We start from the raw sequence: 144,179 nt of genomic DNA on the forward strand, positions 1-144,179 counted from the left end.
TCATGAGGCATGCTCCCCAATTCAGGCAACATCCTTGTAGGTCTCCCCTGCACACTTTCTATGGTTTCCTCATCCTTCCTGTAGTGAGGCAACCAGAATTGAGCACAGTACTCCAAGTGGGGACTGACCAGGGTCCTATATAGCTGCAACATTACCTCTCTGCTCTTAAACTCAATCCCATGATTGATGAAGGCCAATGCATCGTATGCCTTCTTAACCACAGAGTCAACCTGTGCAGCAGCTTTGAGTGTCCTATGGACTCAGACCCCAAGATCCCTCTGATCCTCCACACTGCCAAGAATCATGCCATTAATGCTATATTCTGCCATCATATTTGACCTACCAAAATGAACCACCTCACACTTATCTGGGTTGAACTCCATCTGCCACTTCTCAGTCCAGTTTTGCATCCTATCTATGTCCCGCTGTAACCTCTGACAGCCCTCCACACTATCCATAACACTCCCAACCTTTGTGTCATCAGCAAATTTACTAACCCATCCCTCCACTTCCTCATCCAGGTCATTTATAAAAATCACAAAGAGTAGGGGTCCCAGAACAGATCCCTGAGGCACACCACTGGTCACCGGCCTCCATGTAGAATATGACCCGTCTACAACCGCTGTTTGCCTTCTGTGGGCAAGACAGTTCTGGGTCCACAAAGCAATGTTCCCTTGGATCCCATGCCTCCTTACTTTCTCAATAAGCATTCATTTCAAGAGGACTAGAATGTAAAAGAAAGGATGTAATGCTGAGGCTTTATAAGGCATTGGTCATACTGTACTTGGAGTATTGAAAGCAGTTTTGGGCCCCTTATCTATGAAAGAATGTGCTGGCATTGGAGCAAGTCTAGAGGAGGCTCACAAAGATGATCCTGGGAATGAAAAGGTTAATGTATGAGAACCATTTGATTGCTCTAAGCCTTTACTCGCTGGAGTTTAGAAGAATGAGTGGGATCTCGTTAAAAGCTATTTAATATTGAAAGGCCTAGGTAGAGTGGAAGTGAAGAGGATGTTTTCTATAGGGGAGGGAGTCTAGGACCAGAGGGCATAGCCTCTGAATATAAGGATAGAGATGAAGAGGAATTCTTTAGCCAGATGGTGGTGAATCTATGGAATTCATTACTATAGAAAACTCTGCAGGCCAAACCAATGATGAGGTTGTATAGAAACATAGAAAACCTACAGCACAATACAGGCCCTTGGCCCACAAAACTGTGCCGAACATGAGAAATTACCTCGGGTTACCCATAGCCCTGTATTTTTCTGAGGTCCATATACTTGTCCAGGAGTATCTTAAAAGACCCTATCGTATCCGCCTCCACCATCATCACCAGCAGCCCATTCCACGCGCTCATTACTCTCTGCGTAAAAAAAAACTTACCCCTGACATCTCCTCTGTACCTACTTCCAAGCACCTTAAAACTGTGCCCTCATGCTAGCCATTTCAGCCCTGGGAAAAAGCCTCTTGACTACTCAAACGATCAATGCCTCTCATCATCTTATACACCTCTATCAGGTCACCTCTCATCCTTTATCGCTCCAAGGAAAAAAGGCTGAGTTCGCTCAAACTATTCTCATAAGGCATAGAAACATAGAAAATAGGTGCAGGAGTAGGCCATTCGGCCCTTCGAACCTGCACCGCCATTTATTATGATCATGGCTGATCATCCAACTCAGAACCCTGCACCAGCCTTCCCTCCATACCCCCGATCCCCGTAGCCACAAGGGCCATAAATATAGCCAATGAACTGGCCTCAACTGTTTCCTGTGGCAGAGAATTCCACAGATTCACCACTCTCTGTGTGAAGAAGTTTTTCCTAATCTCGGTCCTAAAACTCTTCCCCTTTATCCTCAAACTGTGACCCCTCATTCTGGACTTCCCCAACATCGGGAACAATCTTCCTGCATCTAGCCTGTCCAATCCCTTTAGGATTTTATACGTTTCAATCAGATCCCCCCCTCAATCTTCTAAATTCCAACGAGTACAAGCCTAGTTCATCCAGTCTTTCTTCATATGAAAGTCCTGCCATCCCAGGAATCAATCTGGTGAACCTTCTTTGTACTCCCTCTATGGCAAGGATGTCTTTCCTCAGATGAGGGGACCAAAACTGCACACAATACTCCAGGTGTGGTCTCACCAAGGCCTTGTACAACTGCAGTAGTACCTCCCTGCTCCTGTACTCGAATCCTCTCGCTATAAATGCCAGCATACCATTCACCTTTTTCACCGCCTGCTGTACCTGCATGCCCACTTTCAATGACTCCGCAATCCAGGCAACATCCTTGTAAATCTCTTCTGCACCCTTTCTACGGCTTCCACATCCTTCCTATAGTGAGGTGACCAGAACTGAGCACAGTTCTCCAAGTGGGGTCTGACCAGGGTCCTATAAAGCTGCAACATCACCTCTCGGCTCCTAAACTCAATCCCATGATTGATGAAGGCCTATGCACCGTATGCTTTCTTAACCACAGAGTCAACCTGCACAGCAGCCTTGAGTGTCCTATGGACTCGCACCCCAAGATCCCTCTGATCCTCCACACTGCCAAGAGTCTTACCATTAATACTATATTCTGTCATCATAAACTTAGAGGGTTGACGGTGGATATGCAATTGCAAGCATTTAAAGGTAGCATGGATGAACTACAACAATTGTTCATCCCAGTTTGACAAAAGAATAAATCAAGGAAGGTAGTGCACCCGTGGCTGACAGGGGAAATTAGGGATAGTATCAATTCCAAAGAAGAAGCATACAAATTAGCCAGAAAAAGTGGCTCACCTGAGGACTGGGAGAAATTCAGAGTTCAGCAGAGGAGGACAAACGGCTTAATTAAAAAGGGGAAAAAAGATTATGAGAGAAAACTTTACAGTAAAAGCTGACTGTAAAAGCTTTTATAGATATGTGAAAAGAAAAAGATTGGTTAAGACAAATGTAGGTCCCCTACAGACAGAAACAGGTGAATTGATTATGAGGAGCAAGGACATGGCAGACCAATTGAATAATTACTTTGGTTCTGTCTTCACTAAGGAGGACATAAATAATCTTCCAGAAATAGTAGGGGACAGAGGGGACATTCCAAGAAATCCTCTTCCTCAGCACCTTTACCAATTTGGTTCACCCAATCTACATGTAGATTGAAGTCACCCATTATAACTGCTGTTCCTTTATTGCACACATTTCTAATTTCCTGTTTAATACCATCTCCGACCTCACTACTACTGTTAGGTGGCCTGTACACAACTCCCACCAGCGTCTTCTGCCCCTTAGTGTTACGCAGCTCTACCCATATCGATTCCACATCTTCCCGGCTTATGTCCTTTCTATTGCGTTAGTCTGTTCTTTAACCAGCAACGCCACCCCACCTCCCTTCCCTTCATGTCTATCCCTCCTGAATATTGAATATCCCTGAACGTTGAGCTCCCATCCTTGGTCACCCTGGAGCCATGTCTCTGTGATCCCAACTATATCATAATCATTAATAACAATCTGCACTTTCAATTCATCCACCTTATTACGAATGCTCCTTACATTGACACACAAAGCCTTCAGGCGCTCTTTTACAACTCTCTTAGCCCTTATACAATTATGTTGAAAAGTGGCCCTTTTTAATGCTTGCCCTGGATTTGTCGGCCTGCCACTTTTACTCTTCTCCTTAGTACTTTTTGCTTCTACCCTCACTTTACACCCCCCTGTCTCTCTGCACTGGTTCCCATCCCCCTGTTGTGAACTAACCTCCTCACGCCTAGCCTCTTTAATTTGATTCCCACCCCCCAACCATTCTAGTTTAAAGTCACCTCAGTAGCCCTTGCTAATCTCCCTGCCAGGATATTGGTCCCCCTAGGATTCAAGTGTAACCCGTCCTTTTTGTACAGGTCACGCCTGCGCCAAAAGAGGTCCCAATGATCCAAAAACTTGAATCCCTGCCCCCTGCTCCAATCCCTCAGCCACGCATTTATCCTCCACCTCATCGCATCCTGGTCTCTGGACTGCGTCCACAGAATCGCCTATCTGACCCCCTTACTATCGAGTCCCCTATCACAACTGCCCTCCTCTTCCTTGCCCTACCCTTCTGAGTTACAGGGCCAGACTCTGTGCCGGAGGCACGGCCACTGTCGCTTCCCCCGGGTAAGCTGTCCCCCCCCAACAGTACTCAAACAGGAGTACCTATTGTTAAGGGGTACAGCCATCGGGGTACTCCCTATTACCTGACTCTTCCCCTTCCCCCTCCTAACAAGAGACTATAGCAAGAGGATTTGAGTACAGGAGCAGGGAGGTACTGCTGCAGTTGTACAAGGCCTTGGTGAGACCACACCTGGAGTATTGTGTGCAGTTTTGGTCCCCTCATCTGAGGAAAGACATTCTTGCCATAGAGGGAGTACAAAGAAGGTTCACCAGATTGATTCCTGGGATGGCGGGACTTTCATATGATGAAAGACTGGATGAACTAGGCTTATACTTGTTGGAATTTAGAAGATTGAGGGGGGATCTTATTGAAACATAAAGGGGTTGGACAGGCTAGATGCAGGAAGATTGTTCCCGATGTTGGGGAAGTCCAGAACGAGGGGTCATAGTTTGAGGATAAAGGGGAAGCCTTTTAGGACCGAGATTAGGAAAAACTTCTTCACACAGCGAGTGGTGAATCTGTGGAATCCTCTGCCACAGGAAACAGTTGAGGCCAGTTCATTGGCTATATTTAAGAGGGAGTTAGATATGGCCCTTGTGGCTAAAGGGATCGGGGGTATGGAGGGAAGGCTGGTACAGGGTTCTGAGTTGGATGATCGGCCATGATCATACTGAATGGCGGTGCGGGCTCGAAGGGCCGAATGGCCTACTCCTGCACCTATTTTCTATGTTTCTATCACATTTGACCTAGCAAAATGAACCACCTCACACTTATCTGGGTTGAACTCCATCTGCCACTTCTCAGTCCAGTTTTGCATCCTATCAACGTCCCACTGTAACCTCTGACAGTCCTCCACACTACCCACAACACCTCCAACCTGTTTGTCACCAGCAAATTTACAAACCCATCCCTCCACTTCTTCATCCAGGTCATTTATAAAAATCACAAAGAGTAGGGGTCCCAGAACAGATCTCTGAGGTACACCACTGGTGACCATGCAGAATATGACCCATCTATAACCACTCTTTGCCTTCTGTGGGCAAGCCAGTTCTGGATCCACAAAGCAATTTCCCCTTGGATCCCATGACTCCTTATTTTCTCAATAAGCCTTGTATGGGGTACCTTGTCAAATGCCTTGCTGAAATCCATTTACACTACATCTACTACTCTACCATCATGAATGTGTTTAGTCACATCCTCAAAAAATTCAATCAGGTTCGTAAGGCATGACCTGACTTTCACAAAGCCATGCTGACTATTCCTAATCATATTCTGCCTTTCCAAATGTTCATAAATCCTGCCTCTCAGGATCTTCTCCATCAACTTACCAACCACTGAAGTAAGACTTGCTGGTCTATAATTTCCTGGGCTATCTCTATTCTCCTTCTTGAATAATGGAACAACGTCCACGACCCTCCAATCCTCCGAACCTCTCCTGTCCCCATTGAAGATCATTGCCAGAGGCTCAGCAATCTCGTCCCTCGCCTTCCACAGTAGCCTGGCGTCCATCTCGTCCGGGTGACATATATGTACAGTACTTTGATAATAAATTTACTTAGAATTTTGGATTCTTCCTGTTTATATTTAGGATTTTGATGAGGTTTCATCATACAAGAAGCAAATCCTACAGGAAAAAGTGATCCTTCAAAATCGACAGGATGTGACCAGTTATGGAAGGAGCGCTGTATTTAACAAAATGTGTCATCAAGGAAAACTTGTAAAGCTGAAGTCAATGTACATTAGTAGGGAATATGCTTCAGTGGGTTGCAGCCATCCCTCTCATAAAGCAGCTGTTTGTGGCTTTTGGAAAGCAGTCATTCCCAGTCCCAGGATTTCACTGCAGCAGTCAATGACTTTGGGTCATAAGGTCAGAAGCGATAACATTGGATATGATTGTACAATGTTTAAATCCATTTGCAGCTCCTCAGCAATTGAGTCACTCTGTATACATTAAGACTTAGAAAAGCATGGGCTGTTGCATTTGTTGTGGAGTTTCTCACTGATATTTAACCTTAAATTCTTCCGAGCCAGCTACATAAATACGTCAGCCACAAAATCAGGTCAGAGGTGTGAGCAATTTAATCCTTGATATTCCATGGTCCTTTCCAACATGTACAAGTGCATGTCAGAGGTCTGATAGACATTTTCTATTTGCATGGATGACTGCAGTACTAACAACATTCAATACCATGCAGAACAATGCAACCTACTTATCAACTACTCTTAGCATTCATTTTCTCCACCTTTGGCCACAGTATGTACTTCCTACATTCTAAGTTGCTCTTGGGGTATCTCCACCAGAAGGGCAAGAGCAGTTTAATAGAGCAAATCAGATCACTTTCTCAAGAACAGTTAGTAAGGTACTATAAATGTTGGATTTGCTGTCGATGCCTAGATCCCCATTTAAAAAAAATAAAATTTGCTAAAACTTGCAATTGAATCAGATTAGACACAATTTTATTGGATGAATGAAAAACAAGTTAGGTTTAAGCAGAGTGGCCACTGTTGGAGTGGGCAGTTTTGGCATGGAGAATTGTGGCTTTGGCTCATAGAGGCTCCAGCAGAGGGAGGTGAAGCTCAAGGTAGATTTGGGATAACTTTTTTTTCTTTGTTATTGGTGAATTGTTTGTCTTGAAGGATATGGGAAGGCAGGGAGAGCTACAAGTTCTTACAATTGGAGCTGGAGCTGGAAGAATTCCAGATCATTCAGGAGACCAAGGGGGTTGATTCACAGACGATACTTGGAGGTAGACCTAAGATGCAGGACACAGATAAACAGATGACTATCAGGAGAGAGAAAGGGGATAGGCAGCCAGTGCAGGGTACCCTTGTGCTTATTCCCCCCAATAACACGTATACCACTTTGGATACTATTTGGTGGAATGACCTTGCAGAAGAAAGCCACAGTGGTCACGTCACTGGCACTGAGTCTGACTCTACGACTCAGAAGGGAAAGGATGAAAAGAGGCAAGCAGTAGTGATAGGAGATTCAGTGGTTATAGGAATGGACAGGTGGTTCAGTGGACAAAATTGAGATTACCAGGTGGTATTTTGTCAGGGACAGGGACATCTTGGATCAAGTCCAAAGCATTCTTAAGTGGGAGAGTGAGCAGCCAGTGCTTGTAGTCCATGTCAAGATCAAGTTTATTGTCATTCAATCTTACAGATGTATACAGTTAAATGAAACATTGTTCCTCTGGAACCAAGGAGGAAAAGACAGTACACAGAGTTACAATACAGCACATTAGTAATGGTGCAGCACAAATTTACAATAAAGCACAATACAGTCACATTAGCACAAGTCCCCGAATGGCATGGCCTGAAGGTTGATGCTGCATGGAATATTGTTCTTGAGCCATGTTTCTGTAAGAATAGCACATGGCAGTTCCTCATCTTATGCTGGATCAGTTGCAGACAAAGGTAATCCAGTTTGTTTTCCAGGGACCGAACATTGGAGAGCAGTATTCTTGTCTTCTGAGCCACAGATACAGACTCAGTGCCAGAGGTCTGGTCGCTGTAGCTTCCCCTGGTCGGTTGCCCCACCCAACAGTATGCAAAGCAATATACCTGTAGTATTGAGGGGATTGGCCATAGGGTGCTCTGCAGTGGCTGCCTTTTCCCTTTCCCTCTCCTGACAGTCACTCCAGGGTATCGCCTCCTGCAACTTACGGGTAACTACCTCCCTGTAGCACCTATCCATTACCTCATTCTCCTGTATGAGAAAAAGGTCATCAAGCTGCAGCTCCAGTTCCTTTACATGGTATTGAAGGAGTTGTAACTGGATGCACTTTGTGGAGATGTACTTCTGAAGGAAACTGGAGGTCTCCCAGAGTGTCCACATCTCACACAAAGAACATACCACTGCCTCCAGATCCATGCTCAGCATACTAGCTGTACGTTAACAAAAACACTTACTAGAAACCTTATTACTTACTTAGAACCTCCATCTGTGTTTGCCTTTAAGAGGAAAAACCAGGGTAGGTCTTGCATAGTAAGCGGTAAGGCTAAGGAGTGCAAAACAACAGAGGGATCTGGGAATGCAATTTCATAATTCTTTGAAGGTGTCGCCATAGGTAGATAGTGTTGTAAAGAGAGCTTTTGGCACATTGCCCTTCATAAATCAAAATATTGAATGCAGGAGCTGGGATGTTATGCTGAAGTTGGTTAAGAGGTTGGTGAAGCCTAATTTGGAGTATTGTGTACTGTTCTGATCATCTACCTACAGGAAAGATATCAATAAGATTGAAAGAGTGCAGTAAAAATTTACAAGGATGGGGAAGGTTGAATATCTAAGAAGGAAACTCTCTCTCTCTCTCTTCGGCCGTCCATCGAGTTGACTGAGGCCTGGGCAAGGTTGTATGGAAGACCAGCAGTTGCCTATGCTGCAAGTCTCCCCTCTCCACACCACCAATGTTGTCCAAGGGAAGGGCACTAGGACCCATATAGCTTGGCACCGGTGTCATCGCAGAGCAATGTGCGGTTAAGTGCCTTGCTCAAGGACACAACACACTGCCTCAGCTGAGGCTCGAACTAGCGACCTTCAGATCACTAGCCTGACACCTTAACCACTTGGCCACACATCAACAAGAAGGAAACAAGGATCAGACAGTGCACTTGACTGTCATAAGGTAGCTTGGATGGAGCCTCAGAAGGTCTTAGGAGAGCTAAAAGGTGCCATGAGAAGGCTTGGTGATTAGCATTATCAATTCAGAGGCATTCTACAAATATGTGAAGAGGAAGATGACTAAAGAGAGTAGGACCGATCAGGGATAAAAGGGGAAATGTGTCTGGAGTCAGAGGAGAAAGGGGGATCCATAATAAATACCTTGCTTCAGTATTCACCAGAGTGACCTTGATTAATGTGAGAGTGGAGAACAGGTTAATATGCTGGAACATATTAAGATGTAGGAGCAGAAACAAGCCATTTGGCTCCTCAAGTCTGATCTGATATGCTGGAACTTTTGAAAAACATTGGGTAAGTCCCTAGGGCTGGATGGGATATAGCACATGACTTACTTCAGAGTGAGCAAATTACTTAAGAAGATTCTCCAAGGCAGAATTTATGAGCATTTGGAGAAGCATAGTCTGATTAGGGGATAGTCAGCATAGCATTTTGAGGGGCAGGCTTTGCCTCGTGTCTGATTGAATTCTTTGAGGTAGTGACAAAACAAATAAATGAAGGAAGGTTAGTGGTTGTGGAATATATGGATTTTAATAAGGCACTCAAAGTTTTCCATTCAGAAAGTCAGGAATCATGGGAACCAGGGAAACATGGCTGAGTGGATTTAGAATTGGCTTTCCCACAGAATCCAGAGGGTTGTGGTAGATGGAGTGTGTTCTGCCTGGAGGTCAGTGACCAATGATGTTCTATTGGTTCTGGGATCACTACTCTTTATGATTTTTATAAATAACTTGAATGAGGAAGTGGAAGGGTGGGTTTGTAAGTTTTACAGATGACCCAAAGGTTGGTGGTAGTGTGTGTGTAGAAGGTTGTGATAGGTTTACAGTGGGACATTGATAGGAAGCAGAGCTGGGCTGAGAAGTAGCTGATGGAATGCAGTCCATAAAAGTGTGAAGCAATACACTTTTAAGGTTGAACTAGAAGGCAGAGTATAGGGTTAATAGCAGGATTCTTGGCAGAGGAGGGCGGAGGAGCTGCGAAATCTTGGAGTCCATAGATCCCTCAAAGTTATTACACAAGTTGAAAATATGCAAGACTACAGATTTTCCCTCTTTTGGAGAGTTAATTGTTATGGGATAAAGAGGCTTAAAGATCAACAGAACAGAAGTGGAGCAGCTGTAACTAATGTTCAACAAGGCAACTGGATAAGTAAAGAAATAATTTGCAAGGCCATAGGGATAGGAAAATTCTATATACTGCATAACTGTACAAAGTAACTGCTATAGACATAACCTGCATCATTCCACTTAGGGGACATCAATTACTCAGATTTGCTAAAGGGAGAATTGGAATTGAGATTGTAGAAGTAACTGTCAAAATAATTGAAGGTGGTTTATTCTAGGCTTTAAAAATGATGTTATACTAGAGAATTTAAGGGGAGTACTTCTTGACTCGTGTTAATTTGTAGAGACATTTGAATGTTTACAAGACTGAATTAGAACAGTTAAAGCACAACACACCTGTCATATCCAACTTGCTACAGTACCTTAAATGAAAGCAGAAAATATTCTGCAATAAAGTAAAACTGCAACATTACAAGTAGGAATCTTTGAATATGCCCTATTCAAGAAAGAGAAAAGAACTTAATCAAATAAAAACATTGGGAAGTAGAAATACAATTTTTCCTTCTCACACTCTCCCCCTCCCACCAAAGTCATTGGGAGTAGTGCATAATTAAATAAAATTAGAGCAATAGTGCAACTTTACTTTCTATGAAGAATCATTATTAGGCACTTGAACACAGAACCAGACCCCGTTCAGTACAGTAACCACAAAAATGTTAATCCTAATATTATTTTATTTGTATAAGTATTCCAATATGGCTTAGGAAAATGGGAAATACAATCTGTACAAATATCAATTTCACATTCAGTTATAAAAACACTGCAGTATTAATATGAATTGCAGCTCCTGCCTTGTTAATGAAATGCAGTAAATGTGTGTACAGCATTTGCCCTATTAACCTAATGGCATACTGAAAAATATCACTAACAAGACTGGAAGTGTCTTGGGAGTTGGTCTGTCAAAAGGGTAAGAAAGTGAACTGGAAGTACCAACCAGCTTGAGCAATCAATTCCCAACATTGCCTTAATAATAGGTGGTGTGTTTTATAGGGGGCTGAGGTATTCACAAAGATAGAGGAAAGATCAAAATTGAAATAATACAATTAAGTGTTGAGCATTAATAATACACAATACTAAGGCACATCTTAGGAAGTTGTCATGGCAGTCCAAATAAACTGCAACTATTAATCTATGGATCTCCATTTCATAGTGAAGCAAGCTTTCTGGTGAGTCTGGCCTCTGCCAAAATTCAACTCCCTTAGACGATGATAGTTCAGTGGTGATAGATTTGGTAAAACTACAAACTTGGTTCAAACACACTGCATGGCTTATCAACTCTAAACAATATGCTACTCTCCATAGGATTTCAAAATCCCAAGTCAGATCACCTTTGAGCACATGCCACTGTGTGTCATTTCAGTCTATATCCAATGCAAGGATGTTTGTTCAACTTATCTTCATTGGCTTACTTTGGTGAGCATCAGGACCAACCTTCAGACACAATTTAAGAATGGACTTTAAAATATTCCATTGTTTTCTAATCTCAGATCGATGAGGACACTAGTATTTCTGGATATTTTTAGAATTAACTTACACATTAAATAACACAAGGTGTCTTTCATCTTAGTTCTGTGAACAAATACAGCAACCATTCCCAGAATGTTCAGATTACATTTTCCTTCCCCACATGCAAAGTGCAGATTGCAGAGAAGCAGCATTGCTTCAACAAGACACAATACATTTATTGTCAAATCAGAATGTTACATAATTAATATAAGGTTACATAATAGTGCAGACCATGTCCTTGAACTGATTCAGGATTGTCTTGACAGTGATACTCGGTCTTGTCATAGTAAATCTTAATTCTGCAAGTCTCCTCGCCTTCACATTATGTTTCTCAAAACTGGTCGGAGATCTGCAAATGCACCCACATGCACATATTAGTTTCACATAGTTGTATTTAATTTTTCACAGCAGCTTTCATTGCTGTGTCAGATCAGACTCTATAGCATGTTTATGTTTGGCACTCATTCAAATGGATGAAAAAGAGAAATAATGGGTGATATTTCAGTCTAATCTCTGCTAAGGAACAGTACCCAGAGCTATGGTACATTTGATCAGTACTGTACAGGAACAACCACTTGGATTGTTATGGGAGGGACAAAAAGTTTTTTCCAAGACTCTTGCCTTAAACTCATTGTGTTACTAGTGGAGAGGATTCGTAGAGGCAGGATTTCTCAGGGTGGAAATGGCTAAAATGAGAGGACCTAACCTTAAAGAGATTGAAGGAAAATATAGCAGGCATGTCAGTAATAGTATTTTTTTCTACACAGTGAATGGTGAGTGCATGGAATACAATGTCTGACAAGGTATAGAGGCAGATACATACATTAGGGACATGTAAGAGACTCTTAGGCACATGGATGAAAGAAGAAAAGGAGAGATATGTGTGACGGAAGCATTAGATTGATCTTGGAATAGGTTAAAAAGTTGGCACAACATTGTGGGCCAAAGGGCCTGTACTGTTCTATGTTCTATACTTATTCGCAACATTATCCAGATTGACGTTCCAGTGCAGAAGTGTTTTAAGAGTGTTCTCCAAATCAGGTGATAAACAGAAGGTTCACTTGGTCTCACTGACAAATGTAAAGGCATTGTTCATAGGGTAAAGGCACTGAAGGAACTGTTCAAAGGGCAGCAATTGCTCCAATGTAGCCAATATTTATCACTCCAACTAAAGTATGTGGTCATTCATCTGTTGTTTTTGCAGTATTTCCAACACCAAAGTTCATATACATTGGGTTAAAAACACTTTAAAATATTTAGGCATTTAAATGCGTATTAACCGGCTGCTGTGTTCTCTGGGATATCCTAATGCAATGGAAATCTAAATTTTAAATGACCAAAGATCCCATGTCTCTAGAAATTGCATTTAACTCCAACAGTGAACTTAACATTGGAGTTTAATTTGGACTTCATTCAAGTAATTTGAAATTATGCCAAAGTATCACTGATTGAAATAATTTCAAGTGTGCAAAAATGGAACTGAAACACATTAAAGACCATTTGCCCCAATACAATAGTCAGGCTTCACTTTACCTCATTTTATTCCACACTTTCATTTACTAATCCTCCACGGACTAAAGTCTGGATTGTCACAAGTTGGGTTTGCTCAGTCAGTTCCATAGATGGATGTGCTGTTTCATTCTGATCGAGTGATTGGCGACATTCAGCTTTGGTTGCTTCTGACGACAGTGAAAATTTGCCTGAAGCACTGTCAGATGATTCACTATGCGTTGATGCAAGAGTTTCGGTCTCAGTTGACTCTTGACCACTGCTCACAATTGTCGTTAACACCATCTCAGCTGACTGCATCAACACCTTCCCTTTTCTTTCAATATCCTGACTTAATAAAGTTTCCAATTCCTGATCGACTGCCATATCCTTTTGTAGTCTAAATAAGTTATCCTCTTCCTTCATACTATCTTGTCCCTGTAGCTGATTTAATGCCAGAGTGTCTTGAATGAGACCCTGAGCAGCTTGTGTGCTCTGCTGTTCAAATAGCTGTGTTTGACTCACTTCTATTTCCAACTGAGCTTCCAAACACTTCTTTTTCTGAGTAATAGTTTCTTTGACTTTGCATTCAGCTGGCTGACCTTCAAGTTGCACTCTTCTGCAGCTCTCTGCCTTCTGTACATTAGTTATCAAGCCTGTTCCAGAATTATCAGCAGTACGAGACATGTGGCCTGTACCTACTTCGTTTGCAGTCTCTACTATTGAAACTTGCTTAACATCCTCACATGGTGGCAGGACCTGATCCACTGCACTGTGCTCTGGAACCTCAGCTGCTACAGTTGTTTCAATCTCTGCACTGACTGCCTCCTCCACAGAAGATGCAGTTACAAGGATAGCCTCTTCACATGACTTCGAACTCCTAACTACAGAAAGATCCTCCACTGGGGGCACTGTCTCGTTCTGTCTAGCTTGACATTCATTAACAAAAGCAGAACACAGTTTTACTTCAGAAGCACTTTCCAAAGTTGTACATGTTTTAGTGTCTTCATGTTTTGTTTCGGAGAGCCCAACTAGACTTTGTGGCGCTGACATTGTGAGTGTTTGCTCCTCGACAAGTGGAGCAGCTGAGGGGCTGTTTAACTCCACGTCGCCTTGCGGCTCAGCTGCACCCTCGACATGTTGACACAGTTTAGAATTGGGCACACTTTGATCATCTTGATTTGTTGCGGTCAGCTGGTCACCCTGCACAAGTGTAATCTTTTTCATGGGTTCATCCAGTACTGGTTTGTCCTTTTCCTTTGAAGCCAGCTTGCACTCCACTTCCTCTGCCGACTCAATCGACATAGCTTGCTCAACACTCAGACTTTCACCTTCACTGGCTGCACTTGGTAGCTCACTGGTAACACAAGCTCCCTCTGTTTCAACTTGTTTGGCTGCCAACACCTCACCAGCTTGGGTTTCAGCAGCTTCCATGACTGATTTTTCAGGGTGCTCCCTTGGAGAAGTTTCTCTGTCATCTCTGGGCACTGTGACTGATGCAGCAGGCTGCACCAAGACCGTGCCTTTCAGCTCATCAGAAACAGTTTTACTTTTCACCTCACCTTTAATTGTAGCAGTTTCGTCTGTTTCTTTGCTTCCTCCCTCAGTGGTAATGGACTGTAGAATTTGTGTTGCTGAACTCAAAGAATCAATAACAGCTTTCTGAGTTCTCTGCTGTTCAGGGGTTTCAACAGGCTCATCATGTACCATGTCACCTATTCCGTTATCCAAATTCTCAGTTCCCATATCCTGTTGGACAATCGCAGCAGTAGAGAACTGCTTCCCTACTTCAGAGCCCATCACCTTTTGTACAGCGTCTTTACATCTCTCATTTTCTTCTTGCTGTGGAATTTCACCTTCTTTGTGTTCATACTTGCTCTCTTCCACTCCCACCTCCAACGAAGCAGCGGCCTCCTCACCACCCCCCTCAATCACTCCCATGGCAACAACCTCATTCTGTTCTTTACTGGTTTTAACCATAGTTTTTTCCAATGGAGCCAGTTCTGTGAACTCTTCACCACACACAGCTTCCATTACTCCCACTGTTGGAGTAATTTTAATAGGCTCTTCACTGGACAAGGTCTCAGATACCAGCTCAGGAGTGATTTCAGTGGGCTCTTCCCATGTGTCTCCCGTTTCTGTCTTTCCTATCATAGGTGTAATGTTAATGGTATTCTCAACAGGTACTATTTTAGTTAAATACAGAGAAGTCCCAACAGGTTGCTCGCCAGGTATAATCTTCCTTACTCCTACTGAAGTAATCTCTGCTGTCTCTTCATCGCACACCACAGCTGTTGCTCCTTCTGGAGTGATTTCATTGATTCCTCTGCACATCACCTTGGTCACTTCCACTACTTGAGAAATTTCAATGGGTTCTTTGCCCAATACAGCCTCTGCAACTTCCGTAGCAGTGAGTTCAGTGGTCACATCACTGCAAACTGCCTCAGTTACTCCTACAGCGGGTGAGATTTTAATGGGTTCCTCACATAATGGAGCCTCCTTTATTCCCTCTGAAGTGATGCCAGTCATCTCACCATACACAACCTCAGTCGCTCCCATTTCTGATGTGATTTTAGTGGGTTCTATATGACTCTCAGTCTCCATCATTTCCTCAGCAATGATTTCAACTGTTTCTTCAGCAGGTAGAACTTCGATCATGCTCATTGCTGGTGTTACCTCAACATTCTGCTCACTAGTTTCTACCTGGCTCACTCCTACTGGCAGAAAACTCACTCCTGTCTCTTCAAAGCACTCAGTCTCAGCCACATTCTTTTCCACCTGCACTGGAGTTTCTGCACTCCGTTCCACTCGGTTTTCTTGGAGACTTGCAACCTCCATGGATTCAGCCAACGCCTTTTCCACTCGAATCTCTTGAGCATTTTCAGAGTTATCCACAGCAGGAGCTTCAGCCTTTCCCACTGTCACCTGCTGAGCAACATCCGATGTTGTGTCCCCTACTTGCCCTATTGCTGCTTCATCTTTCTTGGCTGCAGGAGCTGGAATGATCTCAGTCTTTCTGCATTCAATAATTTGCTCTGCTCCTGCCTTGTCAGGGGCTGGTGTGATTGTCTGTGGTTCTCCCTTCCCTCGCTCTTCAGCACCTTTCAAAGACTGTTCCTTATCAGCAACTGTCTCTGCATCATCTTCGCTCTGACTGACTGCCAGCATCTGTTCTCTCACAACTTCCTTATTTCCAGTCTTCCCTTCCTCTATCGATAAGGCTCCATCCTTGCTTATAGTTGTAGCAGTCACGTTGTCATCGATCACTTGACACTCTACTGGGAGAAGAGGCTGACATTCACCTGTTTGGGCTGCATCTGGTTTCAGGTCCTGCTCGATGGCAGCTGGAGCAATCTCCTGCACAACAGCAACACTGCACTCTGTTTTCTCTTCACTACAAAGAGCTTCAGTAATTCTCACCGGAAGGATTTCAATGGGCTCTTTGTCCAAAAGAACCTCTGTTACTCCATCAAGTTCAGTCATCACTTCACCCAGGACTGCCTCAGTTACTCCCACTGGGGTGATTTTGATGGGCTCTTCACTGGTTGAAGTCTTGGATACAAGCTCTGGAGTGATTTCTGTAGTCTCTTCACTATATACCACCTCTGTCACTCTCATTGATGGATTGATATCAATGGGCTCCTTACCAGGATCAGTCTCAGTTAAAGGCAGAGGAGAGATCTCAACAGGTTGTACACCGGTTATGATCTCCCTTATTCCTGCCAGAGTGATCTCTGTAGACTCTTCATCATGCATCACAGTAATTGCTCCATCTGGACGGATTTCATTGATTCCTCTGCACATCACCTCGGTCACTTCCACTGCTTGAGAAATTTCAATGGGTTCTTCGCCCAATACAGCCTCTGCAACTTCCGCAGCAGTGAGCTCAGTGGTCACATCACTGCAAACTGCCTCAGTTACTCCTACAGCTGGTGAGATTTTAATGGGTTCCTCACATAATGGAGCCTCCTTTATTCCCTCTGGAGTGATGCCAGTCATCTCACCATACACAACCTCAGTCGCTCCCATTTCTGATGTGATCTTAGTGGGTTCTATATGACTCTCAGTCTCCATCATTTCCTCAGCAATGATTTCAACTGTTTCTTCAGCAGATAGAACTTCGATCATGCTCACTGCTGGTGTTACCTCAACATACTGCTCACTAGTCTCTACCTGGCTCACTTCTACTGGCAGAAAACTCACTCCTGTCTCTTCAAAGCACTCAGTCCCAGCCACATTCTTTTCCACCTGCACTGGAGTTCCTGCACTCCGTTCCACTCGGTTTTCTTGGAGACTTGCAACCTCCATGGATTCAGCCAACACCTTTTCCACTCGAATTCCTTGAGCATTTTCAGAGTTATCCACAGCAGGAGCTTCAGCCTTTCCCACTGTCACCTGCTGAGCAACATCCGATGTTGTGTCACCTACTTGCCCTATTGCTGCTTCATCCTTCTTGGCTGCAGGAGCTGGAATGATCTCAGTCTTTCTGCATTCAATAATTTGCTCTGCTCCTGCCTTGTCAGGGGCTGGTGTGATTGTCTGTGGTTCTCCCTTCCCTTGCTCTTCAGCATCTTTCAAAGACTGTTCCTTATCAGCAACTGTCTCTGCATCATCTTCGCTCTGACTGGCTGCCAGCATCTGTTCTCTCACAACTTCCTTATTTCCAGACTTCCCTTCCTCTACCGATAAGGCTCCATCCTTGCTTATAGTTGTGGCAGTCATGTTGTCATCAATCACTTGACACTCTACTGGGAGAAGAGGCTGACATTCACCTGTTTGGGCTGCATCTGGTTTCAGGTCCTGCTCGATGGCAGCTGGAGCAATCTCCTGCACAACAGCGACACTGCACTCAGTTTTCTCTTCACTACAAAGAGCTTCAGTAATTCTCACCGGAAGGATTTCAATGGGCTCTTTGTCCAAAAGAACCTCTGTTACTCCATCAAGTTCAGTCATCACTTCACCCAGGACTGCCTCAGTTACTCCCACTGGGGTGATTTTGATGGGCTCTTCACTGGTTGAAGTCTTGGATACAAGCTCTGGAGTGATTTTTGTAGTCTCTTCACTACATACCACCTCTGTCACTCCCATTGATGGATTGATATCAATGGGCTCCTTACCAGGACCAATCTCAGTTAAAGGCAGAGGAGAGATCTCAACAGGTTGTACACTGGTTATGATCTCCCTTATTCCTGCCAGAGTGATCTCTGTAGACTCTTCATCATGCATCACAGTAATTGCTCCACCTGGACTGATTTCATCCATTCCTCTGCACATCACCTGAGTCACTTCCACTGCTTGAGAAGTTTCAATGGGTTCTTCGCCCAATACAGCCTCTGCAACTTCCACAGCAGTGAGCTCAGTGGTCATATCACTGCAAACTGCCTCAGTTACTCTGACAGAAGGTGAGATTTCAATGGGTTCCTCACCTGATAGGGCTTCCTTTATCCCCTCGGGAGTGACATCAGTCATCTCACAACACACCGCCTCAGTTACTTCTACTGTTGATGTGATTTCAGTGGGTTCTATATGACTCTCAGTCTCCATCATTTCCTCAGCAATGATTTCAACTGTATCTTCAGCAGGTAGAACTTCGATCATGCTCACTGCTGGTGTTACCTCAACATTCTGTTCACTAGTCTCTACCTGGCTCACTTCTACTGGCAGAAAACTCACTTCTGTCTCTTCAAAGCACTCAGTCCCAGCCACATTCTTTTCCACCTGCACTAGAGTTTCTGCACTCCGTTCCACTCGGTTTTCTTGGAGACTTGCAACCTCCATGGATTCAGCCAATGCCTTTTCCACTCGAATCTCTTGAGCATTTTCAGAACTATCCACAGCAGGAGCTTCAGCCTTTCCCACTGTCACCCGCTGAGCAACATCCGACGTTGTGTCATCTACTTGCTCTATAGTTGCTTCATCCTTCCTGGCTGCAGGAACTGAAATGGCAGTGATGCTCTCATTGACCTCTTGATGCTCTGCAGGCAGCAAATGTTGGCATTCACCTGCTTGCACTGCATCTTGTTTCAGGACCTGGTCGATGGCAGTTGGGGGAATCTCCTGTTTCGGTGCAACCTCCTGTAGCTCTGCATGCATTTCCTGTACTGTTGCTTCACCAGGTGTAGCCAGCGTATTGTTTTCTGCTAGTGGACCTGTGATTGCTAAGATCTTCTCAGCTGCTTTCTGTGTAGGCTCTGCCACTCCAGTCGTGAAGGTTCCTGGCTCCTCTTTGCTTAGTCCTTCCCCTGTTGAAACATCTGGTTTATGTTTGGGGATGTCAACTTGGCTGCTGGGCAGAGCCTGTGTCTGGCAGCTGGACATGGCCGGATAATCCAACAGGTTCACATTTTTTGTGGCCTCTTTCTGCCCCTCTTGGAGGACCCTCCCCACCATGGCATCATCTCTTCCTAGAGGTGTTTCCTCTGCTGTTGTCACTGGCATTTGCATCATGTCTATATCATCATATTCGGAAATTGGAACCACGGACGGTGTTTCAGGTTCCTCTTCGCTCTGGTTCCCTGCAAACTCTGTGTCGGCTGCATCTTTTCCAGCAGGCTTGGACTGAGGTTGCTGCAGCTTGGTGTTCGGCCTCATCTTCTTTCTGCCATGTATTAGCTTCTTCAGAGGCGCCCACGATTCTTCCTTAGCAGCCTCTGTTGCTGCTGGCTTAGGTTCAGATTCCTCCCTGCACTCTCTCAGCTTGGAACTTGACCTGCGCCTGGGGGACATAAATCGCTTGAAGGATTCCCAAGTGGAAATGACCCCATTGGTAGCCTCACCTTCCACAGGGCTCTTGGCACAACTCAAAGATCTTTCCTTTTGCTCCTGATCAGGGCCTTGAGAGGTGCTGCCCTCTCTATCCTCAGCATGGTCTTGCACCTGATCATTTGCCTCTGAAGTTTGGGCCTCTTTGTTTGGCTTTTGACGGTCGGAATCAGATTGTTTTCTCACTCTTTTTTTCGAAGATGCCACACAGATTAGTGCTTCCCAGGCTGCAGTGGTGTCTGCCTTCTTTTTTAGGTCCTCGGTAGTTTGATCCAGTTTTGACTCCTCACCGCTGGAGCTGGGCTCCTCTTGCTTCTCAGAGGCTGTGTTCTCAGTGGAGACGGTCATGCTTTTTGCCTTGTCAGTTGCTTGGTCACCTCTCTCATTGTCCAACAGCTCTTTTGGATGCTTCTTTGGTGTCATTAGCTTCTTAAAGGAAGCCCAGGCAGTGATGGCTTCCCTCCTCTCCCCATCACCATCGCCATTTGCCTCCTCCTGCTCCACAGGCAACAAGTCTGATTCAGTCACTTCTGCTAGAATTCCTTCATCCATTTTCTCCAGAAAGACTGGTGGGCTATCTGGCTTACTGCTGTCAGGGCTGCCTTTCCACTTGGTTGAAGACTGCAGTTTTGCTTCATCATTGAGATCTCCTGTGCTGGCTTCCCCTTTCTCACCTTTGTCTTCCTTGGTCAGTTTTTTGATGCTACAGCTTGTGAGAAGATTCTTGATTGGGCTATCTTGATGGTTGGACTTTTGAGAAGATACAAGCTCACCCTCAGCACTGATGGGGTCCAAAGTACTGACTGAAGATTTTTTCTGGGCTTTCTTGTGTTCAACTTGAAACTCTGCTGGGGCTTCAGGAGCAAGAGAATCCACTCCGGCTTCTCCCACTGGTTTTCCGGCACTGGGGATCTGCTGGTCTATCCCCAAATCACCGGCAGCCATGGAATGTTCTGCAGTGGCGCCATTCTCTTTTACTTCAGATGCCACAATCTCACCCACGGCAGGTGCCTCGCTTGCCGCCCTGACACTAGCTAACTCTGCTGTAAGATCTTCAAAGTCCTCCTCTCCCCCTTGATTTTTTTCTGGAGACCAAGCAACCGAGACTTTAGCAGCATCCTGAGAAGTGGATGGCTGTGCATCAGGTCCACGTTCTGTCGCCTCCCTCCTAGTGACCTCCCTGCCTTCTTTGTCAGTGATCTGTGGTGCCTCTTTGTCCTTCATGGAACTCTGCTTCATTCGCAGTCCTGAGAAATAGTCCTGTCTGAAAAATCTCCTCAGCAGGCGTTCCACCACTGGGCTGCCTGACGTGCTTACAGCAGGCTCCGCAGCTGTTGGGATAACCTCTGTGTCCATTACTTTGGTTTCTTCCTGGTCAGTGCACTCTTCAGCTTTCTCTGGAGTAAGGATTTCAGGCGAGCTCCCCTCAGCCTCGCTGTTGGCTTCAGTACTTCCTTCCATTTCTTGCCTGGGCTCGCTGACTGCTCTCTCTGCCTCACCACCTTCTTCCTGTGACGCGTTAAGTAGCTGCACGGGCTCTGCCCTCACTGGTTTCTCATTCTTCATGGCAAACTTCAGACCCATACACTTGAAGACGTTGAAGCAAACCTCAGTAGCTTGCACCTCCTCAGCTGGCACTCCCACCTCTGTGAGCAGTTCATCACCCTTCTCGATATCTTTCTGCTCCCCGTGTTCATTCTCAATAGGGACCTCCTTGTTCAGTTGCATTTCCTCCGTCTCTTCCCCTCCGGATACAAGGACTGGATCACCTTGTCCGACTGAAACACAAATACCCAAGTCATGACACAGAACTAAACTTTTGACAGAAAATACAATGAATGAGGTTTTCAAGCACAATGTTCAAATTACAGATTCCAAAATCCACCTCCAGTTGATCCCATCCCCTTCACTGCTCCTTTTACCAGCATCCCTCCTTTACTCACCACCTTCCTCTGCCAATTTTCACCTGGAGTCCCCCTTCTTCCCCCTCAACTCCACGTGGCCATCAACCCCAACTCACCCCGTCCTGCCAGCTCCTATCTCACCTCTTTATATACTGTCATGATCCCTTTGCCTCCACAGATGCTGCCTGACCTGCCAAGTTCCTCAAGCAATTTGTTTTATTGGCTCTGGATCCCAGTATCTGCAATCACTTGTGCCTCCCACTCTTTGCAATATTTGCTTATGTCTTGGAAAATTTGTTAAAATATTTTGCCTTCTCTCTGGCAAGGCACATTTTGCAGATTCAAAATAACTGATGCAGAGCTCAGGCGTTTACACATCCTTGGAGACACACACTCCATATTTTAAGAACAGCTTCTTCTCCTCTGCCATTTTTGAACAGTCAATGAACCTATGGACACTACGTCACTATTTTTGCTCTCTTTTTGCATTACTTATTTCATTTTTTAACATAAACTTCTTATTGGTCACACTGCCCTTGGAGTATTGTGAGCAATTTTGGGTCCCTTATCTAAGAAAGGTGTGCTGGCATTAGAGAGGGTCCAGTGGAGGTTCATGAGAGTGAGTCCAGGAATGAAAGGGTTAACTATGAGGGGTGTTTGGTGGCTCTAGTTCCGTACTAGCTGGAGTACTGAAGAATGAGAAGGGACCTCATTGAAGCCTATCAAATATTAAAAGGCCGAGATAAAGTGGACATGGAGAGGATGTTTCCTATAGTGGGGAGTCTAGGACCAGAGGGAACAGCCTCAGAAAAGAAAGGACATCCCTTAAGAACATAATGAGGAGGAATTTCTTTAACCAGAGGGTAGTGAATCTGTGGAATTCATTGCTTCAGACAGCTGTGGAGGTCAAGTCAAGGGGTATGTTTAAAGCAGAGTTTCATAGGCTCTTGACTAGCAAGGGCATCAAAGGTTATAGGGAGAAGGCAGCAGAATGAGGTTGATAATACATCAGCCATGACCGAATGGTGGTGAAGATTCAATGGGATGAATGGCCTAATCTTGCTCCTATGTCTCATAGTCTAATGCTATTATTGTAATTTATAGTATATGTTATATATTGCACTTTACTGCTGCCATCAAGTAACATTTCACAACATATGTCAGTAATAATAAATCTGATTCTGTTTCTGAAATCACAATTTTGTAAAATCCCCACTTAGAAACTTGCAAAATTAACCTTCTATAGCCAACTTTATAAGAATGCTTTTCTACTGACACAAACTCTGCTTGCCCCGTTTCATTCCCTGACAGCAAGAATTGCCAATGTCCTCACACACCCCACATCCCGGGTTGTTGAGTTAAAAGGTTCTGGCTAAAAACACAGCCTAAAAAGTTCCTCTGAACTATATTTAGGAATTCTGAGAGCATCTCCCAACCACTCGAACTTTTTAACTGAATATTTCCCATTAATCTTAGGGTAATAGAAAACCTTCAATAATTCAGCACATCAGTTCTATTTCTATCTCCAGACAATTTGAAGGTGTGGTGTACCCTCCCAAAAGTAATTACTCCTTCTGTCTTTAGTTAAGGATATAGTGAAAGAGCTGGAATGTGGTATTGAGATGCAGAACCATAATCATATTAAGTCGTAGCAGAGGCTGAATGATCTACTCCTGCCTCCATTGTGTTTCAACGTTTCTACTCAAATCACATTAGCTCATTTCCCACTTTTGCCCTGTATCCCCATAACCCCCTGGGCAATCCACCTCTCAAATACACTCAACACACATCAAAGTTGCTGGTGAACGCAGCAGGCCAAGCAACATCTCTAGGAAGAGGTACAGTCGACATTTCAGGCCGAGACCCTTCGTCAGGACTAACTGAAGGAAGAGTTAGTAAGAGACTTGAAAGTGGGAGGGGGAGATCCAAAATGATAGGAGAAGACAGGAGGGGGAGGGATGGAGCCAAGAGCTGGACAGGTGATTGGCAAAAGGGATATGAGAGGATCATGGGACAGGAGGTCTGGGGAGAAAGACGGGGGGGGGGAACCCAGAGGATGGGCAAGGGGTATAGTCAGAGGGACGGTGGGAGAAAAAGGAGAGTGAGAGAAAGAATGTATGTATAAAAATAAATAACAGATGGGGTACGAGGGGGAGGGGGGGCATTAGCGGAAGTTAGAGAAGTCGATGTTCATGCCATCAGGTTGGAGGCTACCCAGACGGAATATAAGGTGTTGTTCCTCCAACCTGAGTGTGGCTTCATCTTTACAGTAGAGGAGGCCGTGGATAGACATGTCAGAATGGGAATGGGATGTGGAATTAAAATGTATGGCCACTGGGAGATCCTGCTTTCTCTGGCGGACAGAGCGTAGGTGTTCAGCAAAGCAGTCTCCCAGTCTGCGTCGGGTCTCGCCAATATATAGAAAGCCACATCGGGAGCACCGGACGCAGTATATCACCCCAGCCGACTCACAGGTGAAGTGTCGCCTCACCTAGAAGGACTGTTTGGGGCGCTGAATGGTGGTAAGGGAGGAAGTGTAAGGGCATGTGTAGCACTGGTTCCGCTTACAAGGATAAGTGCCAGGAGGGAGATCAGTGGGGAGGGATGGGGGGGACGAATGGACAAATGAGTTGCGTAGGGAGCAATCCCTGCGGAAAGCAGGGGGGGGAGGGGAAGATGTGCTTAGTGGTGGGATCCCGTTGGAGGTGGCGGAAGTTACGGAGAATAATATGTTGGACCCGGAGGCTGGTGGGGTGGTAGGTGAGGACCAGGGGAACCCTATTCCTACTGGGGTGGCAGGAGGATGGAGTGAGAGCAGATGTACGTGAAATGGGGGAGATGCGTTTGAGAGCAGAGTTGATAGTGGAGGAAGGGAAGCCCCTTTCTTTAAAAAAGGAGGACATCTCCCTCGTCCTGGAATGAAAAGCCTCATCCTGAGAGCAGATGCGGTGGAGACGCGAGGAATTGCGAGAAGGGGATGGCATTTTTGCAAGAGACAGGGTGAGAAGAGGAATAGTCCAGATAGCTGTGACAGTCAGTAGGCTTATAGTAGACATCAGTGGATAAGCTGTCTCCAGAGACAGAGACCGAAAGATCTAGAAAGGGGAGGGAGGTGTCGGAAATGGACCAGGTAAACTTGAGGGCAGGGTGAAAGTTGGAGGCAAAGTTAATAAAGTCAACGAGCTCAGCATGCGTGCAGGAAGCAGCGCTAATGCAGTCGTCGATGTAGCGAAGGAAAAGTGGGGGACAGATACCAGAATAGGTACGGAACATAGATTGTTCCACAAAGCCAACAAAAAGGCAGGCATAGCTAGGACCCATACGGGTGCCCATAGCTACACCTTTAGTTTGGAGGAAGTGGGAGGAGCCAAAGGAGAGATTATTAAGAGTAAGGACTAATTCCGCTAGACGGAGCAGAGTGGTGGTAGAGGGGAACTGATTAGGTCTGGAATCCAAAAGGAAGCGGAGAGCTTTGAGACCTTCCTGATGGGGGATGGAAGTATATAGGGACTGGACATCCATGGTGAAAATAAAGCGGTGGGGGCCAGGGAACTTAAAATCATCGAAAAGTTTAAGAGCGTGAGAAGTGTCACGAACATAGGTAGGAAGGGATTGAACAAGGGGGGGATAAAACCGTGTCGAGGTATGCAGAAATGAGTTCAGTGGGGCAGGAACAAGCTGAGACAATAGGTCTGCCAGGACAGGCAGGTTTGTGGATCTTGGGTAGGAGGTAGAAACGGGAAGTGCAAGGTGTGGGAACTATAAGGTTGGTAGCAGTGGATGGGAGATCCCCTGAGCGGATAAAGTCGGTGATGGTGTGGGAGACAATGGCCTGGTGCTCCTTAGTGGGGTCACGATCGAGGGGTAAATAAGAGGAGGTATCCGCGAGTTGTCGCTGTGCCTCTGCAAGGTAGAGGTCAGTACGCCAGACTACAACAGCACCCCCCTCTCACTCTCCTTTTTCCCCCTCTGTCCCTCTGACTATACACCTTGCCCATCCTCTGGGTTCCCCCCCCCCATCTTTTTCCCCTCACCTCCTGTCCCATGATCCTCTCATATCCGCTTTGCCAATCACCTGTCCAGCTCTTGGCTCCATCCCTCCCTCTCCTGTCTTCTCCTATCATTTTGGATCTCCCCCTCCCCCTCCCACTTTCAAATCTCTTACTAACTCTTCCTTCAGTTAGTCCTGATGAAGGGTCTCGGCCTGAAACGTCGACTGTATCTCTTCCTAGAGATGCTGCCTGGCCTGCTGCGTTCACCAGCAACTTTGATGTGTGTTGCTTGAATTTCCAGCATCTGCAGAATTCCTGTTGTTCTCAAATACGCTCAATGATTTGGCCTTCACTGCCGTCTGTGGCAACAAATTCCACAGAATAACCACAGTGGCCGAAGAAATTCCTGGAAAAGCGTGACCTTTCATGCTGAGGCTGTGTCCTGCAACCCTGGAGTCTCTTGCTCATGCAAACATCCTCCCTTTTTCTCATACTCCTCCACCAATTAGTATGTTGTTCCAGATTTTCAGCAACAGGAATCCATGTTCTCAGATTTACATTATAGCCACAAGTATTAACTTAACTAACAGTAACACCCATTCACTAGCTCCTGCTAACCAGTGATATAGTGGGGGGGAAGGCTACTTGCATAAATTTTACACCTGTGCAGAATTCCTAATGAAACTACTTAGTTAAAAAAAAAGTGAGGCAGAACTAAGGCAAATAAAGAGAAATCAGATCTGTATGACGAAAAAGACTACACAAAGTTACACTTGCACCACTGACATTAACCATGACATTGGTAAACCCCAGTGAGAAAAAGCATGTGTCAAAGAAAGCCTCTCAGAAAATGAGGGTCGCATTGCCCTGTAAATAGGAGTCCTACACTGCTCTCACAACCTCATTAATATGATTAGAATGTACATCAAGGTCTAAGTATACAGACGTGAGAAGTGAAATAGAGGGCCAATGAGAATTGCTGTGATTTCGCGACTGTACTGACAGTGCATGTCAGTCATTATAACACACACACACAGCTACAGAAATTAACCTACACTCTTAAATACAAGGATTAGCTTTATTTGTCACACGTACATTGAAACATACAGTGAAATGTGTGTTTTGTGTCAATCACCACAGTCTGAGGATTGTACTGGGGCCAGTCCACAAGTGTCATCACGCTCCTATCACCAACGTAGCATACTCACAGCTCACTAATCCTGACCCATATGTCTTTGGAATATGGGAGGAAACTGGAGCACACACAAACTCCCTACAACAGTGGGAATCAAATTCCAATCAGTGATCACTGACACTGTAAATCAATTCCCCTAATCGCTGCACTGCAGAGTCTCCCCACTTTTCTTGTCAATTTTCTCCTGAGGTACCTTCATTGTAAACAGCACTGTGGAGCACAGCAGACCAAGATTGGAGGAAGGCAGTACAGGAGTATGAGGTACAAGACATGAGCTCTAGAGATTTAATACCTCCACCTCGGGCCACATCTGAGACAGTTCGGTCAGAGTAATGACACTGACATTCCGACATACACTGATCCTACAGTTCACAGTGCATCCAGGAAAGACACTTACTCAGTTCGATTGGTAGACAAGTTCAGAAACAGACAGGCCACCACTTCCTACCTACCTGTCAATCTCTCAGCACCACCACCCCACAAAAAACTGAAATATTACACATTCCACCAAAAAATGTTAAAGCATGCAGTTCAGAATACCAAAACCTGACGACCGGCAACAGAACTCTGTTCATTCCCTAGCTACGGCAGGCAGCTTGTCTGACATACACAATAACTGAGCAACGTGCTGCAGCAATTCAAGTCATCATAATTCTTCAGGGGCACATAAACTGTACACACCAGCTCTCCACTCTCAGCTCAACTAGCAGGTTCTGCATTGCACTCTTTCTCCGCATCTATCCACCAGGCTATGCTGAAAACAACACTCTGATGGCATACTATTAAGGTCATGGGATTCTATGATCATTTCCAAAAGATGATCTGTAATTAACCGCTTTGGGTCAGTATCTAGGCACAGGTACTTAATCCTTATGCAGAGTAGGGAATTTTAAGCAGCTCTGCAGGCTAAACTGAATGCCTTCAGCAGTATGTCTGACTAATTTTCTTGTCAATTTTCACCCAATACATCTCAAAGTTCAAAGTAAACTGATTATCAAAGTACATATATAACACCATATACAAATCTGCAATTTGCTTTATTATGGGCATACTGAGTAAATCCAAAAACTATAATAGAATCAATTAAAAGCCACACCCAACAGGGCAGACAAACAACTAATGTGCAAAAGAAAACAAACTACACATACAAAAGAGAAAACATAATATTAAATAAATAAACAATAAATATCAAGAACATGAGATGAAGAGTCTTTGAAAGTGAGTCCCTGGGTTGTGGAAGTAGTTCAGTGATGGGGCAAGTGAAGTTGAATGAACTTATTCCTACTGGTTCAAGAGCCTGATAGTTGAGGGAGAATAACTATTCCTGAACCTGGTGGTGAGAGTCCTGAGGCTCCTGTACCTTCTTCCTGATGGCAACTGCAAGAAGAGAGCATGAACTGGATAGTTGGGGTGGTCCCTGATGATGGATGCTGCTTTCCTCTGACAACACTCCATCCAGATGTGCCCAGTGGAGGGGTGGACTTTACACATGATGGACTGGTTGTATCTACTACTTTTTGTAGGATTTTCCATTCAAGGACATTGCTGTTTCCATACCAGACTGTGATGCAACCAGTCAATAAAGAAGACAGTTTTATAGAGCAGGTGATATCATGAAATGTAATGCAGGAACATTTAGAATCAAAACCATTGTTGATTGTGGAATGCTTTAGGTTTCATAAGCAGAATCAAAAGGGAAGGACATCTATTTCAGTGCATGTGGCTAAACTGAAGAAATTGTCTGAACATTGCCAATTCAGTAAAGGGCTTAATGACACACTGAGAGATTGCTTAGACTGTGGAATCTTACAAGAAACCATTCAAAAACAGCTCCTAATTGAAGCACTGTATCAATGGAAGCTGCAGCCAGAGATGCAATTGAGTTGCAGTCAGGAATAAAGGTGAGGGTGAACAAAAATTGCAGCATCCAAATAGAAACTGGCCTACCAAATGAATTGTGTTACTGTTGTGGCAGGGGCTCACATTCACCAGACCAATACAGGTTTCAAGCGAAACTTGCAGAAAATACAAAGAAATAGGACACATACAACGAGCATGTCAGGAAGACAAAAACAAAATGATTGCACAGCGAAGAGAAAGAGATAAAAAGTCAAGTTGCAGTTCCAAAAAGAGCAATAATCTGCATGGGGTTGATAAAAAACCTGATGATGATGAGAGTGACACGGGACTCAGCAGCTTTAGGTATTACAATGTAAAAGCTAACATGAGAAGTGAATAGCAAATTACTTAAAAAGGAATTGGACATTGACATGCTGAGTTCCTCCAGCATTTTGTGTGTGTAGCTTGGAGTTCCAACATCTGCAGATTTTCCCTTGTCTGTGATTGGACACTAGCTCAGCTGTTTCAATCATTCCACAGTATGAGTTTGAATAGCTTTTCAAAGATACTGAACTAAAGCCTGCAGATATCCAACTAAGAACTTATACTGGAGAAAAGATAACACCTATGGGAATAACATTGGTCAAACTGAAATACAACAACCAACAAGGCACATTGAGCTTGTATGTGGTAAAACCAGGACGGCAGCATTGTGGTTCCTGCTGCACCAGGACGGAAGCTTTGTGATTCCTGCTAAACCTGGCTACTCCACCCCGGAACTGGCAAAGGAAACAATGATGTCAGACACTGTGCTCACACATTATGATCCACATTGTCCAGTGAAGCTTGTCTGTGATCCCTTGCCTTATGGTATACATGTGTAGTCATGTCACATGTTATGAGTGATGGAAGTGAACACCCCATAGCCTTTGTGTCACCTCCCCTTACTGCTGCAGAGAAAAATTATGCACAGATTCACAGGGAGGCAATGAGCCTTGTTTGGAGTGTAAAACATTTCAAGCAGTACTTGTATGGGCGAATGTTTACCCTCATTACTGATCATCAACCACTGGTATCCATTTTCAATTCACAGAAGGGTGTTCCACTAATATCAACAGAATGAATTACAAGATCACATTCTTAGAGGACAACTAATCACGGGAATGCTGAAGGATTGTCCAGTTTACTCTTGGAAAAGGAAGTACCCGAAAAATTTACAAAAGAGGACACATTTCTTGATGTATTGATCCTAATGGAGGAGGAGAAGATGGCGGCGCGACAGCAGTGTGTGTGGCCACTTCAGTGGTGATGTCTGTTATCTGTCAAGTAGGGGACCATGCACAATCCTGATTTGATGGAGACAGACGTGAAGAGTACAGAGGAACATGTAGAAAACTTCTGCAATGCCCGCTTCGTTGCCGCTGCTACTGTGTGGTAACCGGAATCTCCGGAGCAGAAGGCCCCGAAATCCTCGGCTTTGCGTGTTTCAGCGGCCGGGGCGAGGTCAAAGGTGCTCGGCAGAGGATGGCGCTCGGGAGGCTGTATCGGAGAGGCTGGTCGGAAGCTCGAAGTTTTCGGACGGATGGACTCAGTGTCGGCTGCTTCCAAGGCATCGGCAAGTTGACGGTGCCTGGAGGTTTATGGCAGGGAGTTTCTCCCTTTTGCCGCCTGCTATTAAGGACTCGGGAGTCGATCGACTCGGGGACTTTTGAGACTTTATTTACCGTGTTCTTCATCAAATTATGGTATTGCTTTGCAGTGCAGTAACTATATGTTATAATTATGTGGTTCTGTCAGTGTTAGTCTTTGGTTTGTCCTGTTATCTGTGATATCACTCCAGAGAAACATTGTATCATTTCTTAATGCATGTATGCATCTCTAAATGACAAAAAAAGAGGACTGAGTTTTCTCATAATCTAATGTAAATTGAAAGTCTCCCTAATACAGCAGGGAAACCAAAAAAGTCAGGTCTATATAGCCTCAAGATGGCTGGAATGTGCTGGGCTGAACTTGCCCTTGCTGGGTTTTGCCTTTTGTGGGGATTGAGAATTGTTGTACCATCCGAGCTGAGAGCAAAAGTGTTAGAAGATGTCACGATATCTGCAGGCCTCTGCAGTGACCCATATAGTATTGGGTTTCTAGGATTCTTAAGCACCCGTTTTTATTAATTGTTGTCTTAATTAGAGTTGCAAGATCTTGTGTTTTCTGTTTGATCTTGTCAAGTTTATTATTACTGACACTTAGTTTCCACATTCTGTTATTATTTATAGCAGACTCCTGAATATCATGGAAGCCTTGTGTTCAGAATAATTTGTCTCACGGTGTTGCTCGGTCACGTCAATTCTGTTGGTATTCCTACATATAAACTCTTGTTTCTGTCTCCCTGGGATTGGACGTTGATAGCTTTCACTGTGACAGAGGAGATTCATGCTGGTCATCTAGGTGTGGTCAAAATGAAAGCATTGGTTTGAAGCCTTTTCTGGTGGCCTGGGATAGATCAGCAGGTTGAGCAGTTTGCCATGCACTGTTCAGGATGTCAACACGTCCAGAAGAAAAGTTGTCAGAACCATTTCCTGCAGATCCAGAGTCAACTCCTACAACCCACCATGGAGGAGGCCCCAGAACCTGAGATTGTTTCAAAGCCACAAGTCTCACTTACTAAGCAGAGTGACCTCCCTAGTTAGGAAAGACATTGTCCCATGAGTAAGAAGTCCTCCAGAGATCAAAAGTGAGGTTCATAGAAATTCCTTCTGAGAGTAGTGAATCTCTGCAATTCTCTGCTCTTGAGGGTGGTGAAAGGCAAATCATTAGAAATATTTAAGGTGGAGATGGGTAAATTTAAAAATTAAGGAACTGGCACAAAAGAGTTGACTTGCATGATCGTACTGAATGGCAGGCTGACTTGAGGGACCTTGCGGCATACTCTCAGTCATTTGTGACAACCACCCACCCATTTACCTATATTATGCTGCCTTTTAAAAGAAAATAGTTAACATACTCTGTATTGGCAATATTTCCTCCTTGCATTTCACTCTCTCAGGGATTCCAACATTTTTTATGCCATGGACCAACACCACTAAGCAAGGAGTCCATGAAGCCCAAGCTGGGAGTCCCTGCAAGCTCGAAGTTCTGTTCCCACCTCCAAAAAGGCAGCAATTGTCCAATTTCAAGGATTCTTCATCTCATGTTCTTGATATTTTTCGTTTATTTATTCTTTCTTTGTTTTTGTACTTGCATAGTTTGTTGTCTTCTGCGCACTGGTTGAACGCCCAAGTTGGGCTGTCTTTCATTGATTCTGTTAGGGTTATTATTTATTGAGTATGCCCACAAGAAAATGAATCTCAGGGTTGTATATAGTGACATATAGTATATGTACTTTGATAATAAATTTACTTTGAATTTTGAACTTTGAATTAACCAGTTATACTTATCAGATCCTCAGCCAACAAGACACATAGAATGCACAACAGTAGATGGCGACATTGAACTGAGAAGTCAAGCCATCTACTTAGTAAAAGTGACCTTCACCTAACCAAGTACATGTCTGATATTACCAACAGAGGAAAACCATCCAAGGTCAGTAAAACTGAGTTTGACCCCTTTTGAACAAATCTCATCTCTTTGGTATTAAATCCTGAAAATATTATGAAATGACTGAGTCAGCATCTTAAAACTGATCTCAGGTTTTCTTCACAATGGTGAAGATCAATGTAAAATATAAAGGAAGCTATTTGAGTCCCATACCCCTGTCAACTGCCTTTCCCCATAGGCCTATCCACTTTTTCCACCACACCCCCACCCAATGTACACAGCACATGCCTTTGAGGGCTAATAAATCTGCCTTCTCTGGCAGTACAAGCCACATCACAAAACATAAAAGGAAAGAATATTCCTTAAATCTCCCAATACCTTCTGTGCCAATCATAAAATCAGCCTTCTCATTATGAATCATCCTGCTAGTGTTAACGGCTCCTCCTCACAGTCTCCAAAGCCCTTTAATTCTGAACATGCTTCCCTCGACCTTCTCTGCTCTCAAACACAATCACAGATTGTACTTTCACCATGTAACTGACACCTCATATTTCGCTACAAGAGACAACTGAGCCCACCAAACTCATTGAACAATTCCATCAAATTCATTGCGTTTTTATTCACTTTTGGCAGTGGTGGACACTTCCAAATCTAATTCCAAATGACTCCCAGGGTTGTATCTGGTTACTTATATGTACTGTACTTTGATAAAAAAAATAATTTGGAATTTTGAACTTTGAAATAACCAGATTATATTGACAAGGTCCTTTGACAACAAGATGCACAGAAAGCACAACAGTAGATGGCGACGTTGAACAGAGAAGTCAGGCCATTTGGTTGGACACTTTCAAAACGTGAAACGCAAACAACAGCAATTCTGCAGATGCTGGAAATTCAAGCAACACACATCAAAGTTGCTGGTGAACGCAGCAGCTCTAGGAAGAGGTACAGTCGACGTTTCAGGCCGAGACTCTTCGTCAGGACTAACTGAAGGAAGAGTTAGTAAGAGATTTGAAAGTGGAAGGGGGAGGGGAGATCCAAATTGATAGGAGACGACAGGAGGGGGAGGGATGGAGCCAAGAGCTGGACAGGTGATTGGCAAAGGGGATATTAGAGGATCATGGGACAGGAGGTCTGGGGAGAAAGACAAGGGGGGGGGGACACAGAGGATGGGCAAGGGGTATAGTCAGAGTTATTTATTTTTATACACACATTCTTTCTCTCACTCTCCTTTTTCTCCCTCTGTCCCTCTGACTATACCCCTTGCCCATCCTCTGAGTTCCCCCCCCCATCTTTCTCCCCAGACCTCCTGTCCCATGATCCTCTCATATCCCCTTTGCCAATCACCTGTCCAGCTCTTGGCTCCATCCCTCCTCCTCCTGTCTTCTCCTATCATTTTGGATCTCCCCCTCCCCCTCGACGAAGGGTCTCGGCCTGAAACGTCGACTGTACCTCTTCTTAGAGATGCTGCCTGGCCTGCTGCATTCACCAGCAACTTTGATGTGTGTTGCTTCAAAATGTGAAATTCTTTTTGGCTACCCGGAGAAGAATTTCAGAGTTGTATACTTTGACAATAAATGAACCTTTGAACCTTTTTGAAAGGACATGCAGAGTAAATTTCCCAATTGACTTTGGATAATGTCTCCAAAAATACTTGGAGGCAGATATTGGCATGGGATAGGAACTCTGAACCAAGGCATCTCTCCTGCACAGATGGTTAAAGCAGTCAAGACTACAGCTATGGCTGACCACCACCCAGCACGAGATGCCAACAGTAAGGAGGTGGCAAAAACAGTGGAGCTCACAAAATGGTATTCAAATCTTTTGAGCACATCCACATTTCAACCAGCAGACAATGAGAATACCTAGGTAGTTCACTGTAGGTATTTCATTGATTCAGCCCAGTCCAGTCAACGGCACTTGCAACACTTCCCTTGCAATGATTAGCAGACTATTTTATTATATCAAAAAGGTTTACAAAATTCACAGAGAAAAATGAGAGAGGCCATAAATGCCACACTTGCCTCGACACCCAAGCAAAGAATTAAATGTTCCCCTTGAGGCTTGCATTAAATAAAACAAGCCTAGTTGAATACTAAGACTACAGTGAACATACCTAGCTGTCAGAAGAACCTCCCATTGCATTTCTGGGCTTCGTGCCTGACAAATTTATTGTAAAGCTTATAAAATACCATAAATGTTCACGGCCATTACAGGGTTAAAATCTGCAGCTCATTGGCCAAGAAATAACAACCAGTAAAACATCCTACAGGAAAACTGAGCAAATTTTAGAGAATGACTAAATTGACACAATGGTATTCAGTAGGGCAAAAAACAGTGGAAATGCTTAAATGCTTAGCAGAGACACAGGTCATTGCAGCAAAACTTTTTCCAATTAGACCAGTGTAATAGTTCTTTATGTTTGCACTTGAAAGTGCACCTTTACCAGGGTCACAGCTTAACAGTATTAACAGAGGAATCATGAACAATGCAATATGCAAGCTTTTGAAACAAATTTGTGGAATTATGGACAGAATTGGATACTTCATTGCCAAAACATCCATGTAATTGAAATGGAATTTAACTGAATAATTATAAATCGGTGGCCTTGGTCCACTACACCAGGGGTCCCCAACCATTTTGCACTGCGCCCGGTTTAATATTGACAATATTCTTGAGGACGGGGGGGGGGCATGTTCAGGTAGGGTTAAACTCACCTCAACATATCCTTTACAGTTAGTGTTGCCAACTTTATCACTCCCAGATAAGGGACAAAAACAAAAGTAGCAGTCAAATCCTGGGACACTTCTGATTACCCCAGGAAAGACTACTATAGCCATGAAGGCTAGCGCGGGCACCTGTGTGCGCATGCGCGTACGTGCCAATTTTCTTTCCACAAATCGGTTTTGACTTAATCTTCCCCACTACACTGTACATACATTATTTCTACTTTATATAGGCTGTGTATTTATCCTTATCATTCCTGCTTTTACTATATGCTAGTGTTAGTGTTAGTGTTATTTGGTAGGTTATTTTTTGGGTTTGGGAACGCTCAAAAAATTTTTCCCATATAAATTAATTGTAATTGCTTCTGAGCTTTACGCCATTTCTGCACAAAGGGTTTCATAGGAACGCTCTACCTTAGCGGGGGGAAATATGGGACAAGGACAGTCCGGTATGGGAGAAACCAATTTAGCCCAATATACGGGATGTCCCGGCTAACGCACACTAAAGTTGCAGTCTACAGGGCCTGCGTCCTCAGCACACTGCTTTATGGCAGCGAGACCTGGAGCCTCTACTACAGACAAGAGCGGCGTCTCAACGCCTTCCACCTTTGCAGCCTGAAACGCATCCTGGACATCACGTAGACTGACCGAGTCACCAACAATGAGGTCCTGGCCCACGCCCAGGTACCCAGCCTCTTCACCCTGCTCCAACAACGCCGTCTTCGCTGGCTGGGCCATGTACACTGCATGTCAGACGGGAGGATTCCGAAAGACCTGCTGTACGGGGAACTGGCCTCTGGCAAGAGAACACAAGGGCGGCCCCATCTTCGTTTCAAAGATGTTTGCAAGAGAGACATGAAGTCACTGAAAATGAACGTGGAGAGGTGGGAGGACATCACAAGCAATCACTCTCACTGGAGGCTGGAACTACGCAGAGGTCTAAAAAGAGGAGAAGAGAAGCTGAGGCTTGCTGCTGAAGAAAAGCGCACTCGTCAGAAAAACAGCACCAAGATAACACTGGAGGACAGCGCCTTCAAGTGTAGTCACTGCAGCCGAGACTGTCACTCCCGTGTGGGACTCTACAGCCATAACAGACGCTGTTCTAACGTAGACTGAAGCAAGACTTTCCAGGCGCAGATCCATGGTCTTGCGAGACTAACGGATGCCACCACCCGGCTAATACGGGACAGTTGGCAACCCTATGTTCAAGTTCAACAGTGCGTGACAGGGAATAAAGAAAGGTGCAGCTGACTCATATCGTTTCCTCGCAGCCTGGTAGCACATGCTTGGCAGCCCGGTGGTTGGGGGACCACTGCACTACACTAGTTCGGCGTACAATAAAAGCGTGCATTTACACCATGGTTTTCACAATGGCATGCACCAAGTACTTTTAAACACTGTCAGCAAAGTTACATTATTGGAGGATACAATTTGCATACAGCAGGGCTTCACAAACAATGGAAGGATGAATAGACAAGGTTTACAGATGCTGGGGAGAACCTTTGATAACACTGTCACCACCAGTCACAGTACATTTGAATCCACACTAGGTTTTTATCAACTCTCCACTCCAAACAAGCGCAGAAATCAACCTGACGCTGCAAAGCAGTACTGAGGGTGCGCCACATTGTCAGTCCTATATTTATGTTATTCGATCTTTTTCTTAATTTTAAAAACAAAATGTATGGATAATCCTGGAAATTATAGACTTATGAGTCTTACTTCAGTGATGGGAAAATAATTGGAGATTTCTTGAGACCCAATTTATGTACATTTGAAGAAGCATAGTTTGATTAGGGAAAGTCAGTATGGCTTTATGAGAGGTAGGTTATGCCTCACGGGCCTGATGAATTCTTTGTGGATGTGACAAAACACATTGATGAAGGTAGATCAGCGGGTGTAGTGTACCTGGAGTTTAGCAAGGTTTTTGATAAGGTTCCACATGGTAGGCTCATTCAGAAAGTCAGGAGGCAGGGGAAACAGGAAAACCTAGTTGTGTGGATTCAGAATTGGCTTGCCCACAGTAGGTGCTTGCAGATGGAGCATATCTGCCTGCAGGTCAGTCACCAGGGGTATTCCGCAGGGAACTGTTCTGAGACCCCTGATCTTTGTAATTTTTTTTATAAATGACTTGGATGAGTTAGTGGAATAATAGGTTAGTAAGTTTTCAAATAATACGAAAGAAGGTGGAGTTGTGGGTAGTGTAGAAGGCTGTTGTAGTTTACAATGGTACATTGATAGGATGTAGAGGTTGGCTAAGAAGTGGCAGATGAAGATCAACCCAGAGAAATGTGATGTGATTCACCTTGGAAGGTTGAATTGGAAAGCAGACTACCAGGTTAATAGCATGATTGTTAGCAGTGTGAAGGAACAGAGTTCTTGGGGTCCATGTCCATAAATCACTCAAAGTTGCTGAACAAGTTGATAGGGTGATAAGTTGTTGGGCACGTGGCCAAGTGGTTAAGGCGTTCGTCTAGTTACCTCAAGGTCACTAGTTCGGGCCTCAGCTGTGGCAGCGTGTTTGTGCCCTTGAGCAAGGCACTTAACCACACATTGCTCTAGTCTGTGAAAAGGCCCGACACAGGCCTCTCATGGTCTGAGTCTACGTTCCCTTCCTTCCCTGATAGGGTGGTTAAGAAGGCATATGGTGTGTTGGACTTCATTATTCAGGGGATTGAGTTCCAAACCTCGAAATAGTGTTGCAGCTCTGTGGCAGCATGTTTGATCAGTGACTTCTACAGGGTCAACCAAAGGTGATATTATTCCTTTTTAAACATATTTTTGTATGATCACAAAACCCAGCTGGACATTAAGAACTTACAGTACCACAGCTACCCCATCAGTGAATTGCTCCTTGGTAATAAGCTGAAGGAGCTGGACTTGGTGTGGATCGTGCTGCTGCCTGCATCAGAGAGGAATCAGTGCGCAATCTAACAGCGAGTGATTATCTTAGTTGCTTTACTTGCGATCACAATACCCTATTGGGTGTTGTTAAGGTGGAACACTGCAAGTCCGATTCACTGATCTATTGGCAGACAGTAGGGGAGCTGTACGGCCTTGGTAGTAGCAAGAACTAGGCCTCAAGCGGAAGCAATGTGGGGCGGCATCCAAGCTAGAGTTGGTGCTGCATACCACTGTTTGTCTGCACACTGCTGCAACATTCATTGACTCAGGAACTTGGATTATATATATCTTTTTGTGTGTTACTGTATTTTACTGATATCTTAAATATACTTGCTATGTTATATGTGTTATACATGCCTTGTGCTGTTGGTACTGTATTTTGCACCTCGTCCCTGGAGTAACCTGTTTTGTTTGGCTGTACTCATGGGTATTCATAGAAAAGTACAGCACAGAAACAGGTGCTTCAGCCCATCTAATCTGTGCCAAACCACTTAAACTGCCTACTTCCATCAACCTGCACCAGGACCATTGCCCTCCATTCACGTACCTACCTAAACTTGTCTTAAACTTTGAAATCGAGGTTGAAAGCACCACTTATGCTGGCAGCTCATTCCATGCTCTCAAGACCCTTTGAGTGAAGAAGTTTCCCTTCATCTTCCCCTTAAACTTTTCGCCTTTCACCCTTAACCCATGACCTCTAGTTGGAGTCCATCTAACCTCAGTGGAAAAGGCCTACTTACAATTACCCTATCTATACTATTTGTCATTTTGTATACCTCCACCAAATCTCCCCTCTACACTCTAGGAAATATTATTCAATCTTTCCTTATAACCCAGGTCTTCCAGACCTGGCAATTTCCTTGTAAATTTTCTCTGTACTCTTTCAATCTTATTTACATCTTCCAGTAGGTAGGTGACTGAAACTGCACACAATACTCCAAATCAGGCCTCACCAATGTCTTGCACAGCTTCAACATACCTTCCCAACTCCTGTACTCGTTACTTTGATTTATAAAGACCAATGTGCCAAAAGCTTTCTTTATGGCTCTATCTACCTGTGACGCCACTTTCAATGCATCATGGACCTGTATTCCCAGATACCTTGGTTCTACCACACTCCCAGTGGCCTACCGGTCACTGTGCAAGACCAACCCTGGTTGGTCCTACTGAAGTGCAACACCTCACACTTGTCTGTATTAAATTCCAGTTGCCACTTTTCAGCCCATTTTTCCATCTGGTCCCAATCCTGCTGCAAGGCCTTCCTCACTGTCCACTACACCCTCAATCTTGGTGTCAACTGCAAATCTGCTGATCCAGTTCACCACATTACCATCCAGATCATTGATGTAGATTACAAACAACAATGGACCCAGCACCGATATCTGTGGTACACCACTAGTTACAGGCCTCCAGTCAGAAAGGCAACCATCTACTACCAGCCTCTGGCTTCTCCCACAAAGCCAATGTCTAATCCAATTTACTACCTCATCTTGAATACCGAGCAACTGAATCTTCTTGACTAACCTCCCTTGCGGCACTTTGTCAAATGCCTTCCTAGAGTCCATGTAGACAACATCCACTGCCTTACCTTCATCAGCTTTCCTGATAACTTCCTCAAAAAACTCTAAGATTGGTTAGACACAACCTACCATGCACAAAGCCATGTTGACTATCCTTAATCAGTCCATGTCTATCCAAATATTTATATATCCGCTCCCTCAGAATACTTCCCAATAACTTTCCCACTACTCATGATAGGCTCACTGGCCTATAATTTCCTGGTTTATTTTTAAGAGCCTTTCTTCAACAGCGGAACATCGGCTGTCCTCCAATTCTCTGGTACCTCACCTGTCGCTACTAATGATTTAAAATATCTCTGCCAGGGCCCCAGCCATTTCTGCACTTGCCTCCTGCAGGGTCCGAGTGGACACCTTTGATTCGTGTATGGTTGAATGACAATTAAACTTAAACTTGAAGTAGACCACATTTGGAATACTGTATAAAGTTCTGGTCACCTCATTATAGGAAGGATGTGGAAGCTTTAGAAAGGGTGCAGAGGAGATTTACCAGGGTACTGCCTTGATTAGAGAGAATATCTTCTGAGAATAGGTTGAGCGAGCTAGGGCTTTTCTCTTTGGACTGGAGATGACTTGATCGGTGTATAAAATAAGAAAAGGCATAGATCAAGCGGATAAACTGAGACTTTTTTCACAGGGTGCAAAGGCTTCAAAACCTGGGCCTCTGTATAATTTATTGTCATTTATAGTTTTTTTTATTTTGTAATGCAATGAACAGCTACTGCAAAAGAACAAATTTCACAACACATGCTAGTGATGTTAAACCCAATTTTGATTCCGATTGGCGAGTTCGGAGCAGCACAATTTTAAGGTGATTGGAGTTTTACATGGACAGCAGTGAGTATGTAAAATGCTCTGCCAGACACTCTTAGATAGGCACATGGAGAATAGAAAACTGGAGGATTATGTGGGAGGGAAGCATTAGATTGATCTTAGAGATGGTTGAAAGGACATCATAACATTGTGGGTCAGAGGGCTCTAGTGTTCAAAGTTCTAAAAATAGACTTCATCATAAAAAACATACTTAGGAAGAAATAATTTTATTATGAATAAAAACATACATTCATGGTCGATATATTTAGTAGTATAAACTTACTTCTAAATGGAAAAAAAAACAGCAATCACAGCACCATACTACCTACGTAGACCCTGGGATAATATGCACTTTTTATTGCCTGAGGAGCTTCCCTACCCAATGGTGCCCCTCGAAGTGCGGAAGCGGATGGAGCCTACTAGATTTGGTCCTTCCCTACAGAGACGTGGCATTCACTGCATCTCTTAGTATGCACTCCCGCAGCCTGGACTGCGACAATCTGCAGCACCTCTCTTACATACACCCTGCTGTGCTGCAAAACAAGCAAGTTTCAGAAAGACCAAAGAGCATGCTTCACCGAGTTGATGGTCTCCCAGCAAAAACTGATGTCTGTTTTGTTGTGTCCCCTCAGGAACAGCCTGTAGATCAGAGTCCTCTGTTACGCGGCTGGTGGGATGAACTGGGACATAGCCCTTTGGAAATCCACAGGCTGCAAAGAAGTGGGTAACTATTACTTCCCAACCGCAGCTGTCCCAAGGGCAGTGTGCGTTGGGGATGATATTTTATCTGTACAGGAAGAATCTGACTGCCTAGGCACATTTCACCACCAAACAAGTGAGGACATGGTGCTTGTTTGTGAGATCTAGTCATGTGTTCTGCAAGATGGTTTGGATAGTCTGTTCAGGGAAACACCCCACTGTATCCATAGAGTTCCTGACCCGCAGTATCTGCAAAGCATTCCGTGCTGACACAGCCTGATGGACTTACGGTCAAAGATGTTTACTTTTAAGAACTCTTCCACAAAGGACCATTGGTGCGGCAATGTCCAGCTGAATGGGGCATTGCATAGTAATAGGGCCTGAATTATCCTCTGCAACACCAGAGACAGGTAGGACTTCAGTACTTAGAGATACTTGGCACCCATGTACCTAGGCTCCGTGTACCACCTGATACAACCACGTATCACCTGGTACAGCCACACACGTAGATGGTGATCAGGGTGAAAGTAACATTGGATACACTTTTTCTGTCAGTACTTGGGAAGAACTTGCTGAGCAGGTATGACGTGCTCTCAGGGTTGCTGTACTTGGTGCAGATACGGTGATCACTTGTCACTAGATAAATGTTTTGTCTGCCTCCTCAGGTGGGCACAGTAACCCTGCAGAGCTAGTTCGGCACAACAGGGTGACTCGCTTTGTGTTCTGTCAAAGCTGAGACAATCACTAATGGCCAGTAATAAAATATTTTACCATAACAAAACAAAGGGATTGAAAAAGATCTTAGATTTGAAATAAATCACTAGAAAGAACTATTGGTTTCATTAGCTTAATAACATCTTGGTGCATACAAATTTGCCTGCAAAGCACTCCAATCACCTATGAGAGTACACCGACATCTAAATGAACACAGATCAAACTTCAACAACATGCACACACAACTGCGGTCTGCTCAGTGGGATGAAGTCTGCTGGTTCAGGTGCTGAACCAGACAACGATGGTGATGTCACAACACATGGAGGCAGGCTTGCAGTCAGATCACTTTGGTGTTTTTCCCTTACGTGAGCAGTTACCTCAGATATCGCCTGCTACCTACCACATTCTTTTATTCTCCTTTTGCTCAACTACCTTCATAACCTGTTAAATACTAACAAATTCTGCTTCCAGGGCCCACCACTATTCTGGCCTGCCTGTATAATATACCAGCCTGGCAAAACTCTAGTTCCTAGATACCAGCTTGCAACTATCTATCAGATATATTGAATTATTACAGAACTCAAAGCCACAATCTTTAACTGTACTAGAAATGTTAGATTTCAAATACGACCAAAAACCCACTGAAATGTTGCTGTGGGGTTTATTTTTAAACACTGATCCATTGTGTGGGAGACATCTTACACTAAGGTATTGATTCATATCTTAAGTCAATCCAAGACAGCTGCAGTTAATCACTGAAAATGCAGGGAGGAAATCTCTGAACAAACAGACTCCGTCCCAATGTGACAGCTGCAGGCTCTACACCTCTACCCCAAATCAGCAAACTGAAAGTGACAAGACATTTGCAGGATAAGGACATTCACTCCCTCCATCCAGAGCACATTGTGCTTCCCTCCTGCAGGGCTCGGAGCTCTCAGACTGACAACAGATCAGTTCCTCAAGTCTAAATTCATCTGAAGGGTTAAAGGACTAGAAAGGTCCAACACAATCTTATTTTTCAACCTGAACCCAGCCACGTTATGTATCTCCTCACTGCTGGTGTTTAGCTCAATGTCAAGAACCATTTTATGAATAAACCAAGATTTGTGATATTTTGCACGTGGTATTTTAACAATCCAAATGACAACTATCCTGAGAATAGAAGATCTTAAGATGGGAATGAGAGAGTGGAAGGAACAGTCAAGGTCACTCAAATTGTATCCTTCCAACCTTCCCTTTGTTAACCTACTGGATGAAGGATACGGAGTTGAACAATGCATGCCCCGCATTAACCTGCAACTCCCCAGCAAAAATCCTCACTATTTCTATAACTTGTTAAAGGAAATCTGGGATGAAAAAGCAACTTGGCAATTTTAAGAAATAATCGTTCAAGTCTTCCTCAGGACATTTCAGCAAGCCCTAGCATTGGATGCATCCTGAGGGGAAATCGAGCTGCTGATTGATCAACTGGAGTAAAACAATACATTCACAATTTAATCTTAAAATAAACCATCACCTCCTTCAGAAATTGATATTTGTAATCCTTAGGTAGATTATATTTTTAAAACAAAAATAGGTTGCATTCTTAATATCCCAACACACGTACTTTAAGAGTTTTAAATTCAAACTTCTACAAGACTAAGGACATCGCCTCATATCAGTTTTTAAAAAATAAATTCAGGCTCTGAAGGGGAAGAATAAATCACATTTCACAACTGAAAGGGCTGCAGAAGTCTCAGAACACAGGCAAATCCTTCCCACCGAATCGCTTCAGCACAATGTAAACGTACAAGTGATCAGAGTCCAAGTTTAAAACAGAAAACAGCATTCACACAGCTGGGTTCACAAGTGACCCTTACCTGCAGCTGCTAAAACACCTGACATTCTCCAGACCACAGGGGGAAATCACGCAAGAACAGCTGACAGCAAAGCACTTGGGTTAAAGTGAATTGGTCCAGGTAATTAAAATAAAACAAATCGCAAAGTTCCTTCACTATTTCTACACTGGATCCAAGAGAAAGGCACACTGAACGCCCATTTCAGCAGTCTCCTGTTGTGATGACTATACCTCACCCCTGCCCTTTCAGCTGACAACTGTCAGGCTACTGCTCTATTGAGCCAAACAGCTCAGTGCGGGTGCGGAGGGGCTGGTTGAGAGTTACTAATCACACTCCTGCATCTCCATTGGGCAGAGGGAAGTGTAGGGTGTGGGGGGGGGTGTGGAATAAAAAGTCACATGGCCTCTGAGGACACTGACCCAAGTCGACTAGCCCAATCACAAGACAGCAACTTCTTGAAGTACAACTAAAGAAGCTGAGTTTTCCCCACCCACTGGACATTTCCCAGGGAAAAGAAAATTCCAAGAATTTTGTACACAGGGCAATGACAGAACAAGCTGGTGGGCAAGTTAGGAAGACACAGAATATTTTGCATATTGTTGGGAATTTTTTTGTGAACATCCCCTCCTGAAAATGGCATTCATTCAACTTGCCCCTGCTCCCCATGTATGGCATACATATAAACGGAGCCCTACCTGTGCCAAACACCATGACATAGTTCTTCCTACCCCCCAGCCCCGTGCACAGAGCCTAGGCGAAGTAATGCACCTCGGAGTCTTACATTCAGTCCCAAATGACAACAGACGCTGCCTGTGCCTCAGCTGAACACAGGGTTAGATTGCCAAACCCTCATGCTGGGTCAGGAGGTTAGCAGCTGCATTCAATTTTGCCTGCTGCACAAGGCAGCTTTGGGAGGGTGTTGCCTTAAGTTTACCAGAAAAATATTGGGCTTAACCATTGACAGAATGTATTGTAAAGCCTCCCAAATGCAACATCTACCACCAAGGCCAATGACCACCACCCCAGTAGGCTCCCAGCCAGATCTCACTTTCTCCAGTCTCAAAATATTACTCACTGCCGTTTTGTCATCACTGGGCCCACCCAACTCTTGGAAGTGCCTATCCCAAAGCAACATGGGAATATCTTAACCTTGCACCCAATCCAGGAAGCTTATCGCCACTCTTGAAGGCAATTAGGGATGGGTAGCAAGTGCTGCCCTTACAAGCAGCACAAAATCCAAAACCATGAACAATTAAAAAGCCTAAAGAGAAATAAAATGGATTGGGTTCACACAGGCTTAAGTCTAAAATATAGAACACCGTACGAACAGTACACCACCATACAGGCACTTTGGACTATGATGTTATGCTGACCTTTAAATCTACTCCAAGATCAATCTAACCCTTCCCTCCCACATAGACCTCCGTTTTGCTATCATCCATGTTTACTGAGGTGACTTTAAACTAGAATGGTTGGGGAGTGGGAATCAAATTAAAGAGGCTAGGCGTGAGGAGGTTAGTTCACAACAGGGGAATGGGAACCAGTGCAGAGAGAAAGCGGGGTGTAAAGTGAGGGTAGAAGCAAAAAGTACTAAGGAGAAGAGTAAAAGTGGCAGGCCGACAAATCCAGGGCAAGCATTAAAAAGGGCCACTTTTCAACATAATTGTATAAAGGCTAAGAGAGTTGTAAAAGAGCGCCTGAAGGCTTTGTGTATCAATGCAAGGAGCATTCGTAATAAGGTAGATGAATTGAAAGTGCAGATTGTTATTAATGATTATGATATAGTTGGGATCACAGAGACATGGCTCCAGGGTGACCAAGGATGGGAGCTCAACGTTCAGGGATATTCAATATTCAGGAGGGATAGACATGAAGGGAGGGGAGGTGGGGTGGCGTTGCTGGTTAAAGAAGAGACTAACGCAATAGAAAGGAAGGACATAAGCCAGGAAGAGGTGGAATCGATATGGGTAGAGCTGCGTAACACTAAGGGGCAGAAGACGCTGGTGGGAGTTGTGTACAGGCCACCTAACAGTAGTAGTGAGGTCGGAGATGGTATTAAACAGGAAATTAGAACTGTGTGCAATAAAGGAACAGCAGTTATAATGGGTGACTTCAATCTACATGTAGATTGGGTAAACCAAATTGGTAAAGGTGCTGAGGAAGAGGATTTCTTGGAATGTATGCGGGATGGTTTTTTGAACCAACATGTCGAGGAACCAACTAGAGAGCAGGCTATTCTGGACTGGGTTTTGAGCAGTGAGGAAGGGTTAGTTAGCAATCTTGTCGTGAGAGGCCCCTTGGGTAAGAGTGACCATAATATGGTGGAATTCTTCATTAAGATGGAGAGTGACATAGTTAATTCAGAAACAAAGGTTCTGAACTTAAAGAGGGGTAACTTTGAAGGTATGAGACGTGAATTAGCTAAGATAGACTGGCAAATGACACTTAAAGGATTGACGGTGGATATGCAATGGCAAGCATTTAAAGGTTGCATGGATGAACTACAACAATTGTTCATCCCAGTTTGGCAAAAGAATAAATCAAGGAAGGTAGTGCACCCGTGGCTGACAAGAGAAATTAGGGATAGTATCAATTCCAAAGAAGCAGCATACAAATTAGCCAGAGAAAGTGGCTCACCTGAGGACTGGGAGAAATTCAGAGTTCAGCAGAGGAGGACAAAGGGCTTAATTAGGAAGGGGAAAAAAGATTATGAGAGAAAACTGGCAGGGAACATAAAAACTGACTGTAAAAGCTTTTATAGGTATGTGAAAAGGAAAAGACTGGTAAAGACAAATGTAGGTCCCCTACAGACAGAAACAGGTGAATTGATTATGGGGAGCAAGGACATGGCAGACCAATTGAATAATTACTTTGGTTCTGTCTTCACTAAGGAGGACATAAATAATCTTCCAGAAATAGTAGGGGACAGAGGGTCCAATGAGATGGAGGAATTGAGTGAAATACTTGTTAGTAGGGAAGTGGTGTTAGGTAAATTGAAGGGATTGAAGGCAGATAAATCCCCAGGGCCAGATGGTCTGCATCCTAGAGTGCTTAAGGAAGTAGCCCAAGAAATAGTGGATGCATTAGTGATAATTTTTCAAAACTCGTTAGATTCTGGACTAGTTCCTGAGGATTGGAGGGTGGCTAATGTAACCCCACTTTTTAAAAAAGGAGGGAGAGAGAAACCGGGGAATTATAGACCGGTTAGCCTAACGTCGGTGGTGGAGAAACTGCTGGAGTCAGTTATCAAAGATGTGATAACAGCACATTTGGACAGCGGTGAAATCATCAGACAAAGTCAGCATGGATTTGTGAAGGGAAAATCATGTCTGACGAATCTCATTGAATTTTTTGAGGATGTAACTAGTAGAGTGGATAGGGGGGAACCAGTGGATGTGGTATATTTGGATTTTCAAAAGGCTTTTGACAAGGTCCCACACAGGAGATTAGTGTGCAAACTTAAAGCACATGGTATTGCGGGTAAGGTATTGATGTGGATGGAGAATTGGTTAGCAGACAGGAAGCAAAGAGTGGGAATAAACGGGACCTTTTCAGAATGGCAGGCGGTGACTAGTGGGGTACCGCAAGGCTCAGTGCTGGGACCCCAGTTGTTTACAATATATATTAATGATTTGGATGAGGGAATTAAATGCAGCATCTCCAAGTTTGCGGATGACACGAAGCTGGGTGGCAGTGTTAGCTGTGAGGAGGATGCTAACAGGATGCAGAGTGACTTGGATAGGTTGGGTGAGTGGGCAAATTCATGGCAGATGCAATTTAATGTGGATAAATGTGAAGTTATCCACTTTGGTAGCAAAAATAAGAAAACAGATTATTATCTGAATCGTGGCCGATTAGGAAAAGGGGAGGTGCAACAAGACCTGGGTGTCATTATACACCAGTCATTGAAAGTGGGCATGCAGGTACAGCAGGCGGTGAAAAAGGCGAATGGTATGCTGGCATTTATAGCGAGAGGATTTGAGTACAGGAGCAGGGAGGTACTACTGCAGTTGTACAAGGCCTTGGTGAGACCACACCTGGAGTATTGTGTGCAGTTTTGGTCCCCTAATCCGAGGAAAGACATCCTTGCCATAGAGGGAGTACAAAGAAGGTTCACCAGATTGATTCCTGGGATGGCAGGACTTTCATATGAAGGAAGACTGGATGAACTGGGCTTGTACTCGTTGGAATTTAGAAGATTGAGGGGGGATCTGATTGAAACGTATAAAATCCTAAAGGGATTGGACATGCTAGATGCAGGAAGATTGTTCCCGATGTTGGGGAAGTCCAGAACAAGGGGTCACAGTTTGAGGATAAAGGGGAAGCCTTTTAGGACCGAGATTAGGAAAAACTTCTTCACTCAGAGAGTGGTGAATCTGTGGAATTCTCTGCCACAGGAAGCAGTTGAGGCCAGTACATTGGCTATATTTAAGAGGGAGTTAGATATGGCCCTTGTGGCTACGGGGATCAGGGGGTATGGAGGGAAGGCTGGGGCGGGGTTCTGAGTTGGATGATCAGCCATGATCATAATAAATGGCGGTGCAGGCTCGAAGGGCCGAATGGCCTACTCCTGCACCTATTTTCTATGTTTCTATGTTCCTTAAATGTATCTGCCTCAAACACCAACCCTGGCAGCACATTCCCTGCACTCACCACTGTGTAAAAAAAAATAACTCTGACATCATCCTTATACTTTCCTCCAATCACCTTAAAACCCTATCATATTAGTTATTTCTGCTGTTGGAAAAAGGTGCTACTTGTCCACTCTATGCCTCTCATCACCTTATACAACTCTTAGTAAGTCACCTCTCATTGTCCTTCACGCCAGAGAAAACCCCTAACTCAGTTAACTTTCCCTCAGAAGATATGCTCTCTAATCCAGGCAGCAACCTAACAAATCTCTGCACCCTCTCTAAAGCCTCCACATCCTTCCTATATGAGATGATCAGAACTGAACACAATCTTCCAAGTGTAGTCTAACCAGAGTTTTATAGAGCTCTAACATTACCTCATGGCTCTTGAACTCAATCCCCTGACAAATGAAGGCCAACAGACCATATGCTTTCTCAACTACCCTATCAACTTGCACGGCAACCATGAGGGATCTATGGATGTGGACCCCAAGATACCTCTGTTTCTCTCTACTGCTAAGAATCCTACCATTAACCCTCCAAAGAATATCACTTAACCCTCCAATGTCACTTCTCAGCCCAGCTCTGCATCCTATCAATGTCCCATTGTAACCACAGCAACCTTCGACTTTATCCTCAACAGCAGCCATCTTTGTGTTATCTACAGCTTACTAACCCACACTTCCACTTCATCAAAGTTATTTTTCAAAATCACAAAGAGCAGGGGTCCCAGAACAGATCTTTGTGTGGATCAAAGTACAACCCAAGCGAAGGTTTACAGTATTTGAAAGGAGTTGCCAGGGTGGGGAATGAAAGTCCAATTTTGATTGTGAGTCCAGAACAGGGGATAGAGTACTCTGGGCATGTCAAAGCACTTCAAGTTGGGACAAGAGGTCACAGACAGATTTGGGTTAAGAAGCGTGGGGAAGAGAACACTCAATTGTGAAAGGCAGGGAATAGGACTGATGTCCCCTTGGCCGTCCCGCTATAAGTGCCACAAATCCATCCCACCATCCCATCAGATAAGCCGACTTAAGAAATTTGTGCCATAGCTACACCAGCACCCTGCAGGGCCTGGTACATAACTGCACCAAGTACAGCAGGTACACAGGCAACTCAGACTTCCAGGGCCTGGCCCTATACAACCCAGGTGCCAAAACAACCAGCGGACATGTGCCCTTGGTCAGACTGCGAATCAGTCCACAGGAGGTTCTTCCTATCCCCTCACCGATTGGTGTATTGTTGATGTAATTCTTCAGGAAAGGTATGAAAGACTTAGAAAGGTCAGGGAAATTTAACAACAGGTGAAAGGCTAGCCAGCAAAATCTTAAGATATACTTCTCCCAGTACCCTTTAATATATCATCTCACACGTATCTACTTCACCTTAAAGGCCTCTACCAGATTACCACCCATCAGTTCTTGCAGAGAAGATCACTGCTCCTTATACTTTTAGTTTTGATATCTTCTCTAAAGTCCCAACATGCACATTTCCTTTATGGAATAAAGGTCAGAAATAGGGCCCAAGGTTGCATATATACATAACTTTCAGTTGTATTCCAGTGTTCTGATGACTTTTCGTAGCCTCACTGCCCTGCCCTGGGCTGCAATAGTTAACAATCAGTCTATTTGTACTCCCAGAACCCTTTCTTTTGTCAAATTCAGGAACTTTCTGCCCACCCCCTTCAATCATTTCCTCATCCTTCTACCAAAGCCTTTCATTGGAATTCATTTGCTGATTGTGCTAAGTTTAGTCTGTTATTTTGTCCCAGTGATCCTTAGACCATAGATATAGGAGCAGAATTAGGCCATTCAGCCCATTGAGTCTACTCCACCATTCCATCATGGCTGATCCCGGATTCCAGTCAACACAATACACCTGCCTTCTCACCATATCCTTTGATGCACTGACTGATCAGGAAATGATCAGTTTCTGCCTTACATATATCCAAGAACTTGGCCTCCACTTCAGCCTGTGGCAGAGCATTCCACAGATTCACTACTCTCTAGGTTTAAAAAAATTCCTCCTTACCTCTGTTCTAAAACGTCACCCCTCAATTTTGAGGCTGTGCCCTCCAGTTCAGGATACCACCACTATAGGAAACATTTTCTCCACATCCACCCTATCTAGTCCTTTCAACATTTGGTAGGCTTCAATGAGATCCCCATGCATTCTTCTAAATTCCAGTTGGTACAGGCCCAAAGTTGCCGAACGATCCTCATATGTTAACTCCTTCACTCCCAGAATCATCCTTGTGAACCTCTTCTGGACTCTCTCCAATAACAACACATCCTTTCTGAGATATGGGGCCCCCAAACTGTTGACAATACTCCAAGTGTGGCCTGACTGGTGTCTTATAAAGGCTCAGCATTATCTCCTTGCTTTTATATTCTATGCTCCTTGGTACTAATTTAAAGTTATTTACTAATTTTGAAGTTCCACTCACTTCAGAGCTACATCTGAGATGCAAGCTGGTGACTGCAGTGCTGCTTCCAATGTTGATAGCATATTGCTTGAGATCCATTATGTTACATGCCCCCCCCCAGCTGTTGAAAAACTAATGTCTCCTATATTGACAGTTTGAAACTCCACATGTACATTTTATCTTTGTTTATCTTTGATACTTAAAAGAACAGAACAGTACTGTTCTAACACGAATGATCTATGCTGCCCACTAATTATAGTTTAATGTTCTAGATGCTCTTTCAGGTCTTTCAGTGAAGACTCCACTATCTCCCTTACCACTGGCTTAAACATCCCTGGAACCCACCTTGTATACCCAGGAAGCACAACGGCCATTTATTAACTCTCTAGTATCAGTTACTACTTGTAAGGAATCATAATAGTTCAGCACGGAATGTGGGATCTCCTTTATTATTTGAACAGCTTAAAGTATTATTTCTCACAGGGAGGGCATTTAGGGTCCAGTTCAGCATCCAAAAGGCAATAGCAGGTGTCCAGTATTGCTTTGCTGTGAAAATTAGATTCACAAGCTTTTGACTCATTTGACAAGGTCTGTGCACAGGGCCAAGGTGGGCATAGAGGCATAGTGAGCACACAATTACATACCACACTTATCAGAAAATTACACCCTTTCCAATGGATTTCCTCACTCCCATTCAAGTTAATGCACCTTTCAAGCACTCCAAAACTATCCTCACTCCTCGAACCACTCTCACCACATTCACCAGCACACAATGACTCAGGTTATTATGGTCTGCCATCGGCTGGTGATCACCACATTTAACCACCCTTCCCAAACTTTGAGCTTCGGTGTTTAATACTTCAATAGGATCACTAGTCTTAGCGCCATAAAGTAAGATTCCAGAGGTTCTTTGCATGAGACGGCATTCCATACCCTGAGTTCCAAGATTCAAAGCATGGATTGAAGTCTCATACAATGAACCTTTAAGCATTGTTTGCTAAGCATGCGTACCTCCATCTATCTAGGGTTGCAAACAATCCAAGTATAGGATGTTCCATATCCTCTGTTGATGTTAGTGTAATATAGGGCAACCAAAGCATTTCTTTCCACAAACCAATTCAAACCCAGACACATTATTGCCAACTGTTGGAGTCGTACATCTCAGAAGGCAGGGCATTCAGCCAGCCCAGTACCAATCCACACTAATCTTACTCGCCAGCATCTGGACAACAAACTATAATGTTTTGGCAATTTCAAGAACTTGTGCAGATGTTTAAGTTTTGCTGTGGGACCCATGGTCACAAGGAACTAGGTCATGTCAGAAGATTTTACAAGCCAACTTAACTAGGAGAAAATCTGTGCTGGTCTAGTCTCCAAATCCCAAAAGGAGAGGTCTCACACCCAGTTACCTCAAAGTAGCATCACTCTGTTCTCTCCAGAATCATCACTCACCTACCCAACCCCAGAAAACACAACTTGCTTACCTTGTTTGGCATCTATATCTTCATGAATCCCATTTAGCTCCTCTGATTTTTTATCTGTTACATCTCCCTGAATTCCTGAAATCTGGTCGTTTTTCAGAACAGACTGTTGGAAGAAGAGGAGGACAAAGTTAATTTAGTTCAGCCTGTTAAATATATACACTGCTTAACCTTTAAACACTATTGAACAAGAACTCTGCTCATTTCTGGAGGAAGCCGTGATCACTTCGTACAAAATGCAAGGGGTGTTATATAAAACTAGAGAACGGGGTGCCCCTTGGGGCACCCTTTGGGAGAAGGGTACTGCAGTCTGATGTGACCAGAATGAACATTAAATATTCCTGAATGCTATTGGTATTGCTTTGCTTTGGAAATTGAAGTAGAAAACCTCAGTTTATTAAAGAAGAACAACGCGTAGCAAAGCAAATATAGCTCCTTCTCATTTACCAAAAGACTTTTTTGATGGCATCATTTCTAGTTTATCTGTCACCCTTGTGCCTCTCATTATCATTCTGGAGACGTGTAGTCCTTTTATCCCCCGTCTCTTCATCTCTTCTGCTGTTTGTTCTTTGTCTCTGATCCTGGCGACGTGCATGCCTCTCCTCCTCTGATCTTTTTTTTGTCCTGACTCTTTGATCCTGAAGTCCTGTGGCCCTGGCCTCATCCAATTCTTGTTCTCTCCCTCTCCTTGCCGCTTCCCAACGACGTTTGGCGTCATCTCTTGACCATAATGTCCCCCTTCTCTTTCCACATGGCATAATTAGGCTGACTTTTTTTTTACCCTAATGCTGGATAGAAGATGTGAAGCACTAACACCAAAGGATGCTGATTATTCTTGATGATGTGGTTGGCACTCTCCTAAATGGACGTGATATAGTCACCGCTGTCCTTTGACCGCAGCAAAGGGTTTTATGGGCGTCTCAAAGTATGTTATTACAATAAGATTTAATTATCTCTTATTGATAGCTGGCAGTTAGATCTGTCCCAATCCTGCACATGCTGATGGTGATTAGCAGAATGTGACCCCTCGAAATAGAGCTGCCCTGCCCTTTTGCTCTGGTAGGTGTCGCTGCTGAGGCTGGCCGTGCACATGCGTCAGGCTGTCGCGTCCTGATTTCCATGATGGCTGATCAGGTCTCAGGTGAAAGTCAGCCTGTTGATTTTTGGCGAATGAGCAATTTTTATACTAATATATAACCCTGAACTTTACCTGCATTCTGTAAGTTAGTGCATTTCAATTCAATTTAGCAAAAAAAAAGTGCTGTTGTAATGCAGCGTTTGTGCTAATTGGAGGTCACAAACAGACAGACAATGAGAGTTTTAGTAGTATATAGATAGATTGCCAGGATTAAAGCGCCCTCCAAATTACTAACCCACTGCATAATGTACTGAGAATTGTCAACTTTTTTCCAAATTGGTTAAGGTTTTGAATTTCCATTTGCTTCTCCCTTGAGACCACACATGGGTATGATCAATATTACAGTGCAACCAGCTGTAAAATATGACCTGTTGTTCAATGACCATCAAACGTTCAGAGATGCAAAAATCTGGAGAGAGCTGTGGACTCAGCCCAATACATCTCTCTCCACCATCAGAAATAGCTACAAGACATTGCCTCAAAAAGGTAACACCTATCATTAACATTACCCACCATCCAAGCCATGCCATTTTCTCACTGCTGCCATTGGGCACCAGGTATAGAGCCTGAATTCCCACACCATCAGAGTCAAGAACAGCTACATCCTTCAACCATTCAGTTCTTGACCCAACGAGCATAAATGCGTGGCTGGGAGATTGGAGCAGAGGATAGGGATTCAAATTTCTGGATCATTGGGACCTCTTTTGGGGCAGGCATGACCTGTACAAAAAGAACGGGTTGCACTTGAGTCCTAGAGGGACCAATATCCTGGCGGGAAGGTTTGCTAAGGCTATTATGGAGAGTTTAAACTAGAATTGCTGGGGGTTGGGAACCAAACTGAAGTGACGGAAGAAAGGGTGGTTGGCTCACATATAGAGAAAGCTTGGAGACAGTGCAAAAGGGAGGATGGGCAGGTGATAGAGAATGGACACACTCAGACCAATGGTTTGAGATGTGACTATTTTAATGCAAGGAGTATTATGAACAAAACGGATGAGCTAAGAGCACGGATCAGTACTTGGAGCTATGATGTTGTGGCCATTACAGAGACTTGGATGGTTCAGGGGCAGGAATGGTTTCTTTGAGTGCCAGGCTTTAGATGTTTCAGAAAGGACAGGGAGGGAGGCAAAAGAGATGGGGGCGTGGCACTGTTGATCAGAGATAGTGTCACGGCTGCAGAAAAGGAGGAAGTCATGGAGGGATTGTCTACTGAGTCTCTGTGGGTGGAAGTTAGGAATAGGAAGGGGTCAATAACCCTACTGGGTGTTTTTTTTATAGACCACCCAAAAGTAACAGGGACATCAAGAAGCAGATAGAGAGACAGATTCTGGAAAGGTGTAATAATAACAGGGTATCTGTGGTGGAGATTTTAATTTCCCAAATATCGATTGGCATCTCCCTAGAGTAAGGAGTTTAGATGGGGTGGAGTTTGTTAGGTGTGTTCCAGAAGGTTTCTTGACACAGTATGTAGATAAGCCTATGAGAGGGGAGGCTGTACTTGATCTGGTATAGGGAAATGAACCTGGTCAGGTATCAGATCTCTCAGCCGGAGAGCATTTTGGAGATAGTGATCACAATTCTATTTCCTTTACCATAGCATTGGAGAGGGATAGGAAGAGAGAAGTTAGGAAAGCGTTTAATTGGAGTAAGGGGAAATATGAGGCTATCAGGCAGGAACGGAAACATAAATTGGAAACAGATGTTCTCAGGGAAACATACGGAAGAAATGTGGCAAATGTTCAGGGGATATTTGTGTGGAGTTCTGCATAGGCATGTTCCAATGAGACAGGGAAAGGATGGTAAGGTACAGGAATTATGGTGTACAAAGGCTGTTGAAAATCTAGTCAAGAAGAGCTTACAAAGGGTTCAAAAAACTAGGTAATGATAGAGATTCAGAAGATTATAAGGCTAGCAGGAAGGAGCATAAGAATGAAATTAGGAGAGCCAGAAGGGGCCATGAGAAGGCCTTGGCGGACAGGATTAAGGAAAACCCCAAGGCATTCTACAAGTACTGTATGTGAAGAGCAAGAGGATAAGACGTGAGAAAATAGGACCAATCAAGTGTGACAGTGGAAAAGTCTGTATGGAACCGGAGCAGATAGCAGAGGTACTTATGGAAACCTTTGCTTCAGTATTCACTACGGAAAAGGATCTTGGCAATTATAGGGATGATTTACAGCAGATTGAACAGCTTGAGCATATAGATATTAAGGAAGAGGATGTGCTGGAGCTTTTGGAAAGCATCAAGTTGGCTAAGTCACCAGGACCAGATGGGATGTAACCCAGGCTACTGCGGGAGGTGAGGGAGGAGATTGCTGATCCTCTGGCAATGATCTTTGCATCATCAATGGGGATGGGAGAGGTTTCAAAGGATTGGAGGGTTGCGGATGTTGTTCCAGTATTCAGGAAAGGGAGTAGAGATAGCCCAGGAAATTATAGACCAGTGAGTCTTACTTCAGTGATTGGTAAGTTGATGGAGAAGATCCTGAGAGGCAGGATTTATGAACATTTAGAGAGGTATAATATGTTTAGGAATAGTCAACATGACTTTGTCAAAGACAGGTCATGCCTTACAAGCCTGATTGAATTTTTTGAGGATATGACTAAACACATAGATGAAGGTAGAGCCATGAACACAGGACAACATAAGGAGAACTCTACACATATTAGAACAAGTTAATAAGAACGAGACAGAGACAATGGTGGTAGGATTAGACGCTGAGAAAGCTTTTGATTCGGTTAGTTGGGCCTTCCTATACAGAGTGTTAGGAAGATTCGGCTTTCAAGAAAAGTTTATTAGAGTAATCCAGACTCTATATGACAGCCCTATAGCTCGAATTAAGATGAATGGGGACCTCTCTGACTCCTTTATTTTAGAGAGAGGCACTAGACAGGGATGCCCAATTTCTCCTCTCCTTTTTGCGCTATATATTGAACCACTTGCCCAACTAATAACAGAGCGAAATCGTAAGAGGTATCAAGGTGGCAGGGATTGAACAGAAAGTGGTGTTATTCGCAGATGATGTTTTAGTCTATCTGAGTGAACCAGAAAAATCATTTATAGTATTGTTTACATTGTTGGATGACTTTGGGAAAATATCAGGTTATAAAATAAATGTAAAGAAAACGCAGGTTATGTCCCTAAATTATACACGATCCAAAAAATTGCAGGATACATATGATCTTAAGTGGGAAGCTAAATCATTAAAATATTTAGGAATAACCCTGCCGAAGGATCTTTCAACGCTGTCACAGGTAAATTATGGGCCATTAATCTCTGAGATAAAAGCAGATATGCATAGATGGAATCTTATCCCCTTTTTAAGTTTAAATTCAAGGATAAATACTATAAAAATGAATATTCTTCCTTGGCTACTATATCTTTTCTGTACTTTACCTGTGGAGGTGGATGATAATCAATTCAGGGAATGGGACAAGTGGATTTCCCGCTTCATTTGGCAAGGAAAGAAACCTAGAATTCGATATAACACCTCACAGTTAGGGAAGGAAGGAGGAGGTATGGTTCTTCCTTGCCTGAGAAATTATTTTTATGCCTCACAGATAACCCCTCTGTCATATTGGTGTAATAGGGAATATAAGGCTAGATGGAAGGAAATAGAATTTGGATTGGTTGACAATTTTCCTCTACAAGCCTCAATAGCTGACAAAGGATTGATGGCCCAACTGGAAAAATTTAAAACCAGTTGGATAAATCTTACATTAAAAATATGGCAGAAGGTGGTTAGTTCATGTGGAATTAATAACATGCTAAAACTCTTCAGATGGTGTGCATATGATACCGAATTCCTTCCCAACAGAGGAGATAAAAGATTTGAATTATGGATAAAGAAAGGTCTTACAACCTACCTCTCATTTATACATAAAAGAGTATTACAAAGTTTCGAAATCCTGCAGGACAAACATGGCCTAGAACACAATGACTTTTTTAGGTACCTTCAAGTACGAAATTATGTTAACCAGAGTTGTAGATATACAGACCTATCAACAGTAGAATTAGAATTTTTCAAGATTCTTAATTCGGCTTGCGGTTCAATACCTAGTAAATCAGTTTCTCGATTATATAATGCACTCTCCCTGCTAAAAATGTAAACACATTGTATATTAAAGAGAAGTGGGAGAAAGAAGCGGGGTTGGTACTTTCAGAGGAGGCTTGGGGGAAAATATGCAGCTTTCAGTGGTCTTCGACTAATTCTTTGACTTGGAGAGAACATTGTTGGAAAAATATTATAAGATACTTTAAGACCCCATATCAGGAAAAATATAAAGATACAAACGTGACGTGTTGGAGAAGGTGCGGCTCCAAGGAGGCAAATCATTTCCATATTTTCTGGGATTGTCCTAAATTAAGTCTATATTGGGAAGGTATTCATAGAACATTAGTTAAGGTACTTAGGACCCAGATACCTCTGAAGTTTGAGACGCTCTATTTGGGGCATGTATTGTTTCTTGAACAGAAGGAAGACATAAAGTTGCTGCAGGCCCTTTTAGCGGCAAGTAAGAAATCAATCACTAGAAAGTGGCTAAATCCAATACCACCTACATTAGAAGATTTGCACAAAATTATCTTGGAAATATTTAAAATGGAAAAGTTGACTTACTCCCTGAGAATTCAAAAAGAAAAATTTTATCAAATCTGGAATAAATGGATTGAATATATAACCCCAATGCGAGCAGACTTTAGATGAATCTCCTAATGATTTATACTGCTCTTCTCATCAACACAGTAATATTGCTAATGTAAGCACCCCTAGTCTAAATGTTTACTGTTTTTGTCTTTTTTTTGTTTGGAAAATAGAGAATTAATACAAGTAAAGGAAAAGATTTGGGTAAGGGATAAAAAATGATGAAATTAAGTAAATAAGTACATAGGGATCGGATAATTATGTTTGGGGGCAGGAGCAAGCATGAACAAGTTAGGATATAAACACCTATAATGGTTGTTACATAGGCTTACACACAACATTTTGGACCAGAAGAAGTGATCCAGAAGAGATGTATGGAAACTATTACTAATCCACTATTATTACTACTTTCCTTAACAATTAACACCATTACTTAGCCTAATAGATTAGAATTTCTGCTGTACATAATTATCTATTTAAGTGTCTAATTTCTTTTTATATCATCTCAATGTGGACTTAAGAATGTATAAATAATTATAGTTTTATACATATAAAAAAAATGGAAAAGGTTATACATGTGAAAAAAGTACATGATACTTGTGAATTCCTTATCCAAATAAAAATAAAATTTAAAAAAAAAGATTGGTTAGGCATGACCTACCATGCACAAAGAAAAAAAAAGGTAGAGCCATAGATGTAGTGTATATGGATTTCAGCAAAGCATTTGATAAGGTACCCCATGCAAGGCTTATTGATAAAGTAAGGAGGCATGGAATCCATGGGAACATTACTTTGTGGATCCAGAACTGGCTTGCCCACAGAAGGCAAAGAGTGGTTGCAGATGGGTCATATTCTGCATGGAGGTTGGTCACCAGTGGTGTGCCTCAAGGATCTGTTCTGGGACCCCTACTCTTCGTGATTTTTATAAATGACCTGGATGAGGATGTGGAGGGATGGGTTAGTAAATTTGCTGATGACACAAAGGTTGGGGGTGTTGTGGATAGAGTGGAAGGCTGTCAGAGGTTACAGTGGGACATTGATAGGATGCAAAACTGGGCTGAGAAGTGGCAGATGGAGTTCAACCCAGGTAAGTGTGAGGTGGTTCATTTTGGTAGGTCAAATATGATGGCAGAATGTAGTATTAATGGTAAGACTCCTGGCAGTGTGAAGAAACAGAGGGATCTTGGGGTCCGAGTCCATAGGACACTCAAAGCTGCTGTGCAGGATGACTCTGTGGTTAAGGTGGCATACGGTACATTGGCCTTCATCAAACTTCGGATTGAGTTTAAGAGACGAGAGGCAATGTTGCCGTTATACAGGACGCTGGTCAGACCCCACTTAGAGTACTGTGCTCAGTTCTGATCACCTCACTACCGGAAGGATGTGAAAACCATAGAAAGGGTGCAGAGGAGATTTACAAGCATGTTGCCTGAATTGGGGACCATGCCTTATAAAGTAGGTTGAGTGAACTCAGCCTTTTCTCTTTGGAACGACGGAGGATGAGAGGTGACCTAATAGAGGTGTACAAGATAATGAGAGGCATTGATCGTGTGGATCGTTAGAGGCTTTTTCCCAGGGCTGAAATGGTTAGCACGAGAGGGCATAGTTTTAAGGTGCTTGGAAGTAGGTACAGGGGAGATGTCAGGGGTAAGTTGTTGTTGTTTGTGTTTTTTTTTTAGAAACGCAGAGAGTGGTGAGTGCGTGGAATGGGCTGCCGGCAACGATGGTCGAGGCGAGTCTTTTAAAAGGCTCCTGGATAGGTACATGGAGCTCAGAAAAATAGAGGGCTAAGGGTAACCCGAGGTAGTTTCTAAGTTAAGGAAATGTTCTGCACAGCTTTGCGGGCCAAAGGGCCTGTATTGTGCTGTAGGTTTTCTATGTTCTATGTTTCTAACCCTAATCACTACACCAGTATAGCAACACTGTGAACACTTCGTTCAACAATGGATTTCTTTGTTCTAGCTGTTGTCTTTCTGGTTAAAATTGTGTACAATTTATTTGATGCTTCGTGCCTGTGATGCTGCTGCAAGTTTTTCATCGTACCTGTGCTTGTATATACTTGTGTATGTGACAATAAACTTAAATATTCACATCAGTTTATTATCATACATACCACGATGCAACAAAAATTCCTTGAATTGGATATTTTAAAATCTGTCCTTCAAGTGCCTTGCTCCCTACCAAATCAAAGTTTCTTACTCACATGAAACTCAAGAGTAAAGGATGTCCATGGTAATGATAAACAATAATACATTGCTGAGCACAAACAAAATAGTGACAAGTACAGTCATGCAAACTGTACACAGTAGTACAAAATGCTAAAGTGACCATAGCAACAAGGGTAGAGAATGTGGAAGAGCTGATTGATGAAGTCTGATAACAGTGAGGGAGAAGCTGTTACATAGAAACGGAAATCTACAGCACATTACAGCACATGTTATGACAATGCAGGGTGACTTGGACAGGTTGGGTGAGTGGGCAGATGCAGTTTAATGTGGATAAATGTGAGGTTATCCACTTTGGTGGCAAGAACAGGAAGACAGATTACTATCTGAATGGTGTCAAGTTAGGAAAAGGGGAAGTACAATGAGATCTGGGTGTTCTTGTTCATCAGTTACTGAAAGTAAGCATACAGGTACAGCAGGCAGTGAAGAAAGCTAATGGCATGCTGGCCTTCATAACAAGGGGAGTTGAGTATAGGAGCAAAGAGGTCCTTCTGCAGTTGTACAAGGCCATGGTGAGACCCCACCTGGAGTATTGTGTGCAGTTTTGGTCTCCAAATTTGAGGAAGGACATTCTTGCTATGGAGGGAGTGCAGCGTAGGTTCACTGGGTTAATTCCAGGGATGGTGGGAATGTCGTATGTTGAAAGATTGGAGTGAGTGGGCTTGTATACACTGGAATTTGGAAGGATGAGAGGGGATCTGATTGAAACATATAAGATTATTAAGGGATTGGACATGCTAGAGGCAGGAAACATGTTCCCGATGTTGGGGGAGTTCAGAACCAGAGGCCACAGTTTAAGAATAAGGAGTAGACCATTTAGAACGAAGTTGAGGAAAAACTTTTTCCACACAGAGGGTTGTGGATCTGTGGAATGCTCTGCCTCAGGAGGCAGTGGAGGCCAATTCTCTGGATTCTTTCAAGAAATAATTAGATAGAGCTCTAAAAAAGATAGCGGAGTCAAGGGATATGGGGAGAAGGCAGGAACAGGGTACTGATTGTGGATGAACAGCCATCATCACAGTGAATAGCGGTGCTGGCATGAAGGGCTGAATGGCCTACCCCTGCACCTATTGTCTATTGTTTATTACAGGCCCTTCGACCCACAATGTTGTGTCGACCATGTAATCTTCTCTAGAAACTGCCTAGAATTTCCCTACCGCATAGCCCTCTAAGCTCAATGTACCTATCTAAGAGTTTTTTAAAAGACCTTATTGTATCTGCCTCTACCACTGTTACTGGCAGTGTATTGAATCCACTCACTTGGGCCTTCAATGACTGTTTCTTCCTGGAACATAGAAGAGAGAAAAGGAACGACTGGAAGGCAGGCATGTTTGTCAGTACTGTTACCCTTCCTGATGCAATGCACACACTCTTCCGCAACTCACTTTCAGGTTGGTTTCCAGGTAGAACAGTATCTATGTAGAGCAAAATCTCTCCTCATTACTTAGTCACCATGGGAGTTTAGGCCAACTAACACGGACAGATTTGCCAAAAACAGTTCTAGTAACCAGAAATTTTCATAGCTGAACAATCAAGCACAATAAAAATTTTAGTCCAGGTGGCATTCTGGGGTGCGTAAAAGACTGATTACCATCTTTATAAAGAGGATATGCCCAAGGACGAAAGCACGGAATAAAATGTATGAGGGGTAATCACAAGAACAGATCGCTTGCACAAAGGCCATTATTCTCAAAATCTGATTCATGGTCTGATTACGTTGCTTAAATTTAAACAGAGCAAAGAAACATTTCCTGTGGGCACATTAGGGGAATCAAGATCTAGAAGACATAGAACTGAAGTGACAAAAAAACTTTACCTCTTTATAGAACGGGAAGGCCCGGGATTTTGGATTAGCACCATGTCTTACCAAGGTAAAAGTAAAACATAATCTTACTGAAATAGCAGTGTGAAGGACGAAATGGCCCTATGTTGCTTCTACTTATGCTCCTGTCAGATGCCAGATTTGTCATCCACCATGGCTATCTTGGGTGCAGAGGTTTCATGAGCCTTAAGATGGTAGTGAAGTGTTGGTGTGGGACTGGACATACAGACTGTACAAAGGATGACAAATCTCCTTCAATCAAACAGATGTTAGTTGAAACCCAGCTGGCTCATTACATTCAAAGACAAAGTCAAAAGAAAATTTATTATCCAAGTACATATGTCAACATATACAACCCTGAGATTCATTTTCTTGAGAGCATATTCAATAAATCCATAATAGAATAAAAAACAACCATAAAAGAATGAATATAAGACCAAATTGGGCATTCAACCAGTGTGCAAAAGACAACAAATTGTACGAAGAGAAATAAATAAGCAATAAATATCAAAAACTTGAAATGAAGAGTCCTTGAAGGTGAGTCCATGGGTTGTGGGAACATTTCAATGATGGGGCTAGCTAGTGAAGTTGAGTGAAGTTATCCCCTTTGATTCAAGAGCCTGATGGTTGAGGGGTAATAACCAGTCCTGAACCTGGTGGTGAGAGTCCTGAGGCTCCTGTACCTTCTCCCTGATAATGAATGGTGCTTCCTGCAACATTTCATGTAGATGTGTTCAATGGTTGGGAGGGCTTTAACTGTGATGGACTGCGCCGCACCCACAACTTTCCGTCAGATTTTCTGTTCAAGAGCATTGGTGTTTCCATACCAGGCTGTGATGCAGCCAGTCAATATACTCTCCAACACACATCTACAGAGGTTTGTCAAAGTTATAGACATGTCGAATCTTCGGAAACTCCTAAGGAAGTAGAGACAGTGTCGTGCTTTCTTCGTAACTGCACTTAACATGCTGGACGGGTCCTCCGAAATAATAACACTAAGGAATTTAAAGTTGCTGACCCTCTCCACCTCTCATCCTCCAACAAGGACTGGCTCATACCAGAGGAGACCTCTGGTTTCCTCCTCCTGAAGTCAATAATCGCTCCTTTGTCTTGCTGACATTGACAATCAAGCCATTACTTGGTCTTCTTACAATATGCAACTATTTACAGATCTTGAAAACAAATTCAAATTCTTATGCTGAAACTGAAGACTCACACTCAGTGATTCAGAAGCAACTTCTTGCCCTCCATCATCAGTTTTTGAACAGTCTACGAACACGACCTCATTATTCCTTCTTTTGCATTATGTATTTTGTGATTTATAATTTTATGGCTTTGCATTGTATCACTGCCACAAAATAATTAATTTAACATGGTAAGACAGTGATAAGAAACCCAATTCTGATTGTCATGTGGGGCTTGAATTCATGAGCTCTGGTCCACTAACAACCACTTTTCTAGCACACCCCTGTCACAGAGCTATGACAAGAGCATCTAGTAGTAAAATTGCAAATTGATCACATTCATTGTGTACTACATGAATGATTCCCAAGGAAAAAAAAATGATGGATCATTGGATTTACCCAACACTAACATAGACGAAGTTGGCACTGATAATTCACAAACATACAGGCTCCTCATTCTAACCTACATCTAAACATACAAGTAGCTCGGAAGGATGGTGATAAGGAAAGAAGAGGAGGGACAAACATTTCATTACCTGCGGTTCATATATATAGTAACATTACCAAAAGAGGAAATGGCCCTTTGGTCTACAATGTAGTTAAACACCTAATTAAATTAACCTCTTCTGCCTTCACAATGTTCATATCCCTGCACATTGTGTCTATCCAAGATCCTCAAATGTTTCTGTTGTATTTGCCTCCACTATTATAACTGGCAATAAATTCCACATACCAACCACTCTGTAGGAAAATTACCCCACAAAATAACCCACATTTGCCCAAACTCTCCCTACACCATATGCCCACTAATCCAAGTACATGTACACATTGTAAAAAGTGTTGTGCAGGAGAAAGAGGAGGGTGCTGGTTGGTGGAATAGAAGAACGGACCAGGGAGTTAAGAAAAAACCACGGCAATCCCCTGGTTGTCTTGGGCATCAGATACATAAACATTGATCCCTCACTCACTGAGGTGGATCCAAGTTTCTCGTCAGTGGTCCAAGTTCAGCCCCACCCCTGGCAGCAGACCCCAACTGATCACCATTGCTTCTGACATGCAGAGCTGTCTGACCCCCAGTCACTGGGCGCATTCCAAATATCATATCTGAATGGTACTGCTGGAAAAAAGTCTGAAATCCATGATGGCAAGAGGCTGGAAGGCTGGAGACTTGAATATTGCTTGCATCCCACCAGGCACAGGTATCGTGATCAGAAGACATCCAGCACCAAAACAGGCCCTTCAATTACTGAGTCCTGCAAACCATCCAGCACCTACACCCCTGATCAACCACTCACTCTGACATACTAGGGGCAATTGCAGTGGCCTGTTGACCTACCTCCTTTGGACCCTCAGCACATTCCCAGATAAGGAATACAAAACTGCTCGCAATACTCCCAAGTGCAGTCTGACCAGTGAAGCTTCATCATTACATTCTTTTATATTCTAGTCCTCTCAGAATGAATGCTAGCATTGCATTTGCCTTTCTTACCACCATATCAACCTGCGAGTTAAGCTTTGAGGAACCCTGCACAAGGACTCCCAAGTCCCCTTGCACCTCTGAGCTCTGAATTTCCTCCCTGTTTAGAAAACCATCTACGTCTTTATTCATTCTAATGAAGTGAATGACCATATTGTTGTTGTTCGTCCTTCGTAGTCGAAGATGAACATGGCTTCAAAGTCAAATGGGAGATTGGTGGCTGTGGGTCCGGAGGTGACTGATGAGGCCAATCCGGGCCCTGAAGGCTCGCCCACATGTGGGACACAAGTGGGTGGGTGCTGTCGTGGCAGTGGATGCTGCTCGGGCCTTGCGCACAGCATGCTTTTGTTGCACCTCGATGATGCACCTGACTTCAGCTGCACGGGCTCCTGTGGTGATCTTGCTGCGCCAAGCTGGACGGTCGAGGGCAAGCGTCTCCCACGTGTTGATGTCGACACCCAGGCCTTTGAGGGACGCTTTGAGGCAGTCTTTATAACATTTCTTCTGCCCCCCGACTGAGCGCTTGCCCTGACACAGTTCTCCGTACAGCAGCTGCTTAGGCAATCGGCTGTCTGGCATTCTGACCACATGTCCAGCCCACCTGGTTTGGGCTTTCATACAGGAGGGTGTAGGCGCTGCAGAGCCCAGCTCATTCCAGGATTTCCGTATCGGGGACTTTGTCCTGCCAACTGATGTGGAGGAGTCTGCGGAGACAGCTCAGGTGAAAGTGGTTGAGCTGTTTGGCGTGTCTGCTGTAGACAGTCCAGGTCTCATTGGCATAAAGGAGGGTGATAAGTACCACTGCACAGTAGACCTTCAGCTTGGTGGTAAGGCTGAGTCCTCTCCGCTCCTAGACGTTCTCATGGAGACTCCCAAAGGCGGCGCTGGCTTTGGCAATCCTGTTATTGACCTCAGTGTCTATGTTCACTGTGCGAGAGAGTATGCTGCCCAGGTAGGTGAAGTTGTCGACTGCCTGGAGGTTCTGGCCCTTCACCGTGATGCGCGGCTCCTGGTATGGCTTTCCTGGGGCAGGCTGGTACATAACTTCGGTCTTTTTGGTGCTGATAGTGAGACCGAAGTTGTCGCAGGCTTGTGAGAAGCAGTCCATTTCACGCTGCATCTCCTGCTCTGTGCTGGCATTGAGTGCGCAGTCATCAGCAAACAAGAAGTCTCTGATGACAGTCTTTTGCACCTTTGTAACTGCCTGCAGGCGCCTAAGGTTGAACAACCTGCCGTCAGTCCTGTACCTGACGTGGATTCCTTCTTTGTAGTTACCATACACACCACACTGTTATCCATCTGCCACTTCTTTGCCCATTCTCCTAATCTATCCAAGTCCTTATGCGGATTTCCTGTTTCCTCAACACCACCTGCCCCTGCACCCATCTTTGAATTGACTGCAAACTTGGCCACAAAGCCATCAATTCCATCCTCCAAATCATCTTTCAGTCCCCACACCGAACCCTGCAGAACACCATGAGTCACTGACAGCTAATGAGGAAAGGGCCCCTTTATTCTCACTCTTTGCCTCCTGCAGGCAGCTAATCTTCTATCCATGCTAGTATCTTCCCTTGTTTAGCAGCCTCTTGTCAAAGGCCATCTGTAAATCCAAATACACAACATCCACTGACTTTCCTTTGTCTATCCTGCCTGTTATTTCCTCAAAAGAATTTTAACAGATTTGTCAGGCAAGACGGTCCCTTAAGGAAAGCATACTGACTATGGCTTATTTATCATGTGCCTCCAAGTATCCAGAAGCCTTATCCTTAGTCATAGATGCCAACGTCTTACCAATCATTAGCCAGGCTAACTTGCCAATAATTTCATGTCTTTTGCCTCCATTCCTTCGTAAAGAGTGGAGTGACATTTGCAGTTTTCTAGTCCTCCAGATCAATTCCAAGATCTACTAATTCTTGAAGGACCACCACTAATGCCTCCATAATCTCTTCAGCTACCTCTTTCAAAACCCTATAGTGTAGTCCATCTGGTCTAGGTGACCTTTTAGATTCCCAACCCCCTTCTCCTTAGAAATACCAACTACACTCACTTCTGCTCCCTGACACTCTTGTATTTCTGGCTAACTGCTGGTGTCTTCCACAGTGAAAACTAAAGCAAAATACTTCAGTCCATCCTTCATTTCTTTGTCCCCCATTACTACCTCTCCAACATCATTTTCAGCAGTGTGATATCTACTCTCACCTCCCTTTTACTCTTTAAACATCTGAAAAAAAATTTCTGGTATTTTCTTTTATATTATTGGCTAGCCTATCTTTTCTCTCCTTATTGCTTTTTTAGTTACCCTCTGTTGGTTTTTAAGGGCCCTCTAATCCTCTAGCATCCCACTAATTTTTGGTATACTATATAGCCCCTCTTTGAATTCCATTGTCACCCATAATTGCCACATCCTTCTTTTAGAATTTTTTTTTCTGCATTAGGATGAATCTATGTTGCGCCTCCCAAGTTGCTCCCAGAAATTCCAGCCACTGCTATTCAGCTATGACCCCTGCTAGTGTCCCCTTCCAATCAACTTTGGTCAGCTCCCCTCTCATGCCCCTGTGATCAATTTCAGAGTAGAAGACCTAGGAACAGAAATAGACCATTTGGCCCACCTAGTCTGTCAATCCATTCTGGCTGCTTTATTATCCCTTTCAACTCCATTCATCTGCCTTCTTCTTATAACATTTGATGCCCTTTCTAATCAAGAACCCAACAGCCTCTCCAATAACTTGGCCTCCAGAGCCATCTGTAGCAACGAATTCCACAGATTCACCACCCTCAGGCTAAAGAAATTCCTCATCTTCATTTTAAAGGAACATCCTTCTATTCTGAGGCTGTGCCATCTGGTCCTAGATTCCCCAACTACAGTAAGCATCCTCTCCACATCCACTCTATCTAAGCATTTCAATATTCAATAGATTTCAATGAGATCTCCCCTCATTTTTCTAAACTCCAGTGAGTATAGGCCCAGAACCATTAAACAGTTTTCATACAATAACCCTTTCATTCCCAGGATCATTCTCATGTACGTCCTCTGGATCCTCTCCAATGTCAGCACATCTTTTCTTAGACAAGGGGTCCAAAACTGCTCAAAATACTCCAAGTACAGTCTGACCAATGCATTATAAAACCTCATAATTACATCCTTGCTTTTACAGAAACATAGAAAACCTACAGCACAATACAAGCCCTTGCAGCTGTGCCAAACATGTCCTTACCTGAGAACTTACCTCGGGTAACCCAGAGCCCTCTATTTTTCTAAGCTCCATGTACCCTATCATATCTGCCTCCACCACCATCGCCGGCAGCCCATTCCACTCAACTCACCACTCTCTGTGTAAAAAAAAAACTTAACCCTGACATCATCTCTGTACCTACTTCCAAGCACCTTAAAACTGTGCCCTCTTGTGCTAGCCATTTCAGCCCTGGGAAAAAGCCTCTGACTATCCACACGATCAATGCATCTCATCATCTTGTACACCTCTATCAGGTCCCCTCTTATATTTATATTCTAGTCCTCTTGAAATTAACGCTAAGATTCAATTTGTCTTCCTTACCACCGACTCAACCTGCAAGTTAAACCTTTAGGGAATCCTGCATGAGGACTGCCAATTCCCTTTGCTCTTCGATTTCTGAATTTGCTCCCTGTTTAGAAAATTGTCTATGTCTTCACTCCTTCTACCAAAGAGCCTAACCATACATTTCCTACACTGTATTCTATTTGCTGCTTCTTTGCCCATTCTCCAAGTCTAAGTTCTTTCCAGACTCCCTACTTCCTCAACACCAACTGCCTCACCACCTATTTTTGTATTATCCACAAACTTGGCCACAAACCCATCAATTCCATCATCCAAATCACAGACATTTAACACGAAAGTAGTAGTCTGAACAAAACACCACTAGGCACTGGCAGCCAAGCAGAAAATGCCACCTTTATTCCAAATCTGCGCCTCCTGCCAGTCAGCTAATCTACTATACATGCTACATGCATCTCTCCTGTAATACCATGGGCTCTCATCTTGTTTAGCAGTCTCATGTGCAGCACCTCATCAAAGGCCTTCTGACTATCAAGGTAAACAAAAGCCACTTACATTCCTTTGACTATCCTGCCTGTTATTTCTTCAAAGAATTCCAACAGATTTGTCAAGCAAAATAAGGAAACCATGCTGACTTCAGCCTACTTTACCAAGTGCCTGCAAGTACCTCATCCTTAATAATAGACCCAACATCTTACCAATTACTGAACTCATGCTAACTGTATTTTGCCTCCCTCCCTTCTAAGTGCTCATACATCTGATTTTAGTTTCTCCCTCTCAAACTGCAGGATGAATTCCATCATATTATAATCACTGCCTCCTGAAGGTTCCTTTTCATCAAACTCCATAAACAAATCTGGTTCATTATATAATACCCAACCCAGAATTGCCTTTTCCCTAGTAGGCTCAACCACAGGCTGCCCTAAAAAAGCCATCTTATAGGCATTCCACAAATTCTTTCTCTTGGGATCCAGCATTAACCTGATTTTCCCAATCTACTTGCATATTGAAATCTCCCATGACTATCATAACATTGATACGAGGAAATCTGCAGATGCTGGAAATTTAAGCAACACACACAAAAAATGCTGGTGGAACGCAGCAGGCCAGGCAGCATCTATACAAAAAGGTACAGTCGACATTTCGGGCTAGGACCCTTTATCAGGACTAACTGAAAGAAGAGGTAGTAAGAGATTTGAAAATAGGAGAGGGAGTGGGAGATCCGAAATGATAGGAGAAGACAGGAGGGGAGGGGTGCATCTAAGAGCTGGAAAGTTGATTGGCAAAAGGGATACCAGACTGGAGAAGGGAGAGGATCATGGGACGGGGAGCCTGGGGAGAGAGAGAAGGGGGAAGGGGAGCCCGGAGGGTGGAGAGTAGGCAAGGAGTTATAGTGAGAGGGACAGAGGGAGAAAAAAAAAAGAGAAGAGAAAAAAAGGGGGGGTGGAATTCGACGACTGCATTGGCGCTGCTTCCTGCACGCATGCTGAGCTTGTTGACTTCATTAACTTTGCCTCCAACTTTAACCATGCCCTCAAGTTTACCTGGTCCATTTCTGACACCTCCCTCCCCTTTCTTGATCTTTCTGTCTCTACTTGTAGACAGCTTATCTACTGATGTCTACTGTAAGCCTACAGACCCTCACAGCTACCTGGACTATTCCTCTTCCCACCCTGTCTCTTGCAAAAATGCCATCCCCTTCCCACAATTCCTCTGTCTCCACCGCATCTTCTCTCAGGATGAGGCTTTTCATTCCAGGACGAAGGAAATCTCTTCCCTTTTTAAAGAAAGAGGCTTCCTTTCCTCCACCATTAACTCTGCTCTCAAACGCATCTCTCCCACTTCACGCACATCTGCTCTCACCCCATCCTCCCGCCACCCCACTAGGAATAGGGTTTCCCTTGTCCTCACCTACCACCCCACCAGCCTCTGGGTCCAACATATTATTCTCCGTAACATCCGCCACCTCCAACGGGATCCCACCACCAAGCACATCTTTCCCTCCCCCCCCCCCACCCCGTCTTTCTGCTTTCCACAGGGATTGCTCCCTACATGACTCCCTTGTCCATCCCTTCCCACCAATCTCCCTCCTGGCACTTATCCTTGTAAGTGGAACAAGTGCTACACATGCCCTTACACTTCCTCCCTCACCACCATTCAGGGCCCCAGACAGTCCTTCCAGGTGAGGTGACATTTCACCTGTGAGTCAGCTGGGGTGATATACTGCATCTGGTGTTCCTGGTGTGGCCTTCTATATATTGGCGAGACCCGACGCAGGCTGGGAGACCGTTTCGCTGAACACCTACGCTCTGTCCGCCAGAGAAAGCAAGATCTCCCAGTGGTCACACATTTTAATTCCACATCCCATTCCCATTCGGATATATCTATCCATGGCCTCCTCTACAGTAAAGATGAAGCCACAGTCAGGTTGGAGGAACACCACCTTATATTCCGTCTGGGTAGCCTCCAACCTGATGGCATGAATATTGACTTCTCTAACTTGCGTTAATGCCCCTCCTCCCCTTCACACCCCATCCCTTATTTATTTATTTATTTATTTATTTTCTCCCCTTTTTTTCTTCTCTTTTTTCTCCCTCTGTCCCTCTCATTATAACTCCACGCTTGCTCTCCACCCTCCGGGCTCCCCTCCCCCCAGGCTCCCTGTCCCATGATCCTCTCCCTTCTCCAGCCTGGTATCCCTTTTGCCAATCAACTTTCCAGCTCTTAGATCCACCCCTCCCCTCCTGTCTTCTCCTATCATTTCAGATCTCCCACTCCCTCTCCTACTTTCAAATCTCTTACTATCTCTCCTTTCAGTTAGTCCTGACAAAGGGTCCCGGCCCGAAACGTCGACTGTACCTCTTCCTATAGATGCTGCCTGGCCTGCTGCGTTCACCAGCATTTTTTGTGTGTGTTACTATCGTAACGTTGCTCTTTTTACGTTTTTTTCTGTCTCCCATTGTATATAACTCCCATCAGAGTCTTTTTACCCTTGCAGTTTCTTAACCCTACCCACTCTATATCTTCTGATCCTATGTCACTTTTTCTAAGGATTTGATTTCATTTTTTACCAACAGAGCCACCCCACACCAATCTGTCTATCCTTTTGATACAATATTTATTTTGCATGTTAAGCTCTCAACTGTGATCTTCTTTCAGCCACAACCCAATGATGCCCACATCATACCTGCCAATTTCTACCTGTTCTACAAGATCATGTACTGTACTGCATATACTGCAAACCTTCAGTCCTGTATTTATCACCTTTCTCATGTTGCCAAAAGTTAAATACTTATCCTTCTCTAAACTTTATTTTGTTTATTTGGGAGACTTTCGTAACCTCTCCTGCATTCTCCTCCCCTTTTACTTTATCCTCACTTTCTAGACTGTTGAACCAACCCCACCCCACTATTTAAAGACAGACTTCAAACCATCCCATTGACTGCAATTGTACCCTATCAATGTCCTATCCTTCCTCACATTCTCATTTCAAGCTGCATCTACTTGTATACTAACTGCCCCATCCTCTGCCCTGTGACTCTGGTTCCTATCCACCTGCCAAATTAGTTTAAACCCTCGCCAACAGCTCTAGCAAAGCTGCCCGTAAGGATATTTGTCCCCCTCAGGTTCAAGTGTAACCTGTCCTTTTTATACAGGTCAAACTTTCCCCAGAAGTGATCTCAGTGCTGTAGAAATCTGAAACTCTGACCCCTGCACCAATTCCTCAGCGACGCATTCATCTGCCAAATCATCCTATTCATACCCTCACAGGTGCAACACACAGGCAGCAATCCAGAGACTACTACCCTTGAGGTCTTGCTTTTCAGCTTTCTGCCTAGCTTCCTGTATTCTCTCGTCACAACATCATCCTGTTTCCTACCCATGTTGCTGGTACCAATATGTACCACAACTTCCGGCTGTTCACCTGCCCCCTTTAGTGTACTGTGCACCCAATCCAAGAGGTACCTGACCCTAGCACCTAGGATGCACAAGGCATCTGCATGTTTCTTTCATGTCCTGTTTGCTCCTCTATTGAATCCCCTATCAACACTGTAGTCATCTTCTCCCCACTTCTCTTCTGAGCCACAGAGCCATTTTCAATGCTAGAGATCTGATCACTAAAGCTTTCCGCAGTTAGATTGTCCCACTCATCAGTATCTTAAGCAGTATGTGTATTATTGGGGGAACAGCCACTGTCTGTCTGTTCCCTTCTCACTCCTGACACCCCTAGCCACCTGCCTCCCGCAACTTGGAGGTGACTACGTACCTATAGTTCCTATATATCACTTCCTAATTCCCTTGTCTGATTCGACCATGGCAGACCCTGTAGTTCATGCTGATGCACTCTAAGCTATGCTTCAGACATTTTTCGATTTTTAAGTGGGATCCATCCTTTTCCAATCAAAGTTTATTTTACAGATCTCGTTCACTTTTGTACTAGTAACAACTTCAAGCCAGACAATCATAGGTCTACACAAACTTTTCTTTTGACTCTGTTCCTTTCATCAGAGGCACAATCATCGGGGCTTCTGGGATCAGGACAATTGCAATACAACATCCTGATTTTTCTAATTTGCATTCTTGGATACCCAAGACAACATCAAATGTTGTTCCTTACTTTTATGATGTTCTGCATTTCAATATGGTTTTATTATATCACTGGCATTTAGACATCTTCTACAGGAAATTGGATGAAAAATGATATATTATAGTTCCTATTCTCACCTTCAGGCCACACATTTCCAATATATTGACTGATTGCTAATTTTGATATCCATTGACATCTTTCAGTTGATTTTTTTGGCCTTTAGTTTGTCTGGATCCTTTCATTCCCTTTTCTCTTTCTAAACATCATTTGTTTGCAATGGTTTTTTTGGTATACAAGAGAAATCTTCACCTTGACAGGTTTAATATTATAACATCCATAGACGATATAACATTCATGGATTTCAAACTGACTTGCTCACATAAGGCAGAGGATGGTTGTAGATGAAGTATACTCTGCCTGGTGGTAGGTTACAATGGGATATTGGTGAGATGCAGAGCTGGGCTGAGAAGTGACAGATGGAGTTCACCTGGAAAAGTGTGAGGTGATTCACTTTGGAAGGTTGAATTGGAAGGCATGATACAAGGTTAAAGGCAGGATTTTTAGCAGTGTGGAGGAACAGAGGAATCTTGGGGCCCCACCCTCAATGATCCCTCAGATTTTCTGAACAAGCTGATAAGGTTGTTAAGAAGGCCTTCATTAGTCAGGGTATTGAGTTTAAGAGGCAGGAAGTAATGTTGCAGCTCTAAAAATCCCTGGTCAGACCACACTTGGAATATTGTGTTCAGTTCTGGTCACCTCAGCATTGGAAGGATATAGTCATAGTCATAGTCATACTTTATTGGTCCCGGGGGAAATTGGAAGCTTTAGAGAGGGTGCAGAGATTTAGCAGGATGCTGCTCGGGTTAGGATGTTAGAAAGTTTTTGACAAGAACAGGCCATTCAGCCCAACAGAGCTTGCCAAATTCCTATTCACACAGTGTGCTGAAATAACTATCAAGTTTAGATTTGAAAGTCTCTCAAGTACTCTCTCAACTACACAACTAGGCAGTTTGTTCCATGTGTTGAGAACTCGCTGTGTGAAGAAATGCTTCCTGATGTTAGTCAGAAATCTCATTTTAACCAGTCTCCACCTAAAGCCCCGTGTCCTTGTTGATGGATTAATTTTGAAGTAGCAGCTGGCATCCACTTTACTTATACCTTATGATACTGAACACTGCTATCATGTCTCCTCTCATTCTGTGTCTACTTAGGCTAAAAAGATTTAATTCTTTCAATATTTCTTCATAGCTCATACCCTGTAGACCTGGAATGAGTCTAGTCACCCTTCTCTGAACTCTCTCCAGTGCCTTCATATTCCTCACAAAATATGGAGACTAAAATTGTACACAGTACTCAAGGTGTGGCCTCACAAGCACATTATACAGCTTAAGATGATCTGTAATCTTGAACTCCACCAAGCACATTACAGTATATAGCCCAGCATTCTATTAGCCTTCCTGATCACTTCTGTGCGTTGTCTAGATGTTGATAGTGATGAGTCTACCAGGACACCCAAATCTTTTTCATCCAGTGCACTTTCTAACTCAAGACCCCCCCCCCCATTGTATATTTATATCTAATATTTCTACTTCCTATATGTAATACTTTACATTTACTTACATTAAATTTCAGCTGCCATTTATCGGCCCACACCTGGATTTGGTTTAGATCTAAGTATTGATTCTGCTGCCTGAATATTATCAGCCCATCCCCTAATTGTGTGTCATCTGCAAACTTTACTAGTTTATTTGTTATATGCTTATCCAAATCATTAATGTAAATTTAAAAACTGCAGCAGCCCCAAAATTGATCCCTATGGAACCCACTTTTAACATCTTCTAGGTGTGAAATGATCCTCTCACCATAACTCATTGCGTTCTGTTTCTGAGCCAATTCTGCACCAATTCACACACCTTATCCTTAATCCCTATCTCCTGTAATTTGATTATTAACCTCTTGTGGGGTACCTTGTCAGAAGCCTTCTGAAACTCCAAATAAATGATATAAAATGCTCTATTGGTATCATAGATTTTAGTGGCCTCTTCATAGAACTCCAGCTTATTAGGAAAACATGATTTCCCTTTTCTGAACTCATGCTGGCTTTCTGCTAACATGACAATTCTTATCAGCTGTTTTTTCCATCTCATTCTTTATTAATGCTTCCATTATCCTACTTACGATTCATGCTAAGCTTACTGGTCTATAGTTTCCAGGGTCAGTATGGTCACTTTCTTGTACACTGGACAAGGTTAGCCTACTTCCAGTCTTCAGTGATTTCACCAGTCTTCACTGACTTTTGAAAAATACATGTTATGGTGTTTGAATATATAATCACAGACCTCTCCAAGTACCCTTGGATATATGTTGTCTGTCTTTCTCTGCATAATTTATCACCCCACTATTATTCCTAATATACTTAACTTCCCCCTTGACTTTTCTTTCACTAAAGTATTGAAAAAATATCTCGGGGTCAATCTTAGCATTATCAGCAATATTCTTCTCAACCTGCCTTTTGGCAATCCGAATTTCCCTCTTGACTATAGTTCTCATATTTTCATTTGCCCCACGGTTAACACCGTTACTAATTTTTCTGTATTCTTTATATAGCTGTCTTTTCTTCAATAATTTTTTATGTATGTCTTTATTCATCCATGTTTTTTATTGCTTCTCCCGACCTTGGGTATGAACATTTCCTGTACTGCGTGTATTACCTCTTTAAATTGACCCCATTGTTCCTCAACTGACTCAACATCAAGCAGTTCCTTCCAGTTTACCTTCTGAAGTGTTCGCCACATCTGCACAAACTTTGCCTTTCTGAAATTCAATTCAATGGCTTTTACTGATAAATTTGCCCAAAAAAACTTTGAGTCTAACAGTGTTATGATCACTTGTTCCTAAAGGCTCAACAACTTCGTACCCAAAATTCTATTCTGATTGTACAGAATATCAAATCTGGACTGATTAGAGAGCATGTCTTATGAGGAAAAATTAAGCGAGCTAGGGCTTTTCTCTCTGGAGTGGGGGGAGGATGAGATAACTTGATAGAGGTGCATAAGATGATCAGGAGGCATAGAGCCAGAGACTTTTGCCCAGGATAGAAATTACTAACATGAGGGGTTACAATTTTAAGATGACAAGGGGGAAGTATAGAGGGGATGCCAGAGTTAATTATTTTTTAATATAAACACACAAAGTGGTGGGTATGTGGAATGCCCTGCCAGGACTAGGGGCAGAGGCAGATATATCAGGGCCATTTAAGAAACTATTAGATAGGCACATGGATGATAGAAGAATGAAAGGCTATCTAGGAGGGAAGGGTTAGGCTGATTTTGGAGTAGGTTAAAAGGTCAGCAGAATATTGTGGGATGAAGGGCCTGTACTATGCTGTAGTGTTCTGTGTTCAAACACCAACAGTAAGTTTAGCCAATCCATATTCAGTTTGCCATGGTCAAGATTTGTGATTCTCTCATTAGAAAACTTTATAGCTAGCTTTAAAATGCTTAATAATTACTTCTAAATTAATCCCCTAATTTGTTCTGGAAATGCATCCCATTACTGGCTGTAAGGTGCCACTCAGGTCAGCCGGCGCTCCTCAGCTCCTTTGCTTGTCTTCTATTTACGCACCCCATGTGCACAAATTTCTACAGACTGCAGCCCTTTCATCCCACTCGCTGTTTGCTCACCAATCTCCTATTGTGACAAATGTTCCTCTGTCAATATAACAATTTTCTCCTCCAAAGCCTTTGGAATATTTAGTTCTTAATCCTCCTCAGACTGCCATCAAACCCTGGTGCCAAAATAACTGCAGCAAAAGCTAAACTGAAGAATTCTGTAGGTCGAGCAGCATCTGTGGAGACAGAGAGGTGGTTAGCACTGACGCCCTGTGTCAGTACTGAGGGGTTAGAGGGAATCTAACTAGACTAAAGAGGTGAAGGGGAGGGGTGATAGAGGTGAGAAGGTGGATGGTGATAGGTTGGACCAGGTGAGGTGGGGGTGATAGGCAGATAGAGCCAAGTGAGGAAAGGGAAGGGGAGTTTCGAGACAGAGGCTGGCATGTGACAGGTGAAATCAGACAGGAAATAATGCCTCGACCTACCCTTCCTAAGCCCCTTCCTCAGTGTGACCATCTGACCTCGCCTTATTTCCACCCATTCCACCAGACTTCGTCCCTACTCTCTCCACCGCCCCCCCAAGCTCCATCTGCCCATCCCCTAACTCATTCAATTCCACCCCCCCCCCCCAGTCTACAGCTACCTCATAATCGTTGTTGGTCATGACCCAAAATGTCAACCAGCCCTTCGCCTCCTCAGACACTGCTTGACTGAAGTTCCTGGAACAGTTTGATTTTTCACTCCAAGTTCCCAGTATCTGTAGTAGTCCACATTAATGACAGCAACATTCTCTTTGTACAGAGGTTCCACTTCTAACTGACATAATAGCTTGGCAATTGCTTCTATTTCTAGAGAAACTTCTAGAATCCTTTCTGTCCTCAAGCAGGCAGACAGGGCTGGAGCTGACAGGAGAGAGAAGAGGCCATAAAAAGATTTGAAAACAAACTGAGAACTTCATACCCTTTAGATCGTGTTCCATTTTGGTACATTAGGTCTTGCAAGGACAACACCAAAGATCAGCTGAGCAGCATTTAATTAGACAAATATTTTGCAGAAATTTTACAGCTAGGTGGCAAGTGATCTGCGCATTCCTCAACCTCCTGTCAACTTTTGTGCTGTTTAAAGTTTGGTGAACATGCAGCAGCCACATGCAGAAAGAAAAGCCTGCCAGGCTTCTTTGAGAGCACATGACTCCAGCGCATACAAAGCTCTGTACTCTTCAGAGCAACACAGGATTCTGGAGGAACTCAGTAGGTCAGCCAGCATCTATGGAAAGAAATAAACAGATGACATTTTGGACCGGACCTGTGCTCTTCAGTCCTTCGGCTGGAAATGCACAAAGCTTAAAACTTGAAAAGGGTAGCTAAATTCAGAATGGATTTGAAGTCAAACCAAAAATTATTGAAAGATGCAGGCCAGATCTCACTAGCTTTGTTGTAGATTTCCAGCATCTGCGGGTTACCTTTTTTTAAAAAATATTTTCTTTTGATGCTTTTAGGATGTGATTACCTCAGTGTGGATTGAGTTGAAGGTGATTACATCAATGTGAAAGTCCTACTCTGAGCAGAAAGAGACACTGAGCATTCAACAATCATTTCTAAGTAGTTACTAAATCATTTCTGAATTACTACTAGAACAGTATTATCCTATGTGTCAAATGCTCAACTTAAAACAGAAGTAAACAAGCAGTCTCAAAGAATCCAAGTACTCCACCACCAGTACCTTCTCACACACCTCCACAAACCTCCTATACATTAAATACTGAGAAGATCCCTCAGGCACAACAGTCATTGCTCAGTGGATAACATTCTTGACAGCAGGTCAAAAGTTAGTGAGTTTAACCACACCACACACAAAACCTATGTGGACATACTCAATGGGATACTGATTGGGGGTGCTGTTTCAGTAGTTGACATTAAATCTGACTGCAACTTGTTATCTACACTGGATACAAAATACACCATGACATAATTGGATGATGAGTTCTTAGTGCCCTAGGCTAACCCACACCAATACCACTGACCACCCAGTCATAGTCATACCATTACTTTAGAGAAATCTGTAAGAAAAAGAAGTCTCCCTAGCTTCCAACATAAAGCCCATGAAGAAGAGGAAAACCCTTAACTCTGAGTGGAGTCATCGGGACACCGTCACGACAGCGTTTTTTTTAGCAGGTTTTCTTATTTTTATGAGACAGAGTTGCTAGCTCGACGCTCAACCCAGCACGGATGGGAAGTGTGCAAAGCAGCCGGCTGGATTCGAACTCGGGAGCCTTCGCTCCGCAAGTCTGGCGTTGATGCCACTACACCACCAGCCGACACATAAAGCCCATAAATTTGCTATAACGTGAATTATGACATCCCAAGTTTCTAAAATTTATGACTGAAGATAAAATCCTCTTTCAGCAGACGTGCACATTTCCTCATACTGCAAATTCAACCACCTTAATGAGAACAAAGACATGGAGCATCAACAAATCTTGCAAATAATAGAGCCAACTCTTCTCTTTTGCCTACAATTGCAGCTAGAACAAAGAACATTTAACCTCTACAAATAATCCTGAGGACAATGGCAGAGGCAGAGTTAAATATACTGGGCTGATTCCTCCTTGATTCAAAACAGAGTCACCAAAGTTTTTTTAAACTGATTTTCTGCCCATCGGTGTGCACAGAATGAATTTTACACTTACATACATAACCTGTTGCTCCAAATGAATTGGTGCCCATTAAATCAAGGACGAAATGGAATAAAACAGCAGTTCAAGCATTGACATCTATAAATATTAACTTTTATTTGTCACATGTACATTGAAACATTGAGTGAAATGCACCATTTGCATCAATGACCAACATAGTCCAAGGATGTTTAAGATGATGAGGGGCATTGATCATGTGGATCGTCAGAGGCTTTTTCCCCAGGGCTGAAATGGCTAACAGAAGGGGGCATAATTTTAAGGTGCTTGGAAATGGGTACCGAGGGGATGTTAGGAATAAGCCGTCGTTTTTTTTTTAAACACAAAGAGTGGGTGTGTGGAATGCACTGCCGATGGCACTGGTTAAAGCAGCTACAATGTCTTTTAAGAGCCTCTTAGATAAGTACATGGAGCTTAGAAAAATAGATGGCTATGCGCTAGGGGAATTTTAGGCAGTCTCCAGAGTAGGTTACATGGTCGGCACAACATTGTGGGCTGAAGGGCCTGTAATATGCTGTAAATTTCTATGCTCTATGATGTGCTTGGCAGCCTGCAAGTCTCACCATGGTCCCCACACCAACATAGCATAGCCACAACTTCCTAACCCTCAGTAACCTGTACATCTTTGAAATGTCGGAGGAAATCAGAGCACCTGGAGGAAACCTGAACGGTGAAGGGGAGAAAATACAGACTCCTTACAGACACCAGTGGAATTGTACCTGGCTCCCTGGCACTGTAAAGTGTTGTGTTAACTTCTGTGTTATTGTGCTCAAAATGAGGTACAGTAGTTATGGGCATTAGAAGTCAGCAATTGGATCAATTGGTCATTGAAAGTGAAGCATTAAATTGCCTTGGACTAATTGTATAAAGTTGACTTTATGCTGTTGTCATACAATTTGGCGCATAGATTCTTAATTCATAGATCAGGAGACAGGTGATATGGAGACCTATTGATGAGTCGGAACATATATCTGTAACTCAAACGTACACCCAGCTTTTCACTAAGATAAAAGTTTGCTGGCAGCAACTACTCAATACTTTTAGAATATAGAAAGCTGCAGCACTCCACAGACCCTTCAGCCCATTATGTTGTGCAGACCTTTTAATCTACTCCCAGATCAATCTAACCCTACCTTCCTACATAGCCCTCCATTTTTCTATCATCCAGGAGTTTTTTTTATATATAAATGCTCCTCCTGTTTCTGTTGTGTGGCAGGGTGGAGATACGCCTCTACCAAAGGAGGTGTAAGGTGCACCTTCTCTCCACTAGCCTGCAAGTCACCATTGAGCAAGGTATAGCACCTGATTACCTCTCTGAACAGGGACACGTGAAGCCACGGGAGCAGGTGGTGGATGGTGGTATGAGCAGCTGGTGTATATCACAAGTCCTGGTTATGTGACCACTGACGCCAGGCAGACAATCTCTGAAGAGTCATACAACACGGCACATAATGATGTCCACATTTCCGAGGATCTCACCTGGTCCCTGAACTCCTCCATCCTCCGTTTGTAATCAAAAAGGTGCAACGGCCCCTTTATTTCACGCGGAGCATCAAGAAAGCTCACCTCTGTCCCAGGATACTGACGGACTTTTACCGCTGTACCAATGAAAGCATACTCACCAACTGCATCTCAGTGTGGTATGGCAATTGTCCTGTATTCAGACCGCAAAGCACTCCAGCGTGTGGTGAAAACTGCCCAGTGGATTATTGGCAACCAATTGCCCACCATTGAGAATATCTACCATAAACACTGCCTGGGCAGGGCGAAAAGCATTATCAAGGAAGCATCTCACCCTAACCATGACTTTTTACTCTCCTTCCAGCCAGTAGGCGCTACAGGAACCTCTGCTCCCACACCAGCAGGCACAGGAAGAGCTTCTTTCCTGAGGCTGTGACACTGCTGAACCTCACATCACAGCGCTAAGCAGTATTGCAACCATATTGTACTGTCTCAGTACTTTTATATTTGTGTGCTGTAGCACTTACTTTTTATTCACAGTTATTTTGTAAATAACACTATTCGTTGCATTTCTGGTCAGATGCTAACTGCATTTCATTGGCTTTGTATCTGTACTTGGCACAATGACGATAAAGTTTAATCTAATCTAATGATGATGAACGTATCTGTCTCTAACAGGGCCCCTGGCAGGGCGCTGCACGCATCCACCCACTACCCTGTGTACAGAACTTCCCTCCGACATCTACCTGCAATCCCCCACACTTTCCTCCAATTACCTTAAAATTCTGCACGCTTGTGTTAACCATTTCTGTCCTGGGGAAAAAGACACTGGCTACCCACTCAGTCTATGCCTCTTATCATCTTGTACACTTCTATCAAGTCACCTCTCATCCTCCTTCACTTCAAAAAGAAAAGCCCTAGCTTGTTCAACCTTTCTTCATAAGACATGCCCTCTCATCCAGGCAGCATCCTGGTACACATCCTCTACACCCTCTGTAAAGATTCCACATCCTTCCTATAATGAAGCAACCAGAACTGTACACAATATTCCAAGTGTGGTCTAACCAAGGTTTTAGAGCTGCAAATAGTACCTCGTGATTCTTGAACTAAGTCTCCTGACTCATGAAGACCAACATACCATATGTCGTCTTAACAACACTACCAACTAGTGCAGCAACTTTGACGGATCTACGGACATGGGCCCAATGATCCCTCTGTTCCACCACACTGCCAATAATCCATGAACTCTGCCTTCAAATTTGATCTTCCAAAATGAATCAATTGTCTTTATAAACACAAGATGTTGTGCAGATGCTGGAAATCCAGAGCAACACACACAAAATGCTGGAGGAACTCAGCAGGTCAGGCAGCGTCTATGGAAAGGAATAAGCAGCTGATGTTTTGGGCCAAGACCCTTCATCAGGACTGGAAAGGAAGGGGGAAGACACAAGAATAAAAAAATATGGGGGGTTGGGAAGGTAGGCAAGAAGGTGATAGGTGAAGCAAGGTTGGTGGGAAAAGGAAAGGGCTGGAAAAGAAGGAATCTGATAATAGCACAGAGTGGGCCATAGGAGAAAGTGAAGGAGGGGCACCAGGGAGAGGTGATAGGCAGACGAGCAGTAGTACGACACCAGAGTGGGGAATAGAAGAGGGAAGGGGGAGGGGAAAAGAAATATAAAGAAAAAAAATACCAGAGGGAGAAATTCTGCTTTCACTTATTTCTGGGTTGAACGCCATCTGTCACTTCTCAGTCCAGTTCACTTCTTGTCAACAGACACAAGATGCTAAATGAACTCAGCCAGGCAGCATCTACGTAGGTGAACAAACAGTCAATGTTTCAAGCCAAGACCCTTCATGATGTTGACCATTTATTCCCCTCCATAAATAATGCACAATTTGTTGAATTCCTTCAGCATTTTGTGTGTGTCGCTCAAAATTTCCAGCATCTGCAGAATCTCCTGTGTCTATGGTTCAAATCAACTCTTTTCTTCCCCAGAGAAGGTAGACAATTACTTGTTTCAAGTGGAATAACATTAAATATGGTAAAATAAACTGATTCATTCTGTGGCAGAATTTCATCTGCTTAAATCTAAACTAAACAGAAACTGCACTGAAGTCCAGATTTCTCCAACAATTATTGCATTAGGTTCACTCACAGTTCAGTCTTCTGAATGAAACAGGCTTGTTAATTAGCCCCATTGCCTAGAAAGTTATGGTTGAAGGTTCTCAAGAGATGTATGAGTAAACGACAAAACAATTTTAATCCAAATGCAATTTATACATGTTCCCAATAAGGAAGAATGAATGCAAGGTCACTTGTCATATTTCAATTAGAAACATTTCTTCCAAATAAACAACAGCCCTGTTGATGCTGAGTTTAGACAAGAGTGGGCAATGCAAGACCATCTCTCACAGACATAATGACTGCAAGTGTCATATGGCAGTAAATGGTCAGCAGAAAATATTTATGCTTAAATAAACTAGCGAGAGATTAACATCAAACTACCCAAATTGTTCAGTTAAATTTCACAGTGACAGTGCAAGTTATCAGACCCACAGCTTACTAAAAAGTATGTAGAATACGAAGTAAAGCTGGGCTCAGGGCATTCCTGGATGTACTGTAGCACTGAACAGCAAAATCTATAAGTTAACACTATAATACCATAAAACATAAGAGCAGAATTAGGCCATTTGGCCCAGTGAATCTGCTTCGCCATTCCATCATGGCCAATCTATTATCCCTCTCAACCTCATTCTCCTGTGGTTATATTTCATTAGGAGTTTGGGAAGATTTGGTTTGTCACCTAAAAACACTTGAAAACTTCTACAGATGTATTGTGGAGAGCATTCTGACAGGCTGCGTCACTAACTGGTATGGGGGGAGGGGCCTACAGAAAGCTATAAAATTAGCCAATGCCATCTTGGGTACTAGCCTCGGTAGTATCCAAGACATCTTCATGGAGCGGTGCCTCAGAAAGGCAGTCTCCATCATTAAGGACCCTCATCACCCAGGACATGCCCTCTCTTCATTGTTACCATCAAGAAGGAGCTACAGAAGCCTGAAGACACACACACAGCGATTCAGGAACAGTTTCTTTCCTTCTGCCATCCAATTTCCAAATGGACATTGAATTCATTCACTTTTATTATTGCTGTTTTTGCACTATTTTTAATTTAACTATTTAATACACACAGTTACTGCAATTGATTTATTTATTTTTTCCTATATTATCATGTATTTCATTATACTGCCGCTAAGTTAACAAATTTCACAACATATGTGATATTAAACCTTAACCTGATTTTGATTCTGCCTTCTCCTCGTAACCTTTGACGCCCTTTCTAATCAAGAACCTATCAACCTCCACTTTAAATATACCAATGTATTGGCCTCCACAGCCATCTGTAGCAGTGAATTCCACAGATTCACCACCCTTTGGCTAAAGAAATTCCTCCTTAACTCTGTTCTAAAGGAACATCCTTCTATTCTGAAGCTGTGCCCTCTGGAGTTAGACTCTCCAGCGATAGGAAATATCCTCTCCACGCCCATTCTATCTAGATCTTTCAATATTCAATACATTTCAATGAGATGCCTCTCATTCTTCTAAACTCCAGTGAGTTCAGGCCCAGAGCCATCAAACAGTTTTCACACATTAACTCTTTTATTCCTGAGATTATTCTCATGAGCTGTCTCTGGAACCTCTCCAATGCCAGCATATCTTTTCTTAGATAAGGGGCCTAAAACTGCTCACAATACTCCGTGTGGTCTGACCAATGCCTTATAAAGTCTCAAAATTATGTCCTTGCTTTTATATTCTAGTTCTCTCAAAATTAATGCAAACATTGCATTTGCCTTCCTCACCACCAACCCAATTTGTAAGTTAACCTTCAGGGAATCCTGCATGAGGACCAAGTCCTTTTGCACCTCCGGTTTGTGAATTTGCTCACTATTTAGAAAATAGTCTATGCCTTTATTTCTTCTACCAAAGTGCATGACTGTATTCCATCTGCCACTTCTTTGTCCATTCTCCTGACTTGTCTACATCCTGCAGACTCCCGCTTCCTCAACACTTCTTGCCCCTCCACCTAACTTTGTATTGCCAGCACTCCCAGCCACAATGCCATCAATTTCATCCTCCAAATCACTGACATATAACGTGAAAAGAAGCTGTCTCAACACCACCCCATGATACACGTCACCAGCAGCCAACCAGAAAAGGCCCCCTTCATTCCTTTTCTTTGCCTCCTGCCAGTCAATCCAATCTCTATCCATGCTGGTAACATTCCTGTAGTACCATGGGCTCTCATGTTGTTAAGCAGCCACATGCGTGGCACCTTGTCAAAGGCCTTCCCTGAAAATCCAAGTGTACAACATCCACTGACTTTCCTTTGACTCCCTCTCTAAGAAATCCAACATATTCGTCAGGCAGGATTTACCCTGAAGAAAACCATGCTGATGTTGGCCTACTTTATCATGTGTTCCAAGTACCCCAAAACCTCATCTTTATTAATAGGCTCCAACATCTTACCAACCACTGAGGTCATGCTAACTGACCTACAATTTCCCATCTTCTGCTTCCTTCCCTTCTTAAAGAGTAGAGTGACATTTGCAATTTCCAGTCCTTCAGGACCATTCCAGAATCTAGTGATTCTTGAAAGATCATTACTAATGCCTCCACAATCTCTTCAATTAGGTTTTTTCAAAATCAGGTGTGTAGTCCATCAGGTCAAGACTCATCTACTACTGTGCTTTCCTGAGCACCTTCTCTTTAGTAAGTGTGGCTACACTCACTTCTGCCCTTTGACATTTGAATTTCTGGCATACCATTTGTGTGTTACAGTGACAACTGACACAAAATAATTATTGGGACCATCCGCCATTTCTTTGTCCTTCATTACTACCTCTCCCTATCATTTTCCAGCTTGTCTCCATATTTCCTCTTTTCTATCCTTATTGCTTTTTAGTTGACTTCCCGTTTGTTTTTAAAAGCATCCCAATCTTCTAGATTCCCACTTTTTTTTGCTATGTTGTATGCTCTCTCTTTTGTCTTTATGCTGACTTCCCTTGTCAGCCAGTTGTCCATTCTTCATTTAGAACACTTCTTCTCCATCATATAGGATGTATCTATTCTGCACCTTCCCAATTACTCCCAGAAACACCAGCCATGCTGTTCTGCCATCACCCCTTCCAATCAATTTTGGCCTGTTCCTCTCTCATGCCTCTGTTCTTCCTTTCACTCCATTGATACATCTGATTTCAGCTTCTCTCTCTTTCTCTCAAACTACAAGGTGAATTCTATATTGTGATACTATCTATAATACTAGAGGTTAGATACTGGAGAGGATAGTGGGACAGAAGGGAGCGGGGTGGGAAGAGGAGGGTGTGACTGAGGTGGTGTGAAACGAGAGCAGTGGGTCACTGTTAACCTGTAATTTCTCTAACTGTAACAGTATATTCTGCAGTTTTCTCTTTTTGTACTCTATGTATGGAATGAAATGTCTGATAGCATGCAAACAAAAGCTTTTTCAGTGTACCATTTACCAAAGTCTCCCAGTATGATCCTGATCTCGCCCTGCAGACAGACAGACACACACACACACACAACCAGCAGCTCTGGCTGTTAACTCCCTCCCTTCTTCCGTTGCTCACCTTGCCGTCTGCCCCTTCATCCGAGTGATGGTCGCTGGTCTCAGGACACCGCTCCTCCCTTTCCCCGCGGCTGTCCGGCTGACCGGGAGCGGCGAGTTCCTGAAGTGACGCGCCGACTCCCATACTCCGAAAGTTTAAGGGAAAAGCTCTCCAACGCAAAATAAATATAAAGAGAAATAACACCCCACCCGTCTCCTAGCACTTTCTTTTCCGGGTTCGGATGGATCCCGTTCTATTCTCAAATTGGACCTTTATGCTCCTCTTGCTGAAGGAGACTCTCAGTTCAACTGAGTCTGGTCCCTCTCTCTGTTTCAAGCGGATAGACTCTAACGCCTGGCGTCAGACTGACTCTGGTTCTTCTCCCCGTCTGAGTCTAGACACTGGCTCCTCTCCTCCCCTCCCCTCCCCGCCGCGGTCCGACTGGACAATCGGTCTCCTCCCACCTGCGGCACGGACTGGACAGGGCTCTTTCTCCCACCACCGGCGTCGGAATGGACAGTGGCTCTCCTACCCCCTCCGGGGGAGGGGCTGGACAGATTTTCTCTCCCCTTGCGGGGAGGAGGCTCGTCTTCCTCCGAGGTCGACTGAACAGTGGGTTTCCTCTCAATTTCGGGGTCAAACTGGAGAGTGGTTCCCAAACACCCCCAACCCCTCCCCGGGGTCAGACTGGCTTTATCTTTTCTGTTCCCCTGAGAATCAGTTTACTTTTAGTCTGAGTAAAAGTCTCTCCGATCTCTGCACCTCGCCCGATGCACACAGACAAATCTCTGCGTCTGTCCTCAGCTTCCAGCCCTCTTCTCCCTGGACAGAACCGTGTCGCAAGGCAAGGCGTGGCCAATCCGAACCACCCCTTTTTCTATACGGTTTTTCCCCCCAACTTCTACATCATTATAACAAAAGCACGAGAAACAATGATAATTAACACGAGACAAATTAAAATGTTCCCATCCTCATCCAAAATGCCACATCCCTTTCTGGTTTACGAAAATTCGTCTGTTACAACTTCGACATCACTACAACAAAAACACGAGATTAACAGTAACTAAAGCAGACTAAATTAAAATGTTCCCATCCTGATCGAGGATGTTATTTATTCCCTGCGGCGTCCAACGGTACCGGAACACCTCCAGGATACCCGAGGACACCGTGTGTTCTTTCCCCAGGGTTACCCAGACACGAACACAACCCCGGGTAATTCCAAAGCAGTCTGCCTCCTGGACCCCCGATAGCCCCAAAGAGCAAGTTTACTGACACATCCTCCTCCCTCGTCCGTCTCGGTACTGGACGAGCAAATATGAAGGTGACGAGGCTAAAATGCAACCAGAAGGCAAGGAGCAGCTCCCTCAAATAAATGTGGAAAAAAGGCTGCATACTCCCTGTACACGTGGTTCCAGCCTGCGGAAGCGACAAGCGGCTGCGAGCTCCGTGCGCAACCTCATGAAGATTGCAGGCAACAGCAGCCTCCACCCCAGGTCCCTTCTGAATACTACACTAAATCCTTGAATGCCTGGTAAATTCCAGCCCACTGCTGTAGTTTAATGCTCTGAATACATTAAATTCCATAGTTACTTCTCCAAAATGTGTAGTTAATGTTATAAAACACGAGGCCTTCCACTGGTCGGGGGTCACTCTGAATGTTGCGTTCTAGCTGTCTGCATTGAAGTCGATGCGCAGCTCGGGCAGTGCGAGAGAGCAAGCTGTTGCCGACGCAGCTGATGAATCCAAAGGAAGGGCAGAAACCGATATAGTCTGGTTCCAGCAGCGTCGCAAGAGTTGCCAGTCTGCATTGGACTCAACGTAAGGAGGGACTCCAGCTCCGGATTTTTCCTCGGGGTTTATTGCCGAAGTCTTCTGCATGAATGAGTATAGCCGCAAGGCAGAGTTGGTTTGAGGTCAGAGCTAGATGAGCTGCCAACCACAGCTGATGGGCCCCATCTGCCCGAAAAGACTGGTTCCTGAGGTTGTTATAGGTGTGGGGATAAGCTCCCAGTACTTATTAAATGCTCCCAATAGTGTGCATTTCAAATAGCCTATGATAACCAAGTCCAGCTCCTGGTCTTCATGTGTGGCTTAGATACTAAACCCGGCAGATGGAGAACGGGAGAAAGGGGCAAGGCGGGTTATTTAATAATAAGTGCAGCAATTTATCTCTATTAAAAGTACCTTCTTAATATGAATAGTATTTTAGATGACTTGTATAAATATTATGATTGAAATGTTAGCCCTTTTGTACTATCATAAGGCCATAAAACCTGGGAGTAGAATTAGGCCATTTGGCCCATCGAGCCTGCCCCACCATTCCATCATGGCTAGTTTGTAATCCATTTCAACTCCATTCTCCTGCCATCTCCCCATAACCTTTGACACCCTTACTAGTCAAGAACCTAACAACCTCTGCTTTGAATCAGCTAATTGACTTGGCGTGCACAGCTGTCTGTGGCAACAAATTCCACAGATTCACCACACTCTGGCTAAAGAAATTTTTCTTGTATCTGTTCTAAATTGACACCCCTCTATTCTGAGGCTGTGCCCTCTGGCCCTAGACTACCCCACTACAGTATAAGAAAAATCCTCCCAACATCCATTCTATTTGGGCCCTTCATTATTCCATAGGTTTCAAAGAGATTCCCTTAGCCCCCTTCATTCTTCTAAGCTCCAGAGCATACAGTCCCAGCCAGAGTAATGAAATGGTCCTGATATGTTAACCCTTTCATTCCTGGAATCATTCTCATGAATTTCCTCAGGATCCTCTCCAATGCCAGTACATCGTTTCTTAGATAAAGGGCCCAAAACTGCTCCAAGTGCAGTCTGACCAATGCTTTATAAAGCCTTAGGATTGTCTCCTTACTTTTATATTCTAGTCTGCTCGAAATAAATGCTTTCATGAATGTTAACCTTTAGGATTCCCTAAAGGTTAACTTGCAGACTGAGTCCCTTTGCACCCCTGATATTTGAATTTTCTCCCTATTTAGAAAATAGTCTATGCCTTTATTCCTTTCACCAAAGTGCATGCCAATACACTTCCCTACATTATATTCCATCTGCAACTTCTTTGCCCATTCTCTCAAACTTCTGCTTCCTCAACACTACCTGCACCTCCAACTATCTTTGTATAATTTGCACACTTAGCCACAAAGGCATCAATTCCTTCATAAACATCATTGACGTATAACGTGGCCCCAACACAAACCCCTGCGGCACATCACTCGTCACTGGCAGCCAACCAGAAAAGGCCCCCTATATTCCCATTCTTTAGTTTCTGCCAGTTAGCCAATCTTCTATCCATGCTAGTACCTTTCCTATAATACCATGGGCTCTTAGCTTGTTTAGCACCCTCGTGTGTGGCACCTTGTCAAAGGCCTTCTGAAAATCTAAATAAACAACATCCACTGAATCTTCTTTGTCTATCCTGACTGTTACTTCCTCAAAGAATTCCAACACATTTTTCTGGCAAGGTTTCCCCTTTAGAAAGCCATACTGACTTTAGCTGATTTTATCCTGTACCCCATAACCTTATCCTTAATAATAGCTGCCAACAATTTTCCAACCACTGAAGTCAAGCTAACTGGCCTATAATTTCCTTCCTTCTGCCTCCCTTCCTTTTTAAAGAGCGGAGTGACATTTGCAATATTCCAGATCTCAGTAACTATTCCAGAATTTAGTGATTCTTGAAAAATCAGTACGAATGCCTCCACAATCTCTTCAGCTACCTCTTTCAGAACGTTGGGATGTGGTCCATCTGATCCAGGTGACTTATCTACCTTAAGACTTTTCAGCTTCCCAAGCACCTTCTTCTTAGTAATCGTAATGACACTCACTTCTGTCCCCTGACGCTCATGCATGTCTGGCTTTCTACTAGTATTTTCCATCATGAAGACTGATACAAAATACTTATTAAGTTAGCCCTTTATTTCTTTGTCCTCCCAATACCACTCTCCAGCGGCCCAATATCCAGTCTGGGCTATCTTTTACTCTTTAAATATCTGAAAATACTTTTTGTATCCTCTTTTATATTATTGACTTTCATATTTCATCCTTTCTCTCCTTATCACTTTCTAGATGCCTTCTATTGGTTTTTAAAAGCTTCCCACTAATTTTTGCTATATTATATGCCTTCTCTTTTGCTCTTATGCTGTCTTTGACTTCCCTTCTCAACCACGGTCATCCTTCTTTTCGAACACTTCATCTTTGGGATGTATCTTTCCTGCGCCTTCTGAATTTCCCCCAGAAACACCAGCCATTGCTGTTCTGCTGTCATCCCTGCTGGTCACCCCTTCCAATCAATTTTGGCCAGCTCCTCTCTCATACCTCTGTAATTCCCATTAATTCGCTGTAATAGTGATAGATTTGAACTTAGCTTCTCTTTCTCAAACTGCAGGGCGAATTCTATCATAATCGGGTGGGTTTAAACTAGTTTGGCAGGAGGATAGTTTACAAACAGAGGCAATATGTAGTGAGACTCCAAGCAAGGAGAGGCTGATGACACGGTAAAGTGGCAGTTAACATAATAAATTGCAATGTAAAAGGTGGACAAAATCAAAAAAGGGCAAATACAGAACTGAAGGTGTTATATTTGAATGAGCACAGTATACAGAGTAAGGTAGATGAACTTGTAGCACAGTTACATATTGGCATGGCTGAAAGAAGATTATAGCTGGGAGCTTAATGTCCAAGGATACACATTGTATCGAAAGGATAGGCAGGGAGGCAGAAGGGGTGGCATTGCTCTGTTGGTAAAAAATGAAATCAAATCATTAGAAGGAGGTGACATAGGGTCGGAAGGTGTTGAATCATTGTGGATAGAGCTAAGAAATTGCAAGGGAAAAGAGATCCTGTCGGGAGTTGTGTACAGACTCCCAAACAGTAGTAAGGATGTGGTCTACAAATTACACCGGGAGATAGAAAACACATGCCAAAAGAGCAATATTACTATAGTCATGGGTGATTTCAATGTGCAGGTAGATTGGGAAAATCAGGTTGGTGCTGGATTCCAAGAGGGGGGATTTCTAAAATGCCTATGAGGTGGCTTTTTAGAGCAGCTTATGGTTGAGCCCACTAGGGGATCAGCTATTCTGGATTGGGTGTTGTGCAATGAACCTGAATTGTTTAGAGAGCTTAAGGTAAAAGAACTCTTAGAGGCAAGTGATCATAATATGATCAAATTCACCCTGAAATTTAAAGAGGAGAAGCTAAAATCAGATGTACTTCATGAAAGAGGAGTTAGCCAGACTTGATTGGAAAAGAGTACTGGCAGGGATGGTGGCAAACCAGCAATGGCTGAAATTTCTGGAAGCAAGTTGGAAGGTACAGGATAAATACTTCCTAAAGAGGAAGAAGTATTCTAAAGGCAAGATGACACAACCATGGTTAACAAGAGAAGTCAAAGCCAAAGAGAGGGCATATAATAGAGCAAAAATTAGTGGGAAGTTGGAGGATCGAGACACTTTTAAAAGCCAACATAAGGCAACTAAAAAGTCATAAGAAGGTAAACATGGAATATGAAAGTAAGGGAGCCAATAATATTGGAGAGGATACCAAAAGTTTATTCAAGTACATAAAGTGAAAAAGAGAGGTAAGGGTAAATATCAGACCATGGGAAAATGATGCAGGAGTGGTAGTAATGGGGGAAAAGGAAAAAGCAGATGAACTGAATAAGTATTTTGCTTCAGTCTTCACTGTGGAAGACACTAGCAGTAGGGTGAAAGTTCCAGATGTCAGAGGTCATGAAGTGTATGAAGTTACCATTACTCAGGAGAAGGTTCTTTCAGGGTTCTGAAAAAGGTAGCTGAAGAGATTGTGGAGGCATTAGTAATGATCTTTAAAGAATCACTAGATTCTGGAATGGTTCCAGAAGACAAGTTGCAAAAATCACTCCACTCTTCAAGAATTTAATTGAATTGACTTTATTATTTATATCCTTCATATACATGAGGAGTAAAAATCTTTGCGTTATGTCTCTGTCTAAATGTCAATGTGAAATTTATAATAAATATTATGTAAAACAGATCAGTCAATATAACACAGAAATACAGTTGTGTCTGCATGAATTAAGCAGTCTGATGGCCTGGTGGAAGAAGCTATCCCGGAGCCTGTTGGTCCTGGCTTTTATGCTGCGGTACTGTTTCCCAGATGGTAGCAGCTGGAACGGTTTGTGGTTGGGGTGACTTGGGTCCCCAATGATCCTTCGGGCCCTTTTTACACACCTATTGCTGTAAATGTCCTTAATAGTGGGAAGTTCACATTTACAGATGTGCTGGCCTGTCTGCACCACTCTCTGCAGAGTCCTGCGATTGAGGGAAATACAGTTCCCATACCAGGCAGTGATGCAGCCAGTCAGGATGCTCTCAGTTGTGCCCCTATAGAAAGTTCTTAGGATTTGGGGGCCCATACCAAACTCCCTCAACCGTCTGAGGTGAAAGAGGTGCAGTTGTGCCTTTTTCACCACACAGCCTGTATGTACAGACCACGTGAGATCCTTGATGATGATCTCACCGAGGGAGAGAAGACGAAGAAAGGAAATTATAGGTTAGTTTGTCTGACCCCGCGATTGACAAAATGTTGGAGTCGATTATTAAGAATAAAGTCTTAGGGTACTTGGAGGCATACGATAAAACAGGCTGTAGTCAGCTTTGTTTCCTCAAGGGAAAATCTTGCCTGACAAATCTGTTGGAATTCTTTGAAGAAATAATAAGCAGAATAGACAAAGGAAAATTGGTTGATGTTGTGTACTTGAACTTACAGAAGCCTTTGACAAGGTGCTACACATGAGGCTGCTTAACAAGCTAAAAACCCATGGCATTACAGGGAAGATTCTAGCATGGATAAAGCAGTGGCTAATTGGCAGGAGGCAAAGAGTGGGAATAAAGGGAGCCTTTTCTGACTGGCTACCAATGACTGGTGGTGTTCCACAGGGGTCTGTGTTGGGACCGATTCTTTTTATGTTATATGTCAATGATTTGCATGATAGAATTCATGGCTTGTTGCAAAGTTTGCAGATAATATGAAGATAGATGAAGGGCAGGTAGTTTTGAGGAAGTAGAGAGGCTACAGAAGGACTTAGGTAATTAAGAGAATGGGCGAAGCAGGTGGAATACTGTGTTGGGAAATGTATGGTCATGCACTTTGGTAGAATGAATGAAAGGGTTAACTATTTTCTAAATGGAGAGAAAATACAAAAAAAATCTGAGATTAAAAGAGTCTTGGGAGCCCTTGGGCAGGATTCCCTAAAGGTTAATTTGCAGGTTGAGTCTGTGGTGAGGAAGGCAAATGCAATATTAGCATTAATTTCAAGAGGACTAGAATATAAAAGCAAGGATGTATTGTTGAGACTTTACAAAGCACTAGTGAGGACTCACTTGGAGTATTCTGAGCAGTTTTGGGCCCCTTATCGTAGAAAGGATGTGCTGAAACTGTAGAGGGTTCAAAGGAGGTTCACAAAAATGATTCCAGGATTGAACGGCTTGTCATATGAAGAGTGTTTGATGGCTCTGGGCCTGTATTCACTAGAATTCAGAAGAATGAGGGGTGACCTAATTGAAACCTATTGAATGGTGAAAGATCTTGATCGAGTGGATGTGGAGAAGATGTTTCCTATGGTGGGAGAGTCTAAGATGAGAGTGGCATCCTTTTAGAACAGAGATGAGGAAGAACTTCTTTAGCCAGAGAGTGGTGAATCTGTGGAATTCATTGCCGAGGTTGTATATGTATATTTAAGGCCAAGGTTGATAGATAATTGATTAGTTGGGGCATGAAGGGATACTGTGGAAAGCAGGAGAATGAGGTTGAGAGGAGAAATGGATCAGGCATGATGAAATGGCAGAGCAGACTCGATGGGCCAATTGGCCTAATTCTGCTCCTATATCTTACCTTATAATCACTGTCTCCTAAGGGTTCCTTTACTATAAGCTCCCCAATCATATCTGGGTCATTACGTAACATCCATTTCAGAATTGTCATTCCCCTAATGGGCTCAATCAAAAGCCTCTCTAAAAAAAAAGCCATCTTGTAGGCATCTACAAATTACCTCTCTTGGCATCCAGCACCAGCTGGATTTTCATAATCTACCAGCATATTAGTAGTTGGCCTGTGGCATAGTGGCATCTGCGCTGGACTTTGAGGCAAGTGGTTCTGGGTTTGAATCCAACTGGCTCCTTGCACTCTTCTTCTGTGCTGGGTTGAACGTTGAGCTAGCAATTCAGCCTTGTGATAAAACAGACACAAATGCCACAGAAACAGCAAGGTTGCTGTTGCTGCACCACAAGGTATGGAAAGGAATAACAATGCCACCACACCCCCTTTGCCTACCTGCCTGTCCACTGTAATTATTGTAAATTACTGAGATATGGTGAAAAGCTTTGGTTTGAATTCAATCCAGACAGAACATGTCATACATAAGTATGTCAAGGTAGTAAAAAGAAAAAAAAACAGAATTCAGAATTTAGAGCAATTCACACAGAATGCTGGAGCATCTCTATAGAGAAAGTGCAGTGCAGGTAGACAAGTGGGAGATCAAGACCTTGAAACTCAACATGAACAAGACTAAAGGGGTGATTGTTGAGATTAGGAATGCGTAGGCTGACTACTCCTCATTACTCCTCCATGCAGAGAGTTCAGGGCACCAAGTTTCTGGGAGTCCACATAGTGGATGATCTCACCTGGTCCCTCAGCACCATCTCTTTAGTCAAGAGAGCACAACAGCACTCCATTTCCTGAGGAGATTTGGGTGAGCAAGCCTCCCCCCTATTCTCACCTATTTTTACCGGAGCAACGTTGAGAATATATTGTACTGACCAGCTGTATCACGGTGCAGTATGGGAATTGCAAGGAATCTGACTGCAAGACCCCACAAAAGATTGTGAGGACTGCTGACAGGATCATCAGGATCTCTCTTCTACCCATCCAAGATATGCAGGGCCCTTTGCATTGTCAAGAATCCCTCCCATCATCCCACAATCTCTTTGAAGCCCCCCACCACCACCACCACCAGGCAGGAGGTACCATAGCATTAGGACAAAGACGGTTAGGATGGGAAACAGTGTCTTCTCCCAGGTGTGAGACCTCCTTCTTACTATCACCCAGGTCTCATCACATATAATGTGCCAGTTGTGTTATAGAGGCATCCACTAGTCTCGTGAGACCATGGATTTGCACCTTGGAAGGTTTCCAGGGCACAGGCCTGGGCAAGGTTGTATGGAAGACCGGCAGTTGCCCATGCTGCAAGTCTCCCCTCTCCACACCACCGATGTTGTCCAAGGGAAGGGCACTAGGGTCGATACAGCTTGGCATTGGTGTCGTCGCAGAGCAATGTGTGGTTAAGTGCCTTGCTCAAAGACACACACACTGCCTCAGCCGAGGCTCGAACTAGCAACCTTCAGATCACTAGACGAATGCCTTAACAACACAATTGTGTTATATTGCTTATTTTTTAAATTTGTGTTGCAAATGCATCTTATGGTAAATGTCAGTCTTCTGGAATATATTTTATTATTTGTTAATTTACTTGTGGTAATATTACTTTATGTGTTGTGACTGAGTTATACGTATTGTGTTGTGCACCTTGGTCCGGAGGAACATTGTTTCGTTTAACTGTGTACATATATAGAGTAGAAATGACAATAAATTTGAACTTGAAAAGTTGAACTTTTAGCATCTGAGAGGTCCATTCAAGACTGTTAACAAGGGGAAAGAAGCTGCCCTTGAATTTGGTGGAAGATGATGGTGCAATCACAGCAGTTAAAAAGCATTTGGACAAGTAAGTGAATAGGAAAGGAATAGAGGGATATGGTCCAAATGCAGGAGAATGGGATTAATGTAGATAGATGTTTGTGTTTCATGGACGAGATAGACTGAAGGGCCTGTTTCTGTGCTGTGCAATTCAATGAAACTATGACTCTTTATGAGTCTGCAAGGCACTCTGTCCTCTTCTGAAAACAATCCTGCCTTCCAATTAAACCAGAATTGCAATTAAACTTGCTTCCTTAAAGGACAACAAGGCAAATATTCAGCAGTTCATTGGAACACACTGGGCTCTGTCTTCATCGGCATGACACTAAGAGATGTGTATTAAGCAAAAGAAAATGCCATTGTTTGATCAACGGAGGGGTCAGCGTGTGGTTGGAGGGACAGCACTGAGAATTATTCAACTGCTGGTGAGTTTGTAAACAGTTGGTTGGCTTTTGACACAATGCAACAGGAATGCAGCAGTTTGTCCTGGTGAGTTCCTACTGTTTGCCTGGGATTATCAAGAACAGCTTGTTCAAATTGCTGCAGAACATAGCAACCTAATGTCAAGTGGACAAGTTTGGGGCCATTGCTTATTTGCAGGAAACCCAACCATTTTGTGGCTTTTTACCACTTCTGTAGCCCAGCCTGTCCGGTTTGTGAATAGGATGGGCCCACCTTGGAACAGTAGTGGCTGCTCAGCTACGTCCTTGGCTGAGCTGTTTCTTAAAGTCAAAGTCAGAGTAAATTTATAATCAAAATACATATATGAAAACATTTTTCTTGGGAGCGACTTGGAAGGCACAGGATAGATACCTCCCAAAGAAGTATTCTAAAGAGATGATGAGGCAACTGTGGCTGACATGGGAAGTCAAAGACAACATAACAACAGATATATAAAGTGTAAAAGAAAGTGGATATCAGACTACTGGAAAATGATGCTGGAACAGTAATAATGAGTTACAAAGAAGTGGCAGACAAATGGAATAAGCATTTTGCATGTCTTCACTGTGGAAGACGCTGGGAATATGACAGAAATTTGAGAGTGTTGGAGGGCAGAAGTGAGTGCAGTCACTATTACTGAAGAGAAGGTGCTGTAGGGAAGTTGAAAGGTCTGAAGATACTGCACTCACCTGGATCACATGGACTACACCTCAGGGCTCTGAAAGAGGTGGCTGAAGAGATTGTGCAGGCAACAGTAATAAACTTTCAAGAATCACTAGATTCTGGAATGATTCCAGAGGACTGAAAAATTGCAAATGTAACACTACTCTTTAAGAAGTGAGGGAGGCAGAAGAAAGGAAATTATAGGCCTGTTAGCCTGACTTCAGTGGTTGGGAAGATGTTGGAGTCCATTATTAAAGATGAGGTTCCAGGCTACTTGGATGTACATGATAAAATAGGCTGACACCAGCATGGTTTCCTTCATGGGATACCTTGCCTGACAATTCTGTTGGAATTCTTTGAGAAATAACTGGCAGAAAGTCCAAAGTAAAATTTATTATCAGAGTACATACATGTCACCATATACAACCCTGAGATTCTTTTTCTGCGGCATACTTAGCAAACCTATAGAACAATAACTGTAAACTGTAAACATCAGGAACTATTAACTGTAAGCAAGCTGCAAATGTGATATAAATAAATAGCAATAAATAATGAGCATGAAATAACAATATAACAGAGTTCTTAAATAAGTTTAGCTATTCCATTTTGTTCAAAAGCCTGATGGCTGAGGGGTAGTAACTGTTCTTGAACCTGGTGGTGCGAGTCCCCTGAGGCACCTGTAATTTCTAAGTGACGGCAGCAGCAAGAAAAGAGCATGGCTTGGGTGATGGGGATCTCTGACGATTGATACTTCTTTTTTACAGCAACATTTCATGTCAATATGGTCAATGGTTGGGAGGATTTTACTCATGAGATACTGGGCCAAATCCACTGCCTATTGTAGAATTTTCTGCTGAAGGGCATTGGTGTTCCCATACTAGGCCATAATGCAGTCAGCCAACACACTTCTCACCACACATCTATTGAAGTTTGCCAAGGCTTTCAGAATCAGAATCAGGTTTATTATCACCGGCATGTGACGTGAAATTTGTTAACTTAGCAGCAGCAGCAGTTCAATGCAATACCTAATCTAGCAGAGAGAGGGAAAAAAAACATAATTATAAATAAACAAGTAAATCAATTACATATATTTGAATAGATTATTTAAAATGTGCAAAAGCAGAAATACTGTATATTAAAAAAGTGAGGTACTGTCCAGAGCTTCAAAGTCCATTCAGGAATCGGATGGCAGAGGGGAAGAAGCTGTTCCTGAATCACTGAGTGTGTGCCTTCATGCTTCTGTATCTCCTACCTGATGGTAACAGTGAGAAAAGGGCATGCCCTGGGTGCTGGAAGTCCTTAATAATGGACGCTGCCTTTCTGAGCCACTGCTCCCTAAAGATGTCCTGGGTACTTTGAAGGCCCAAGATGGAGCTGACTAGATTTACAACCTTCTGCAGCTTCTTTCGGTCCTGTGCAGTAGCCCCTCCATACTACACAGTGATGCAGCCTGTCAGAATGCTCTCCACTGTACAACTATAGAAGTTTTTGAGTGTATTTGTTGACATACCAAATCGCTTCAAACTCCTAATAAAGTATAGCCACTGTCTTGCTTTCTTTATGACTACATCATTGTGTCAGGACCAGGTTAGATCCTCGGAGATCTTGACACCCAGGAACTTGAAAAGCTGTTCGCTCTCTCCACTTCTGATCCCTCTATAAGGATTGGTATGTGTTCCTTCGTCTTACCCTTCCTGAAGTCCACAATCAGCTCTTTCATCTTACTGACGTTGAGTGCCAGGTTGTTGCTGCGGCACCATTCCACTAGTTGGCGTATCTCACTCCTGTACACCCTCTCGTCACCACCTGAGATTCTACCAACAATAGTTGTATTATCAACAAATTCATAGATGGTATTTGAGCTATGCCTAGCCACACAGTCATGTGTATACAGAGAGTAGAGCAGTAGGCTAAGCACACACCCCTGAGGTGCACCAGTGTTGATCGTCAGCGAAGAGGATATGTATTCACTAATATGCACAAATTGTGGTCTTCTGGTTAGAAAGTCAAGGATCCAATTACAGAGGGAGGTACAGAGGCCCAGGTTCTGCAACTTCTCAATCAGGATTGTGGGAATGATGGTATTAAATGCTGAGCTATAGTTGATGACCAGCATCCTAACATAGGTGTTTGTATTGTCTAGGTGGTCTAAAGCCATGTGAAGAGCCATGGAGATTGTGTCTTTCATTGACCTATTGTGACGATTGGCAAATTGCAATGGTTCCAGGTCCTTGCTGAAGCAGGAGTTCAGTCTAGTCACAACCAACCTCTCAAAGCATTTCATCACTGTCGATGTGAATGCTACCTGGCGATAGTCATTAAGGCAGCCCACATTATTCTCCTTTGGCACTGGCATAATTGTTCTCTTTTTGAAGCAAGGGGGAACTTACACCCGTAGCAGTGAGAGGTTGAAAATGTCCTTGAATACTCTCGCTAGTTTGTTGGCACAGGTTTTCAGAGCCTTACCAGGTATTCCGTCGGGACCTTCTGCCTTGTGAGGGTTCACTGGCTTTAAAGACAGTCTAACATTGGCCCCTGAGACAGAGGTCACAGGGTCATCAGGAGCAGCAGAAATCTTCACAGCTGTAGTTGTGCTCTCCCTTTCAAAGTGTGCATAGAAGGCGTTGAGTTCATCTGGTAGTGAAGCATCACTGCTATTCATACTATTGGGTTTTGCTTTGTAGGAAGTAATGTCTTGCAGTCCCTGCCAGAAGTGTCGAATCTCCGCAGACTTCTGAGGAAGAAGTGGTACAGTCATGCTTTCTTTGCAATTATACTTATATGATGGGTCCAGGACAGGTACTCTGAGATAGTGATATCCAGGTATTTGAAGTTACTGACCCTCTCTACCTCTAATCCTCTAATGATTACTGACTCATGGACCTTTGGTTTCCCTCTCCTTAAGTCTACAATCAGTTCCTTGCTCTTATTGACATTGAGTGAGATGTTGTTGAAATTACACCACTCAGCCAAATTTTCAATCTCCGTCCTGAATGCTGATTCATCACCACCTTTGATACAGCCCACAACAGTCGTGTCATCAGCAAACTTGTATATGGTGTTGGAGTTGTACTTAGCCACACAGTCATAGGTGTAAAGTGAGTAGAGCGGTAGGCTAAGTACACAACCCTGCAGTGCTCCTGTGCTGATGGAGATTGTGGAAGAGACGTTTTTGCCACTTGTCATCGAAAGTAGGATTTAGTACCTCAGGTGAGCATATGTAATTCTGATAAGTACATGCCACTAACCTTAACTTAAAGCATAATCTAGAAAAATGAAGAAATTATCATATTCAGAAGAAAAAGTTAACCAATGGAAGAACATGACCCTCCATGGAAGACATCCCCACGATCTGAGTAGACTAGATATTGACAAGGAAGCACTGAATGCTTGGCTCAGAGTTGGAGACCTCTTCCCAGAAAAAGAGGGGTTCCTATGGCAGTACAGGATCAGGTGGTTAACACAAAAATGATCAAAAATACATTATAAAAGAGTTACAAATTCAAGATGATAAATGAAGAAAATACTGAGAGAAACCAGAAGCACATTATAGGATCCTGCAGCAGTTTAACTCAATCTGATTACTTACAATCAAGTAGAAAGCATAATTCATCAAAATCTTGCTATAAAATGCAAACTCATAAAAGACATCATACCTTACTATAAATACAAGCCTGATCCAATTTTAGAGTCAGAATCCTGCAAATTATATTACAACTGATTCATTATTATAGATAGGGCAATCCATAATAACCATCCAGATATAATATTACAGGATGAACAAGCAAGAACAACTTATTTAACAGATATAGTCATTCCAAACACACAACACATACGTAAATCAATAAGGGGAAAACACCAGAAATATACTGAATTTAAAGAGGAAATTGAAAGATTGTGGAACATGAACAGTGTATACATTGCCCCAATAGTAATATCTACAACTGGTATCATCCCAAAGTCACTACACAATAGCATTTAACAACTAGGCCAACACAGCAATATTTAAGTGAATCTCCAGAAAGCCTCAATACTGAACACCACTAGAATAGTCTGAAAGTTCCCAGCGACTGAGAAATGAGTGCACTTGGCTATGCCTGTAACTCAGGTTCTACCAGCTTGAGCAGAGAAAAAAAATACAATAAAAATATTGTTGGCGCGTGGCCAAGTGGTTAAGGCATCAGTCTAGTGATCTGAATGTCGCTAGTTCGAGCCTCAGCTGAGGCAGCATGTGTGTCCTTGAGCAAGGCACTTAACCACACATTTCTCTGCAACAACACCGGTGCCAAGCTGTATTGGCCCTAGTGCCCTTCCCTTGGACAATGTTGGTGGTATGGAGAGGGGAGACTTGCAGCATGGGCAACTGCCAGTCTTCCATACCTGCCAAGGCGCAAATCCATGGTCTCACGAGACTAACAGATGCCTATTATTAAAAATAAATGAATATATAACTATATATATATATATAGTATATATATAAAAGGTTATGGAGTCAGTTCAGAGTTGAGGAAGTAAGGTTATCCACACTTGTTCAGGAGCTTGAGGGATGAAAGTAATAACTGTTCCTGAGCTGATGGTGATGCTCCTGTACCTCCTTCCTGATGGCAGCAGTCATAGAGAGCATGGCCTGAATAGTGGGTTTTATTGAGGGCAATCCAGGATACTGAATCGGTAATGAATCAAAAGACATGTACCTGTAGTCCAGGCTCTCAGAAGATGTGATGAGAGTTAGCAGACTTTAGAAGGAATGGTGGCAACGAGAACATTGAGTGTTAGGGCTCCAGAATTTTGGGAAGGAGGGAAGGTGAAAGCAGGTTGATTTTATTCTGTGTATGTGTTCTGCGTCTCAGGCTGGTCTCAGGAGGTTGTCCATGATCCATTTCCATGAACACCATTGGACCACGTTGTGACAATGCTGCCATGTCACTGTATTGCAGGATTCTGATCCACCAGCAATCAAATGGTACCCGTTCCTTTCCAGGTCAGACTGCACTGTTGACTGGAAGTGGTCGTGATGTATTTGGACCACAAGGCACAGAGGGAGGCCATTCTGCCCACCGCATCCATGTTAGCTCTTTGCTAGAGCTATCCAGTTATTTCCACTTTTCCCCAGGGCTCAGGAAACTTCTAAATTTCACATCCAACCCTTTCCTGAAAATTAGTATTGATTTTTTTTTTACTTCACTCCTGCTACAAATTGGCGACTAACTTTTTTAAAAAACCCAAGCAAAATGCTGAAGGAACTCAGCGGGTCAAGCAGCCTTTTATTAAAAACTACTTTTTATTAAACTGTAGCCTGTAGTTCTAGAGTTTCACACAAGAGCAACATCTTCTCCACAACTACCCTGCCAGGCTCTAATGACTCAGGCAAGTCCTCTCTCATACTTTAGAACACTAGTGGGTACCAGCCTGCCATGCCTGATCTTTCCTCATAAGACAACGGCATATTCTACTTCAACACGCACAAGATACTGAAGGGATTCAGCAGGTCAGTCAGCATCTATGGAGGGAAATGAAGAGTTGATGTTCTGGGCAGAGACCCTTTATCAGAACTGGAAAGGAAGGGGAGAGAAGCCAGAGTGACAAAGGAGGGGGAGAAGCACAAGCTGGCAGGAAGTAGGTGAGTCCAGGTGAGAAGGGGAGGGTGGATGGGTGGGGGAGGGACGACGATAGATAAATTCCACCTATTGGCTTAGTCCAGTCAAAAAACTTCAGTGTGGAGGGCTCTCTCTGCCTCTGTTTCTTGTTGTACTCTCCACCACCTTGTCTGGCAATGGTCTGAATCACACAATAAATCAGTAATAATACTTCCTCTCACCTTTCCCTGGACCTTTCTCCAGACCTTAAATCTATGTTGACACAAGAACCACAGATCCTGGAGTGTTGAGCAATAAGCAATTTGCTAGAACAACTTAACATTTCAGGTCAAAAAAATCCTTGCATCAAAGTTCAAATCTCAAAGTAAATTCATTATCAAAGTAGGAATATATTACCATATACTACCTTGAGATTGATTTCCTTGCAGGCATTTACAGGGAAAAGAAATAAAAGAGAACTTAACAAAAAAACTTCACATAAACAGACAAGGATTTACAAACAACCACTGTGTAAATAAAACTAATACTAAGAACATAAGTTGTAAAGAGTCTTTGAAAGTGAGTCTGTAAGCTATTGCATCAGTTTTGCGAGTGAAGTTATCTATACTGGTTCAGGAGCCTGAAGGTTGGAGGTTAATAACTGTTCCTGAACCTGGTGGTGTAGGACCAAGGAAACATTAATAGTTCTTGTCCTCCTACAGATACTGATTGACCCTCTGAATTCCTCCAGCAGATTGTTGGGTTAAGTTTATGCCTGCGATGTTAGTAGCACAGTCTGTGGAAAGTATTGCTCTCTGATCTGTATTCTCATGATTATCCTTTGCATCAGCAGAGGCTATAGGAGAGGGAAGTGCTGTTGGGGAACCTTGGCGTGGTGTGGTAGTGTGTGTTGTCAAATGCAGGGAAAGATGGTTAGGACTTGGCCAGTGGCAGACACTTAGCACTGCATCATCGGAATTATGGATCAGAGGAAATCTCATGCAAAGGAAATCAGCCAGGAGCTGAAGAGCAGCTGCAAGTCGTCACTGACCGTCTTAAACCAATGAACTTTACAGCCTGTACGTCCTCGCTGGAGCTGCAACCTAAGCACTCAGTGTACCCTGGCCACCCACGGAGACAGGAAGTCAAGGACCTTCCACACGGCTACACCAGAGCAGACAAAGAGTGACAACACTGGCGAGACCAGCAGCTGGAATGAAGAAAGGTTGAACAGGCTGGGCTTGTACCTGTTGGGGTGTAGGAGAGTGAGAGGGGCTTTGACTGAAACAGGAGGTCCTGACTGGGTGGCTCTGGAGGGGTGCAGTATTGAAAAGATGCAAAATCACTGTCAACTCATTTACCGCGTGGCCTAACACTCATCGCCTGCAAGACAAATACCCTTTGTCCACCAGTCCTCACTGTACACGGTTGCTCTCCAACAGTAAACGTTCACAGAAAGTGCCTGGAAAATGCAAACAACGCCTCACTTCACAAGAGCCACTGCTCAGTAAAAAATCAATATCAATGATGAAATCCACCACCACTTTCAACACACCAGCAGGTCCTTAAGCTGTCTGAGGCAGACATCATGATCTCAGACTTGGCACAAAGTTCACGGCAGCACTGATTGCCTGCTGATCTCTGAGGCCTGGTCTCCCTACAGCAGGTATCTCAAGGCACTGGACAGATGCTGTCAACATTTGTCCAGACCCACTGGAGGGCTAAGGGAACCAACATCACCGTCCTTGCCCAGGACAACACCCCCAGCACTGAGGCCCCAACCAGCCTCGTTAGGGAAGATGTTGTTTGCAACTCCAACACTCAGACTCGTGAAACAGACACTCTGTTCCAGGGTCTGCCAAGGGACAGATTCCAAGCAGACAGAGGGAAGGATTCAAGGATCCAATTTGTCTTGAGAAGCAGCAGTCACATGGAAAGCAACTTGTGACAAACAAATAGTATGACTGGAATATATCATTATTTCATTAGAAGCTGTGGTCAACAGGGCACCTCATGTGAAGCTCACTGTAGACCCAATTAGAAATGTGAATCTGAGGTCTGTTTATGATTCATTGTGACTTTGTGCTTGGTCTGTACTGAGGACTTGAAATGTGTTTTCTTCGAAGAAAGGGGAAATTACAGAGTTGGGAAGATTGTGCGCTGACCCCGGCTGTTGCTGGGGCACAGGGTATAGCCAGTGAATATGACTCAGATACAAGTACAAGGTAACCAGAGGATGTACAAGTATAGTCTGTGTTAGAGATTAAAGATTTGTCTCCTGTACAGTATATTGAAACACACAGGGAAATGTGTCATTTGTAACAATGACTACAGTCCAAAGATATCCTGGGGGCAGCCCACAAGCGTCACCATACTTCCAGTGCCAACATGGAACTCTAACTTTATGACTTTGGAATGAGGGAGGAAACTGGAGAACCCAGAGGAAACGCACATGGACATGGGGAGAATGGACAAACCTGTTACAGACAGCGGTGGGATTTGAAGTCAGGTCGCTGGTGCAGTAAAGCATTACGCTATATGTGCCGGATCATAATGATGTGTGGCGTCTGTGACTGAGTGTGACGTGCGTGACTGTGTGAGCCACGTGTGACTGTGTGTACCGTGTGTGACTGTGAGTGCCGTGTGTGACTGTGCGTGCCATGCGTGACTGTGCGTGCCATGTGTAACTGTGAGCCACATGTGAAACAGTGAGCCGCAAGTGACTGCCGCGTGTGACTGTGAGTGCTGGGCATGACTGTGTGTGCCGCATCTGACTGAGTGTGACGTGCATGACTGTGTGTGCCGCCTGTGACTGTGTGTGCCGTGTGTGACTGTGAGTGCCGTGTGTGACTGTGTGTGCTGCGTGTGACTGTGCGTGCCGCGTGTGACTGTGCGTGCTGCGTGTGACTGTGTGTGCCACGTGCGGATGTGAGCCGCGTGTGACTGAGTGTGACGTGCATGACTGTGTGTGCCGCGTATGACTGTGTGTGCCGCGTGTGACTGTGAGTGCCGTGCGTGACTGTGTGTGCTGCGTGTGACTGTACGTGCCGCGTGTGACTGTGCGTGCCGCGTGTGACTGTGAGCCACGTGTGACTGAGTGTGACGTGCATGACTGTGTGTGCCGCGTGTGACTGTGTGAGCCGCGTGTGACTGTGTGTGCCATGTGTGACTGTGTGAGCCGTGTGTGACTGTGTGTGCTGTGTTGTGCACCTTGGCTGCAGGAGAACGATGTTTCATTTAACTGTATACATGTGTATGGTTGAATGACAATAAACTGGAACTTCAATTTAGTGCAGCAAATGGTATTGAGGTAAAAGGTGAACAGTCGTCTTAGTGAATGGCAAGCCAAACACGAGGGGCTGAATGGCCTCCAGGGGATGTGGGTAAGGGATTGATACAGGCTGCGTACTGGTTGGACAACGGGAAACAAAAAACAGAGTAAACCCCGATGAAGGGTCTCGGCCTGAAACGTCAACTATTCATTTCTCTCCATAGATGATGACTGACTTGCTGAGTTCCTCCAGTGTGTTGTGTGCGTGTGTGTGTGTGTGTGTGTGTGTGTGTGTGTGTGTGTGTGTGTGTGTGTTGTTCAAGATTTCCAGCATCTGCAGAATCTTTTGTGTCTCAGTAATGTCAGTACTATACACTGCTCTTGTTTGCACAGGCAGGCACCAAGTTGTTGGTGGTACAGGGATCAATGAAGGGACTCCATTTTTTCACGGCACGTATAATTTATTTAGATGGGGGGGTGGGAGTTGGAATTAAATGTAACATGGACAACTTTTCAGATGACACGAAGTTGGGTGGGAGCGTGATCTGTGAGGAGAATGCAGAGAGGCTCCACTGTGACTGGGACAGGTTCAGAGACTGGGCATATGCAGCACACAGTGATAAATGGAAATGTGACTGGGACAGGTTGAGAGAGTGGGCACACGGAGCACACGGTGATTAATGGAAATGTGATGGGGACAGGTTGAGAGAGTGGGCACACAGAGCACACAGTGATTAATGGAAATATGACTGGGACAGGTTGAGAGAGTGGGCACGTGCAGCACACAGTGATAAATGGAAATGGATAACTGGAAATGCGACTGGGACAGGTTGAGAGAGTGCGCGCACGCAGCACACAGTGATGAAGGGAAATGTGACTGGGACAGGTTGAGAGAGTGGGCACACGCAGCACACAGTTATAAATGGAAATGTGACTGGGACAGGTTGACAGAGTAGGCACACGCAGCACACAGTGATAAATGGACGTGTGACTGGGACAGGTTGAGAGAGTGGGCATACGCAGCACACAGTGATAAATGGAAATGTGACTGCGACAGGTTGAGAGAGTGGACACACGGAGCTCACAGTGATAAATGGAAGTGTGACTGGCACAGGTTGAGAGAGTGGGCACACGCAGCACACAGTGATGAGTGGAAATGTGACTGGGACAGGTTGAGAGAGAGGCCACACGGAACACACAGTGATAAATGGAAATGTGACTGGGACAGGTTGAGAGAGTGGGCACACGGAGCACACGGTGATTAATGGAAATGTGACTGGGACAGGTTGAGAGAGTGGGCACACGGAGCACACAGTGGTTAATGGAAATGTGACTGGGACAGGTTGAGAGAGTGGGCACATGCAGCACACAGTGATAGATGGAAATGGATAACTGGAAATGCGACTGGGACAGGTTGAGAGAGTGCGCACACGCAGCACACAGTGATAAAGAGAAATGTGACTGGGACAGGTTGAGAGAGTGGGCACACGCAGCACACAGTGATAAATGGAAATATGACTGGGACAGGTTGACAGAGCAGGCACACGCAGCGCACAGTGATAGATGGATGTGTGACTGGGACAGGTTGAGAGAGTGGGCATACGCAGCACACAGTGATAAATGCAAATGTGACTGGGACAGGTTGAGAGAGTGGGCACACGCAGCACACAGTGATAAGTGGAAATGTGACTAGGACAGGTTGAGAGAGAGGCCACACGTAACACACAGTGATAAATGGAAGTGTGACTGCGACAGGTTGAGAGAGTGGGCACACGGAACACACAGTGATCAATGGAAATGGATAAATCGAAATGTGACTGGGACAGGTTGATAGAGTGGGCACACGCAGCACACAGTGATAAATGGAAGTGTGACTGCGACAGGTTGAAGGAGTGGGCACACGCAGCACACAGTGATAAATGGAAATGTGACTGGGACAGGTTGAGAGAGTGGGCACATGGAACACACGGTGATTAATGGAAATTTGACTGGGACAGGTTGAGAGAGTGGGCACACGGAGCACACAGTGATAAATGGAAATGGATAACTGGAAATGCGACTGGGACAGGTTGAGAGAGTGCGCACACGCAGCACACAGTGATAAAGGGAAATGTGACTGGGACAGGTTGAGAGAGTGGGCACACGCAGCACACAGTTATAAATGGAAATGTGACTGGGACAGGTTGACAGAGTAGGCACACGCAGCACACAGTGATAAATGGAAATGTGACTTGGACAGTTTGAGAGAGTGGGCACGCGGAGCACACTGTGATAAATGCAACTGGAAAAATGGCAGTGTGACTGGGACAGATTGAGAGTGTGGGCACACACAGCACACAGTGATAAATGGAAATGTGACTGGGACAGGTTGGGAGACTGGGCGCACGCAGCACACAGTGATAAATGGAGGTGTGACTGGGACAGGTTGATTGAATGGGCACACGCATCACACAGTGATAAATGGAAGTGTGACTGATACAGGTTGAGAGAGTGGGCACACGCAGCACATAGTGATAATTCAAAATGTAACTGGCTCAGGTTGAGAGAATTGGCACACGGAGTACACAATGAGAAATGGAAATGTGACTGGGACAGGTTGAGAGAGTGGGCACGCGTTGCACACTGTGATAAATGGAAATATAACTGGGACAAGCTGAGAGTGGGCACACGCAGCACACAGTGATAAATGGAAATGTGACTGGGACAGGTTGAGAGAGTGGGCAGGCGGTGCACAGTGTGATAAATGGAAGTGGATAAATGTCAGTGTGACTGGGACAGGTTGAGAGTGTGGGCACACGGAGCACACAGTGATTAATGGAAATGTGACTGGGACAGGTTGAGAGAGTGGGCACACGCAGCACACAGTTATAAATGGAAATGTGACTGGGACAGGTTGGGAGACTGGGCACACGCAGCACACAGTGATAAATGAAAATGGATAACTGGAAATGCCACTGGGACAGGTTGAGAGAGTACGCACACGCAGCACACAGTGATAAAGGGAAATGTGACTGGGACAGGTTGAGAGAGTGGGCACTTGCAGCACACAGTTATAAATGGAAATGTGACTGGGACAGGTTGGGAGACTGGGCACACGCAGCACACAGTGATAAATGGAAGTGTGATTGAGACAGGTTGAGACAGTGGGCATGCGAAGCACAGAGTGATAATTGGAAGTGTGACTGGTAGAGGTTGAGAGACTGGGCACACGCAGCAGACAGTGATGAACGGAAATGTGACTGGGTCAGGTTGAGACAGTGGGCACACACAGCACACAGTGTTATATCGAAATGTGACTGGGTCAGGTTGAGACAGTGGGCACACGGAGCACACAGTGATAAATGGTAGCGGATAAATGGAACTGTGACTGATACAGGTTGAGAGAGTGGGCACACGCAGCACACAGTCATAAATGGAAATGTGACTGGGACAGGTTGTGAGAGCGGGCACATGCAGCACACAGTGATCAATGGAAGTTTGACTGGGACAGGTTGAGAGAGTGGGCACACGCAGCACACAGTGATAAATAGAAATATGACTGGGACCGTTTGAGAGAGTGGGCACATGCAGCGCACAGTGAGAAATGGAAATGTGTCTGGGAAGGGTTGAGAGAGTAGGCACACGCAACACACAGTGATAAATGGAAATGTGACTGGGACAGGTTGAGAGAGTGGGCACGCGGTGCACACTGTGATAAATGGAAATGTAACTGGGACAAGCTGAGAGAGTGGGCACACGCAACACACAATGATAAATGGAAATGTGACTGGGACAGGATGAGAGAGTGGGCACACGGTGCACACTGTGATAAATGGAAGTGGATAAATGGCAGTGTGACTGGGACAGGTTGAGAGTGTGGGCACACGCAGCACACAGTGATAAATGGAAATGGATAACTGGAAATGCGACTGGGACAGGTTGAGAGAGTGAGCACACGCAGCACACAGTGATAAAGGGAAATGTGACTGGGACAGGTTGAGAGAGTGGGCATACGCAGCACACAGTGATAAATGCAAATGTGACTGGGACAGGTTGACAGAGCAGGCACACGCAGCACACAGTGATAAGTGGAAATGTGACTAGGACAGGTTGAGAGAGAGGCCACACGGAACACACAGTGATAAATGGAAGTGTGACTGCGACAGGTTGAGAGAGTGGGCACACGGAACACACAGTGATCAATGGAAATGGATAAATCGAAATGTGACTGGGACAGGTTGATAGAGTGGGCACACGCAGCACACAGTGATAAATGGAAGTGTGACTGCGACAGGTTGAAGGAGTGGGCACACGCAGCACACAGTGATAAATGGAAATGTGACTGGGACAGGTTGAGAGAGTGGGCACATGGAGCACACGGTGATTAATGGAAATTTGACTGGGACAGGTTGAGAGAGTGGGCACACGGAGCGCACAGTGATGAATGGAAATGTGACTGGGACAGGTTGAGAGAGTGGGCACATGCAGCACACAGTGATAAATGGAAATGGATAACTGGAAATGCGACTGGGACAGGTTGAGAGAGTGCGCGCACGCAGCACACAGTCATAAATGGAAATGTGACTGGGACAGGTTGTGAGAGCGGGCACATGCAGCACACAGTGATCAATGGAAGTTTGAGTGGGACAGGTTGAGAGAGTGGGCACATGCAGCGCACAGTGAGAAATGGAAATGTGTCTGGGAAGGGTTGAGAGAGTAGGCACACGCAACACACAGTGATAAATGGAAATGTGACTGGGACAGGTTGAGAGAGTGGGCACGCGGTGCACACTGTGATAAATGGAAATGTAACTGGGACAAGCTGAGAGAGTGGGCACACGCAACACACAATGATAAATGGAAATGTGACTGGGACAGGATGAGAGAGTGGGCACACGGTGCACACTGTGATAAATGGAAGTGGATAAATGGCAGTGTGACTGGGACAGGTTGAGAGTGTGGGCACACGCAGCACACAGTGATAAATGGAAGTGTGATTGAGACAGGTTGAGACAGTGGGCATGCGGAGCACACAGTGATAATTGGAAGTGTGACTGGTAGAGGTTGAGAGACTGGGCACACGCAGCACACACTGATGACTGGAAGTATAACTGGTACAGGTTGAGAGGGTGGGCACACGCAGCACACAGTGATGAACGGAAATGTGACATGGACAGGTTGAGACAGTGGGCACACACAGCACACAGTGATATATCGAAATGTGACTGGGTCAGGTTGAGTGAGTGGGCACACGCAGCACACAGTGATAATTCTAAATGTGACTGCGTCAGATTGAGAGAGTGGGCACACGGAGCACACAGTGACAAATGGGAATGGATAAATGGAAATGTAACTGGGACAGGTCGAGAGAGTGGGCACACGCAGCACACAGTGATAAATGGAAGTGTGACTGGGACAGGTTGAGAGAATGGGCACACGCAGCACACAGTGATAATTCGAAATGTGACTGGGTCAGGTTGAGAGAGTGGGCACACGCAGCGCACAGTGATGAATGGAAATGTGACTGGGACAGGTTGAGACAGTCGGCACACGCAGCACACGGTGATAAATGGAAATCTGACTGGGACAGGTTGAGAGAGTGGGCACATGGAGCACACAGTGATAAATGGAAGTTTAACTGGCACAGGTTGAGAGAGTGGGCACAAGGAGCACACAGTGATAAATGGAAATGGATAAATGCAAATGTGGCTGGGACAGGTTGAGAGAGTGGGCACACGCAGCACGCAGTGATAAGTGGAAATGTGACTAGGACAGGTTGAGGGAGTGGGCACACGCAGCACACAGTGATAAATGGAAATGTGACTGCGACAGGTTGAGAGAGTGGGCACACGGAACACACGGTGATTAATGGAAATTTGACTGGGACAGGTTGAGAGAGTGGGCACACGCAGCACACAGTGATAAATGGAAATGTGACTGCAACAGGTTGAGAGAGTGGGCACACGGAACACACGGTGATTAATGGAAATTTGACTGGGACAGGTTGAGAGAGTGGGCACACGGAGCACACAGTGATTAATGGAAATGTGACTGGGACAGGTTGAGAGAGTGGACACATGCAGCACACAGTGATAAATGGAAATGGATAACTGGAAATGCCACTGGGACAGGTTGAGAGAGTACGCACACGCAGCACACAGTGATAAAGGGAAATGTGACTGGGACAGGTTGAGAGAGTGGGCACACGCAGCACACAGTTATAAATGGAAATGTGAGTGGGACAGGTTGACAGAGTAGGCACACGCAGCACACAGTGATAAATGGAAATGTGACTGCGTCAGGTTGAGAGAGTGGGCACACGGAGCACATAGTGATAAATGGAAGTGTGACTGGGACAGGTTGAGAGAGTGGGCAAAAGGAGCACACAGTGGTAAATGGAAATGGATAAATGCAAATGTGACTGGGACAGGTTGACAGAGTGGGCACACGCAGCACACAGTGATAAGTGGAAATGTGACTGGGACAGGTTGAGAGAGAGGCCATACGGAACACACAGTGATAAATGGAAGTGTGACTGCGACAGGTGGAGAGAGTGGGCACACGGAACACACAGTGATCAATGCAAATGGATAAATCGAAATGTGACTGGGACAGGTTGAGAGAGTGGGCACATGCAGCACACAGTGATAAATGGAAATCTGACTGGGACAGGTTGTGAGAGCGGGCACACGCAGCACACAGTGATAAATGGAAATCTGACTGGGACAGGTTGTGAGAGCGGGCACACGCAGCACACAGTGATAAATGGAAATCTGACTGGGACAGGTTGAGAGAGTGGGCATATGCAGCACACAGTGATAAATGTAAATCTGACTGGGACAGGTTGAGAGAGTGGGCACACGCAGCACACAGGGATAAATGGAAGTGGATAAATGGAAGTGACTGGGACAGTTTGAGAGAGTGGGCACACGCAGCACACAGTGATAAATGGAAATGTGACTAGGACCGTTTGAAAGAGTGGGCACACGCAGCGCACAGTGATAAATGGAAATGTGACTGGGACAGGATGAGAGAGTGGGCACATGGAGCACACAGTGATAAATGGAAATGTGCCTGGGACAGGTTGAGAGAGTGGGCACAAGGAGCACACAGTGATAAATGGAAATGAATAAATGCAAATGTGACTGGGACAGGTTGAGTGAGTGGGCACACGCAGCACACAGTAATAAGTGGAAATGTGACTGGGACAGCTTGAGAGAGAGGCCACACGGAACACACAGTGATCAATGGAAGTGTGACGGCGACAGGTTGAGAGAGTGGGGACACGGAACACACAGTGATCAATGGAAATGGATAAATCGAAATGTGACTGGGACAGGTTGAGAGAGTGGGCATGCGGAGCACACAGTGATAAATGGAAATGTGACTGAGACATGTTGAGCGAGTGGGCACATGCAGCACACAGTGATTAATGGAAATGTGACTGGGACAGGTTGAGAGAGGGGGCACACGCAGCACACAGTGAAAAATGGAAATCTGACTGGGACAGGTTGAGAGAGTAGGCACACGCAGCACACCGTGATAAATGGAAGTGTGACTGGGACAGGTTGACAGAGTGGGCACACGCAGCACACAGTGATAAATGGAAATCTGACTGGGACTGAGTGAGAGAGCGGGCACACGGAGCACACAGTCATAAATGGAAGTGTGACTGGGGCAGGTTGTGAGAGCGGGCACATGCAGCACACAGTGATAAATGCAAATCTGACTGGGACAGGTTGAGAGAGTGGGCACATGCAGGACACAGTGATAAATGTAAATCTGACTGGGACAGGTTGAGAGAGTGGGCACATGCAGCACACAGGGATAAATGGAAGTGGATAAATGGAAGTGACTGGGACAGGTTGAGCGAGTGGGCACACGCAGCACACAGTGATGAATGCAAGTGTGACTGGGACAGGTTGAGAGAGTGGGCACACGCAGCACACAGTGATAAATGGAAATGGATAACTGGAAATGCGACTGGGACAGGTTGAGAGAGTGCGCACACGCAGCACACAGTGATAAAGGGAAATGTGACTGGCACAGGTTGAGAGAGTGGGAACACGCAGCACATAGTTATAAATGGAAATGTGACTGGGACAGGTTGACAGAGCAGGCACACGCAGCGCACAGTGATAGATGGACGTGTGACTGGGACAGGTTGAGAGAGTGGGCATACGCAGCACACAGTGATAAATGCAAATGTGACTGGGACAGGTTGAGAGAGTGGGCACACGCAGCACACAGTGATAAGTGGAAATGTGACTAGGACAGGTTGAGAGAGAGGCCACACGTAACACACAGTGATAAATGGAAGTGTGACTGCGACAGGTTGAGAGAGTGGGCACACGGAACACACAGTGATCAATGGAAATGGATAAATCGAAATGTGACTGGGACAGGTTGATAGAGTGGGCACACGCAGCACACAGTGATAAATGGAAGTGTGACTGCGACAGGTTGAAGGAGTGGGCACACGCAGCACACAGTGATAAATGGAAATGTGACTGGGACAGGTTGAGAGAGTGGGCACATGGAACACACGGTGATTAATGGAAATTTGACTGGGACAGGTTGAGAGAGTGGGCACACGGAGCACACAGTGATTAATGGAAATGTGACTGGGACAGGTTGAGAGTGTGGGCACACGCAGCACACAGTGATAAATGGAAATGGATAACTGGAAATGCGACTGGGACAGGTTGAGAGAGTGCGCACACGCAGCACACAGTGATAAAGGGAAATGTGACTGGGACAGGTTGAGAGAGTGGGCACACGCAGCACACAGTTATAAATGGAAATGTAACTGGGACAGGTTGACAGAGTAGGCACACGCAGCACACAGTGATAAATGGAAATGTGACTTGGACAGTTTGAGAGAGTGGGCACGCGGAGCACACTGTGATAAATGCAACTGGAAAAATGGCAGTGTGACTGGGACAGGTTCAGAGACTGGGCATATGCAGCACACAGTGATAAATGGAAATGTGACTGGGACAGGTTGAGAGAGTGGGCACACGGAGCACACGGTGATTAATGGAAATGTGATGGGGACAGGTTGAGAGAGTGGGCACACAGAGCACACAGTGATTAATGGAAATATGACTGGGACAGGTTGAGAGAGTGGGCACGTGCAGCACACAGTGATAAATGGAAATGGATAACTGGAAATGCGACTGGGACAGGTTGAGAGAGTGCGCGCACGCAGCACACAGTGATGAAGGGAAATGTGACTGGGACAGGTTGAGAGAGTGGGCACACGCAGCACACAGTTATAAATGGAAATGTGACTGGGACAGGTTGACAGAGTAGGCACACGCAGCACACAGTGATAAATGGACGTGTGACTGGGACAGGTTGAGAGAGTGGGCATACGCAGCACACAGTGATAAATGGAAATGTGACTGCGACAGGTTGAGAGAGTGGACACACGGAGCACACAGTGATAAATGGAAGTGTGACTGGCACAGGTTGAGAGAGTGGGCACACGCAGCACACAGTGATGAGTGGAAATGTGACTGGGACAGGTTGAGAGAGAGGCCACACGGAACACACAGTGATAAATGGAAATGTGACTGGGACAGGTTGAGATAGTGGGCACACGGAGCACACGGTGATTAATGGAAATGTGACTGGGACAGGTTGAGAGAGTGGGCACACGGAGCACACAGTGGTTAATGGAAATGTGACTGGGACAGGTTGAGAGAGTGGGCACATGCAGCACACAGTGATAGATGGAAATGGATAACTGGAAATGCGACTGGGACAGGTTGAGAGAGTGCGCACACGCAGCACACAGTGATAAAGAGAAATGTGACTGGGACAGGTTGAGAGAGTGGGCACACGCAGCACACAGTGATAAATGGAAATATGACTGGGACAGGTTGACAGAGCAGGCACACGCAGCGCACAGTGATAGATGGATGTGTGACTGGGACAGGTTGAGAGAGTGGGCATACGCAGCACACAGTGATAAATGCAAATGTGACTGGGACAGGTTGAGAGAGTGGGCACACGCAGCACACAGTGATAAGTGGAAATGTGACTAGGACAGGTTGAGAGAGAGGCCACACGTAACACACAGTGATAAATGGAAGTGTGACTGCGACAGGTTGAGAGAGTGGGCACACGGAACACACAGTGATCAATGGAAATGGATAAATCGAAATGTGACTGGGACAGGTTGATAGAGTGGGCACACGCAGCACACAGTGATAAATGGAAGTGTGACTGCGACAGGTTGAAGGAGTGGGCACACGCAGCACACAGTGATAAATGGAAATGTGACTGGGACAGGTTGAGAGAGTGGGCACATGGAACACACGGTGATTAATGGAAATTTGACTGGGACAGGTTGAGAGAGTGGGCACACGGAGCACACAGTGATTAATGGAAATGTGACTGGGACAGGTTGAGAGTGTGGGCACACGCAGCACACAGTGATAAATGGAAATGGATAACTGGAAATGCGACTGGGACAGGTTGAGAGAGTGCGCACACGCAGCACACAGTGATAAAGGGAAATGTGACTGGGACAGGTTGAGAGAGTGGGCACACGCAGCACACAGTTATAAATGGAAATGTGACTGGGACAGGTTGACAGAGTAGGCACACGCAGCACACAGTGATAAATGGAAATGTGACTTGGACAGTTTGAGAGAGTGGGCACGCGGAGCACACTGTGATAAATGCAACTGGAAAAATGGCAGTGTGACTGGGACAGATTGAGAGTGTGGGCACACACAGCACACAGTGATAAATGGAAATGTGACTGGGACAGGTTGGGAGACTGGGCGCACGCAGCACACAGTGATAAATGGAGGTGTGACTGGGACAGGTTGATTGAATGGGCACACGCATCACACAGTGATAAATGGAAGTGTGACTGATACAGGTTGAGAGAGTGGGCACACGCAGCACATAGTGATAATTCAAAATGTAACTGGCTCAGGTTGAGAGAATTGGCACACGGAGTACACAATGAGAAATGGAAATGTGACTGGGACAGGTTGAGAGAGTGGGCACGCGTTGCACACTGTGATAAATGGAAATATAACTGGGACAAGCTGAGAGTGGGCACACGCAGCACACAGTGATAAATGGAAATGTGACTGGGACAGGTTGAGAGAGTGGGCAGGCGGTGCACAGTGTGATAAATGGAAGTGGATAAATGTCAGTGTGACTGGGACAGGTTGAGAGTGTGGGCACACGGAGCACACAGTGATTAATGGAAATGTGACTGGGACAGGTTGAGAGAGTGGGCACACGCAGCACACAGTTATAAATGGAAATGTGACTGGGACAGGTTGGGAGACTGGGCACACGCAGCACACAGTGATAAATGAAAATGGATAACTGGAATGCCACTGGGACAGGTTGAGAGAGTACGCACACGCAGCACACAGTGATAAAGGGAAATGTGACTGGGACAGGTTGAGAGAGTGGGCACTTGCAGCACACAGTTATAAATGGAAATGTGACTGGGACAGGTTGGGAGACTGGGCACACGCAGCACACAGTGATAAATGGAAGTGTGATTGAGACAGGTTGAGACAGTGGGCATGCGAAGCACAGAGTGATAATTGGAAGTGTGACTGGTAGAGGTTGAGAGACTGGGCACACGCAGCAGACAGTGATGAACGGAAATGTGACTGGGTCAGGTTGAGACAGTGGGCACACACAGCACACAGTGTTATATCGAAATGTGACTGGGTCAGGTTGAGACAGTGGGCACACGGAGCACACAGTGATAAATGGTAGCGGATAAATGGAACTGTGACTGATACAGGTTGAGAGAGTGGGCACACGCAGCACACAGTCATAAATGGAAATGTGACTGGGACAGGTTGTGAGAGCGGGCACATGCAGCACACAGTGATCAATGGAAGTTTGACTGGGACAGGTTGAGAGAGTGGGCACACGCAGCACACAGTGATAAATAGAAATATGACTGGGACCGTTTGAGAGAGTGGGCACATGCAGCGCACAGTGAGAAATGGAAATGTGTCTGGGAAGGGTTGAGAGAGTAGGCACACGCAACACACAGTGATAAATGGAAATGTGACTGGGACAGGTTGAGAGAGTGGGCACGCGGTGCACACTGTGATAAATGGAAATGTAACTGGGACAAGCTGAGAGAGTGGGCACACGCAACACACAATGATAAATGGAAATGTGACTGGGACAGGATGAGAGAGTGGGCACACGGTGCACACTGTGATAAATGGAAGTGGATAAATGGCAGTGTGACTGGGACAGGTTGAGAGTGTGGGCACACGCAGCACACAGTGATAAATGGAAATGGATAACTGGAAATGCGACTGGGACAGGTTGAGAGAGTGAGCACACGCAGCACACAGTGATAAAGGGAAATGTGACTGGGACAGGTTGAGAGAGTGGGCATACGCAGCACACAGTGATAAATGCAAATGTGACTGGGACAGGTTGACAGAGCAGGCACACGCAGCACACAGTGATAAGTGGAAATGTGACTAGGACAGGTTGAGAGAGAGGCCACACGGAACACACAGTGATAAATGGAAGTGTGACTGCGACAGGTTGAGAGAGTGGGCACACGGAACACACAGTGATCAATGGAAATGGATAAATCGAAATGTGACTGGGACAGGTTGATAGTGGGCACATGGAGCACACGGTGATTAATGGAAATTTGACTGGGACAGGTTGAGAGAGTGGGCACACGGAGCGCACAGTGATGAATGGAAATGTGACTGGGACAGGTTGAGAGAGTGGGCACATGCAGCACACAGTGATAAATGGAAATGGATAACTGGAAATGCGACTGGGACAGGTTGAGAGAGTGCGCGCACGCAGCACACAGTCATAAATGGAAATGTGACTGGGACAGGTTGTGAGAGCGGGCACATGCAGCACACAGTGATCAATGGAAGTTTGAGTGGGACAGGTTGAGAGAGTGGGCACATGCAGCGCACAGTGAGAAATGGAAATGTGTCTGGGAAGGGTTGAGAGAGTAGGCACACGCAACACACAGTGATAAATGGAAATGTGACTGGGACAGGTTGAGAGAGTGGGCACGCGGTGCACACTGTGATAAATGGAAATGTAACTGGGACAAGCTGAGAGAGTGGGCACACGCAACACACAATGATAAATGGAAATGTGACTGGGACAGGATGAGAGAGTGGGCACACGGTGCACACTGTGATAAATGGAAGTGGATAAATGGCAGTGTGACTGGGACAGGTTGAGAGTGTGGGCACACGCAGCACACAGTGATAAATGGAAGTGTGATTGAGACAGGTTGAGACAGTGGGCATGCGGAGCACACAGTGATAATTGGAAGTGTGACTGGTAGAGGTTGAGAGACTGGGCACACGCAGCACACACTGATGACTGGAAGTATAACTGGTACAGGTTGAGAGGGTGGGCACACGCAGCACACAGTGATGAATGGAAATGTGACATGGACAGGTTGAGACAGTGGGCACACACAGCACACAGTGATATATCGAAATGTGACTGGGTCAGGTTGAGTGAGTGGGCACACGCAGCACACAGTGATAATTCTAAATGTGACTGCGTCAGATTGAGAGAGTGGGCACACGGAGCACACAGTGACAAATGGGAATGGATAAATGGAAATGTAACTGGGACAGGTCGAGAGAGTGGGCACACGCAGCACACAGTGATAAATGGAAGTGTGACTGGGACAGGTTGAGAGAATGGGCACACGCAGCACACAGTGATAATTCGAAATGTGACTGGGTCAGGTTGAGAGAGTGGGCACACGCAGCGCACAGTGATGAATGGAAATGTGACTGGGACAGGTTGAGACAGTCGGCACACGCAGCACACGGTGATAAATGGAAATCTGACTGGGACAGGTTGAGAGAGTGGGCACATGGAGCACACAGTGATAAATGGAAGTTTAACTGGCACAGGTTGAGAGAGTGGGCACAAGGAGCACACAGTGATAAATGGAAATGGATAAATGCAAATGTGGCTGGGACAGGTTGAGAGAGTGGGCACACGCAGCACGCAGTGATAAGTGGAAATGTGACTAGGACAGGTTGAGGGAGTGGGCACACGCAGCACACAGTGATAAATGGAAATGTGACTGCGACAGGTTGAGAGAGTGGGCACACGGAACACACGGTGATTAATGGAAATTTGACTGGGACAGGTTGAGAGAGTGGGCACACGCAGCACACAGTGATAAATGGAAATGTGACTGCAACAGGTTGAGAGAGTGGGCACACGGAACACACGGTGATTAATGGAAATTTGACTGGGACAGGTTGAGAGAGTGGGCACACGGAGCACACAGTGATTAATGGAAATGTGACTGGGACAGGTTGAGAGAGTGGACACATGCAGCACACAGTGATAAATGGAAATGGATAACTGGAAATGCCACTGGGACAGGTTGAGAGAGTACGCACACGCAGCACACAGTGATAAAGGGAAATGTGACTGGGACAGGTTGAGAGAGTGGGCACACGCAGCACACAGTTATAAATGGAAATGTGAGTGGGACAGGTTGACAGAGTAGGCACACGCAGCACACAGTGATAAATGGAAATGTGACTGCGTCAGGTTGAGAGAGTGGGCACACGGAGCACATAGTGATAAATGGAAGTGTGACTGGGACAGGTTGAGAGAGTGGGCAAAAGGAGCACACAGTGGTAAATGGAAATGGATAAATGCAAATGTGACTGGGACAGGTTGACAGAGTGGGCACACGCAGCACACAGTGATAAGTGGAAATGTGACTGGGACAGGTTGAGAGAGAGGCCATACGGAACACACAGTGATAAATGGAAGTGTGACTGCGACAGGTGGAGAGAGTGGGCACACGGAACACACAGTGATCAATGCAAATGGATAAATCGAAATGTGACTGGGACAGGTTGAGAGAGTGGGCACATGCAGCACACAGTGATAAATGGAAATCTGACTGGGACAGGTTGTGAGAGCGGGCACACGCAGCACACAGTGATAAATGGAAATCTGACTGGGACAGGTTGTGAGAGCGGGCACACGCAGCACACAGTGATAAATGGAAATCTGACTGGGACAGGTTGAGAGAGTGGGCATATGCAGCACACAGTGATAAATGTAAATCTGACTGGGACAGGTTGAGAGAGTGGGCACACGCAGCACACAGGGATAAATGGAAGTGGATAAATGGAAGTGACTGGGACAGGATGAGAGAGTGGGCACATGGAGCACACAGTGATAAATGGAAATGTGCCTGGGACAGGTTGAGAGAGTGGGCACAAGGAGCACACAGTGATAAATGGAAATGTGCCTGGGACAGGTTGAGAGAGTGGGCACAAGGAGCACACAGTGATAAATGGAAATGAATAAATGCAAATGTGACTAGGACAGGTTGAGTGAGTGGGCACACGCAGCACACAGTAATAAGTGGAAATGTGACTGGGACAGCTTGAGAGAGAGGCCACACGGAACACACAGTGATCAATGGAAGTGTGACGGCGACAGGTTGAGAGAGTGGGGACACGGAACACACAGTGATCAATGGAAATGGATAAATCGAAATGTGACTGGGACAGGTTGAGAGAGTGGGCATGCGGAGCACACAGTGATAAATGGAAATGTGACTGAGACATGTTGAGCGAGTGGGCACATGCAGCACACAGTGATTAATGGAAATGTGACTGGGACAGGTTGAGAGAGGGGGCACACGCAGCACACAGTGAAAAATGGAAATCTGACTGGGACAGGTTGAGAGAGTAGGCACACGCAGCACACCGTGATAAATGGAAGTGTGACTGGGACAGGTTGACAGAGTGGGCACACGCAGCACACAGTGCTAAATGGAAATCTGACTGGGACTGAGTGAGAGAGCGGGCACACGGAGCACACAGTCATAAATGGAAGTGTGACTGGGGCAGGTTGTGAGAGCGGGCACATGCAGCACACAGTGATAAATGGAAATCTGACTGGGACAGGTTGAGAGAGTGGGCACATGCAGGACACAGTGATAAATGTAAATCTGACTGGGACAGGTTGAGAGAGTGGGCACATGCAGCACACAGGGATAAATGGAAGTGGATAAATGGAAGTGACTGGGACAGGTTGAGCGAGTGGGCACACGCAGCACACAGTGATGAATGCAAGTGTGACTGGGACAGGTTGAGAGAGTGGGCACACGCAGCACACAGTGATAAATGGAAATGGATAACTGGAAATGCGACTGGGACAGGTTGAGAGAGTGCGCACACGCAGCACACAGTGATAAAGGGAAATGTGACTGGGACAGGTTGAGAGAGTGGGAACACGCAGCACATAGTTATAAATGGAAATGTGACTGGGACAGGTTGACAGAGCAGGCACACGCAGCGCACAGTGATAGATGGACGTGTGACTGGGACAGGTTGAGAGAGTGGGCATACGCAGCACACAGTGATAAATGCAAATGTGACTGGGACAGGTTGAGAGAGTGGGCACACGCAGCACACAGTGATAAGTGGAAATGTGACTAGGACAGGTTGAGAGAGAGGCCACACGTAACACACAGTGATAAATGGAAGTGTGACTGCGACAGGTTGAGAGAGTGGGCACACGGAACACACAGTGATCAATGGAAATGGATAAATCGAAATGTGACTGGGACAGGTTGATAGAGTGGGCACACGCAGCACACAGTGATAAATGGAAGTGTGACTGCGACAGGTTGAAGGAGTGGGCACACGCAGCACACAGTGATAAATGGAAATGTGACTGGGACAGGTTGAGAGAGTGGGCACATGGAACACACGGTGATTAATGGAAATTTGACTGGGACAGGTTGAGAGAGTGGGCACACGGAGCACACAGTGATTAATGGAAATGTGACTGGGACAGGTTGAGAGTGTGGGCACACGCAGCACACAGTGATAAATGGAAATGGATAACTGGAAATGCGACTGGGACAGGTTGAGAGAGTGCGCACACGCAGCACACAGTGATAAAGGGAAATGTGACTGGGACAGGTTGAGAGAGTGGGCACACGCAGCACACAGTTATAAATGGAAATGTAACTGGGACAGGTTGACAGAGTAGGCACACGCAGCACACAGTGATAAATGGAAATGTGACTTGGACAGTTTGAGAGAGTGGGCACGCGGAGCACACTGTGATAAATGCAACTGGAAAAATGGCAGTGTGACTGGGACAGATTGAGAGTGTGGGCGCACACAGTGATAAATGGAAATGTGACTGGGACAGGTTGAGAGAGTGGGCACACGGAGCACACGGTGATTAATGGAAATGTGATGGGGACAGGTTGAGAGAGTGGGCACACAGAGCACACAGTGATTAATGGAAATATGACTGGGACAGGTTGAGAGAGTGGGCACGTGCAGCACACAGTGATAAATGGAAATGGATAACTGGAAATGCGACTGGGACAGGTTGAGAGAGTGCGCGCACGCAGCACACAGTGATGAAGGGAAATGTGACTGGGACAGGTTGAGAGAGTGGGCACACGCAGCACATAGTGATAATTCAAAATGTAACTGGCTCAGGTTGAGAGAATTGGCACACGGAGTACACAATGAGAAATGGAAATGTGACTGGGACAGGTTGAGAGAGTGGGCACGCGTTGCACACTGTGATAAATGGAAATATAACTGGGACAAGCTGAGAGTGGGCACACGCAGCACACAGTGATAAATGGAAATGTGACTGGGACAGGTTGAGAGAGTGGGCAGGCGGTGCACAGTGTGATAAATGGAAGTGGATAAATGTCAGTGTGACTGGGACAGGTTGAGAGTGTGGGCACACGGAGCACACAGTGATTAATGGAAATGTGACTGGGACAGGTTGAGAGAGTGGGCACACGCAGCACACAGTTATAAATGGAAATGTGACTGGGACAGGTTGGGAGACTGGGCACACGCAGCACACAGTGATAAATGAAAATGGATAACTGGAAATGCCACTGGGACAGGTTGAGAGAGTACGCACACGCAGCACACAGTGATAAAGGGAAATGTGACTGGGACAGGTTGAGAGAGTGGGCACTTGCAGCACACAGTTATAAATGGAAATGTGACTGGGACAGGTTGGGAGACTGGGCACACGCAGCACACAGTGATAAATGGAAGTGTGATTGAGACAGGTTGAGACAGTGGGCATGCGAAGCACAGAGTGATAATTGGAAGTGTGACTGGTAGAGGTTGAGAGACTGGGCACACGCAGCAGACAGTGATGAACGGAAATGTGACTGGGTCAGGTTGAGACAGTGGGCACACACAGCACACAGTGTTATATCGAAATGTGACTGGGTCAGGTTGAGACAGTGGGCACACGGAGCACACAGTGATAAATGGTAGCGGATAAATGGAACTGTGACTGATACAGGTTGAGAGAGTGGGCACACGCAGCACACAGTCATAAATGGAAATGTGACTGGGACAGGTTGTGAGAGCGGGCACATGCAGCACACAGTGATCAATGGAAGTTTGACTGGGACAGGTTGAGAGAGTGGGCACACGCAGCACACAGTGATAAATAGAAATATGACTGGGACCGTTTGAGAGAGTGGGCACATGCAGCGCACAGTGAGAAATGGAAATGTGTCTGGGAAGGGTTGAGAGAGTAGGCACACGCAACACACAGTGATAAATGGAAATGTGACTGGGACAGGTTGAGAGAGTGGGCACGCGGTGCACACTGTGATAAATGGAAATGTAACTGGGACAAGCTGAGAGAGTGGGCACACGCAACACACAATGATAAATGGAAATGTGACTGGGACAGGATGAGAGAGTGGGCACACGGTGCACACTGTGATAAATGGAAGTGGATAAATGGCAGTGTGACTGGGACAGGTTGAGAGTGTGGGCACACGCAGCACACAGTGATAAATGGAAATGGATAACTGGAAATGCGACTGGGACAGGTTGAGAGAGTGAGCACACGCAGCACACAGTGATAAAGGGAAATGTGACTGGGACAGGTTGAGAGAGTGGGCATACGCAGCACACAGTGATAAATGCAAATGTGACTGGGACAGGTTGACAGAGCAGGCACACGCAGCACACAGTGATAAGTGGAAATGTGACTAGGACAGGTTGAGAGAGAGGCCACACGGAACACACAGTGATAAATGGAAGTGTGACTGCGACAGGTTGAGAGAGTGGGCACACGGAACACACAGTGATCAATGGAAATGGATAAATCGAAATGTGACTGGGACAGGTTGATAGAGTGGGCACACGCAGCACACAGTGATAAATGGAAGTGTGACTGCGACAGGTTGAAGGAGTGGGCACACGCAGCACACAGTGATAAATGGAAATGTGACTGGGACAGGTTGAGAGAGTGGGCACATGGAGCACACGGTGATTAATGGAAATTTGACTGGGACAGGTTGAGAGAGTGGGCACACGGAGCGCACAGTGATGAATGGAAATGTGACTGGGACAGGTTGAGAGAGTGGGCACATGCAGCACACAGTGATAAATGGAAATGGATAACTGGAAATGCGACTGGGACAGGTTGAGAGAGTGCGCACACGCAGCACACAGTCATAAATGGAAATGTGACTGGGACAGGTTGTGAGAGCGGGCACATGCAGCACACAGTGATCAATGGAAGTTTGAGTGGGACAGGTTGAGAGAGTGGGCACATGCAGCGCACAGTGAGAAATGGAAATGTGTCTGGGAAGGGTTGAGAGAGTAGGCACACGCAACACACAGTGATAAATGGAAATGTGACTGGGACAGGTTGAGAGAGTGGGCACGCGGTGCACACTGTGATAAATGGAAATGTAACTGGGACAAGCTGAGAGAGTGGGCACACGCAACACACAATGATAAATGGAAATGTGACTGGGACAGGATGAGAGAGTGGGCACACGGTGCACACTGTGATAAATGGAAGTGGATAAATGGCAGTGTGACTGGGACAGGTTGAGAGTGTGGGCACACGCAGCACACAGTGATAAATGGAAGTGTGATTGAGACAGGTTGAGACAGTGGGCATGCGGAGCACACAGTGATAATTGGAAGTGTGACTGGTAGAGGTTGAGAGACTGGGCACACGCAGCACACACTGATGACTGGAAGTATAACTGGTACAGGTTGAGAGGGTGGGCACACGCAGCACACAGTGATGAACGGAAATGTGACATGGACAGGTTGAGACAGTGGGCACACACAGCACACAGTGATATATCGAAATGTGACTGGGTCAGGTTGAGTGAGTGGGCACACGCAGCACACAGTGATAATTCTAAATGTGACTGCGTCAGATTGAGAGAGTGGGCACACGGAGCACACAGTGACAAATGGGAATGGATAAATGGAAATGTAACTGGGACAGGTCGAGAGAGTGGGCACACGCAGCACACAGTGATAAATGGAAGTGTGACTGGGACAGGTTGAGAGAATGGGCACACGCAGCACACAGTGATAATTCGAAATGTGACTGGGTCAGGTTGAGAGAGTGGGCACACGCAGCGCACAGTGATGAATGGAAATGTGACTGGGACAGGTTGAGACAGTCGGCACACGCAGCACACGGTGATAAATGGAAATCTGACTGGGACAGGTTGAGAGAGTGGGCACATGGAGCACACAGTGATAAATGGAAGTTTAACTGGCACAGGTTGAGAGAGTGGGCACAAGGAGCACACAGTGATAAATGGAAATGGATAAATGCAAATGTGGCTGGGACAGGTTGAGAGAGTGGGCACACGCAGCACGCAGTGATAAGTGGAAATGTGACTAGGACAGGTTGAGGGAGTGGGCACACGCAGCACACAGTGATAAATGGAAATGTGACTGCGACAGGTTGAGAGAGTGGGCACACGGAACACACGGTGATTAATGGAAATTTGACTGGGACAGGTTGAGAGAGTGGGCACACGCAGCACACAGTGATAAATGGAAATGTGACTGCAACAGGTTGAGAGAGTGGGCACACGGAACACACGGTGATTAATGGAAATTTGACTGGGACAGGTTGAGAGAGTGGGCACACGGAGCACACAGTGATTAATGGAAATGTGACTGGGACAGGTTGAGAGAGTGGACACATGCAGCACACAGTGATAAATGGAAATGGATAACTGGAAATGCCACTGGGACAGGTTGAGAGAGTACGCACACGCAGCACACAGTGATAAAGGGAAATGTGACTGGGACAGGTTGAGAGAGTGGGCACACGCAGCACACAGTTATAAATGGAAATGTGAGTGGGACAGGTTGACAGAGTAGGCACACGCAGCACACAGTGATAAATGGAAATGTGACTGCGTCAGGTTGAGAGAGTGGGCACACGGAGCACATAGTGATAAATGGAAGTGTGACTGGGACAGGTTGAGAGAGTGGGCAAAAGGAGCACACAGTGGTAAATGGAAATGGATAAATGCAAATGTGACTGGGAAAGGTTGACAGAGTGGGCACACGCAGCACACAGTGATAAGTGGAAATGTGACTGGGACAGGTTGAGAGAGAGGCCATACGGAACACACAGTGATAAATGGAAGTGTGACTGCGACAGGTGGAGAGAGTGGGCACACGGAACACACAGTGATCAATGCAAATGGATAAATCGAAATGTGACTGGGACAGGTTGAGAGAGTGGGCACATGCAGCACACAGTGATAAATGGAAATCTGACTGGGACAGGTTGTGAGAGCGGGCACACGCAGCACACAGTGATAAATGGAAATCTGACTGGGACAGGTTGTGAGAGCGGGCACACGCAGCACACAGTGATAAATGGAAATCTGACTGGGACAGGTTGAGAGAGTGGGCATATGCAGCACACAGTGATAAATGTAAATCTGACTGGGACAGGTTGAGAGAGTGGGCACACGCAGCACACAGGGATAAATGGAAGTGGATAAATGGAAGTGACTGGGACAGTTTGAGAGAGTGGGCACACGCAGCACACAGTGATAAATGGAAATGTGACTAGGACCGTTTGAAAGAGTGGGCACACGCAGCGCACAGTGATAAATGGAAATGTGACTGGGACAGGATGAGAGAGTGGGCACATGGAGCACACAGTGATAAATGGAAATGTGCCTGGGACAGGTTGAGAGAGTGGGCACAAGGAGCACACAGTGATAAATGGAAATGTGCCTGGGACAGGTTGAGAGAGTGGGCACAAGGAGCACACAGTGATAAATGGAAATGAATAAATGCAAATGTGACTAGGACAGGTTGAGTGAGTGGGCACACGCAGCACACAGTAATAAGTGGAAATGTGACTGGGACAGCTTGAGAGAGAGGCCACACGGAACACACAGTGATCAATGGAAGTGTGACGGCGACAGGTTGAGAGAGTGGGGACACGGAACACACAGTGATCAATGGAAATGGATAAATCGAAATGTGACTGGGACAGGTTGAGAGAGTGGGCATGCGGAGCACACAGTGATAAATGGAAATGTGACTGAGACATGTTGAGCGAGTGGGCACATGCAGCACACAGTGATTAATGGAAATGTGACTGGGACAGGTTGAGAGAGGGGGCACACGCAGCACACAGTGAAAAATGGAAATCTGACTGGGACAGGTTGAGAGAGTAGGCACACGCAGCACACCGTGATAAATGGAAGTGTGACTGGGACAGGTTGACAGAGTGGGCACACGCAGCACACAGTGATAAATGGAAATCTGACTGGGACTGAGTGAGAGAGCGGGCACACGGAGCACACAGTCATAAATGGAAGTGTGACTGGGGCAGGTTGTGAGAGCGGGCACATGCAGCACACAGTGATAAATGCAAATCTGACTGGGACAGGTTGAGAGAGTGGGCACATGCAGGACACAGTGATAAATGTAAATCTGACTGGGACAGGTTGAGAGAGTGGGCACATGCAGCACACAGGGATAAATGGAAGTGGATAAATGGAAGTGACTGGGACAGGTTGAGCGAGTGGGCACACGCAGCACACAGTGATGAATGCAAGTGTGACTGGGACAGGTTGAGAGAGTGGGCACACGCAGCACACAGTGATAAATGGAAATGGATAACTGGAAATGCGACTGGGACAGGTTGAGAGAGTGCGCACACGCAGCACACAGTGATAAAGGGAAATGTGACTGGGACAGGTTGAGAGAGTGGGAACACGCAGCACATAGTTATAAATGGAAATGTGACTGGGACAGGTTGACAGAGCAGGCACACGCAGCGCACAGTGATAGATGGACGTGTGACTGGGACAGGTTGAGAGAGTGGGCATACGCAGCACACAGTGATAAATGCAAATGTGACTGGGACAGGTTGAGAGAGTGGGCACACGCAGCACACAGTGATAAGTGGAAATGTGACTAGGACAGGTTGAGAGAGAGGCCACACGTAACACACAGTGATAAATGGAAGTGTGACTGCGACAGGTTGAGAGAGTGGGCACACGGAACACACAGTGATCAATGGAAATGGATAAATCGAAATGTGACTGGGACAGGTTGATAGAGTGGGCACACGCAGCACACAGTGATAAATGGAAGTGTGACTGCGACAGGTTGAAGGAGTGGGCACACGCAGCACACAGTGATAAATGGAAATGTGACTGGGACAGGTTGAGAGAGTGGGCACATGGAACACACGGTGATTAATGGAAATTTGACTGGGACAGGTTGAGAGAGTGGGCACACGGAGCACACAGTGATTAATGGAAATGTGACTGGGACAGGTTGAGAGTGTGGGCACACGCAGCACACAGTGATAAATGGAAATGGATAACTGGAAATGCGACTGGGACAGGTTGAGAGAGTGCGCACACGCAGCACACAGTGATAAAGGGAAATGTGACTGGGACAGGTTGAGAGAGTGGGCACACGCAGCACACAGTTATAAATGGAAATGTGACTGGGACAGGTTGACAGAGTAGGCACACGCAGCACACAGTGATAAATGGAAATGTGACTTGGACAGTTTGAGAGAGTGGGCACGCGGAGCACACTGTGATAAATGCAACTGGAAAAATGGCAGTGTGACTGGGACAGATTGAGAGTGTGGGCGCACACAGTGATAAATGGAAATGTGACTGGGACAGGTTGGGAGACTGGGCGCACGCAGCACACAGTGATAAATGGAGGTGTGACTGGGACAGGTTGATTGAATGGGCACACGCATCACACAGTGATAAATGGAAGTGTGACTGATACAGGTTGAGAGAGTGGGCACACGCAGCACATAGTGATAATTCAAAATGTAACTGGCTCAGGTTGAGAGAATTGGCACACGGAGTACACAATGAGAAATGGAAATGTGACTGGGACAGGTTGAGAGAGTGGGCACGCGTTGCACACTGTGATAAATGGAAATATAACTGGGACAAGCTGAGAGTGGGCACACGCAGCACACAGTGATAAATGGAAATGTGACTGGGACAGGTTGAGAGAGTGGGCAGGCGGTGCACAGTGTGATAAATGGAAGTGGATAAATGTCAGTGTGACTGGGACAGGTTGAGAGTGTGGGCACACGGAGCACACAGTGATTAATGGAAATGTGACTGGGACAGGTTGAGAGAGTGGGCACACGCAGCACACAGTTATAAATGGAAATGTGACTGGGACAGGTTGGGAGACTGGGCACACGCAGCACACAGTGATAAATGAAAATGGATAACTGGAAATGCCACTGGGACAGGTTGAGAGAGTACGCACACGCAGCACACAGTGATAAAGGGAAATGTGACTGGGACAGGTTGAGAGAGTGGGCACTTGCAGCACACAGTGATAAATGGAAGTGTGATTGAGACAGGTTGAGACAGTGGGCATGCGAAGCACAGAGTGATAATTGGAAGTGTGACTGGTAGAGGTTGAGAGACTGGGCACACGCAGCAGACAGTGATGAACGGAAATGTGACTGGGTCAGGTTGAGACAGTGGGCACACACAGCACACAGTGTTATATCGAAATGTGACTGGGTCAGGTTGAGACAGTGGGCACACGGAGCACACAGTGATAAATGGTAGCGGATAAATGGAACTGTGACTGATACAGGTTGAGAGAGTGGGCACACGCAGCACACAGTCATAAATGGAAATGTGACTGGGACAGGTTGTGAGAGCGGGCACATGCAGCACACAGTGATCAATGGAAGTTTGACTGGGACAGGTTGAGAGTGTGGGCACACGCAGCACACAGTGATAAATAGAAATATGACTGGGACCGTTTGAGAGAGTGGGCACATGCAGCGCACAGTGAGAAATGGAAATGTGTCTGGGAAGGGTTGAGAGAGTAGGCACACGCAACACACAGTGATAAATGGAAATGTGACTGGGACAGGTTGAGAGAGTGTGCACGCGGTGCACACTGTGATAAATGGAAATGTAACTGGGACAAGCTGAGAGAGTGGGCACACGGAACACACAATGATAAATGGAAATGTGACTGGGACAGGATGAGAGAGTGGGCACACGGTGCACACTGTGATAAATGGAAGTGGATAAATGGCAGTGTGACTGGGACAGGTTGAGAGTGTGGGCACACGCAGCACACAGTGATAAATGGAAATGGATAACTGGAAATGCGACTGGGACAGGTTGAGAGAGTGAGCACACGCAGCACACAGTGATAAAGGGAAATGTGACTGGGACAGGTTGAGAGAGTGGGCATACGCAGCACACAGTGATAAATGCAAATGTGACTGGGACAGGTTGACAGAGCAGGCACACGCAGCACACAGTGATAAGTGGAAATGTGACTAGGACAGGTTGAGAGAGAGGCCACACGGAACACACAGTGATAAATGGAAGTGTGACTGCGACAGGTTGAGAGAGTGGGCACACGGAACACACAGTGATCAATGGAAATGGATAAATCGAAATGTGACTGGGACAGGTTGATAGAGTGGGCACACGCAGCACACAGTGATAAATGGAAGTGTGACTGCGACAGGTTGAAGGAGTGGGCACACGCAGCACACAGTGATAAATGGAAATGTGACTGGGACAGGTTGAGAGAGTGGGCACATGGAGCACACGGTGATTAATGGAAATTTGACTGGGACAGGTTGAGAGAGTGGGCACACGGAGCACACAGTGATGAATGGAAATGTGACTGGGACAGGTTGAGAGAGTGGGCACATGCAGCACACAGTGATAAATGGAAATGGATAACTGGAAATGCGACTGGGACAGGTTGAGAGAGTGCGCGCACGCAGCACACAGTCATAAATGGAAATGTGACTGGGACAGGTTGTGAGAGCGGGCACATGCAGCACACAGTGATCAATGGAAGTTTGAGTGGGACAGGTTGAGAGAGTGGGCACATGCAGCGCACAGTGAGAAATGGAAATGTGTCTGGGAAGGGTTGAGAGAGTAGGCACACGCAACACACAGTGATAAATGGAAATGTGACTGGGACAGGTTGAGAGAGTGGGCACGCGGTGCACACTGTGATAAATGGAAATGTAACTGGGACAAGCTGAGAGAGTGGGCACACGCAACACACAATGATAAATGGAAATGTGACTGGGACAGGATGAGAGAGTGGGCACACGGTGCACACTGTGATAAATGGAAGTGGATAAATGGCAGTGTGACTGGGACAGGTTGAGAGTGTGGGCACACGCAGCACACAGTGATAAATGGAAGTGTGATTGAGACAGGTTGAGACAGTGGGCATGCGGAGCACACAGTGATAATTGGAAGTGTGACTGGTAGAGGTTGAGAGACTGGGCACACGCAGCACACACTGATGACTGGAAGTATAACTGGTACAGGTTGAGAGGGTGGGCACACGCAGCACACAGTGATGAACGGAAATGTGACATGGACAGGTTGAGACAGTGGGCACACACAGCACACAGTGATATATCGAAATGTGACTGGGTCAGGTTGAGTGAGTGGGCACACGCAGCACACAGTGATAATTCTAAATGTGACTGCGTCAGATTGAGAGAGTGGGCACACGGAGCACACAGTGACAAATGGGAATGGATAAATGGAAATGTAACTGGGACAGGTCGAGAGAGTGGGCACACGCAGCACACAGTGATAAATGGAAGTGTGACTGGGACAGGTTGAGAGAATGGGCACACGCAGCACACAGTGATAATTCGAAATGTGACTGGGTCAGGTTGAGAGAGTGGGCACACGCAGCGCACAGTGATGAATGGAAATGTGACTGGGACAGGTTGAGACAGTCGGCACACGCAGCACACGGTGATAAATGGAAATCTGACTGGGACAGGTTGAGAGAGTGGGCACATGGAGCACACAGTGATAAATGGAAGTTTAACTGGCACAGGTTGAGAGAGTGGGCACAAGGAGCACACAGTGATAAATGGAAATGGATAAATGCAAATGTGGCTGGGACAGGTTGAGAGAGTGGGCACACGCAGCACGCAGTGATAAGTGGAAATGTGACTAGGACAGGTTGAGGGAGTGGGCACACGCAGCACACAGTGATAAATGGAAATGTGACTGCGACAGGTTGAGAGAGTGGGCACACGGAACACACGGTGATTAATGGAAATTTGACTGGGACAGGTTGAGAGAGTGGGCACACGCAGCACACAGTGATAAATGGAAATGTGACTGCAACAGGTTGAGAGAGTGGGCACACGGAACACACGGTGATTAATGGAAATTTGACTGGGACAGGTTGAGAGAGTGGGCACACGGAGCACACAGTGATTAATGGAAATGTGACTGGGACAGGTTGAGAGAGTGGACACATGCAGCACACAGTGATAAATGGAAATGGATAACTGGAAATGCCACTGGGACAGGTTGAGAGAGTACGCACACGCAGCACACAGTGATAAAGGGAAATGTGACTGGGACAGGTTGAGAGAGTGGGCACACGCAGCACACAGTTATAAATGGAAATGTGAGTGGGACAGGTTGACAGAGTAGGCACACGCAGCACACAGTGATAAATGGAAATGTGACTGCGTCAGGTTGAGAGAGTGGGCACACGGAGCACATAGTGATAAATGGAAGTGTGACTGGGACAGGTTGAGAGAGTGGGCAAAAGGAGCACACAGTGGTAAATGGAAATGGATAAATGCAAATGTGACTGGGACAGGTTGACAGAGTGGGCACACGCAGCACACAGTGATAAGTGGAAATGTGACTGGGACAGGTTGAGAGAGAGGCCATACGGAACACACAGTGATAAATGGAAGTGTGACTGCGACAGGTGGAGAGAGTGGGCACACGGAACACACAGTGATCAATGCAAATGGATAAATCGAAATGTGACTGGGACAGGTTGAGAGAGTGGGCACATGCAGCACACAGTGATAAATGGAAATCTGACTGGGACAGGTTGTGAGAGCGGGCACACGCAGCACACAGTGATAAATGGAAATCTGACTGGGACAGGTTGAGAGAGTGGGCATATGCAGCACACAGTGATAAATGTAAATCTGACTGGGACAGGTTGAGAGAGTGGGCACACGCAGCACACAGGGATAAATGGAAGTGGATAAATGGAAGTGACTGGGACAGTTTGAGAGAGTGGGCACACGCAGCACACAGTGATAAATGGAAATGTGACTAGGACCGTTTGAAAGAGTGGGCACACGCAGCGCACAGTGATAAATGGAAATGTGACTGGGACAGGATGAGAGAGTGGGCACATGGAGCACACAGTGATAAATGGAAATGTGCCTGGGACAGGTTGAGAGAGTGGGCACAAGGAGCACACAGTGATAAATGGAAATGTGCCTGGGACAGGTTGAGAGAGTGGGCACAAGGAGCACACAGTGATAAATGGAAATGAATAAATGCAAATGTGACTGGGACAGGTTGAGTGAGTGGGCACACGCAGCACACAGTAATAAGTGGAAATGTGACTGGGACAGCTTGAGAGAGAGGCCACACGGAACACACAGTGATCAATGGAAGTGTGACGGCGACAGGTTGAGAGAGTGGGGACACGGAACACACAGTGATCAATGGAAATGGATAAATCGAAATGTGACTGGGACAGGTTGAGAGAGTGGGCATGCGGAGCACACAGTGATAAATGGAAATGTGACTGAGACATGTTGAGCGAGTGGGCACATGCAGCACACAGTGATTAATGGAAATGTGACTGGGACAGGTTGAGAGAGGGGGCACACGCAGCACACAGTGATAAATGGAAATGTGACTTGGACAGTTTGAGAGAGTGGGCACGCGGAGCACACTGTGATAAATGCAACTGGAAAAATGGCAGTGTGACTGGGACAGATTGAGAGTGTGGGCACACACAGCACACAGTGATAAATGGAAATGTGACTGGGACAGGTTGGGAGACTGGGCGCACGCAGCACACAGTGATAAATGGAGGTGTGACTGGGACAGGTTGATTGAATGGGCACACGCATCACACAGTGATAAATGGAAGTGTGACTGATACAGGTTGAGAGAGTGGGCACACGCAGCACATAGTGATAATTCAAAATGTAACTGGCTCAGGTTGAGAGAATTGGCACACGGAGTACACAATGAGAAATGGAAATGTGACTGGGACAGGTTGAGAGAGTGGGCACGCGTTGCACACTGTGATAAATGGAAATATAACTGGGACAAGCTGAGAGTGGGCACACGCAGCACACAGTGATAAATGGAAATGTGACTGGGACAGGTTGAGAGAGTGGGCAGGCGGTGCACAGTGTGATAAATGGAAGTGGATAAATGTCAGTGTGACTGGGACAGGTTGAGAGTGTGGGCACACGGAGCACACAGTGATTAATGGAAATGTGACTGGGACAGGTTGAGAGAGTGGGCACACGCAGCACACAGTTATAAATGGAAATGTGACTGGGACAGGTTGGGAGACTGGGCACACGCAGCACACAGTGATAAATGAAAATGGATAACTGGAAATGCCACTGGGACAGGTTGAGAGAGTACGCACACGCAGCACACAGTGATAAAGGGAAATGTGACTGGGACAGGTTGAGAGAGTGGGCACTTGCAGCACACAGTTATAAATGGAAATGTGACTGGGACAGGTTGGGAGACTGGGCACACGCAGCACACAGTGATAAATGGAAGTGTGATTGAGACAGGTTGAGACAGTGGGCATGCGAAGCACAGAGTGATAATTGGAAGTGTGACTGGTAGAGGTTGAGAGACTGGGCACACGCAGCAGACAGTGATGAACGGAAATGTGACTGGGTCAGGTTGAGACAGTGGGCACACACAGCACACAGTGTTATATCGAAATGTGACTGGGTCAGGTTGAGACAGTGGGCACACGGAGCACACAGTGATAAATGGTAGCGGATAAATGGAACTGTGACTGATACAGGTTGAGAGAGTGGGCACACGCAGCACACAGTCATAAATGGAAATGTGACTGGGACAGGTTGTGAGAGCGGGCACATGCAGCACACAGTGATCAATGGAAGTTTGACTGGGACAGGTTGAGAGAGTGGGCACACGCAGCACACAGTGATAAATAGAAATATGACTGGGACCGTTTGAGAGAGTGGGCACATGCAGCGCACAGTGAGAAATGGAAATGTGTCTGGGAAGGGTTGAGAGAGTAGGCACACGCAACACACAGTGATAAATGGAAATGTGACTGGGACAGGTTGAGAGAGTGGGCACGCGGTGCACACTGTGATAAATGGAAATGTAACTGGGACAAGCTGAGAGAGTGGGCACGCAACACACAATGATAAATGGAAATGTGACTGGGACAGGATGAGAGAGTGGGCACACGGTGCACACTGTGATAAATGGAAGTGGATAAATGGCAGTGTGACTGGGACAGGTTGAGAGTGTGGGCACACGCAGCACACAGTGATAAATGGAAATGGATAACTGGAAATGCGACTGGGACAGGTTGAGAGAGTGAGCACACGCAGCACACAGTGATAAAGGGAAATGTGACTGGGACAGGTTGAGAGAGTGGGCATACGCAGCACACAGTGATAAATGCAAATGTGACTGGGACAGGTTGACAGAGCAGGCACACGCAGCACACAGTGATAAGTGGAAATGTGACTAGGACAGGTTGAGAGAGAGGCCACACGGAACACACAGTGATAAATGGAAGTGTGACTGCGACAGGTTGAGAGAGTGGGCACACGGAACACACAGTGATCAATGGAAATGGATAAATCGAAATGTGACTGGGACAGGTTGATAGAGTGGGCACACGCAGCACACAGTGATAAATGGAAGTGTGACTGCGACAGGTTGAAGGAGTGGGCACACGCAGCACACAGTGATAAATGGAAATGTGACTGGGACAGGTTGAGAGAGTGGGCACATGGAGCACACGGTGATTAATGGAAATTTGACTGGGACAGGTTGAGAGAGTGGGCACACGGAGCGCACAGTGATGAATGGAAATGTGACTGGGACAGGTTGAGAGAGTGGGCACATGCAGCACACAGTGATAAATGGAAATGGATAACTGGAAATGCGACTGGGACAGGTTGAGAGAGTGCGCGCACGCAGCACACAGTCATAAATGGAAATGTGACTGGGACAGGTTGTGAGAGCGGGCACATGCAGCACACAGTGATCAATGGAAGTTTGAGTGGGACAGGTTGAGAGAGTGGGCACATGCAGCGCACAGTGAGAAATGGAAATGTGTCTGGGAAGGGTTGAGAGAGTAGGCACACGCAACACACAGTGATAAATGGAAATGTGACTGGGACAGGTTGAGAGAGTGGGCACGCGGTGCACACTGTGATAAATGGAAATGTAACTGGGACAAGCTGAGAGAGTGGGCACACGCAACACACAATGATAAATGGAAATGTGACTGGGACAGGATGATAGAGTGGGCACACGGTGCACACTGTGATAAATGGAAGTGGATAAATGGCAGTGTGACTGGGACAGGTTGAGAGTGTGGGCACACGCAGCACACAGTGATAAATGCAAGTGTGATTGAGACAGGTTGAGACAGTGGGCATGCGGAGCACACAGTGATAATTGGAAGTGTGACTGGTAGAGGTTGAGAGACTGGGCACACGCAGCACACACTGATGACTGGAAGTATAACTGGTACAGGTTGAGAGGGTGGGCACACGCAGCACACAGTGATGAACGGAAATGTGACATGGACAGGTTGAGACAGTGGGCACACACAGCACACAGTGATATATCGAAATGTGACTGGGTCAGGTTGAGTGAGTGGGCACACGCAGCACACAGTGATAATTCTAAATGTGACTGCGTCAGATTGAGAGAGTGGGCACACGCAGCACACAGTGACAAATGGGAATGGATAAATGGAAATGTAACTGGGACAGGTCGAGAGAGTGGGCACACGCAGCACACAGTGATAAATGGAAGTGTGACTGGGACAGGTTGAGAGAATGGGCACACGCAGCACACAGTGATAATTCGAAATGTGACTGGGTCAGGTTGAGAGAGTGGGCACACGCAGCGCACAGTGATTAATGGAAATGTGACTGGGACAGGTTGAGAGAGTGGACACACGCAGCACACAGTGATAAATGGAAATGTGACTGCGTCAGGTTGAGAGAGTGGGCACACGGAGCACATAGTGATAAATGGAAGTGTGACTGGGACAGGTTGAGAGAGTGGGCACACGGAACACACAGTGATCAATGCAAATGGATAAATCGAAATGTGACTGGGACAGGTTGAGAGAGTGGGCACATGCAGCACACAGTGATAAATGGAAATCTGACTGGGACAGGTTGTGAGAGCGGGCACACGCAGCACACAGTGATAAATGGAAATCTGACTGGGACAGGTTGAGAGAGTGGGCATATGCAGCACACAGTGATAAATGTAAATCTGACTGGGACAGGTTGAGAGAGTGGGCACACGCAGCACACAGGGATAAATGGAAGTGGATAAATGGAAGTGACTAGGACCGTTTGAGAGAGTGGGCACAAGGAGCACACAGTGATGAATGCAAGTGTGACTGGGACAGGTTGAGAGAGTGGGCACACGCAGCACACAGTGATAAATGGAAGTGTGACTGGGACAGGTTGAGAGAGTGGGCACACGCAGCACACCGTGATAAATGGAAGTGTGACTGGGACAGGTTGACAGAGTGGGCACACGCAGCACACAGTGATAAATGGAAATCTGACTGGGAGTGAGTGAGAGAGCGGGCACACGGAGCACACAGTCATAAATGGAAGTGTGACTGGGGCAGGTTGTGAGAGCGGGCACATGCAGCACACAGTGATAAATGCAAATCTGACTGGGACAGGTTGAGAGAGTGGGCACATGCAGGACACAGTGATAAATGTAAATCTGACTGGGACAGGTTGAGAGAGTGGGCACATGCAGCACACAGGGATAAATGGAAGTGGATAAATGGAAGTGACTGGGACAGGTTGAGCGAGTGGGCACACGCAGCACACAGTGATGAATGCAAGTGTGACTGGGACAGGTTGAGAGAGTGGGCACACGCAGCACACAGTGATAAATGGAAATGGATAACTGGAAATGCGACTGGGACAGGTTGAGAGAGTGCGCACACGCAGCACACAGTGATAAAGGGAAATGTGACTGGGACAGGTTGAGAGAGTGGGAACACGCAGCACATAGTTATAAATGGAAATGTGACTGGGACAGGTTGACAGAGTAGGCACACGCAGCACACAGTGATCAATGGAAATAGATAAATCGAAATGTGACTGGGACAGGTTGAGAGAGTGGGCACATGCAGCACACAGTGATTAATGGAAATGTGACTGGGACAGGTTGAGAGAGGGGGCACACGCAGCACACAGTGATAAATGGAAATGTGACTGGGACAGGCTGAGAGAGTGGGCACACGCAGCACACAGTGATAAATGGAAATCTGACTGGGACAGGTTGTGAGAGCGGGCACACGCAGCACACAGTGATAAATATAAATCTGACTGGGACAGGTTGAGAGAGTGGGCATATACAGCACACAGTGATAAATGGAAATCTGACTGGGACAGGTTGAGAGAGTGGGCACACGCAGCACACAGTGATAAATGGAAATGGATAACTGGAAATGTGACTGGGACAGGTTGAGAGAGTGCGCACACGCAGCACACAGTGATAAAGGGAAATGTGACTGGGACAGGTTGAGAGAGTGGGAACACGCAGCACATAGTTATAAATGGAAATGTGACTGGGACAGGTTGACAGAGTAGGCACACGCAGCACACAGTGATCAATGGAAATAGATAAATCGAAATGTGACTGGGACAGGTTGAGAGAGTGGGCACATGCAGCACACAGTGATTAATGGAAATGTGACTGGGACAGGTTGAGAGAGGGGGCACACGCAGCACACAGTGATAAATGGAAATCTGACTGGGACAGGCTGAGAGAGTGGGCACACGCAGCACACAGTGATAAATGGAAGTGTGACTGCGACAGGTTGAGGGAGTGGGCACACGCAGCACACAGTGATAAATGGAAATCTGAGTGGGACAGGTTGTGAGAGCGGGCACACGCAGCACACAGTGATAAATATAAATCTGACTGGGACAGGTTGAGAGAGTGGGCATATGCAGCACACAGTGATAAATGGAAATCTGACTGGGACAGGTTGAGAGAGTGGGCACACGCAGCACACAGGGATAAATGGAAGTGGATAAATGGAAGTGACTGGGACAGTTTGAGAGAGTGGGCACACGCAGCACACAGTGATAAATGGAAATGTGACTAGGACCGTTTGAAAGAGTGGGCACACGCAGCGCACAGTGATAAATGGAAATGTGACTGGGACAGGTTGAGAGAGTGGGCACATGGAGCACACAGTGATAAATGGAAATGTGACTAGGACAGGTTGAGAGAGAGGCCACACGGAACACACTGTGATAAATGGAAGTGTGACTGCGACAGGTTGAGAGAGTGGGCACAGGGAACACACAGTGATCAATGGAAATGGATAAATCGAAATGTGACTGGGACAGGTTGATAGAGTGGGCACACGCAGCACACAGTGATAAATGGAAGTGTGACTGCGACAGGTTGAAGGAGTGGGCACACGCAGCACACAGTGATAAATGGAAATGTGACTGGGACAGGTTGAGAGAGTGGGCACATGGAGCACACAGTGATAAATGGAAATGTGCCTGGGACAGGTTGAGAGAGTGGGCACAAGGAGCGCACAGTGATAAATGGGAATGAATAAATGCAAATGTGACTGGGACAGGTTGAGTGAGTGGGCACACGCAGCACACAGTGATAAGTGGAAATGTGAGTGGGACAGCTTGAGAGAGAGGCCACACGGAACACACAGTGATCAATGGAAGTGTGACGGCGACAGGTTGAGAGAGTGGGGACACGGAACACACAGTGATCAATGGAAATGGATAAATCGAAATGTGACTGGGACAGGTTGAGAGAGTGGGCATGCGGAGCACACAGTGATAAATGGAAATGTGACTGAGACATGTTGAGCGAGTGGGCACATACAGCACACAGTGATTAATGGAAATGTGACTGGGACAGTTTGAGAGAGGGGGCACACGCAGCACACAGTGAAAAATGGAAATCTGACTGGGACAGGTTGAGAGAGTAGGCACACGCAGCACACCGTAATAAATGGAAGTGTGACTGGGACAGGTTGACAGAGTGGGCACACGCAGCACACAGTGCTAAATGGAAATCTGACTGGGACTGAGTGAGAGAGCGGGCAAACGGAGCACACAGTCATAAATGGAAGTGTGACTGGGGCAGGTTGTGAGAGCGGGCACATGCAGCACACAGTGATAAATGGAAATCTGACTGGGACAGGTTGAGAGAGTGGGCACACGCAGCACACAGTGATAAATGGAAATGGATAACTGGAAATGTGACTGGGACAGGTTGAGAGAGTGCGCACACGCAGCACACAGTGATAAAGGGAAATGTGACTGGGACAGGTTGAGAGAGTGGGAACACGCAGCACATAGTTATAAATGGAAATGTGACTGGGACAGGTTGACAGAGTAGGCACACGCAGCACACAGTGATCAATGGAAATAGATAAATCGAAATGTGACTGGGACAGGTTGAGAGAGAGGCCATACGGAACACACAGTGATAAATGGAAGTGTGACTGCGACAGGTGGAGAGAGTGGGCACACGGAACACATAGTGATCAATGCAAATGGATAAATCGAAATGTGACTGGGACAGGTTGAGAGAGTGGGCACATGCAGCACACAGTGATAAATGGAAGTGTGACTGCGACAGGTTGAGGGAGTGGGCACACGCAGCACACAGTGATAAATGGAAATCTGACTGGGACAGGTTGTGAGAGCGGGCACACGCAGCACACAGTGATAAATGGAAATCTGACTGGGACAGGTTGAGAGAGTGGGCATATGCAGCACACAGTGATAAATGTAAATCTGACTGGGACAGGTTGAGAGAGTGGGCACACGCAGCACACAGGGATAAATGAAAGTGGATAAATGGAAGTGACTGGGACAGTTTGAGAGAGTGGGCACACGCAGCACACAGTGATAAATGGAAATGTGACTAGGACCGTTTGAAAGAGTGGGCACACGCAGCGCACAGTGATAAATGGAAATGTGACTGGGACAGGTTGAGAGAGTGGGCACATGGAGCACACAGTGATAAATGGAAATGTGCCTGGGACAGGTTGAGAGAGTGGGCACAAGGAGCACACAGTGATAAATGGAAATGAATAAATGCAAATGTGACTGGGACAGGTTGAGTGAGTGGGCACACGCAGCACACAGTGATAAGTGGAAATGTGACTGGGACAGCTCGAGAGAGAAGCCACACGGAACACACAGTGATCAATGGAAGTGTGACGGCGACAGGTTGAGAGAGTGGGGACACGGAACACACAGTGATCAATGGAAATGGATAAATCGAAATGTGACTGGGACAGGTTGAGAGAGTGGGCATGCGGAGCACACAGTGATAAATGGAAATGTGACTGAGACATGTTGAGCGAGTGGGCACATGCAGTACACAGTGATTAGTGGAAATGTGACTGGGACAGGTTGACAGAGTGGGCACACGCAGCACACAGTGCTAAATGGAAATCTGACTGGGACTGAGTGAGAGAGCGGGCACACGGAGCACACAGTCATAAATGGAAGTGTGACTGGGGCAGGTTGTGAGAGCGGGCACATGCAGCACACAGTGATAAATGCAAATCTGACTGGGACAGGTTGAGAGAGTGGGCACATGCAGGACACAGTGATAAATTTAAATCTGACTGGGACAGGTTGAGAGAGTGGGCACATGCAGCACACAGGGATAAATGGAAGTGGATAAATGGAAGTGACTGGGACAGGTTGAGCGAGTGGGCACACGCAGCACACAGTGATGAATGCAAGTGTGACTGGGACAGGTTGAGAGAGTGGGCACACGCAGCACACAGTGATAAATGGAAATGGATAACTGGAAATGCGACTGGGACAGGTTGAGAGAGTGCGCACACGCAGCACACAGTGATAAAGGGAAATGTGACTGGGACAGGTTGAGAGAGTGGGAACACGCAGCACACAGTTATAAATGGAAATGTGACTGGGACAGGTTGACAGAGTAGGCACACGCAGCACACAGTGATCAATGGAAATAGATAAATCGAAATGTGACTGGGACAGGTTGAGAGAGTGGGCACATGCAGCACACAGTGATTAATGGAAATGTGACTGGGACAGGTTGAGAGAGTGGGCACACGCAGCACACAGTGATAAATGGAAGTGTGACTGCGACAGGTTGAGGGAGTGGGCACACGCAGCACACAGTGATAAATGGAAATCTGACTGGGACAGGTTGAGAGAGTGGGCATATGCAGCACACAGTGATAAATGGAAATCTGACTGGGACAGGTTGAGAGAGTGGGCACACGCAGCACACAGGGATAAATGGAAGTGGATAAATGGAAGTGACTGGGACAGTTTGAGAGAGTGGGCACACGCAGCACACAGTGATAAATGGAAATGTGACTAGGACCGTTTGAAAGAGTGGGCACACGCAGCGCACAGTGATAAATGGAAATGTGACTGGGACAGGTTAAGAGAGTGGGCACATGGAGCACACAGTGATAAATGGAAATGTGACTAGGACAGGATGAGAGAGTGGGCACACGGTGCACACTGTGATAAATGGAAGTGGATAAATGGCAGTGTGACTGGGACAGGTTGAGAGTGTGGGCAAACGCAGCACACAGTGATAAACGGAAATGTGACTGGGACAGCTTGAGAGAGAGGCCACACGGAACACACAGTGATCAATGGAAGTGTGAAGGCGACAGGTTGAGAGAGTGGGCACACGCAGCACACAGGGATAAATGGAAGTGACTGGGACAGGTTGACCGAGTGGGCACACGCAGCACACAGTGATGAATGCAAGTGTGACTGGGACAGGTTGAGAGAGTGGGCACACGCAGCACACAGTGATAAATGGAAATGGATAAGTGGAAATGCGACTGGGACAGGTTGAGAGAGTGGGCACACGCAGCGCACAGTGATGAATGGAAATCTGACTGGGACAGGTTGAGAGAGTGGGCATACGCAGCACACAGTGATAAATGGAAGTTTAACTGGCACAGGTTGAGAGAGTGGGCACAAGGAGCACACAGTGATAAATGGAAATGGATAAATGCAAATGTGACTGGGACAGGTTGAGAGAGTGGGCACACGCAGCATGCAGTGATAAGTGGAAATGTGACTAGGACAGGTTGAGGGA

The 144,179-nt window shown here is 45.3% G+C and overlaps 1 protein-coding gene across 2 annotated transcripts; it reads right to left on the reverse strand.

Moving 5' to 3' along the window:
- Positions 1 to 7,230: 7,230 nt before the first annotated feature.
- Positions 7,231 to 86,335, reverse strand: akap12b (A kinase (PRKA) anchor protein 12b). Of its 2 annotated transcripts, XM_072265633.1 has the most exons (4): positions 85,979 to 86,335; positions 51,958 to 52,060; positions 12,969 to 21,463; positions 7,231 to 11,784 (listed from the first exon to the last, which is right to left on the reverse strand). In XM_072265633.1, exons 1-3 carry the CDS (start codon positions 86,099 to 86,101, stop codon positions 12,975 to 12,977), a joined length of 8,715 nt encoding a protein of 2,904 aa, XP_072121734.1. In that variant the 5' UTR covers positions 86,102 to 86,335; the 3' UTR covers positions 7,231 to 11,784; positions 12,969 to 12,974. The 2 variants fall into 2 exon arrangements, with proteins under 2 accessions (XP_072121734.1, XP_072121735.1); XM_072265634.1 differs by lacking the exons at positions 51,958 to 52,060; positions 85,979 to 86,335 and adding an exon at positions 43,439 to 43,646.
- Between the last annotated feature and the right edge of the window lie 57,844 nt (positions 86,336 to 144,179).

Source organism: Mobula birostris, chromosome 8, assembly GCF_030028105.1.
Source record: "Mobula birostris isolate sMobBir1 chromosome 8, sMobBir1.hap1, whole genome shotgun sequence".
NCBI lineage: Eukaryota > Metazoa > Chordata > Chondrichthyes > Myliobatiformes > Myliobatidae > Mobula > Mobula birostris.

Excerpts from the sequence above, each read along its gene's own strand:
- akap12b (XM_072265633.1), bottom strand. The coding sequence starts at position 86,101 with ATGGGAGTCGGCGCGTCACTTCAGGAACTCGCCGCTCCCGGTCAGCCG. Across the intron at positions 52,061-85,978 it reads ATGAAGGGGCAGACGGCAAG|TCTGTTCTGAAAAACGACCA; the intron begins GTGAGCAACGGA and ends TTCTTCCAACAG. Across the intron at positions 21,464-51,957 it reads AGATATAGATGCCAAACAAG|TCGGACAAGGTGATCCAGTC; the intron begins GTAAGCAAGTTG and ends TTTGTGTTTCAG.